This window comes from Desmodus rotundus, chromosome 3, assembly GCF_022682495.2.
Source record: "Desmodus rotundus isolate HL8 chromosome 3, HLdesRot8A.1, whole genome shotgun sequence".
Classification (NCBI taxonomy): Eukaryota; Metazoa; Chordata; class Mammalia; order Chiroptera; family Phyllostomidae; genus Desmodus; species Desmodus rotundus.
In genome coordinates, this window is record NC_071389.1 from 184,161,734 (window position 1) to 184,305,912 (window position 144,179).

The 144,179-nt window shown below is 41.0% G+C and overlaps 1 long non-coding RNA gene across 1 annotated transcript; it reads right to left on the minus strand.

Annotated features, from left to right (window-relative positions):
- Nucleotides 1–2,459: 2,459 nt before the first annotated feature.
- Nucleotides 2,460–76,730, minus strand: LOC128780559 (uncharacterized). Its single transcript, XR_008426484.1, has 3 exons — nucleotides 76,662–76,730; nucleotides 48,053–48,173; nucleotides 2,460–2,583 (listed from the first exon to the last, which is right to left on the minus strand). It is a non-coding gene; the product is annotated as an uncharacterized lncRNA (long non-coding RNA).
- Between the last annotated feature and the right edge of the window lie 67,449 nt (nucleotides 76,731–144,179).

Below are 144,179 nucleotides of genomic sequence, written 5' to 3' on the forward strand. Positions count from 1 at the left end.
CAAAGGCTTTGGGATTAAATCCTTATTCTGCCAATGACTTGCTTTAATTTCTTTGTCTGAAAAATGTGTGAGCTAAAGGTACAAATTTTGTTGTGCCATTGTGAGGATTAAATGATATAATGCACATAAAGTACTTGGCCTTAGGCCTCACAAAAAGTAAATATTCAGTAAGTAATAACGATGGTTCTTACAGGAGACCGTTCAGTGTGGCATGGACCCAGTTCCCACTCGGAAAAGCCAGTGGGGAGCAGGGTCTAGCACACAGGACCCATGCCCACGGATAGGTTCTCCAGTGGGGAATCAGGCCTGCATTGTATCTAGGCCACTGTGAGGCTTGCTTTTGCTAAAACTCCCCCACCCTGAATTGAGGCAGCAAACGTTTACTGCATATCTTTAAAGTAACTTCCTAAAACCTATGCTAAACCTTCCAAGGTCCAGTGTAACCAGTTCAACCACTTTTCCCTTTACATTTGCAAATACCCTTCCTTTTTGATGTCATTAGCAACATCCTCTCCTTTGTTTTCTGTAAAAAGTAACCACCTAAAGCAAAACTGTGCCTAGTAAAGGGTGATCAGGCCTCAGAAAGAATGCATAAAATCCTGTGAAACCTGCTTTGCTAATACCCTCAATTTAAATGGTAAGGGTCCAAGCCTGAAATGAGCTTGTTTCCCCAAAGGTTTATGGCCCTTTGGCCATCTGACCCTGACTCTAAAGAAGCCCTCATAGTTCTTTGAATGTTATCTATTGTTTAATCATTACTGCCTGACAATGATGTTGGGCTTAATCTGAGAATGTGGGTCTTTGGAGCCACTGGTGTCTTACTGATTATAATAATGCTCTGTGTACTTTGAGGCACTTACAAATTATTTTCCCAGGGTCGTGTGAGAGACCAGCAGGTAGCAAGTGTTGTGGGATCCATAGCGGTCCTAACTAAAAACAAGGGGGGAAATACAGGAGACCATTCTGCATGTGTAATTAACACATATTGCCTAAACAAGAATTTTTGTCCACATAAGTAACTTAAGTCTCCCATTCGCCATATATATGCATTTATATAGTATATATTGCATATGTGTATATAGATTGCAAAGCCCAAGGCTCAGAGTGGAAAAAAGACCTTGCTGACTTTTCTATTAAACCCTGGTGATAACAAATTAGATGCCATGTGACACGTGACCCATGGCATGACTGACTAAGAGTTTTCACTTCCCCCACACTGATATTACAGTTTATAAACCATAATAAAAAGCATCATTGTGTTTCAACATTCAACAACCTTGTGGAACAGGTAGAGAAGGTACTCTTAAATCCATATCACAGGTGAGCAAATGGAAGCCAGAGAGGTAATAAGTGACTGGTGCCAATGTTTGAAAAGTCCAGTGGTAAGTCTGGCTTCAAGGGTTCCAGAACCCAGTCATATCTCCCAGACTCCATCTCTCGCTCACTCCATCTCTCGGCTCTGTTTTTCCCTCTCTCAGGTAGGCCCAGCTCCCTTAGTGGCCTCTGGCACACCCAGGCTTATATCCTGCATCCTAGCAACATCAGTTTCTCCTTCCAACACCCAACCAAAGTTCCAGGACAGGGCTTCATTGGTCCACTTGAGTCACAAGCCCACCTTTAACCCAGTCACTGAAGCCATGACGAAATGAAATAGGCTGAGGGCTCAAATCCAGATCAGAAGGCCACTTCTGAAATTAGGGGTGAGGAAGAGGAAGAGTCACCACCCACACCAAGTCATAAGCCTGGGCAAGGTTTGACCGCCCAATAATAGAAAAGTGAGACATACATCTGCAAGAAGGGGAATTATACCAGGAAGGTAAAACCAATAATGTTCACTAACCCAGGACTTTGGTTAGGCTAATAATAATAGATAACATTTTTTTTTGCAAGACCCTTGTATGCCAGGACTTATATAAGTGGCTCTATATGCATTATCCCATTTAAGCTGCAAAACAACCTTATAAGCTAGTTAATACATGCATACTATAGATGAGGTAACTGTGATATTAAAACATAGAAATTAAGTAACTTGCCCAAGGTCACCAACCAAAAAAGCCACCATTAGAAGTCAGGCATTCCAATTTCAGAGCCCATGCTCTTAGCTCTGGCCCAGGGCACCAGCCCCTGCTAGGTGTAGGAGGCATATTTGGTTAGATCTCATGGCACAACGGAGGAGAGGTTCCGAGCTACCACCAGTGGTCCTCCACTTCCAACATCCCCACATCTCTAAAAAGGTGTTGAACAATTATTTGAGATTACCAGTGTGAAGCTATGCTCAAAAATTAAGCACCATGTTATTGCCCTTCCCAGGACACTTGTGTGTTTTGGTGCAGCTCTGAGTGGATTAAAAAAGAACCTAGAGCCAGTCAAGAAAAGCATCCTTTCTATTGACTTACAGCCCCAAAGTCCTGAGACAAATTACCTCTGTACCTGACAGAGTCCAGAGGCCCATCAGTCAACTAGCTTCTTGGGAGGAGGGAAACCGGAAGCAGCAGCATCTGTCTGGCTTCATCTGTCTCTCAAACCCCAGCCAGCTGGGAAGTCACTCAACACAACTGAGACAGTGTGCTCCAACAGTGGGCCCTACAAGTTCGAAAAGCCTCCAATTAACAAACAACAACAAAAATTTACCCTCAAAGAATGAACAAAAAATGAGGGAGGGGGTCCTTTGCAGACTACATTTTTTAGTGGGAAGAATTCCTAATTACAGTTATACAAAAGGCACTTGAAAGATTCCAGAACTAATTTGGTTGTGTTGATGCAGAGCATTACTTGGCAACTTTTAATGCGAGTCTATTTAAATATATTTGGCTGTGTTTATTTGCACATTCCTAAATTAAACCTGAATAACTAACTGATAGATACATAGTACAAAACAGCTTGTTTGTAACAGGAAAATTGTTCAATCTATCTTCCTTTATAACTGAGCCTCACAGCCTTGATTTATTGGTGTGATTCAGGAAATTTGTCCCACATAGAGTTATAGGGAATCACTTTCATTTGTATGCTAACTACTTTTGATTTTTTTTTTTTTTAGCATCGTCAGTGGCCTTGATGATTGATTTTCAGTCTAGCTAAACCAGTTTGTATTATACATATTCCCCAGTAGGAAAGAGATTAGCTTAGGAGACGGTACAGTTCATGGCACAAAGAAAGTTCTGATTCATTCTATTGACATTTGAAAGTTTCCCTGGAATATGCCACATGAGCAGGGCTTCTGGGCTTTTGAAGGAAAGATTATAAACACAAGGAAAAAAATTAAATTCTTTAATGAAATGGCATATGTACTTACAATGAAGGTATACATAACAGCTAGACAATTACTCAAGAATTTAAGCTCTGAGGTCAAGAGTACAGGGTTTGAATCCTGACAGCACCACTTACCAGTTACATAACATGCCTAAACCTCTCTTTGCATGCCCCAGAATCAGAGCCACTCACAGTATCAACGACACTGAGTTATACAAGGAGTAAATAAAATGATGCATGTGTAGCACATTTAACATGATTTCTGGCTCACAGGAAGTCCTCAATAAGTTGTTGTTGTTGTCGTGGTGAAACCTGCAAAGGAAACAAGTACAAAGATACCTCTCTGGCCACCAAATACCTAGTAACTTAAAGGAAACAGAATACAGAATCACCCAGACAAGATTGACCATTTCCATTCAGCCCAGTGTGACTTCTCTGCACACAGGCTAGAATTTATTGTTTTGATTATTTTCAGCCCATATTTGCCACAATGTACCAGTCAGGGAATGAGGTGGCACCACTGTATCCAAGCTTATTTCAGTTCATAGGGCAGTAAATGTTCATTCATTTCAGACCCACAGGTCCTACCATTGAGACAGATCCTTTGTCCTACACATTGCCTGTCCGTATCTTTGGTCACCCACAACACCAGCAATTCTCCCCCAAAAGACTTGGAGCGTTACCAGCTGCAACTTGGTAAAATCTGAGGGTGGACTCCACTTTTACTTGAGGCACAAGGCACTCCCATCTTTGTCCTCCAGCCTCCCCAAGGAAAATAGTAATGCCGGGAAAGGTCTTTGAGGATCCATGGTATAGATCGGGCATCCCTGTGGTTTCTACCCCCCACCCATGCTCTTTTCTCTGAAGGACGACCACTGGAATTTCTTCTGGGAAGTCCCTCTAGGCCATCACATGCAGTTACTGTGAGGCTGCTTATTACAGGGCTACTTCTCTTGGACAAAGAATGGACATAGGACCTGGGACTAGTTTCCTAAGGGTATTGAAACAAATTACCACAAATGTGGTGGCTTAAAACAAGAAAAAACATATTCTCTCATAGTTTAGAAGGACCTAAGTCCAAAATCAAGGTGTCAGTAGGGTGGGATTTTTCTGGAGACTCAAGGAAACACTGGCCCATGCCTCCCTTCTAGCTTATGGTGGCTGCTGGCAATCCTCGGTGTCCCTTAGCTCATAGACACGTCACTCCGATCTCTGCACCTCCTTCTTCTTGTCTTTGTCTCATCCTGCTCTTACATAAGGACACCCCCATCAGATGCAGAGCCCACCCTAATCCAGTATAGCCTCATCTCCACCCTTACCTTAATTACATCTGCAAAGACCCTTATTCCAAATAAAGTCACACATTCTCAGGTTCTGGGTGGACATGAATTGTGAGTAAACACTATTCAACCCATTTGGGTAGACTCAACTCTCTTTCCCTGAAAAACCAAAAGAACCAAAACCATTTGCCACACATTCATTCCACCAGCAGAGTTCTGAAAATGGTGCCTCCTAGTTCCTATCAGCTATACCCTAGAAACTTCCCTTGGCCTCGACTTGCATGGCTGATCTATTCACAATTTCCTGCATTCTGTGCATTACTCAGTATCCCATATACCTTAACCAGTTTCCACGACTACAAACCAAAGTCTGAATCAGAGACCACAACGTCTGAATCACCCTAGACCTGCAAGGTAGAAATGAGAACAGTGGCATGTCAAGGCCTGTTTTTTTTACTTTCCACTGACTAAATATCCCGTTGGTCACAACCCTGCCACCCGCCGAACTTAGGTTTTATTTCTAGAAACTTTACCTGCTGCTCCAGTAATTGTTCTGGATGTTTTAAAAGTGTGTGCAAGTCTATAGGTGATAGCTCCTGGCATCCTTCCAACTTCTGAAAATGCTGACAGGCTGCGAAACTAAGAAGTTGTCAGATAGTTCTAGGACAGACTAATTAAATCGTACACATTGACATTTCTGGCTAAAAAATGATAACTGCAATAATTAGCCCATTAGAATATGTTCATATCTCATTGTGCCAAATGAGAGGGGATCCCTTATCATTGTTCCTAGAGGACATGATTTGATTGCAGGAAACGTCATTACCTTCCAAGTCCGTCACCCACTTAAGGACCATGGAGGTTTTCACCAGAACATTGAGGAAGAGTTGGAGCTGGATGGGCTTCCTGAAGCCAGGGCTCATTGCTGGGGCTCTCCAAAGTTTTTATGGACATAACGAGTCTTTGCAAGTGAAATGAATGTAGCCCCCAACTTCCTACCAGATACCACACTGTCTCGGGACACAAATGCTTGTGGGGTGAGTCCTTAGCCAAAATGCTAACAAAATCGAACAAAGAGTAAACAATTAAAAACATTATATATCAATACTTTTGAAGACACTGTGGAAGCTATATCATGTGTTAGCATTTGGTACTTTCCGAGAAGCATTTATTTAAATAAAATCCCTAAGGATTTACAAAATGTCAGGCAGTGAAATTAAAATGTCAGTGAATGACAGAGAGGTCCAACTAGAATTAATAACATGGAGGTAAATTGCCCAAGTGAATACAATTTAACCAATCTGTATGGATCCCTACTATGTGAAGGCACAGTAGGGATCCATACAGCTTTTCTGCAGACAGAAAGCACAGCAGGAAAGACAGATGAACAAGAAGAGGCTCTGGCCCCCTAAGAGTTTACAATTGTGTAAGGAAGGTAAGAGAAGAATACAAATTCCAGAAATAGAAGGGGAAAAAAGTAAATTACCTAAGAAAGCAACAAATAAAATGCTAGAGGAAAAAAAGGATTATATCAATTGCAATAATTAGGGAGGGCTTTCAAAGACTAAGTAGGAACAGGAATAGTCCTTGACTGGTAGACAGGTAGAAAAGATTAACCAGATGGAGAATCGACCCAAGCAAAATCAGAGAGATAGGAAAACTCATGGTATATTTAGAGGACTGAAACCAGTTTAGTTTTCCTAATATACAGGACTTAGTCAAGAGGGAGATATGGCTGGGAAAGCAATTTGGAGCCACCCCAAGGAGGGTCTTAAAAAATAGGTACAAGTTCTTTTTTTTATTCATGGAGGACAACGGGAATCACTGAACGTTCTTGCAAGGGAGCAGTCTGTTCAGAACTGGCTTTTGAGAGATTGATCTGCAGGCAATATAAATGAGAAACAAGAGCCAGAGAAATTAACTAATTGGGAATCTGAGTCAGTTTTAAGCAGAAGAGTTTGAAAAGAGAACAGGAAAGAGGGCAGGAGGACACACGTGCAAGACACAGGACAATGTCCAAACCCAGAGAAGAAGTTCTCAACCCTGGCTACACCAGAGACTCTCATGTGTAATGTTGTTCAAACACTGAATATCCCAGGCCCCGCCCCAAGCCATTAAACTAGAACAGCGATAGTGGGGCCCAGGTATTGGGATGTTTGAAAAGCTCATTGTGTGGTTCCAGTACACAGACGTTACTGACACTCACTTCTTCAAGGTGTAGTTCAGAGACCAGCAGACCCAGCGCCATCTGGGAGAGTGTTGGAAATGCAGGCTCTCAGCCCACTCCACTCATAACACGCACGTTAACAAGGTGCCCAGGTGATATGCCCGTGCACATGCAAGTTAGAGAAGCCCAAGCAAATGCTTGTGGGGTGAGTCCTGAGATGCTACTCATCTAACCAGCGTCCAGATGAAGCCAGTGCTGGTTACAGACTACACTTGAGGATGTTAGAAATGCAAACTCTGAGCATGGCAGGCTACTCACTGGGGCTTCTGCTCTGTTCCTGGGGGCCACTTCCTAGTGTCAGTCCTCATCCTCACCTCTCCACATCCGTCACCGGCTTCACAATTCTCAAGAACAACTCCAGGAAAACAGTTTGGCCGTTCCTTTGAAAGCTAAGCTTAGAATTTCCAAAGGAACCAGCAATTCCACTCCTAGGGATATGCCCCCCAAAAAATAAAATCAGGGACAGAGACACTTGTCTGCCAATGTTCGTTGCACAAATGTCCATTGATCGAGAAATGGATAAAATGTGGCATATAAATATATTATATTTATAATTATATCTATAATGGAATATTACTCATCCTTAAAAAGCAAAGAAATTCTAATACATGCTACATGATAAACCTTGAAAATATTATGCTAAGTGAAATAACCCAGACATAAAAAGACAAGATATTTTATAATTTCATTTATATGAAATATCTAACATGGACAAACTCACAGAGACAGAAAGTAGATTAGAGCTTATCAAGGGCTGGAGGGAGGAAAAAATGGGGAGTTCTTGCTTAATGGTTAGAGTTTCTGTTTAGGTTGATAAAAAAGCTTTGGAAATAGTGGTGATAGTTACAAAACATTGTGATTGTGAGTAATGCCACTGAACTATACACTTAAAATGGTTAAAATGGCAAACTTTATGTTATATATGTTTTCCCACAATTAAAAAGAAAACAAAACTCCACCCCTACTCCTGCTCCTGATCCCTGGCTCTACACCTCTACGCCTTCCTTCAGGGCTGCTCTCACTCCCCCAGATGATACTCCCTGGGCTCCAACTAAAGCTCACAGTGGAACCAAGGAGACAGAGCCTGTGTTGTACCTGGATACCTCAAATCAACACATTGAGCCTTTCACCCCACTCTGCAGGATGCTTGCATTGCCACATGCCCTTAGACCAGGTGTGGGACCTCCACCACTCCCTCTGCCAGGAGTGCTGCTCTGGCCATTTCATCCCAAACAACCCCCAGCAGGTCCAAGCCAGCAATCACAACACACAGCATACTAGCTTTTGTGACATTAACAACACCACATTCTGTTAGCCAACACTTTTAAAGACAGGAGGTAAGAAGTCCATTTCAAATAGCATTAGGGCACTCCAAATAGCCAGAACCCACAAGACCTAAAACGACCAATAAGAATGGAGCGAAAATATGGTCCTCCCATGCGTATTCTCTCCTCGAAATGGAGAGGGTCCAGCTTGGTATTCAGCATAATAACAAATTGTTCCGGGCAGATTTTCCAGAGTAATCCAAAACCTCTGAGTCCCTCTATACAAATTGTCTACTCTGGTGACTTAATTTCATGTTTTTAGTTTAAAGGAGAAGGGATTTGGATAAATGTTCTAATGCAGCAATTAGCAGTAGCATTAATAGCATTGATTTCCCATTATGCTGTCCCATTATTCTAATTATATTTCTCTTTAAACAATTTTTCCGACTGTAATCTTCTACTTAGATGAGCCTGATACCCTAAATAGCCTCCCCTCTCCTCTTTGCACCCAAACTGGTAATGAGTCCTATGCTATTTAACCTCTCATCACCCATTTTTTAAAAATCACTTTAAAAAGCCCTGGATAAATGTCTTCTCTTGAGAAATTTCCTCCACGACCCAAAAGCAACTTAGCAGTAGTCAAAGCAGGTGGTCATTCAGCAGGACTCTCCACACAAAGCTCCTTGAGACCCCACTAATATGCCTGAAATCTTACTCCTCAAGTGCCCTTTTTTGGGGGGTGGGGAGGTATTTTCACTGGGTTTTTCAGTCTTTGACAGTTGCTGAAAAGAGAAAGCCATGTCAAGCAAAGCATGGAGAGACCATCCTTACCAAGAGCCTATGAGATACACCGGATGCTATCAGATTAGAGATACCATGTGCATAGCACTCACTCTGTGTTCGGGCATTGTTCTAAGTGCCCGACATGAATTAGTTCATTTAATTCTCCCAGAACCTCTGCCATGTAGATAATATTATAATTTTCATTTTAAAGCTGAGGAAACTGAAGCTCATCCAAGACCATCAGTAAATCAGGGACACAGCCAAGATTCAAACCCAAGCAGGCTGGCTCCAGGATCTGTGCTCTTAACCTCTGCTATTCTGACCTCTAATACACCTCTTACCCGATCATCTCACAGGAAAGGTATTGTATACCTGTTTGAATGGATGAAGAAGCGAATTAATTGTCAGAGAGCTCAAATAACTTATGCCAAGGCGCACAGCTAGTAGGTGCCCCAGTTATGATGTAAACCCAAATATATCTGACTCCAGAGACTTGCTCTTTCCCTTTGCTACCTACCCAGGAATACATCACAACATCCAACCATGATAGCTAAACAACTGGGAAATGAGAAATAATGTAAAAGGCCACATGTCTACTAAGTAAGGGAAAGAAGGGTAGGTAGGTATGACACAACCCACTAGCTGATCAACAAACCTATTTTTCTCTTCCTCGTAGGCACACACTGCACATCTCAGTATCCCTTATAGTCAAGTGTAATGCCAAGTGGCTAAGTTTTGGCCTGTGGACTGTGGGAAGAAAAACTTGTAGGCTGATTTCCCGTTTTTCTTTCTTTACACCCCGACTGAATGGAGAGGGTCCAAGGACCTAGAGCAGGGCCACAAGAGGGAAGGAGCCTGGGTTCCCGATTGACCATGTGGAAGGTATCCCAACCAGGAATGGGCTTAAGGGATTGCGGCAGCAAGGGATAAACTTGTACTGTTTTAAGCCACAAATATTTCAAATTTATGTCATTATGTTACATTGTTACACAGTGTCACATTAACTAACATAATAACAAGTTGAGTCCTCTCATGAAAAACTTAAAATATATGTCATTGATTTATAGTTGGGTTTTGAGTAGATGAAAAATAACAACTCTGATTAGAAAGCTGTAGATCATGTGATATGCATCCATAAAACATTTGGTAATATTGTCCCTGCAATAACTTGGAGGGCAACTCACATGCCTACTGCCATTGGAGGTTTTGAGTAGCAGAGTGACATGATCTGACCTGGTTAGATGAATCACTGTGGTTTCTTTGTTGAGAATATACTAGGAGTCAAGGGTGGAAACAAGACAACCAGTCAGGAGACTGCTTCCACTAGCCACAAAGAGTGAATTCTTGGGATGAAGGCTCTCCTCCCACAGCCCAGTGAGGCGTGGTTCTCCTAACGGGTGTTTCTGAACCATAACGCCACACAAAGTTACTACCGTTGGTTCTGAGAACACTATTGTTTACGATCAATGACTGATTTCAAAACCAAATTGAATGTGGAGAAATAACATGCATTAGAGTATTCAAATTTTTCTTTGTTAAAATCTTCTTTCATAAGGTCTTATTTACATTAAAAAGAAATCCTACAGCTATCCAGTTTATTTAAAGGGTCGTTAAATTTCTAATTTTGTTGCCCATAGAATTATGACTGCTCTACATTTTGGATGTATGAAAATAGAAATGATCTGTAGGAGTCTGCCAGCTCCAGCAGAAGCGGAGAAATGTACACTGGCCTTCCTGAGCTCAACACACACACTTCACTCCTGACACTGAAACTCCTCCGGGCATAAGCAAGAGGCCCATAGATCCAAGGAGTACGATTAACATCTCTCTGTTCTGTCCCTCACGGAAGCCCAAAACCAGGCTCCTGCATGGACACACGACATCTGTTTTCCAATTACAAATGGCTGAGTCCAGTTTATGGTCTCTCCACCTGTGGTTGTTATCACACACTAGTCAAATTCTGTAAGATTCACAGAGCCAGGAGAAGGATGTTTGGAGAGAGGCAAAGAAGTAGGAACTGTAGCAAGCAGTGTTTAATGTTCACTTCCACCCGAACTCCACTCCAACCAGTAGTCAGAGCGCTACCCCAGCATTCTGTGCCCCATAGTCTGCTGAACTGCCTGAGCCCGGGCGTAGGCTCATGTGTCCATGACTTGTTTCTGATCCACGTCATTACTGAGTCTACATCCCACAAGTTCAGGCTTTTGTGGTAATGGTGGTTTGGGAAAAAAAAAATTTTTTTTTAATTAGATTGGATGGCCAGGGAGTCACAGTTTTCTTCAAATGAAGGGAGAAAGGACTCTCTTCCAAGTAGCGTTAAGGTGCCGCAAACACACGTCAATAATGAAATGATCCCTTGAAGGCGCAAAGAAGGAAAAGGCAAAACGGGGCACCCACTGTTTTCTTGTTTGCTGAGCATCACACAAAGGTAGAGTTAGCTGTTATTGAAATAACTTAAACTGTGGAGAAAATATCAAAATAAGCCTATTACACTAGAACCTGGCCATTACTACCAAGGAAATAATACAATAAATCCTTTGAAATGAAGAAATACAGCAAAAGGCACTTGAGAAGTGAGAAGTGTTTTGTCACTAAATTGCAGCATTAATGGTGCAATTGCTAAATTGTATATTGCTTCGATGTTCCTTGCCAAATTGTATATTTCTGACGCTCAAAATTAATATTAGGAAAATCATACTTATTTTAAACAACTTGTTAGCAGAAAGGAAGAAAATGAGATGATCTTTTAAAACCATAAATCTCCTTTATAACTAACTGTGAATCTGATGATATTGAAAGAGGGAAGCAAATTGAAAGGGAAAGGATGCTTTTAAACTGCACTACCATCTTGAGTGCAAATGAGCTATTATCTCATCAGTAGAGAAGCATCCTATTTGGAATATGATGCTGAACGAGGAATCAGAGAAGTTATTTCTGTTTTCATTATCATCAGGATGCCGGTGCAATTTCTATATACCTGTGCTCTTTTGTTTTTTTACCAAATTTTTTTTCCCTACAGATATATCCATTTATCCCAACTAATGAAATACCACCTGAATTTATTCCATTTATTAAATAAGACAAATTCAAAGAATCAAAAGGAAATCGGAGGCTCACCAGCACTCTGCTCCATAGGCAAGGCCTAGCTGATTACCAGCACCATTTTCAGACTCTCATTAATTCCCTGGTATTCTGTTTACCCAATCCCATTTCAATTTATTACAGGAAGTTGAAGTCATGACTCAGCTATAATGTGGCAGCATTTGAGTAGTAAACGAAAATGCAAATCTAGCAGTACCTCCCTAATGAGATGTAGCAAGCTCATTTTTCTTCATGCCACTTCTAACTCAGTCTCGCTGATTTGGGGGAGCATTTATGTAGCACTTGGTCATGTTTAAACTTTGTATTATTACTCCTAAACTACTCTTACATTATTAGTCAACTTGAAGACCTAATTCTGGAAACTACTGGCTTAGAGGCCCCTGTAAACACTTGGAAAAATACTGTTTGCCGCATCACCACTGTGCTGAGAAGGGAGAGATGTCTGTGCAGTTCTAAAACTCCCTGTTCTGGCTGCGCCCAAAAGTAACTGCTAGGTTTCAGAGCCCCCGTATCTTCAGATAAATGCACTCGATCTTTCTCATCTGTCTACACACTGCATCACGCTATCATCAAACAGCAGAAGGAAGGGGCACGGAGTTGTCTTCATTTGAGTCTCTGGTGAAGGCCCATTTGGGAGGTGATCTCAGGAAACACCAGAAGCAAATTGGGAAGAGCAAGAGAGGAAAGGAGGGAAGGCCAGGAAAAAGGGAGTTAATGAAGGATTACCCTGTGGGCAACTGGACTCTATACCAATGGGGAGTCTCAGAGAGATTATGTAGAAAACACCTCAGAAGTGCTGAAGGGCAAGGAAACAGGGTACTACTAACCTCTCCATTTCTGACCCTCAGTGATTGAGGATTCCTCCTGGGGGCATGAACTCCTTAGCACTTCCCACCTGCCCTGTGTTGGAACCAAACAGCATAGCCAGAGAACCCTGTAGGTGAGAGAGGTGCAGGAAGCCAACAACAGGAAAAGGATCTTTTATGCCGGGGAGTTCCTGGAGGGTCAATGGCATACGAACAGAGACGGCTAGCAACTGCTACAGCACCCTGAGGCAGGATGATGACAGACTCATTTTGAACCCCTCCTTCCCCATTACTCACAGTGTGACTTAGACAGGTGACCTCCCTTTTCTATAGAATGAGGGGTATGATACTGATCGCTCAGGGTGATGACAAGGATTCAATATAATGATATGATATTCTATGTAAACTCCACACTGGGCTCAGCATGCAGTTGTTGCTCAATAAACACTAGTTATTTTGCTTCTGATGATTACGATCTTTATTAATTACAATGCACAATGAATATTCTCCAGTTGTTACCCCTCCAAGGGAAGTCAGACAGCCCTGTCCATGCACCACCTCGCGCCCCCAAAGGGTGGGCTTGGACAGGAAGCAGCGGGACTCTCTCAGCCCGCACTGCATCACTTCCAGCATGTTTCTTAGACGTAACACATTTTGTGACATTGTGTGCTTGACACAGTTAAGCAATTCTCTGAGAAATCCAAGCTGCAGAGCAGGGTGTGCAACAAAGAAAAGAAGCCTCACCTAAACTCACCACAATCCCTTCAAAGAAAAAAGTCATGTGATGAAGTCTATGGGCTGCAGATATTGATGTTATCTAAGGGAGATGCTGACCCTGATTTCCATTAACCTTCACACTGAGACCCGCTCATGCCCCTATCCATCCAGCAAAGCTTTGATCCTCCTGGGCTAATGGTACCACCAGGCTTAATCACACCAGCCACCTTTGTCGCAACCCTTAGACTTTTGCTCCTGTGAGGTAAAAAAGACACAACAATAGCTGCCATTAGGTAGTCCTAATGATTAAGTAAAAGAAATACTGTTCCTAAGTTCTAGTGAATGTCTATTGATTTTTTTTGACAATGCCTAGCTTTTCATATTCCAGCTAGCCTTACTTATTTTGTTTCTCTTCTCGGTTAAAAAAACCAATCGTAGAAAAAAACACAACAAACTCATGTTTCCACGGTTACTCTTTAGCAAAACAATGTCTCCCTCATCTGGGTCCTGTTACCATTTGCCAAGTGTCAATAAAGCTCTTTACTTCCACAGACCCATTTATATACACGGCTAAATATTCCTAAACTATTCCTCCCAACTCTGTACTCACAAACACGTGTCCCAGGAAAGAATCAGAAATGAGAACAATATGCTGTCTTCTATCCCTTTGAGCCCTACCCTAGACATGTCAGAGGGACCAGAGGATTGAAGGACGGAGAGAAAGAGGGCAGGGAATGGAGAATCATATCATCCATGAGCTTTTGTATTGTACAGTTGTGTGCATTAGAATTCTCTATCACAGTGGGTACCTGAATAGCACTCTTACCTATATCTGTTATTTTACATAAGAAGACTGAGGTGAAAGAAGTATTTCTATAGTCCTCAGCTTTACAAAAGGAAATGAATAGTTAATGGAAATCTACACACTTGGTGAATGTTCATATCTCATTGTGATGTGGCCACATGCCTGAATGGCAGGCTGAATTATAAATAGTCGATGCTCTGGTCTGATGCTGCAGTTTCTAATGAATTGTTGCCTCCATAAACTTGTTATATGTTGCACAGTAGAAGTGAGCCAATTAAAAAGTTTTGCTAATTTGAATCTTCCATATAAAGAATCTTATGCAAGAAGATAAATGTCTTTGACACCTTTGTCTGCTTGGCGAGCTAAAACTTCATTCAAATTGGCTTTGTAATACCTTTAAATGTACAGTCCTGTGATATTTTGCTCTTACATTTGTACTAGATGAGTATTTGGACGTCATTAAATTAGCACACTTGCTCTACTTTTTTTTGTTTCCCCTTTCGTAAAATAAAATTTCAGGACAGACTTGTTCATTTGTTTGGGACCTCCTTTTGATTAAATCTGTATCTCTAACTATTCCATTCTGACCTCTCTGGCTTCATTGTGAAGAAGGGCTTTGAGAAAAAGCTGATAGTTACGTTTCATGGAAGCCAAAGTTCTTGCAAATTAAAATTACATTCCACTTTGCTGAACACTAAGAAAATCGGCTTTGGAAAATTACCTCAGCCCTAACGATTGGGCTGCCTCTTACCAGTCAAACCCTGGTCCTCAAATACACATGTGTGAGCAAACATACTTGGCTCTGACTCACATTGGACTAAACTAAATCTCATCAACATACTTGACCTAAAGGAGCACTTGAAAAGACAGCTAATCATGTTCTACATGATGGGAAATGTCACACAAATCAGACCGGAGGTGAATTTTTGGACAAGTACTTCCATCAGAAGACTGCACCCTCTTCCAAAAAAATAATTTAGAATGTGTCAGAGCTGGTCTTGCAACATTCCCAGCACTTGGCTGAGGTGTTAACAAGCCCTTTTAACAATGAAGACCAGAAGAAACAAGAACAAGGGGAAGGTGACAGCCTGCATGCAAGAGAGAGAAAAGGACCAGTACCCAGAGCTCAGGCACTGCAGAGGGCCCTGGGATCAGGGATGTGAATGGGAAGCCAGTCCTGCCTTCCTTGGGCTTGAAGTTTAGAGGGGAGGCATTGACAAAAGGAAATAAAACAATAAAAAACCAATTACAAAACAGTAAAAGCTGCTTGAATTTGGGATTGAAACACACAAAAAGCACTAAAGTCAGCTGTGGAATTGGGGGAGGTGGGTCAACATCTTACAGAGGATCAGTGTTTTGAGTTGAGGCTGCAAGAATGCGGGATGTGGAGGAGTGTCAGACGGAGACAGCCGGCTGAAGGAGCTGTGTTTACACATTCAGCATTGCTAGAGCAGAGAGAGGTTCAGGAGGCCAGAGGGAAAAGGTGAGGGAGGCAGGTAACATGAGGCCGCCTCAAGAAGAACCTTGAATGGCTTGAAAAGAAACTTGGATTTGCTTCTAAAGTTAATCTAGACCCAGTTAAGATTATTGTGTAGAGGAATAGCATGATTATACCCAATCATTAAAAATATATCTCTGCTCACAGTACAGAGGAGAGATTTGAGAGTTGCAAGGAAATGACCAGGCTGAGCTCTGAGAAGGACAGGATCCCTACCACAGATACAGCAATGTACTTCAGGGCCATAGGTCTATGGCAGACGCTAAACCTAAATCACTAAAGCAAACTTTATGAGGGGCCAGCTGGTCTAAATTAAGGCTCTCTGATAGACCCGCTTAAATCTGACAATAAATGATAGAATTTAGACTTTTCATAAATATTATTTCTTCGGTCAAGTTTTTGATGTTTTGGATGGCTGTGAATCAAACAGTTCCTGACCCTCTCCTGGAACCCACAATTCCTTGTGGCTGATTAAGGACATGCACGTGCTGTGATTTCAGTGCCATGCTATCTGTGACAGACCTAACCTCCCCAGTTATTTTAAGCCGTAATTCAACCTGCCTTGATATATTTTAAATGGTGAATTCCGGATTTCTTTCCCCTCGAATCCTGACTGTCCAGGTGTTACTCTGCCTTTATCCAATCTCAACTTCTCAACAAGCCGATCAACCCAATTTGCTTTCCTTGAGCACTGTTGGCAAGAAAACATGACGAGATAAAGCTCAAACTGGTGCATCTCCCTAATTATCAGCACTAAAAGAAAGTTAGGTGAGGAAGAATTTAGAACCTCCATGGCACTTACACGTGGACATGACATTACTCAGGTTATACTGCTGGTCTGTGTAGTGACATAATGCCTAAGACTTGGGTGGTTTATATGCAGTAGCTGTGTAGAAACAGAAGCACAGAGAGGTTACTTAGCACCTTGTAAGCAGCAGAGTTAGTATTGCCCAGGTCTTCCTTGAGACATTTCACTATGTCATTCAGCCATCTTGGAAGTAATTCTCCTCCCTAATTCAGTTTTGGCTTTCATTCAAGAATATAACTGGATTTCAGGGACTTCTGGCCAAGATGGAGGCATAGGTAGACATACTGTGCCTCCTCACACAACCAAAAGAAGGACAACAACAAATTTACAAACAAAAAACCAGAACTGACAGAAAATCAAACTGTATGGCAATCCAACAACTAAGGAGTTAAAGAAAAAACATTCATCCAGACCAGTAGGAGGTGTGGAGATGGGCAGCTGGGTGGACAGGACTCACCACAAGGCAGTGGCTGGCAGACTGGATGGTCCCACATTCACGTGTGGATAAACTGGGAGAAACATCTAGGAAGTGAGACAGACCAAGCAACCCAGGGTTCCAGCTCTCAGAAATAAAGCCTCAAAGTCTCTGACTGAAAACACCTGTGCGGGTTGAGGCGGCAGCAGAAGAAACTCCCAGCCTCACAGGAGAGTTTGTTGGAGAGACCCACAGGGTCCTAAAACGTACACAAACCACCCACCTGGGAATCAGCCACAGAACAGTCCAATTTGATTGTGAGTAGCCAGGGAAGTGACTGAAAACCCGTGGAGAGCAGTGCAAGCAGCACTGTTCCCTTTCGGATCCCTCCCCCACTTACAGCATCACAACGCAGCCACGTGGGTTGCCCCACCTGGTGAACACCTAAGGCTCTTCCCCTTACTACATAACAGGCCTACAGAGACAAAAAAAAAAAAAATGGCCCAAAGAAAGAATAGTTCAAAGCTCCAGAAAAAGTACAACTAAGCGACGAGGACATAGCCAACCTGTCAGATGCATAGTTCGAAACACTGGTTATCAGGATGCTCCAGGAACTCACTGGGTACTTCAACTGCATAAAAAAGACCCAGGCAGCAATGAAGGTTGCATTATGTGAAATAAAGAAAAATCTACAGGGAACCAACAGTGACAGGAAGGAAACCAGGACTCAAATCAATGGTTTGGAGCAGAAGGAGGAAAGAAACATTCAACCAGAACAGAATGAAGAAATAAGAATTCAAAATAATGAGGACAGGCTTAGGAACCTCCAGGACATCTTTAAACGTTCTAACATCCGAATCATAGTGGTGCCAGAAGGAGAAGAGGAAGAACAAAAAATTGAAAACTTATTTGAACAAATAATGAAGGAGAACTTCCCCAATCTAGCAGAAGAAATAGACTTCCAGGAAGTCCAAGAAGCTCAGAGAGTCTCAAAGAAGTTGGACCCAAGGAGGAACACACCAATGCACATCATAATTACATTAGCCAAGGTTAAAGATAAGGAGAAAATCTTAAAAGCAGCAAGAGGAAAGGAAACAGTTACCTACAAAGGGATTCCCATTAGACTAACAGCTGATTTCTCAAAAGAAACCTTGCAGGCAAGAAGGGGCTGGAAAGAAATATTCTAAGTCATGAAAGGCAAGGACCCACATCCAAGATTACTCTGCCCAGCAAAGCTATCATTTATAATAGAAGGGCAGATAAAGTGCTTCCCAGATAAGGCCGAGTTAAAGGAGTTCATCATCACCCAGCCCTTATTATAAGAAATGTTAAAGGGACTTATCTAAGAAAAAGAAGACCAAAATATGAACAGTAAAAATGACAATAAACTCACAACTATCAACAACCGAACCTAAAAAAAAAAAAAGAAAAAAACTAAGCAAACAACTAGAACAGGAACAGAACCACAGAAATGGAGATCACATGGAGGGTTATCAGCAAGGGAGTGGGAGGGGGAGAGAGGGGGAAAAGATACAGAGAATAAGTAGCATAAATGGTAGGTAGAAAATAGACAGGGGGAGGGTAAGAATAGTATAGGAAATGTAGAAGCCAAAGAACTTATATGTATGACCCAGGGATATGAACTAAAGGGAAGGAATGCAGGTGGGAGGGGGTGTGCAGGATGGAGGGGAATAAAGGGGGGGGTGGGGAATGGGACAACTGTAATAGCATAATCAATAAGATATATTTTAAAAAGAATATAACTGAATTTCATCAAAAATATAATATGAGCAAAGATGAATTCAAACTTCACAAGTTTATCCTCACACCCACATTCCCAAAGTTTGGGAACATACTAAGCTTTTTGCTGTTTATATTTTTCATATTTCTCCCCCTAAAGTCTTTTTCTGCTTTCCAGATGATAATAAGTCAATTCCTATTCCACTTTCTTATTTAGAGAGTTGGGCTTTAAGTATGTTATGACAGTTAAATATTCCATCTTATAACTAAATATAAAAACCAATAAATAGAGGTATGAATTTTCACAATTTCACATGAGAATGCATCTGCCTTTGGTTTCATCAATTTATATGTGGTTATTTCTTATCATAAATAGGTTTTGAGCTGTCAGGATGATCCTTTCTTCACACATTTCTAAACAAAAATTTTGTACAGAGCTATCTATAAGAAGCGTGAAAAATACAGGTTTCCTGACAAGGAAGAAAACATGATAATTGATGACTGAGATAGGCTGCCCTCTGGAGGTTTTTAATTACCACCTTTCATTTACATAACACTTGAAGCTCTTCCAAGAGCTTTCAGGTACTTCATCACATTTGTTCCTTAACACAACCCTGAAAGGAGAGAGAACAAATATTATAATCATCACTTTCAAGAATAAACCACAAAGAAGGAGAGAGGTGAAGTGATGGATGAGGTCACACAGCTTGCTATGGATGGAGCTAGTGCTAGAACTCAGGACACAGAACTAGTCTGCTTTTCTTTCTGTCACACCTCCCATAATTCCACTGGCTAGAAAGATCCATTGTGACCTTTCCTAAAGGTCTAAGGAATGTGCAGCTGATGGCAAAATTAGTGTTATAATTTCTCTTATAAGCATTTGTTATCTTTCCATAGGTCACAATGGTTTTGTTAAAACATATGAGCAAAATAGAACCAAAGGCATGGAAACAAGGTCAGTGACCAGAGGGGAGAGGGTGGGGGAAAAGAAGGGAAAGCATTGGAACAGAAGGGTCTAGTCAAGGAACATGTATGGATGACCCATGGACATGAACAACAGGGTAGGAATTGACTGTGGGAGCGGGAGGTAGATGGGGCAGGGGAGAGCAATGGGGGTAAAATTGCGACTACTCTCATAGAACAACAGTAAAATAAAAGAATAAATAAAAATTTTAAAAACTATGGTTTTATTAGAAAACACAAGAGGTGGGATTATGAGCCTTCCTCCCAGCAAAGCCTGCTCACTTTGGAGTCAATTCAATCACTTGCTAGCTAAGCATCCTGAAACCTCATTTTTCCTAGCTATAAAAGAAACATCGTAATAGTCCCTGTCTCATAGAGCTATTGTGAGAATTGGAAGAAATGATGCATGTAAGGCACTTAGAACTATGCTGGAGCACAGTAAATGCTCAATAAATGGTTGCTGCTATTTTTAGGGTGGTTGTTGTCACCATAATTGTTGTTGTTGTTGTTGTTGTTATTATTATTATTGATTATGGTGAGTGTAATTCTGAACTCCGGGCATAAGACGCTCCAAACACTGTCAAGATGTCATTTGGGGGTTACATTGGCCTGTGCTTTTCTGACTCTGACTCAAATAATGAGGTTTGCAATTTCATTGACTGGGTGTGCTAATGAGAAGCTTTTTAAAGATTTCTCTTGTCCATTGAGGCCACTAAATAATCGCCACATGGGTCAAGCTCTGTAATCACCCCATTGACTCATCGATTGGACAAGTCAGCAGTTGGAGCCATGATGGAAGATCTATGGTGAAAAGAATGAAAAGAGTCTAAAGACCCAAAATCAAGCTTGTCTGTGGTCTGGTTCACTCTTTCATCATAACCGAAACTCAACTTGTATATGCATGATAATTAAATAATAAGACATTTTCTTAACTATCATCTTGCCCATTTTAAAATGCATCTTTTATTACATAGTAGAGCTTATAAAATATTCATCAACACAAGCTACTGCAGTTTTTTTTTTTTCCTGCTGACCTAACCTCAGAGCTGCTCAAGTGGAAATTAGATTTTTTTGTGTGTGTTAACTTGCTGAAACTGTCTGCATTTGCTAGATTTCCTAAGGAGCAGGGGAAAAAAGTAATTCTGTAGGATTAATAAGGGCAACATTTGCTCTTATTCCAAAAAGACACACAAAAAGGGGGCAGAAATGCTATTCAGTGAGGATAATTGACACAGTCGCACAGTCTTCTGCCTAAGCTCATTGTGCTTTTGAATGGGTGCACAGGTCTTTTGAGTTCCTATCAAGAATAGCTTCTGTGTCTCTCACGTCTTATCTTAAATTAAGGGAGACTTTTAGGGACCTTGTGAAATGTAAGATGTTTGTAATGTTAATCAGCAAAAACAGACATCTGATTGCACTTTCAAAAAGAACAAGAAACAAGGACTTTGTGATGTTTATAGATTTTGCTCCTAACTTAAGAGGAAAACCTAATAACTCTACTCACGAACATACTCTCTTTCTATTCTCTCTTCTTCCCTCATTTGCTTTTGCTCCTTATTTCTTTCTCTTAATTAAAAAGTTAAAGGTCCCAGAAGGTTATTGGTTTGTTATTAAAAGTCTTGCTCATTCTTTTGTAATGATTGTAATACCAGGAGTTCAAAGTAGCCTCTCCATAAATCCATGTCTTTCCTTGGTGTCCTGGTTTTGAGGTAAACTTTGCTGCAAATATTTGGAGACCCTTTTGATGAAAATGTTCATGAAAACACTACAGATAGACTGAAACACTCAACTTCATCAAGCAAGTCTCTGACTCCTGTATAGTAAAAAAAGCAGCCTGCCCCATGGCACCCTTCACACATGCCCACTGTCTCAACCATGGCGTGAGCCCAAGCTTAGTTTCCCTATTTTAAGTCCTCTCATTACAGAATAAGGAAATTAGCTCAGCATTTATACCACTGAGGGGAGGCAACTTGTAGCTACACAGAAGAGCTTAAAACCCACCCCCCTTATGTTAACAATTATTGCATCAACATTTTCTTGCAAAGAGATGTATTTCCTGCACATTCAGACACTAAGTTTATGACAATTAAAATCTATGTTATTGATATTAAGAAAATTGAAACACATGGAATGAAAATGTAATATATTATAGTATTGTCCTAATGGTTACATTTTCCATTGGTAGCTTAAAGTCCTCAGGCCCACATACCAATAATCTATTTGAAACTTCTCTATCTCTGAAGTAACCTTAGCAACAGGAGAATGTCAAAGCGTGGTATTTCCACTGACATACTTTCCATTTGATTGGACTGTTTATCTGAGGTTTGAGATGACAGGGAAGGGGCCATAACTGTGCCCTCTAGGTGCAGCCTCACTGTCTCAGGTCAGTCGCCCGTTCTCAGGTCTCTTTCCCTCCCCCTCTCCTCTGGAACCTTCAGAAATGGACACTCTGTGACAGTGATTTCCACTCAGTAAGCTACAAGATTTAGGGGAAGCTTCAGACTTACTGTCCTGGGTCAAAAACCCAGATGCCCTCCAAGCATTGGCTCAGTTTCAGCACCACAAACAACATGAGGAATGAGCCTGCAGCATTCTGAGTGGAGCTGAAGAGTTAATGCCACTTCTGAATAAAGCCCTAGATTATGTGGGCCTGTCCTGTTCTGTAAGACCTCTGAACTGGACCCATCCATCTGGTTCAGATGATATCTTGAGACTCAGTTCCAGACCCAGGGTCATTAATCTTGATGCTCAAAAGGAAATCCTCCATCCGGTTCACCATCAGCACCACCTGCCCCAAGAAGAAGAAGGCTGTGATTGGAAACAGAAGTGGAATAATGACAAGAAAGGAGTTGGTACCTTCTGCTTCTTTTTTTTCTATTGTATTCAATAAATAGGCTTCTTCCACCCCACTTTTTTTTTAATTCTGGTCTTAATCATTCCCCATGTAGCTGAGTTAGGGTCTTATTTGCTATACTTACTAAAGCATTTACTATACTTTTATTCCTATATTTTAACATTTCTCAATTATTAAAGTGCCTAAAAATCAATGTCCAGATGGCATTGATAGTTGCAACTCCATCTTTTCTAAAATGCTGCTGTTAAATCAGGAAGTGTCTTATAATCTATGTCATCTTAAAATCACTGAAATCAGGTCCTTCCTCTGGCTAACTTCAGAGCCATCTGGACCGAAACCAAAAAGACTGACTGTCTCGCGGGATTTGCAAGCCCTGCATGCTGCTATGATGAAGCCACTCAACTCTGTAAATTCAGTCTCACTTTTGTGGCCAATGAAGTTCCACTCATCCCCCCAAATTTCAACATATACAAGCTATCTTTACATCCTAATTATGGTAACTGAGCTCTGACCTGTCTTGGGATTTGTTTGTTTGTTTGCTTGTTTGCTCGTTTGTTTGTTTTGGCAACATTTTCCCACAACCACCTGCTTTTTCTGTGGTTCCCATACATAAGTAAATATACCTCATTATTCATTGTTTCAGGAGTAAGTGGAGGGAGGAAGCTCAGTATAGAAGTTGAAAGCACATATATATTGTCACAGTGACCTTAGGTAAGCTTTTTAATCTCCTTGAACTTCAGTTTCATCTGTAAAATGAGGATAATAGTTGTAATTACCATTAGTGTCATATGAGGATTAAATAAGAAAATGTGCATAAATATCTGAGCACAGGTTCTATCATACTCAGTATTTATAATATGTAGCAATTAACTATTATTAGTACGTGACTTTGCCAAAGACAGACAGCAAGTGTGTAATGAAATCCCAAGCCATGAACTCTCCCTGCTTCATTTTCAGAGCTGACTGAACAGCTTGGATCTGCTATCCAAAGTCAAAAGCTCTCCATCCTGGAGCTCCCTGCTTACTACGGCACAGCAGGGAGCTTGGAGGGGCCAATTCTTGGCTTCCCTGCCCCTTCTCAGGAGAAAAGTTGTCATGGGAAAGAGTACATAAACCTTGCCTTGTATTGGTCACACTGAGAAAAACTTGGATCTATTGGAGGAAAACAAAAAGTGTGGCTCAAGAAAACAAAAATGTTCTCATTGTCTGTGCTCTGTGACAATGGAACAGGCCACTGAATAAGATGACAAGTCCCATATCACTGAAAGTGTTCGAGCCAAGAAAGATGTTGAGTGTTAAGAACTGGCTGCCTAGTCTTCAGCTTCTTGCCAACCCTGAGATTCTAATGATTAGAAAACAAGTCGGCCTTGCAGAGTTCCTTCATTTGTCCAACATTAACTATCAAAGAATAAATACAGTGTGACTCTAAGTTGTAGTTTGATTTGGGATGTGACAAGCACTTGTTTTTAAGCCACTGCGGGGGAGAAGCCATGGAGAGAATTTCTGTCTTAAGCACCAGAAATTAAACTATGATGTGTGTAGTTTTAGAGAAAAAAAAAAAAAAGCCCCTTTGTTCTAGGCCAAAGAAGTAAAGCCTAGTAAGTTCATTGTTGATTAATTTATTTCTGAATTGACAGTAAGTTCAATTTATAAACCACATTATATTTTACATTAATCTTGTTTTTGACTTTCCATCATCACCTAAGTCAGACATGCTTCACAAAACTTGGTGTCTCCACAAATCTTTAGGTGGCTAAAGCCAGATTCTTTAGCAATACAGCTTACTGGGAGAATTCATATATTTTTATAGCACATAGCAAGAGACATAAAAATGAAAGTTTATGTCACTTATGACAGAGGAGAAAATAGTTTCACTTAATCCTACCTGGATATTTTTTCTTAATTAACTGTTTAGCCCAACCAGGCTTTTTGTTCAGTTCACTGGGCCATACACAGAGCTTCCACAACAAAACAAGAAAGGATTTTCAGCACATTTCCCCCAAATTGTTTACAGCAAAAAGATTTGCATTGTATGCTTCCTTTAATGGAAGGAAAGCTGATCTCGTTATTACAAGGATAAACAGATTTCTAATTTCATATTTTCCTTTTTCAAAGAAGGGGGTGGGGCAGAGTCTGTACCTGTCTTCAAAGATCTCTCACCCCTTCTTTCATAAATACAAGAATCCCTGAGCTTTAGCTGGTTCCTTGTCATGAAGAATGAGACTTACTTCCCAGTCTTCCTTGCAGCTGTGTGACCATGTATGTAACTAGTTTCTGTAATGGGATATGAGAGGAAATGATGTGTTCAACTTCCAACCTGAGCCTGGAAGGAAAGGCCCACCTGTTCCTCTTCCCTTCTTGCCATTAGCTAGAATGCCAGGATCTTGGACAACCGTCTTGGACTATAAGGTGCAAATTATGAGTAAGGAGAACAGAGCAACAAGCCAAGGTCTCAGCAATGACCTATGAGGCTCTCTGTGATCCAGCCCCGCATAAACTCCCTGACCTCAGCTGCCACTGCTCTCCCATTGACCACTCCACTATGAGGACACTGGAACTCTTTGTTCCCAGCAAGCCAGACACTCTTTTGCCAGAGGGCCTTCGTATTGCTGAAAACTTTCCCCACATATCCTCATGGCTTGCTCTCTCACTCTCTCTAGGTCTTTACTCAAATACCACCTTTCAAGTGAGATATCCTCTGACCTCCTTGTTGAGAATATCAACAGTATCCTCTCCCCCAATTCTTCGTACCCCTACACTTGCTTTATTTTCCCCCGACAGCACTTAACCCTATATAACATGCTGAACACATTACTTTTTATAATATCCAATTGTCTTGTTGATCCCACTAGAATATCAGCTCCATGAAGACAGGGATGTCTTCTGTTTCATTCACTACTGTGTTCTTCAGGCCTGAAATAATGCCTAGAATATAGCAGATGACTAATCTGTGTTGAATGAATGAAATGGAGAAAAGTAGGCCAGATCCTTGACACTGTGAAGTATCCCTATCACCTTAAACTCAGGAATAAAACCACTGTTTTCAGTTCACTATTACATTGTTTTGTTACAGCAGCCAAACCAGTACTGACCTAATATAGATACAGTACTTCCCTCTTTCAGTAGAGGTGAAATGATGCCCCACTACTGCACCTTGCTCAACTTCCAGGCTAGGCTCCACCAAAAGGGGGTAAACTGGTGTGCTAAGGCAGACACTCCAGTTACATAGTTTACATCTGAGTGAAGAGGCTGGCTCTAATCACATAATTGCACCAAGAGATATGGAGTTGCCAGTGAGACAAAGGAGAGGTGGCTATGAGGATGGATAAAGGGAAGACTTGACCTGGTGGGGGAGCCTTGAGGAAAGGATAGGTGGAGGGCTGATATTTGGACAGTGAAGAAGCCTTTCTTTGGGAAGGAGGAAAGAAACAATCTTCCAGGCAAAGGGACCAGCAAATGCCAGCTCTGTCGGGTGGAGGGGCGGGGGGGGGGGGGGGGGGGGGTTGGCAAATATGAGAGACTGTGGAAGGCCTGCTGGTAGGAGCAGATAGCGGAGGTGTGCTGTCTGAAGCAGCCTGAGAGGTAAGAACTAAGGAGTTTTGACTTTTCCTCAGGAACAATAAAAGCCCAAGAATTGTATTAGGCAGGAGGGCAGGCAACAGGAGCGATATCTGCATCCTGGCTTTCAGACACGTCTCTGGAACCTCGTGCCTCTCTCCAGCACAGTCTCTCCCCTGAGATGAGAAAAGATGAGCCCTGCTCCTGTTACAGCTCCTTTGTTCGGTGCCTCAAAAATTAGTTGCAAGAACTTGCCCTGGAGACAATGGGATGCAAATGCAGACGACATGGAATAGTAATAACATAAACATTATGAAACAATGCAAACCAGTTGGGCCCCCCGTGGAGAAATAATCCCCATGCTCCTTTCCAAATTGTCTTTATGGAAATTTCATAAAATTTGCCATTATTAAAACTGAGTAGCAATTATTTTTTTCTTTGGTTCATCAGTTGTGGGAGGAAAATTAATTGTGTTCTCCTTCCTTTCTGGAGTTTATCAGATAGAAATGAGGCAACAAGGATTGACAGGATGGGGGCCTCCGTGGATGGACAGAAAGCAGGAAAACTTGGGGGACCTTATCGCAGATGCGGCTTTAGAGGCGGCAGCAGTTAAGAGTGGTAGCGGCAGATGCGGCCGAGCTAACAAGTGTGCTCAGGAAGCCGAAGTCATTACGGTATGTTGACATAACATTTGCCAGCTTCACAGGGGCCATCATTGTAAATTAGATTTAATATTGATCAGGCTGTTCACAATCAGGGCCAGGAGAAAATTGGACATAGAGTTCTTAGTCAAAATTGGCTCTTAAGAGTCTGCTTTCTAATTAACATAGAAGAACAGAAATCCAGGGCCTGTCTGGCTGACCCAGCGTGGCAATAACTGCTCTCCTGTTCCCTGAGGATAGTGCAGAAGTGACAGCAATTTCCACTGCCTTTCTATTTTCTCTCCCGGGTCAGTTCTGCTGCGCAGGCGCAGGGGAGAAAGGGTGAGAGGTGGGCTGTGGTGAAGGAAATGGGGGTTTTCAGACTACAGATGGCTGCATTTCTCCTTTCAGTCTTCACCTCAGGGAGCCAAGAGACTTTGTAAAGAAATTTGATTTGCCCTTAGTCTAGTTTTTGAAACAAGAGGACTTGACATCTCTGAACTTCAATTTCTTCTTCCACAGAACAGAAATATTACTACTTCCTACCTCAAAGGGTTGCTGTGAGGACTAAACAGAATAACGCATTTATTATACATTCAGCAAAGATCAGCTATATTTTTCAGTATTATTACAAATGGTTATTGTAGCCCTTGTTATGATATGGTTTGTCCTGTTAGACAATAATATTAATAATACTAATAATAGCAGCGGGAGCATGACATCTAATATTTTGCTTTAAAAGCAGTGAGCGGCCACGACAACTCCAATGCAAGTATCAGAAAGCAGCCCCCAGGCCATTTTAGATTCCTGCGCTTCTCTCTACCAACTGCAGCTCCCATCCAGGGGCTTTAAGAATCCTTGAACCTGTAGTTTCTCATTTTTGCATCTCTTCCATGTGAGCTTCAGGTAGACCGAATACTTCTCAAGGCTTATTACCTTCACCATTCATAGACTTGCCAGGCAGGAAACTCACTGTGATCAGATATCAGGCCTGTATAGAGCAAGAGCGGACTTTTTAAACACCTTTGGTAATCCAACACAGAGTCACTGTCAGCCGTGACAGCTATGTCAAGTGCTATGTCAAGACTGAGGTAATGGGGTGTAATGGAATGCCCTTAGGAGGCACTCAGAGGGCCCAAAACCCCAAGTCTGGACACTTGGATAAGGACTCCTTCTAAACATGATATGAGTGGGACCTGCACCCCGGGTGGGCCGTAAGAAATCAGACCTTTGGCCATTCAATGCTAAATTTTTGCTGTACCACAAGTCACACTGGGAGCCCTGCGGGACGTCCACTCCACCGATTGTGTAGTGTCACTGCAGCTACTTGGCTTGAGACCCACACCCACCTCTCCACCTGCAGACACCACCAGTGACTGGGACTTTCACATCAGATGCTTGTTCTGCTTGCTTCTATCACATGAGCTCCCCTTCCCTGTGTGTAACCTGCAAGTGACTCTACCGCCTTCCTGGGGAGGTCTCCCTCACAAACCTGGCATTGCGAAAGACCCAAGCGTATGGGAGTGACTCCTTTCAGGGATGCTCACCACAGCCTGGTTTATCTTTAACTCTCTGATACCTTACTCAGAACTTGGCCTGTAAAAGCAGGGCCAGAATTGGGGCAGAGGCTCCTTGGGCATAAAATCTAAGGGGCCAAGCAGTCTCAGGCACCAGCCCTGAGAGTGAACTCCTCCTTAAGTTTTGTGCCCTGTGAGCCTTGCTTGTGTCACGCAGGTCCTGACTCCCCTTAGAAAAGATGCTTCATCAAGATGACGTAAATACATGAAAGTAAGAAAAGGATCCCCCAACTGTTCTCTTACCCAAACTCCCAGCCCTGGGTCTGCAGGCGCTACTGCTCCTTTGCAGGCCTCTATATGCATGGGAAGATTTTGAGACAAGAAAGATTTTAGGAATTTGCTTTACCAACAATAAATACAAAAATAGCTATTTATAAAAGTCTAAACAGTCCCAGGTTTGTCTCACCTGCAAAGAGTTCTAAGCCAAATGGAGTTATCGGGTCTTCAAACTTAATTGCAACACTCAAGTCCACCCAGAAACATCTGCTGCCCCTCAGTAAAAGGCTAAGCAGATAACCGAAAGAAAACAAGTCTCAGGTCTCGGCTCCCCACTTATCGATTTACAAAGCCTGCTTCCTCCTGCTCCTTCTAACAATTTCCAGGAAGAGTCAAGCAGGTCTATGTTCTGCTAGGATTTTGTTCTGTCCCCAAAGACCTTTCTTGTAAAATAAATACCTTTCTGTAGGAAAAAAATTTACTTCCCTTTGACTGTCACCCCTCATTCAATTCTAGCTCCCTCCACCAACCCCATTAGATCTCTCTCCTCCCAGCCATAGGCCCCCATCCGTCCTGCCAGTTCCCATTTTAGCCAGCTATCTAGTCTTGGACTCCAAACTGCACCTATGGAAATTTGTTTATAGGATAAGACTATGCATGAGAAATGTTCATAAATTTACATAAAATTTATCATAAGCACAAAGCGTGTACTAAAATATGCATACAGGGTGGGGCAAAAGTAGGTTTACAGTTGTGACTACATGAAACAGTTTATTCTTGTATTACCGCTTACTAAATATTGTATTACTTTCCATATGAACAACTGTTCAGACAATGATAAACCACTAAAATCTCAATCAATGTGTATTTACTATGTTCCAAACCTTATTTCATTTTATCCTGCTACTAATTAACTCAGTTTTCTCTCCTATAAAATACGCGCATGAACTGCTTTTCCATTATCTTCTTTAAATTTGCGGGCATCCATTGCAGGGCTACCCAGGCTACTGATGTTCTCAGGAGCCTCGGGCCCGACTGACTTACACATTGGAGTTCACATCTGTCCATTTTCCCTACCCAGCATCCATCCCCATTTCTGGAAATACCTCCCCAATTTTCTTCTAGAAACTACTTCTCCCCCTCTCTCAGACCACGTGCACTGGGTGGGACTGACTCTACTGTGGTTTCAAAGATGGGTATGGGTCCTCGGTCTGGCCAATCAGAATGGTGCCACATCTTCTTAGCCCCTGGGATTGCCCAAGGGTTGCAGTTGAAGGCAGAATAATGGAATGCAGACTCAGACCACTAGCTAGAATTATTAGAGAAGACAGTCCTTTTCTGCACAGGATGACTAGAAGCTGGGATTTGCTAAGTTGCCACTTTGCCTTTATACAGGAAGACCCTGCCGGCAGAAAGTAGACCTGGAGCTAGGGAAGAAAGACTCCTGCACACCTCATGTGCACTTCTGGAGCCACCTATGCCAGAAGTTGGACTCTACCGTTACATAAACCAATTTGTTTTCACTCAAGCCAATATGTAATATATGGTACACTCATCCAGCAGTGATTTAAATCAGGTGGAAAGCAGTGACTTCCATAATAATCCAACAACTTGGCCCAGATCAGCTATTGCCACTGTCTTCACAACCAGACTTGTCAGGCATACACCCAAGTGATCCATCCAAATTGACCCCAAAATAGGCTACTGCATATTTTCTCATTCATTATCCCTAAGTATGTGATGGTGGGGTGGGGAGGTCCTATCCCTTTCAGAGAGAGAAATGTCAACACAGAGAGCATCAGGTCTTTGATGATTCCCTCGCTGATGGGACTGACCTGCATATAAGAAACCCAGTTTTTCAACTCCAGTTAAATACTTAAATGACAAAGAGCTGAGGCCCAAATAGAAGAGTGTTTTATTTTGCACTCCAGAATGGCAGAGATTAGGTGAGTGTACCTTCACACCCAGGAGCTGCGGAGGCTAATGAAAGCTGAAATGAGCCAGGAGCTGGCATGCTGGGCGAGGGGAAATGGATGGACTGGGGAGGTGGCTGCGGCAGGGAGCCTCTGTCACAGGCAGCCATCCTTAATTGTAGGAGCAATAATGCTGACGCCGCAGGGGCCAGAGGCTTGGCAGAAGTCGGATGTTGCCTAAATGAGACCACACCGAGTTCTTAAACCTCTACCTTGGTCAATAGAACCTGACTGGTCCAAAGGCAGAGGCAATGCTAAAATGGCCTTTACGTAAATCTTCAGCCTATAGAGCAGATTCCATGAGAAAGTTCCAGAAGCACCATGATAGCTATGGGTACCGTCTCACTCCCAAAGGACCTGCAGGTAGATGTAGCTCAGCCTTCTCTGATGTATTTACCATATTTCTAGTCTATTTAGGTCTCCCTCTGAATGTGTATCTTTCCTTTCTCTTTGCTTCTTTGAACTGAGGTATCTCCTACTGAACAGTGAGAGGGAGAAGGCAACGCTGGATGGAGTAACACACTTTTAATGATGTGAAACAAAGCTTTAATCACCATGGTTATTTACAAAATAATGTCTTTCTTGCATTTGATTTAATAGCACTTCGTCCAGAGCTTTCATCAAAACAACTACCCATCTGATTTATTGGAAGATTATATTAAATGTCAGAAGAGCTCCCCGTACTCATAAAGTGCTTCCTTGCCAATCAGGATTTTAATTTCAGATGGGGAAATAATAAATACAATAATTATTGAACACTGTGACATTAACTGATAAAGATACCACTTCCCTTGAATTATCAATTACACACTGGCATAAAAAAATAGATTAGTGACAATTTAATCCCACATCTGGTGACCTTTAAGTAATGTTGTAACACTTCACAGCTCTGTCATTAGAATGTCATAAGCCTCCTCTCTAAAAGAAATGATACCTAACTGCTTCATTTTAGAACAGTCTCCAAAGTTTGCTAATGTTTAATATCTGGTAACAAATCTAGTGGGGTATGGAAGGCCCAGATGCACCAGGCAACTCAGTCAGTAGCAATTTTCAAAATAATCCTATTATAATTTATCACATGAGAGATATTAGGGAGAGTCAAAAACTCATAGAATCATAATGAACGTTGCACCCACAGGGAGACCTGCTCACTGCCAGACCCTCCTGGTGGGTAAATATACTGATACCAGTATTGGGGGTGTCAAGTGGCCAAATCCATCAAGATTTCAAATGCATATCCCTTTCTACTCAACAATTCTACTTCTAGAGTCCCAGTCTATATTTATACATGGGCACAAAAAACTGTCCACCCCAGCATTGTGTGTAATGTCAACCATATCACAACTGCAACTAACCTAAATTTCCATTAAAAGAGAAACATTAAATAAATCAGTACACCTGCATAATGGTATATGATGCAGCCACTAGAAAAAAATGAACTGATCGATGTCCTGGCATGCTAAGTTCTTTGTTCTATCCTGTTGACACCCCGCTTCCCACGCACCAGAAAATCTTCTTGGACTCCTTTCAAACTATGACCAGAATTCAACCACTTATCACCACCTCCTGTGCCTCCACCCTGACTCAAACCACCACCATTTCTCACCCAAAGGCCTGCAATCACCTACTAACAGGTCTCCCACTTTGACCTATTCTCCAAAAAAGTCTATTCTGAACACAGCAGCCTAAGGATTTTTTTCAAATATAATTGAGATCAAGTCCTTCTTAATATCAAAACCTCAGACTGACTTCCCATGCCACTGGGCATAAAAGCCAAGTCCTCACGATGGCATAGAAGGCCCTGAGTGATCAACTTGTTCCTTCCGCCCTAGAAATTGTCTCTCTGGTTTCTCATTCCTCACCTGCCTCCCTCCCTCCAACCTTTGCTTATCCTGCTTTAGTCCAACTGACTTTCTTTCTATTCCTCAATCATGCAGAGTCCTCAGATCTTCGCACTGGCTGTTCCCTCTGCCTAGAACCCTCTTTCCCGGATACCCACATGCTCACACCTTTCTGTCCTCCAAATCTTTGTTCTAATGCCACCTTCTCAATAAAGCCCACCCTGACCACTATGTGCAAAATTGCAAAGTGTCATCCTTGGCCACTTTAATCCCATTTTCCCTGCTCACCTTTTTCTTTCTTCCAAAATGCTTATCTTCTAACTTTCTGCATAGTTTACTTAGCTGCTGTATCATTTGCTTACTGTCCATAGCCTCCCCTCCCCACTAGAATGTAAATACAAAAAGAGCAAGGATCTTTCTCTACTTTGCTCATTGATGTAGCCCAAGAGCCTTGAACAATAACTAACATATAGTAGATGCTCAGTAAACATTTGCTGAACATATGAATGAAGGGGCATACTAAAATTATGAACATAATACAAAGATACAACAAGCACTAATCTCCTTATAAGCACTAAACTAAGCACTTTACATATATTATGTCATGTAATCCTTATGTCAATGCTAGGGGAAGCTGGAAGAGTAGAAGAGGGGGTGAGGTGTTATGATTCCATTCTGGAGCTGAAGAAAACTGAAAACCAGAAAGTTCATAACTCAACCAAATCACATTTTAATGAGCAGCAGAATGAATGATGAGAGATGGAGAAGACGGCGTGTAAGCCTGTCGCCCTGTTAAACGGAAGATACTAACCACTTTGCCCAAATGTAGCCCAACCTGTTAAAAAGCTACATATCCCTTCAATCTCTTGCTCCTTTTTTGAATTTCCATAATACCAACTATTTAGACGAATGTCATTAACTAGAAGAGTGCTAACCTTATATACCATAAAAATTAAGTGCAGCCTTGGGTAAAACGGTGGGTGAGGTCATAAGCCTTCATTTCCTTCAAGCTTTCTGACTGTATTATTAAGCTTCAAGTCATGTTTTGCTTCTGTGGGTGGCACTTGGGTTTATTTTCATCATAAGGGCCTGTATCTATCTCTCCCACTTGTCAAACTTAGTAGCTTTCATCATACACAGCAATCAGGGAAACGTGAGGGCTTTTTATGAGATAGTTAAATCCAAAGTGGGACTCTTGGTATTTTGGAAAGTCTTCAATGTCAGTATATTTGCTTTTGGATCTATGAATACAGTTTTCTTCTTGAGACTCCTGTTTTAAGAGTGAGAATTAATTTTAGTTAAGTCATGGGTAAAGAATAGGTTATTTTTAAAATTAATATAATATGTTAAAAAAATAATTCCTCTTCCATAAACTAAACAAGTTCTGGGTTTAAAAAAAAACTGGTAATGTATCTAGGATCTAGGAGGTAAAATACATTGGAATGTTTTAAAGAGGAAACACCTTCTCTGATTTTTTAGAACTGCTTCTAGGACCAGTGTTTTAGGGTGAACGCCATCAGTCTCAGCACTGATTTGGAGAATTCACTGAGTGGTAACAAAGTAGACTTTGCAGGTGCCCACCCACTCCCTTCTGAGCCACACCACATTCAACATGCCAGCCTGATTCCTAATGGCCAGAGTCTGCGTCCTCTGCCTGAGAAGTTGCTTTGGCCTCCTGGACCCCTTTTGTCCAAGCACCCAGGCCAGCATGTCAGGAAATTTATACCCTTGGGAATATCCCTCAGATCTGGGGCTTGGTATATAAATACCCCATCCATCACTCTGCAGGATGACTATGGGGTATGTGATCTACACTGGCTCCTAGTGTGTGGCCCAGTGAAGCTCCGTTATTGGTAACTTGCCAGACAACATGTTCTTTATAAGCGTCCTTCCTTTTTGCATCTCAATTTTCCACTCCCTAACCAGTGTAACCAGGATCTATCTCTGGGGGAACCTGAGGCAGCTGCCTTCCTTTGGGGGCTTAGCTCTAAGTCAAAAAAAGAAAGGAGGAGGAGGAGAAAATAAGGTTCTGCCAGTTTCTTTTCATCACAGCATCCTGCCACCTGAGAGCCTGATTCATTTTATCCCTTCGCTGCCCCTCCCCCTCTACTGCTATCTACCGTCTTCATCCAAATGTGCCTCTGCATACTTTCGCAGGGGCCTCACATATCAGAGATCTTATCCCTGAGTCGGTGCCTACAGCCTCCTTGCCTTCCAGAATTTCCTGAAGCCATTTGCATCCACTTTGGTAGGCGGTTCTAGGTTCAGCTTAGCAAAGACAGGCTTCTCTGAATTGAATCCCTTGGTCATTTCCTCCTTCCCCAGCATACCCTTTGTCTTAACCCCCACGCCACTCCACATAGTTGCTGGGGCAGGGCACATCGCCAGCCGTCTGTAGTGCAAATAACAATCATCGCTAACAGAATCTGCGACAACAAAGTCTGACACTTGATGACTTCAAAGCATTTGTCACAGTACCGCAAACCCCCTTACCATGCAACAAAGAACAGCTAATTGTCAGGAATTAATAATGAGAAATAAGTATAGATAATGGTTTAGCTGACACTGTCATATTTTAATACAATATGTTCTGAAATATTTGCTCCTTTGGGTTGTGAATGTGCTATTTTTGTCACTAATAGGCATATAGGAGCCTAGTAGAAATGAGAAGTTTTCTCAAAGAAACGTATGCATCCTGAGATTTCTCTGATAAAGGGGAAGGGGTCAATGTGCCTGTAGTTCCTGCTCTTCATTAAGATTCTGCTTCCGTACTGCATAATGTGAGTAATATTAATTTCCTAAACACTCGTGTACAGCAGCTGCTAACTAATTTCCATAACAGCGTCCCTATTCTACAGGCATTTTTAAAAGGGGAAGGATGTCTGCTGACTGTCTGCCAGAAAGAAATTCTCATCTTAACCCACTTCTAAGTCATTCCAGACTGAAAGTAGGACGATATTAGGAATGCTGACACCCCACTCACAAAGTTGTGTGGGACTGAACATGCTGCCTTACATCCAGGGCCAGCGCACCTGGAATCAGCTGTGGGCTTGTACGCTGGGTTGCATCTTTCCTCTACACACCTTTGTTTTTTTATTTTTTGTGTTTTATTTTATTGTTGTTCTGTTACAGTTGTCCCAATTCTCCCCAGTTGTTCTCCCCTACCCCACCCCCCTACTCCCACAGTCAATCCCCCTCTATTGTCTATTCCATGGGTCATTTATACTTGTTCTTTAACTAGGCCCTTCCCCTTCTTTCCCCGTTATCCCTCTCCCCTCTTCCCTCTGGTCACTGTCAGTTTGTTCCTTGTTTCCATGTCTCTGGTTATATTTTGCTCACTTGATTTTTTTGTTCATTAGGTTCCACTTATAGGTGAGATTACATGGTATTTGTCTTTCACCACCTGCTTTATTTCACTTAGCATAATACTCTCCAGTTCCATCCATGCTGCTGTGAAAAGTTGGAGTTCCTTCTTTATTTCTGCTGTGTAGTATCATTGCATAAATGACCACAGTTTCTTGATCCACTCACTTACTGATGGGCACTTAGGCTGTTTCCACCCCTTGGCTACTATAAATTGTGCTGCTATAAACATAGGGGTGCGTAGGTTCTTTTGAATTGGAGTTTCAGGATTCTTAGGGTACAATCCCAGTAGTGGAATTGTTGGGTCAAAAGGCAGTTCCATTTTTAGTTTTCTGAGGAAATTCCATAATGTTTTCTACAGTGGTTGCACCAGTCTGCAATCCCACCAACAGTGCACTAGGGTTCCCTTTTCTACAACCTCACAAGCACTTGTTTGTTGATTTGTTTATGATGGCCATTCTCACCAGCGTGAAGTTGTATCTCATTGTGGTTTTAATTTGTATCTCTCTGATGGCTAGTGATGTTGAGCATCCTTTCATATAACCTCTGTATGTCCTCCTTGGAGAAATGTCTGTTCCAGTCCTTTCCCCATTTTTTAACTGGATTGTTTGTCTTCCTAGCATTGAGTTGTATGAGTTCTTTATATATTTTGGAGATCAAACCCTTGTCTGAGGTGTTGTTGGCAAATATGTTTTCCCATACAGTTGGTTCTCTTTTTATTTTGCTGAAGTTTTCTTTTGCTGTGCAAAGCTTTTTAATTTGATGTAGTCCCATTTGTTTATTCTTTCCTTTATTTCCCTTTCCCTGGAGGATGTATCAGTGAAATACAGTAAAATATCAGTGAAATCCCTGCACTCTCCTCTTCCCTGTGTTTCAGACTCCTCCACCTTCCCATGATGGCCTCACTACTCTCATTCTGCACTTTGTTATCATGAAATCGTCTCTTTCCCCCTTCATATTTCAAAGCTCACACACCAGTTCCCAGAGTTCCTGCCTTCTCAAAAACTGTCAAAATCACCAAAAATGCAAAACTGAAACCATAAACCAAAATAATTGCAACCAAATAGTAAAAATGCTATATGTGAGAATAGTCAAAAATGCAAAATTCCTGTTCTCAGGTCTGCTATCGTTGAAGATGCTATGACTAAATTTCTTTGCCTTAACTCTAAATGTGGAACTGGCCTCAACACACACTAAAATTGGCAGAGACATTCTGCAGTCTCCCATGGAAGCCAGCTAAGTGACTGAGGAGATGTTAATATTAGCACCAGAGCTTCAAATTCATCAATAGTCACAACAAGACTAGGTCCCAAGTAATAAAGTAAGAGATGTACTTCATGATTCATTTGGTGAAATCGCCATCGGTCTAGACCATTAACTAAGAGGTGATGGATTATTTTTGTTTTTTAATCAACTGCTTTTGGGAATATATTAAATTTAAACACCCATCCAGAAAGCACTTAGAATGTGAGTGGGAAAGAGTCAAGAGCTGAAAAATGAGGACTTCCAAATAGCTACATCCAAATGATTGGGCATTCACTTGGCCCTGAAGGTACCTCAAGGAGAAATGGGTCAACTTCAAGTAGACTAGGAAGAAAATCAGCCCAGGAAGTCTAGAAAAAATGTCCTCAACCCAAAATGTTTTCTCCAGCAAGTGGCACAGGGTCGATAGACACTTAGTGTACGTTTGCTGAATGGACAAATTTAGCGTAAAAAAAAATTAAAATTATTAAGTATGCAAAATGTAACCAGTTACTTCAGTAATATTTTTCAAAATCTTGCGATGAAGTTCATTAAGCATTCAGAAATATCTAGACAGAAGCAACCTTAAGATGAGATCTAAATATGTTCTTTAAATTCTGCTCAACAAAAGGTTTTTGAGAATTTACTGTGTCCCCAGAGCTGTACACAAGACTCTGGAAGAAATGAAGGTGAACTGGCAGAGGTCCCTCCCATCCGGGTGAGCATCTGCTGATGTCCCCTCAAGCAGGCATGGCAGCAATCTCTCTTGGGTGACCAAAGGAACAGCCCCCACCCAACATTATATGCCCATTACCACTCACAGAGCCTTAAATTACACCATTAAAGATGAATTCCTTCAGGTCTTAAAGGTTAATTGAGTCTCTTAGCAAAGGTTAAATACTCCTGGGATGAATACCTTCTTAATCCATTATCACCTGAGATTGGACCCAAGCAATAGATCACAGCTAGCAGAGAACATGCTGGGCAGAGAGGATGGAGGAGCAGGGAGGGAGGGGTTTCAGGACAGAAGAGGTGGAGAAAGGAGGCACCAGGAGCATCACTGATTCACTTTATTTGCAATTTTCCTTGATGTCCCCACATTCTAACCAATCAATCATAAATATTTATATGAGACTGATGGGCACACATCCTCCGAAATGCCTTCCCCAGATCCTCTTCACTGGGTTTCTAGGCTCAGCACCCACATTTTCTATCCTCAGCCAGTTCTAATAAAAGCAGGGCATGCTCCCTGGGTGTTTAGTCTGCCCCAGCCAGTATCCTGAGAGCTTTACAGGAAATATCTTATTTAAGTCTTACCAGCATTCTAGCCTCATTGCAGAGGTGACAAACCTGAGGGTCAGAGGAGTTAAGTAACTTGTTCTAATCACTTAGTTGTAAATTGCAAAGCCAGGATTTAAATTTATTTAATTCAGAGCTAAAATTCTTAATTTCAATATTATAATTTCCCATAACTTAGGCTAAAATCATTACAATAGCCGTATTAGACAGTCTTAAGAAGCAATGGTACCGCCTTAACCTGGTACAAGGTCTAGTTCAACTGTAGGACCTTGGATATTACTGTCTTCATCTATTAAACAGAGTTAATAAAATCTCATGTGATGTTATGTGAGGATCAGATTAGTTCATGAAGAAAATGTTTGGCCCGGACTAAATATTCCATAAAGAATAATTAGGTTACAGAGACATATGAAAAGATGCTCAGCATCACTAGCCATCAGAGAGATGCAAATTAAAACCGCAATGAGGTACCATCTCACACCGGTCAGAGTGGCCAACATAAACAAAGCAACAAACAAATGTTGGAGAGGATGTGGAGAAAAGGGAACCCTAATACATTGCCGGTGGGAATGCAGACTGGTGCGGCCACTGTGGAAAACAGTATGGAAGTTCCTCAGAAAACTAAAAATGGAACTGCCCTTTGACCCAGCAATTCCGCTGCTGGGATTATACCCTAAGAACCCTGAAACACCCATCCAAAAGAACCTATGTACCCCAATGTTCATAGCAGCACAATTTACAATAGCCAAGTACTGGAAGCAACCTAAGTGCCCATCAGCAACTGAGTGGATCAAAAAACTATGGTACATTTACACAATGGAATTCTACGCAGCAGAGAGAAAAAAAGGAGCTTATACCCTTTGCAATGGCATGGATGGAACTGGAGAGCATTATGCTAAGTGAAATAAGTCAGGTGGTGAGGGACAAATACCATATGATCTCACCTTTAACTGGAACGTAATCAACAAAAGAAAAAAGCAAACAAAATATAACCAGAGACATTGAAATTAAGAACAATGTAACAATAGCCAGAGGGGAGTAGGGAGGGGATAGTGGGGAGAAGGGTCTACAGGAGCTACTATAAAGGACACAAGGACAAAATCAAGGGGGAGAGTACAGGTGGTGGAGGGAGGTGGGATTGGCTGGGGTGGGTGGAGGGAAGGGGAGAAAATGCAAACAATTGTAACTGAATAAAAAATTTTTTAAATTTAAAAAAAAAAGAATACTTAGGCTAAAAGGTATAAAGTCCCTGCCTGTGCAACTTTGTTCTGGTAATGTTCCTGTTGGCCTCCAGAGGACGCTCAAGCCCTCAGTCTCTGCCTTTTGCACCATCTACTTGTCAGTGTCCTCAGTCAGTGCATTCAAATCTCATGGGGATAAGTACATGCAACACATACATATGTGATATATATATATACACACACCTTATATCTATAATAAGGTGTGATATATACATACATACACATATATGTGTATGTATATGTGTGTGTGTGTGTGTGTGTGGTTGGCCAAAAAAGTCCATTTAGTATTTTCCATACAATAAAAGACATATTTTTCATTTTTTAATTTTTACCAATAACTTTATTGATTTGAATATTTTGAGTACGTTGACTATCTCCCACATGGGATCTGTTGATTGTTCTCAGTTAATGTCTGAATTTGATCACTATCAACTTCACCTGGTCTACCTGACTGTGGAGCATCATCCAGAGAGAAATCTCCAGCTCAAAACTTCACAAAACACTTTTGACATATTTGATCAGTCACAGCACCTTCTCCATACACTGCACAAATCTGTTTTTTGCATTTCAGTTGCACTTTTACCTTTCTTGAAATAATAAAGCATAATATGTGGAAAATGTCGTGTATTTTCTTCCATCTTCAATATTAAAACAGCTACACAAAAATTCACCAAAAATTTTGGTAAGTTTTTTTAAATGCATGCTGATATGACAGCTGTCACAATACAATCTAACAAAATTGTTTCGAATGAAGTGAAAGACAACAAAATGCTACTAGAGCCACCATACAGAAAAAAACCAAATGAACTTTTTGGCCAACCCAATATATCTCTGTATGCAGGGGTGGGCCAAAGTAGGTTTACAGTTGTGAAAACATGAATCACAAAGTATATTTTTGTATTATTATTTATTAATTATTGTACTATTTAGCTGTATTACAATTTTAAACCTACTTTTGCCCACCCCTATATATGCACATATATCTCCAGGGCTGGGGCCTAGACACCTATTTTTTAGAGTAATTTTAGTGATTCAAATGTACAGCAGGGTCAAAAAACACTGCAAAGAAGACTTACTAGTAAGAGCCAAGGCCAAGGACCTTTTGTGGTTGAAGCAGCTAGGAAATGGGTGTTTCTGAGTGAGAAGTAGCTAAAAGTTCTAGCGCCCAAGTAACAAGTTTCCAGGTTGGGAATCTGGTTTTTGGGCCCCACCATTTTCAATTCCCGGTCTTTATGGGGGCTCACTCTTGGCTTATTAATGAAAATCCTCATCATACTCAGGCCCTGGGGTCTCAGTTTGACACTGCCCCCAGTGGCACCTTGTAACTGCCTAGACATTAGGCCCTGATAACCCCTGGGGCATGTCCCTGTCCCTGGTGCTGTCTTCAGCTAGCCGTGGTTAGGAGCTGAGGCAGTCCTCAGAGCCATGCCTTTACCCCATGGCTGACCTTCCAGCATCAGCCCCAGCATGCATGACAGATATCCCCCTTCTATCCACCCCACAAGCATGACAAGGACCAGCTCCGCCTTGCTTCAAGAAAGTCCTCTTTAAATCCCAGGCTGAGACATGACTCCTAGAAGCAGGTCCTCTTTCCCCCAAAGCAAAAATAAGCATTCATTAGACTTTGTTGATGATAGCTGCAGGCTGATCACACACTCCCAATTCAAACTCCTGTCCTTGTCCACCCTGAGTTCAGCTGAGATGCCCCTTAGCCCAGCCCAGGTGCACCTGCGGTCATCATCATGCAGGATTCACGGATTCCCTCGCCAGCTTCCTCTCCAGGTTCTTCAGATCCTCATTCATTACTTTCCCAAGCTATGAAAGACACACAGAAGAAAAGATGCTCACTACGCACTCCCTGCCCTGAATTGAGAATCCAAGCAGTTAAATTATATCTGAATGCAAGTAAGAGCCTTACTTTTTTTCCCTAAGAGGCAAAATGGCCCCATTTATTCTCACCGTTGTCACTCAAACAGGGCTGAGCATAAATTTAACAAACTTGGCAGCATTTTACTCTGAGACCAAAAACAAACATGATAAATTTCTCCTCCAGAGATAATTTTGGTGATGTGCATAGGCCACTGAAAATGAGAATATTATGACTTTAGTGCTGTGATAATATATGGTAGTAATTATATTAACAAGGGAAATTACATCCCTTTCCAGCAATTTCAGTTCATACCACCCACATGAATAGTGGGCAGCGGCAAAAATGCTGAAATGTTGCTAGTAAAATAGGGGAAGCAATATTTGCTGAATTAGGACCTACTGCAATCACTTCTTTAAAATGTACTGAGATCCTACTATGTGCTGGGCTCCATGTGAGCACAGTGTGGAATGAACCCAACATGGCCCCCGACCTTAAAGGAAATATGACATAAATTACATAAACCATTGTAATGCCAGGTAGGAAGTGAGAATGATAAAAGAGAGGTACAGATGGAGTTCTATAAGGAGTGAAAAGAGGAAGTTATCACTTCTAGATGAAGCTATGCTGAAGCTGTGGCCTACCCAGAAAGCAATCAGACACCCAGGAGGTGATGGGTAAGCAGGACCACGGTTTTCCAGCATTAAGATAAACTGCAGCCAATTAACACTGGAAAGTTTGCCCACTGACCTGGCCCCAGAGAATAGCCACCAGAATGTTCCACAGCTGGATGACCATAAGAGCAAGCCCCACAGTCCGCGGCTCCAGAAATCCATCTGAAAAGTCTTTTGCCAAGAATTTATAAGTGTGTGGATTAATGAACTATAAATATGGATTACATGCATGAGTCAAACTCCATAATTCATTTTGAACTTTATTGCAACCAAATTTGAGATATTCACTGTTTACTTCTACCAATTTGAGCAGCTTTTGTTTTGTTTCTCCCATGTGCAAGAAGATACAGGGAATTCAAAGAGAAATAAGCCACAGGCTAGACCCTGGAGTGGCTCGGAATCTCACATAGGAAAGGGAGAGATACAAAATAATTATAAAGAGGATCTGCTGTTTTATCAGCATGATCCGGTGGAAAGAATATAGACTTTCAAATCAGACAGACCTAAGCTGAATTCCTATTCTGCAGTCTACCAGCTCTGTGACCTCCAGAAGAATTACTGACTCTCTGTCTACAGTAACATTCCAATATCCGAAAGCTGTTCAAATCACAGGGCTATGGTAAAGATCAAATAGCGTAATATCATGAAAGCATTTTGTTGAATGCCTATAATGTCTAACATAACTGTTGAATAATGTGAGTCAGAAAACTGGCCAGAAAGTAGTTATAAAGAAAAACATAATTATCTTCAAAGAAAGAGTTCCTCTGGGAGTTGGAGGGACCAGGAAGTCTTTGTGAAGGTCCTCTCATTTGAACAGGACCTTGGAGCACAGGTAGGGATGTGTCTGTATGTAGTCCACTGTGACCAGTGGCAGTGGGGTGAGCAGGGTTGGGCTGAGGCACAACATTGGATTTTTAGGAGGCTAAAAATTATGCCTGTGAAAATATTTGGCTGATGGATTCACTCTAGGCAAGTTAGTATTTTAGCACATAGAGCCCCCCGAATACCATGCCAGGTAGTCAAAACTCCATGGTGCCAAGGTCAAAGGGCACTACACACAACAAAGAAGGTTAATTCTTCCAGAACATAGAAAAAGGGAAGCTTCAAAAAGCTAGCATAACATTTACATACATTTTTTAAAATTTGAAACAAAAAATATAATCCTTCTTATAAATATTGAAGTAAGATGCTATAACATGTTGGGAAAAAGAATTCAGAAGCATAATAAAGGAATAAAATACCAAGTCCAGTGGAGTTTACTCTGGAATTGCCAGGAATATTAGAGATTAATTAGGAAATCTCCATCTAAAATTATTTAAAAAGATAAAAAGAGAAACACATTATCATCATGGCTACTAAAGCCACTTAATAAAATGTAATATCTATTTCTAATTTTTTTAATGATAAATCATTGATACTTCATTAATATGGCAAATGCATAAACATATAAATCAACCTAAATGTTAATATCACAATTAACAGAGAAATACTAGAAGATTCCCATTAAAGTCTAGAACAAATTCCCTTGTGTCATTAATATTTCATATTATCCTAGAGGACCTAGCTAGTCAATGAAATTAAGTAATTGAAAGAAGGAAAGGAGAAAAATTCTAAAAGAGAAAGTAAAATTATCGTGATTTGCAAATAAGTTGATTACCTAGAAACACAAGAAAATCAACTAAGAAACTATTATTCTCATTTTTGTAATTTAAAGAAATTCAATAAAGTAGTGCTCAAAAACAAGGTCATATATGAGAATCAATAACCATCATGTATACCCATACAATTAGGAGAAATACTAGAAAGAAAAACCCTATTCTCAAAAGTAACAAAAAACATAAAATACCTACAGATAAACTTAACAAGAAATGTGCAGGATCTATACAAAACAATTTCAAAGTACTTTTTAAAAAAGTCTCACAAAAATGATTTAAGTTAATGGAAAGGCACTCCATATTCTTTTAAAAATGTTTTATCATAAAGATGTTAATTTTCAAGTTATTTAAAAAATTTACACAAACCTAATAATCTACCAAGGGAATTTGTTTTGGAACTAAAACAACTGATTCTAAAGTTCCTAATGGGGAAAAAAGCATTAACAGTAAAAATATTCTGAGGGGAGGGGGGGGGAGATTTACCATGTGAGGTTAGCTCTACCAAATATTAAAATGTGGAACAAAGCTATAATATTTAAACAATATGGTACAAACATATATGTAAATATACAGATAGAAAAAGTAAAACAAGAAACCCCTGAAAAGGTCTCAAATGCATATTGAAATGATATACATATAAGTTGATATTTCAAAGCGGAGGAAAAAGATGAAATATTAAATAAATATTGTTGGAATTATCAGACTATTCCTCAGAAAAAAACATTGAATACTCATCTCACAATATCCACAAAAATGGATCCCAAATACATCAAACATTTCAAGGTGAAAATAAAACCTGAAAAGAATTAGAAGAAGTGATGGTGAGGTTATTGTTTTAATTTTTATTATCTTCAAGTGGGGAAGACCTTTTCAGTATTATTTTTAAATCCCAGGAGTCATAAATAAATAATTAATAAATTTGCATAAGAATATTTAAAATCTCTGTATGGGATAGCGTATGCACACACACAAAAGGTAAAAAGAACAACCTGGGAAAAACTTTAGCAACTCATAATAAGACAAAAATATAATTTTTCTAACATACGAAGAACATTTACAAATCAATAAGCAAAAGATTACTAAGCTAATGGAAAAATGGGCAAAAGATATGAACAGTTTACTAGACAGAAAATATAAATAGCAATGTAAGTATATGAAAAGCCGTTCACCTGACCCATAGTAAGAGAAATGTAAATTCAAACCACAATTAGATATTTTTTACCTGACAGACTGGCAAAGATCAGTACTGTTTGGTAAACACTCAGATAACAAGAATATGGGGAACAGCCACTTTCTTACACTTCTGATGAGACTGTAAGTCGCCACAGTCACAAAAGAGAGCAATTTGGCAATAGCTATCAAAAAATGAAAACTCTATACCCTTTGATACAATTAGCTTTCTAAGGAATTAATCCTATAAACACTATAAATAAAATGCTGTATGTTCAGAGATATTCACTACAGTACAAAGTCTTTGATGTGGGCAACAGGGGTCTCTCTTGACTGTTTGAGAAGGCTCCATTTATCACATCCGCACAATGGATTTATTAAAGAGTGCAGAGCACCTTTGCCACACGGGACCTGGCCCTCAGCACAGCCTAATGCAAACTGTAACACTAACAATCCGCTCATATGCTTGACAGTGTTCGGTCCCAGGGGAAACCCTCTCCACATTTTCTGCCCTGTATCTTCAAAGGGAAAGGCAACTTCATCCAAATGCAGTGAAAATCGGTGGCTCATGCCACTGCCAGCTTTAGAAATGACTACCGCTTTGGAGAACAGAGATGTGGACTGTGGAAGCATTTACCTAAGAGCAAAGACAAACTAATTAACTCACCAACCATTCCTCTCACATATCAGGGATGCGGTACATTCTTGCATTCCTTTTATAAAAAAAGCTGATTAGACATTTTGCTGTGTGTGTGTGTGCTTTCTTTTAAGATTTTATTTATTTATTTTTAGAGAAGGGGAGGGAGAAAGAGAGGGAGAGAAACACCAACATGTGGTCGCCTCTTTTGCACCGTGCACCAAGGACCTGGCCCACAACCCAGGCACGTGCCCTAAATGGGGAGTAGAACCCGCAACCCTTCAGTTCACAGGCTGGCGCTCAACCACTGAGCCACACCAGCCAGGGCTGTCTTTCCAATGTTCAAATCATAACCGTACCCAGAGTAGCTGCTGAGTAACAGACGGTTGATGAACACCGTCCAAAGTAAACAATCGATGACTTTTAATTGTGGCGCAATACGGATTCCATACACTTTGTCCACTGTATGGACTTGGAACACCAAAACTGAAGCTTTACCATTATATCAAATGAGGTTTAACTTAAATGAAAATGTTTTACTAATACAATAATTATTATTTTATTAATATTTGTAATTAAAATATTAAATGAGATTTCAATTTCAGAAGACATATGCAAGAAACTTAGCTACATTACATTATTTGTTTTTTTGGTAGTCAATCATTGAAATTTTCTTTTTGCCTTTACATTTAAATGGTTATTTTAAAGGAAAAAAATATGACTGATGTGGCTCAGTTGGTTGGGCATTGTCCCACAAAGCAAAACATCGCTGGTTTGATTTCTTGGTGAGGGCACATGCCTGGCCCCTAGAAGAAAACACACACACAAAAATGCTAGCAACAGTTGCCTCTGGAAAATAAAACCTTGAGAGTCAAGGCTGCATTTAGTTCACCTCAATGCCCCTTGATCCAGAAGAGTTGCCCTACACATAACAGATGCTCAACAAATACTCGTACTGAATGAATAAGTGAACCAATGAAAAGGGGGAGAATTTGATGATGAGCACTTCACCAATGACCCTCTTGTAAACATTAAATTTTGAACCATACATATGTTCCCCTACTTCGTGAGGTGGGGTAGGATGAGGGTGAATCCAATGATTGATAAATTTTAACATTCCAAGTAGTTAGGATAATATCAGCTCAGAACAAATCACCATCAGATTTTCTTAACCATAAATTCTAATCAGTGTCATGAATTTTGAATTGCTGGTGGCTGGGTTCATTGTGACTTAGCACTAATTTATACATGTCTGGTTCTTTATAGTTAATCACATTCTATCATATGCACAGCGTGGCTCATTCTAGGTAAGTAGAAAAAAAACACCATTATCTCTAATTTATAGATTAAAACCCTGCCCAAGTTCATACTACTGCTAATTTCCATTCTCTTTCCATAGCCCACAAGGTTGTTGAAAAAAACACATTCATAGTCAATTCTTTACATTGATCTGGAAAGACAGCTTTGTTCTATGGAACAGACAGCAGATTCCTTCTCTACACGGTCAGCATCCATTAATGTTACAGCATGCGCTAAAGTTGGGTTTGTACTAGTTCCAAAGTCACACTTTATGAAGAGAAAGAGAAAATTTATTTTGTCTCCTCTATTATTTATTTTTGTAGTGTTTTATGCTTAGTAATAAACTTTGTTACATAATCGGGTAAGATGTAATAGGTTTGCCTGAAAACTCTTCTCCTAGGTAACAAAACTTTCTGGAGCATGGGAAAAATAAAACTCCTTTCCTCATTTTTAATTTTTTAATTTTTTTCTTTTTAATCCACTTCCTTGGGACTTTTTATTTAAAACATTTCACTTTTTTAAAGGTTACATTATTGCATGTTTCTTAATTCCATAATCTTTTCAACTCCCTCATCCTTTGTGCACTGTGCTTTTAGTATCCTTTTATTTTCAAGCCCTTTTCATGTTTTCTCCCTTTTGTTTTATTTCCATGGGTGCTTTTACTGTCATCTTAGCCTTTATTTTAAGGCTTCTACAGTGAGGTCTGACCCAACAGCAAGGAAATGGGAAGGGAAGTCTCACAGCTGCGCTGCAGTGAAAGTGGCAAAGGTGCAAAGGAGGACAAAAAGAAAATGGAAAAGTTTGGGCAAAGACCCGATAGGGTTTTTTTGGTCTCCGAGGTGTGATATCTTTGAAGATGAAAAATAACAACATTTATGCAGGTACATTTATAAAAAGATGACTTGCAGAACGCTGAAATGCCGGAGAAAACAAGTTCCTCTCATTAGAATCTCGGTTCCATGGCCAGCAGACTAAGTCGAATTTACTTTGAGGGCATGAGTGAGAGTATCGCCCTGTAGGAGGCCAAACTTGACGAATGAACTCTATCTTGCAATCAACTCACTAGTAAGTGAAATTGAGAGTTCTGCTTGAAGTCTGTTAATGTGGATTTAAATGAAGCAAGCCCACACTCCTTCAAGATCTCCAAAGCAAGCTTACTGTTTTGTATTTGACAAAACAGTAAGAATGTCCACAGTATGATTCTCAGGCAAAAAGATCAACAGTCAATATTAGAAATTTTGGCAAGTTGTTGTAGCAATTATGTTTCAGATCTAGCTTTTCACTCACCCTCTTTCCTGGAGCTCATCCTGGTTTGGTTTCTCTCTCCTGTCTGTCTTCCCTCCTGTGGTACTTGAGTCTTTAGTCCATCTATAATTTTACTCCAAGGGTCCCATAACCCCTGCAGCATCTACAGATCAAAAAAAATGATTAAAACATGAGCTAAATCTCTACTGAATGATCTTATAAAGTATTTATTGCCATTGCAGTGAAATAAACAATATCTGAAAATTTCATATCACAAAAACCTTAAGAGAAAAAATGTTTCATGTAAGTATGCTTGTGCGTAGGTGTGACTGTGCTTGCGTATGTGAATGTGTGAATGATTGTGTGTCTGCATTTCAGTGTGTGTATGTATTTGAATATGTGCCATGGAGAGGTATTGGGGAGATCAGTGAATCAGACTATTTTTTTAATCTACCTGGCACTAAATGTCCAGTTACTTGCAAATATGTATAATTGAATTTTTTGTTTAAAAATAAAAGTCTGGAATAAGCTAGAGCAAAGGTAAATGCCTTTTATCTTTGCCTTAAACTCTTTTTTATCTATTCCTTTTCCTTTCCTTGTCAGCCAACTTTCACCCTCATTTTGCTTTCCCTAGCTGGTATTTCCTAGATGTTCTGTTCTGTTCAGTTTAATTTATCCAAATGTCATACCCAATAAGTGGCTGAATTTCCACTCCAGTCCTCCTGAATGACTGTATTACTTTTAAATAACTTGCATCTGCTCTGGATTCTCCCATCTGCTTCTCTTCCTTTTTATTTTCTCTAGGTTTGGGACATTGGCCAGGCACTCCTGATTTTTCATTTTTGAACCACTGACATGAAGTTAGTCATCCTTTCTGAATCTCTCTGAAAAAGCTGGCCCCAGGCAAAGTTGTAAAGTAGGTCAGATATATGAGCGCCACCACACACGCTTTTAGTACTTTCTCATTCACATTTGCCACCCTCCCATAAAGGAACCCTACACTGTGGACCTTCTCATTCTTGCCCTTTAACTCCTGTTCTTCAAATCGTCCATGTCTAATGGCCCTTTTCCCATTGCATCATTTCTAGGGGAAATCTAGTAGGAAAATTCCATTGGATTGTGATTCACGGACATTAAAAATTTAGTATTTGATTCTCTAATGAATAAATTTCAAGGCTTATGTTTTTGTGTTCGGTTGTTAATACAGACACGGGCTGTGGCGGGGCACACCAGCAAAGTGACCAGCTGCCACTGATTTGAGGCACTTGTAGGCAGAGTTGGCTGCTCTCTTAAACTCCAGAATTTCATGGCATTTTTAAAAAAGAAAGGAAACTGATATTTACTTTCCTTGTGAATGAAACTCCAATAGTGCAAAAAAAAAAAAAAAAGAAAGGAAACTAACATTCCCCAATGTTTCATATGTGCCCAATACAAAGTGTATTTCGTCCTCATTTTAACCAATGAAAAGCTTGGATCTTTGCCCTGTGTGGAAAAAATCATAGGGGTACGAGAAATAGAGATATGGGCATAACACAGCAGCAAAGCCTAATGCTCTGTCCACTGCACCAGCTCCTGCTTGGGCCTATGGTCATTCACTACTAGTGCTCCTCTGTTTTGGGTTTCCTAACATGCAACATATATTAAGTAAGCACCTTTTCTGTGTCAAGACAAAGCAGGAAGTGAGAGGCAGCCCAGAGGGGATGGTAAACCATTTCGAGAGTATAAAGTCTGGATCAGGGATGTGACCCAAGAAGGTTCAACTGGGATACCTTGTTGAAGGCTTTGTAGTACAGACAATAGAACTCAGCCTTGACATCAAAGATGCTAGGGAGCCCTTGAGGGTTCCAAGTAAGGGAATGAGATGAGCAGAGCTGAGTTCTAGATTTATCATTATAAGACAGGATAAATGCGGGCTTCTAGAGGGACAAATCTGAAGCAGGGGGACCACTTGGGAAGCTACATTGCTGTTACCCGGGCAAGAGATGACAATGGGCTCAAAGGAGGCAATGGTGGGATTATATTCAGGAAGTAAACTCAGTGGGACTTGGTGATTGTTTGGATAGGAGGAGTAGAAGGAAGAAAGAAATTGAAGATGTCCATTTTTCCTTTGTATTTGTTCCCAAGTTTCACATTTATTTTCTAAGTCACAGAAAATTGTTGTAATGAATTGGGGTGCCTAAGAGTAGGTTCTCAAGCTGAATTTATAAATGTTTGAAGCTGGAAAAATTATGCCTAATTTGACCAGCGATACGTTTAGCAAGTATAATTTGTGACCAGAAACTATTGCACACACACCATTAAAGTATAATTTAGCCCTAAGAAAGGGCTAGAATTCTAATGCTTATTTGGAAATTTGTCTTTTCCACCTCAAGAGGTATTCCTGACAGAGACAGTCTTTATACTTCTTGGTTATGTTTACAGCAATTTGATTTTAGAAATTATTCTAAAGACAGATATTTCCATAGTAAATACTCCCAGCTGCCGTCTTTGGAATGAGGAATTTGATTAGTGGTACTGTGTTGAATTGCATTATAATTGGATTCTTCAAATAACATCTATTACCTACATAAAGAAAAAAATGTATCATAAACTGATGTCTATGTGACCTGTTTGGCACACTGGTGATGGCAGGATGGCGTTAACAAGGGTTTATGGAGAGATAACAGGGAGTGATGAGCTCTCACGTTTTGATGTTTATTAAAGAGTTTACTGGGATCTCATAGAGCAGTAACAAATGATCTAATAAAACCAATAAGATTAAGCAGTTCCAGTAAACAAAATCATAATAAAACTCCAGAAGAGTAGAGGCAAACCATTTTTATTTTTTGCATTCTCAAAAAAATCATATTAAATATCTCCCAATCTTATAAAGAGTTTGAGAGTTAGTACTCTGAGATTGGGCATAACTGTTCAACTCATTATTCTTATAATATATGAGTTCATTTAACAAATTATTTAGCCAGGTTAACAAACTTTATGAAGGAAAATAACTTTTCCTGGCATGAGATAAGGAGAAAACCACTGAAAATCGATGAGCAAATAAATGGTGTATGCTGGCAGAGTTTTGTGGGAAAATGAAAACCAAGTAAACAAGTTCAAGCTGAAGAGAGGAGGCAGGAGTCAAGTTACAAAAACTCAACTTCCTGAAGGAAGAAAGGCCTGCTGAAAGAAGTTGCCAGAACTTCGGGAATGTTTTCGGCACCCTCCTTCCTTGCCAGTCTTCCTGAAGGGAACAAATGGCTCCAGGACAAAACACGGGCAGACAGGGGCCATGAATGAACAGCCTCCAGGATTTCCATGTCCAACACGGCCCAGGATCAGCAAACAACTTCTCTGGTCAACGTAAGGTCCCAGGTAACAGAGCAACCTGCCTGAAAGAGCTAGATGGCCAGGAACAAGGGACATCTCAGCAGCAAAGGTATAGATCCATGTCCCCACAGGACAACAGACATCTCAGTGGCTCTTCCATGCAGAGACAAAATTAGAGACAAATGCTCCCTGAAAACTTTAGAGTCATTTGAAGCCCCCTTGAACCTAGGAAGTGATAATATATTGACTCAGGCTAAGTTTCTACCACCCTGGCAGAGTGTGGACTTGGCACCAAAATGAATTGAGATGTAGGAAAATAAAAGTTCTATTTCTTGCCCACCTAAATAATGGACTAGGGTTCATACATGCTACGTATGGGAATCTTTGTGCAAACACATCTGCACCAAGGATTTAGGGACAAATTATTTTGAGATACACAGCCAGACACGCAGAATGAGGTGGACACCCAGAAGCCACTGTTAAATTCAGAACCATTGAAGGATTCTGGTGAGACTGAGTTAGAAAACTGCAGGATGCGTTAAATCTCCTGGGCAGACACAAGCCGGTTGGCAACAAGGAAAAAGAGAAGGTGAATGCAGCCTGGTAAGAGATCAGCGGAATTTCCTGAGACCTAGAAAGGTCCCCATAGAGGCAGCAGCACTGACAATGATTGTCAAAGCCCCATCTGCGACCCTGGGTTGCTGAATCTCATTCTGGATGGAGAAGGGAATTACAGACTGAATGTTTGCATTCGCCCCAAAATTCATATATTGAAAGCCTAACCCTCAATGTGATATTATTAGAAGATGGGATCCTTGGGAGGTAATTAGGTTTAGATGAGGTCATGAAGGTGAAGCCCCGCATAACAGGCTTGGCACAGTTACAAGCAGAGAAGGAAACTAAAGAGAGCTCTCCCTCTGTCTCTCTGTCCCTCTGTCCCTCTGTCTCTCTGTCCCTCTGTCCCTCTGTCCCTCTCTTCCTCTCTCCCTCTCTCCCTCTCTCCCTCTACCATATGAGGATACAGCAATCAAGCAGTCATTTATCAACCAGGAAGAGGATCTTTACCACAGTCCAGCCCTGCTGGCACCTGATCTCCGATTTCTAGCCTCCAGAACTGTGAGAAATAAACGTCTCTTGTCGAAGCCTCCAGTCGATGGTTTTCTGTTACAGCAGCCCAAACTAATGAAGACTAAGGGCAATTCCAGGGCAACACACAGGTCTTGCAGTTGTAGTAGACAAGCACTTAGGCTGACGTTCCTGACCGTGATCCAGGAATTGGGCTTTGAATTTTCATTTGTAGGCTTCTTGACAGCACCCCCCCAAAAACTGAGAAATATGAATAAATTATGTGATTGACACCTTTTTAGAAAAGCAACATATGCCATTTTCTCCAGATACCAATAAAAAAATTAAAGAAATATATACTGTTCAACATAAAACAATACTCCATATGACAATTTTACAGAAAACAGAGGTTGTATTTCTGTGAATTTTCTTGTAATCTCTTAATAAAACCTTCAATCTTAATACAGTCATTTCTCTTTGCAGTGTTTGTGTCCTATCTTTTCTGTTGGGTTAGGTTTTCTACTAGAATAGGGTCTGTGACTTATTATAGAAACCAAGTGCCCAGCACAGTGGCCCATGTGAGGGCTTCAAAAATGTGTGCTTAGCCAAAAGTAATTAATGCAGTGGAATGACTTTTTATGGAGAGAGGGTGCTGGCCTAACCTAATAAGCTTCTGACAGGTAAACTTCAGGGATCTGTCTCAATCAGCTTGGGCTGCTATAACAAAAACCCATAGATTTGGTGGCTTAAACAATGTACACTTATTTCTCACAGTACCAGAGGCTGATAAGTTCAAGAGCAAGGTGCCAGTAGATTCCGCTCTTGGGGTTCTTCTCCTGGCTTGTGGAAGGCTCCCGTGTCACTGCAAATTCCTGTGATGGTGAGAGGAAACTCTAGTGTCTCTTCCCCTTCTTATAAAGGCACTAACGCCATCACAGGGGCTCTGCCCTCCTGACCTCATCTAAACCTAATTGCCTCCCAAAGGCTCCCCTTCTTTATACCATCACATTGGGGATTAGGGTTTTGACACATGAACGTTGGAGGCATCCAAACATTCAGTCCATAACAGGATCTAACTTGAACTATTGGTAAAATCTAAACCACATAGTCTAGCACATAGCTTCCTTAACACACACTGAACAGAAGCTTATACCTACAGTTTCTTTTCTAGATACATAGGAATGTTTCCTTATTTTTCACTAGAACTATGAGAGTCTCCCTACATTCCTAGATATTTTTCCTTTTTTTGTTGTTTTAGATTTCTTTTTAATGGTGGATCTTTTATTCATTTACAAAATAAGTTTTATTGAGTCATATTTGCCAATGATACCTCAGAAAAGGGTTTGATCACCAAAACATATAAAGAACTCACACGATTCCACTCCAGGAAGACAAACAACCCAATTTAAAAATGGGCAAAAGACTTGAACTGACACTTCTCCAAAAAGGACATACAGAGGGCCCAGACACGTATGAAAGGATGCTCAGCATCACTAGCCATCAGAGAGATGCAAATTACAACCACAATGAGATACCACTTCACACCAGTGAGATTGGCCATCATAAACGAAGCAACAGACAACAATTGTTGGAGAGGATGTGGAGAAAAGGGGACCCTAGTACACTGTTGGTAGGAATGCAGACTGGTGCAGCCACTGTGGAACACAGTATGGAATTTCCTCAGAAAACTAAAAATGGAATTGCCTTTTGACTTGGCAATTCCACTGCTAGAATTATATCCTAAGAACCTTGAAACACCAATCCAAAAGAATCTATGCACCCCAATGTTCATAGCAGCACAATTTACAATAGCCAGGTGCTGGAAGCAACCTAAGTGCCCATCAGTAAATGAATGGATCAAAAAACCACGGTACATTTACATAATGGAATACTATGCAGCAGAAAGAAAGAAGGAGCCCCTACCGTTTGTGACAGCATCGTTAGAACTGGAGAGCATTATGCTAAGTGAAATAAGCCAGGCAGTGAGGGATAAATACCATATGATCTCACCTTTAAGTGGAATCAAATCAACAAAACAAACAAGCAAGCAAAATATAACCAGAGACATTGAAATTAAGAACAATCTGACAATAACCAGAGGGAAAGTGGGACGGGATAATAGGGAGGAAGAGTTTTCAGGAACAACTATAAAGGACACATGGACAAAACCAAGGGTGGGTGGAAGCAGGGGATGGAGGTGGGGATGGCTGGGGTGAGGGTTGGAATGGTGGGGGGGGCAAATGCAGACAATTGTACTTGAACAACAATAAAATTATTTTTAAAAAAGATTTGTTGAGTCAGGGAAAAAGCACCTAAGTATCATAGAAATAAAGCCCAATCTCTAATCCAATGTTTAAATGTGTAAGAGAATTCATTTTCAAACTTTGTCAGTTACACAGCATGGACACTGACTAATCAGAATGGACGCAAGCTGCAAACCAGGCTGGGATCATCTGGCTGTGCGCCAGCGGGACTGTCTGTGGCTTACCAATGGGTTCAAAGTCACAATAGATGGTTAATAAATAAGTTAGCAATCAAATAATTGTGTTTTATTCATATAGAACTCTCTAGAAGTGGTAGCTCTAAGAACACTCTAATAATAATCTTAGGTTTTTGCTCTGGTAAAAACTGTTTTGTTTTTTAACTATTGAAACCCCCTAGCCAACAAATCTATATGTATAATTTGAACCTCAGAAGAGCCTTTAGATTTCCCCAATACAATTAAATGTTGGAACTAATGAGGTGGTGACAATATTGCCTTTAGACAAACAATTTTTCAATTATACAGGACAGTGGCATCTAATGACTGCTACCAACACAATATCACTGGGCAGCCAGCTTCTTCTTTATGCGGCAAGGTTAGCAATTATTCTGTAACACTTAATTTCCTGTTACTAATGCTTTCCCAGAAGCACTTAAGCATGATGGCCTTATGAATATAGTTATAAGTGGAACTGTGTTCAGGGTTTGGATTCTTTTGGAAATCTGATAAAGATAATATTTCTCCAAAGGTTACCATCCAGATTACAAGTCATTTTATCAACAGGCCTGAGTTCTAGCCAGCTGTCATCTAGAGAGCCTCGTTAGCCAGTGAAGGACTTTGTAGCCAGGTCAGGGCAGTTGAAGAGTGGGACAAGGTTGCTAAGGTAACGAATCCGACCAGACTTCTCTCAGCATCAACCTTTCATCTTGTTAAATTTATATAAGCAAAGCACTGTGAGGAGAATGTTAATAGACCAGATGACAAAAACAATTGCATAAAGAGATTTTTAGGCTTGATAGGTGTATGTTTAAGCTGCTTCATAAAGGTACAACAATATGTGTGGGTTTAGAGATGTTCATGGAAATGAGCTAAAGTATCCTGGGCCCACATACTGTTTACATTAGCATGTGAAACATTTGGCTCTACAAAGCAGAATTTAATTCAGTGAGGCACATTGATTGAGTGCCTGCTTGGTACCTGAATTTATTTTTCAGTGTAACACTTGAATCTGAGAAAAATTAAATTCTAAAGAAAGTGAAGTTTAACATGGCTTCTTTGGAGTTCAGACTCAGTAAGGTAGAGTGCCTTTAATTCTTGCTTTAGAGTGATGGCCAGGTGGAGTAATGGTGTTATATTAAAAATGTATAGGGTATCAAAGACTAACAAGGTCATGGCAAAAGGATACAGGAGCCAACTCGAAGGACCCTCTCTGGTCTAAGATGGGACAATTTGAACATCATAAGGAATAATAATAACAATGGATTGAGACACATAAAATACATAAAAATCTATGAGTTCATAATGCTACTGGAAAAAAAACCTCTTTGACCACTATTAGGGGTTGCTAAGGCCACCAACTCATTTCTGAAAGTGACAAATAATAGGAAAGAATGAAATATATATCTCGCCTTTCTTTCATAATTATATTTCTGTATAACCAAATGGCTCATTAGAATAAGTTTTTAAAAATAATTCCATGTCCACGAGTCCTTTTTCCTTTTTGCTCAATCCCTCCATGGACAACAGTGTGGTGATTGCGGGGGGTAGGGGGGGTGGATATAAGGGGACTAAATGGTAATCAAAAAATACAATAAAATAATTTTTTAAATCAATACCCAGCAATTAATAATAACAAAATAAAAATAAAACCATGGTTGGGAAAAACATTTTAAATAAAAACAATTAAAAATCACCATTTTGCAACTCTTAATGAAATATCTTAAATATCAATAACTGCCAAAATTATTAGGTGAAAAGTTGGTGGGGAACCTGATTGGGGGAATTATGTGGACAACTCCTGAACTCATCAATCAAAGTATCATTAAAGATGGGGTGATCAGAATGAGGTGACTCATACTGTAATTCAAAGGGAAGTACACACTTCATGCGTGAAATGGTCTTGCCTAAAAATATTGAACTTGAATCTAATTAATCCTCTAGTTCTAACTACAAAGAATAGAGAAAGAAGTTTTTTTTAAAAACACAGTCCAGAAATTGGGACATTTTAAAGACAAATGACCCAGTTTCTCCAACAAATCAATAGTGTGAAAAGAACACGGGAAGAGGAGTTTCTTTCTTAAGAGCCTTAAGAGAAAAAAGTCAAATACAATGGGGAGCTCTTCCCTGGATTCTGAGTTGAACATATCAAATGTAAAACATTATCTTTGAGAAAATTAAAAGAAGTTTAATGCAACTGAGAACTAGGTTATATAAAATTGCCCTTTGTGTTAGGCATGATCATATTTGCTGGTTACGTTTTAAAAGGTTTTTAGCAGTTAGAGATGCACACCGAAGTATTCACAGGTGAAATAACTTGTGTCAAAGTTGCTTTAAAATACCGAGGGCAGAGAGGGGAGAAATGGGGAAGTTGTATAAAACACGCTGGCAGAATGTTAACGATTGTTGAAATTCTGAAAACAAAATACCTGTGCAAAAGTGGGTTCCTTAATTACACTGATGGAACTGATTGACATATTTTTAAAAACTTTAATATTGGGAAAACCAGTAACTTCTTACTCCTGGCAAGAGTCTATCTTGAATGGAATCGGCCAAACCATTGAGTTTAAAAGCTTATGTTTATCCTGGTCTTTACTCTGAAAGAAGATAACACGTCTGTTCCTAAAAATAGTCTGAACTCTGAAACTTGTCCTTATCTGAAAATATGAAAAAAAGGACAGATTTAATGTATTGAAAACAATGTACTCAAATAAAATTGAATGATTTGGTAACTCAAAAGAGTATGCCATCTAACGACCAGCAGTTTCCTCTGAAGATTCTAGGCTTTCTGTAGGCTGGGCTGCTACCAAGCTAAGAGGCCACCTCCTTACCATGCCATTCAGACTTCTGTCCACAACACAGAAAACCAAAACGGGAAGACTAGAGCCACATGGCTACTCTATCTAATGAGATAAGCTGAAAGTACAAAATAAATATTCTTCAGATACTATTTAAGAACAAAAGTGCTTTTAAAAATTTGAGTTATTTAAAATGTAACAGGTAATATATAGAGTTCTTACAAATCAATAAAAAGATGAACATTCCAATAAGAAAGTGGGCAAAAGACAAAATCAATTGAGAGAAATATAAATGGCCAATAAAAATATAAAAATCATTTTTACACAATTAAAAATTAACCTCAATAATAATCAATAAATGCATATTAAGACAAGGAAATACCATTTTGTCTATCAAATTGGCATATGTCTGCAATGACGAACAGTATTGACTTTTTTTAGAAAGCACTAATAAAATTTGGTTCAACATTTCTGAAGGTTAATTTGGCAATATGTACCCACACACTTATCTTTAAATCAACAACTCTACTTCCTGGAATTAATCCAAAGGAAATCGTATAGATATGGACAAATATTTAAGTAAAAGAAAGTCCATTCCAGTGATGTCTATAATAGTAAAAATTTAAAATAATCTAGATACCCAATAATAGAAATTGGTTAAATAAGTTATGATATATACATAAAATAGAACACGTTGTTGTCATGAAAGCTGTCCAGGCAATTATGAGTGCTTCAGAAATGTGTTTATATTATACTGGTAAGTGTAAAAATAGGGCTATTGAAGTAGTAAGAATTATATGTTCACATGCAAAATATTTACCAATAAAATGTGCTCAAAAACGATAATTGATATTCTCTTTGATTAATGGGATTGTAATTATTTTTATTATCTTCTTTTCCATTAGTCAATATTCTTTTAAGTTTTTACAGAGAACATACAAATATAAGAGCTATTTTTTAGGGATGAAAAGACAGAACTTTCTAAACACTTACTTCTACTACTCCAACCATGCTCAATTGTTCTTTCATTCAATCTGGGTGTATTGTACCCTATTTCCGCACTAATGGAACATAAGAGGGAAAGCACAGCCCTGCCATTTCTACCTGCTGGCCCCACTGACAGCCCTAGGGAAGCGACTTACAGGTAGCAGGTCAATAAGTGCAGAAAGCCTTTGTCACTCAAGTAGCGTTTATACTTAGTGTTTCCTTTTACCTTGCAACTGTTTGGGCAGTACCAACCCCTCTATCTGTACACCCTGACCAAAACTAAAACTCAACCATCTTATGAAGCCTCCATGCCCTTCTCCCTCCTGTCTATGGTCCAGGATATTCAGAAATATCCTGCCACTGAAAGACTCTTTCATCTCGCCTGACTTCCATTCCAATAAAAGCCTAACCCACTGGTTACACTTTTTCCATAGCCCTGGCTCCTATTTCCAGGACCAATCTACATCACTTCTTAGCTGTATTCATTTGAGGGTCTTAATGGCATAATGTCTTTTTTGCCCCTTTGGTAAATTTGCTTTAATATTGGAACTTAAAAAACAGTTTTTAAACATAGGAAATAATGTTCTCATTGCAGGTTATCCTGTTTCCAAATTAAGGTGTAATTTTAAAATTCTATCCTTATAACAAAAAAGTTATTAAGGTCATAGAAATCAGTTAAATTGGACATTATACAAAGGAGATTAAGGAAGTTTAATCATTGTCTCCTGGGATTTTATAATTTCAGGCAAATTGCTCATGACTGTGTAATGTGAACATGTAATTTTGTAAGTTTATTCAACAAGCATTTGTTGAATGACTATCAATGGCCAGAGACGCCATTTCGACCCACATCCTGGGGGTACAAATACAAACAGGTATGGGCAGTATTTGGGGTGTTCACAGATTAGTCAGGGACACTAACAAGTAAGTAAGCAGTACAACAATGGGTGAGTACAATAAGGGAAGTGTGTAGAGGGTACTATGGGGACAACTAAGAGTCACTTAGTCACTAAAGCAGAGTTTCTCAAATGAGGTGTTACTCCAAGTATTAGTAGGTGGTACACAATAAAATGTTTCTTAAAGTTTGTAACAGACTAGGTTAAATGGAGTTAAACATGTTTCTTTGCTGTATGACTTATCAGAGCATTTACTAGCTAATGTTCATGGTGAATTTCCAAGGATACAGCATTTTCCGAGCTTATTTAACCATGGAACTCTTTTTTGACCAAAATTGACCAAAATCTTTTGAGTTTACAAAGTGCTTTTCCATAACATGTGGTTTCGTGTGTCCAGCACTGCAAGCTTCTTGTGGGGAGGAACTAAAGAGATCTGTGAGATCAGGGAAGAGGATCATATCTTTATCCTTGTATCTCCAGAGTCCAGCACAGAATTCAGCACATAAAAGATAATAAATGGCTGGTCAATGTTTGACCCAGTACACCTTCTCAGTTGTAGCACCACAACCTAGGGGGAGCAGAGAGCCAGACTTGTATCATCCTCATTTTACAGAAGAAAAAATACAGCCCAGAGACATTAAGGGACTCAAGCAAGGTCATAGAGAGAGCTAATGCTACAACTAGGATTAGAAACCAGGCCCACTTCCAAGTCCAATGCCCCTTTTCTTACACTTGTGTGACTGTAAAATTGGGAGTTTCTGGGTAATCTGTCCTACTTTTTTTTTCATTGCTTTTAGAGAGCATGAGGAGGTGGGGGGAGGGAGAGAGAGAGATCAATGTGGGAGAGGAAAATGGATTGGTGTAGATCAAAACCGCAACAAGAGATCAAAACCACAAACTAGGTATGTGCAAACCCGCAGCCCTCTGGTGTGGAGATGATGCTCCAACCCACCAAGTCACTCTGGCCAGGGCCTGTCCCTCTTTTAAACCAGGCCAGATAACAGCCTGTTTTTTTGGTCTGGAAAATAGCCTGTATAACCCCAACTTCTTATATTTTATAGACATTTAAAAGATAAACATCTAACTAATAAATATGGAAACATAAAACAAAGTCATGATATAAGTGAAATCCACATGATATTGGATATGAATGATCAAACAAGAATGACCTTGAACTACAGTTTGGTTATTTTTGGGGAGAAGGACATTTACAATAATGGGAAGGTCCATTTTCAGTTCAGATTCTAGACAAAAACAGCCATGGCCTGGCAAGGATGCTGGGATGTTCCTCTCCCATACACAACACCACCCAGAGACAGAAGACGTCCTCAGGAGCTGGGTGGGTCCCTCGGAGATACCACAGGCACAAAACACTGTCCAGTCATTCCTCACCTAACAAGCCTGGGAGCCCCCCAAGACTGCAGTCGGGAAAGCAAACAACAAAGATGAGACTGAAATGGAGTAACCAATTTCCTGAAGCAAGCCGTCCTCTTGGTTCCATGGGATAATAGAAGATGTTCCATATTGCACCAGCACTATTTGCTTAGCCACGCAAGTTCAGAGTGATTGCTGGCCCTTTACTGAAGGGGACATAGGTGACCATCAGAACGCCCTCTGGACTGAAGTCAGAGGCCCTCTGAGTTAGAACTCTGCCTCTACTGTGATATCTTGGCCAAGTGAATTTATATCTACAAACTTTCATCTACAAAGTGGGAATGATAATTTTAGCTTCCTCATGGGATTACTATGGTTTATATGGGATAAAAGAATCAAGTGCTTAACAGACAGACGACCTAAAACACAGTGAGTGCTCAATATTTTTATTACAAAAAGGTATTATTTTGATTAATGAATAATTCTCTCATCGTGACATACAATACACATTAGGTCATGCAGTCATGCCCATTAATGAATGTAGCTCAGTCATCTTCAGTAAGTCCTTTTGTATTCTCCTTAAAGTTCCCAGTTCAAAAACATTTCCCGAAATCAATAGAGAAATTAGAGTAAGCGGACTCTATCTAAACTATCATCTCTCAGGGACCCAGAATGGGCAAAACCAGGGAAGTAGCCTCCTCCTACGATGCTGTCCCAACAAAGCTTAGTTCTGTGTGGGAACTCCAAATTATAAATAAGTACTAGTCCAAATGATGAAGACTTCAAATCAGTGAAGACAGCATAGTTAGAATAAAGCAGCAGCCCCTCTCTGCTATTCCTCTTAGTCAAGATTATCTTGCTCTTCGAGCACAGTTATAATAACCAACAAGGAAGAGGGCTATTTCTAGGCTAAGAACACAACACAGGTTTCTTGGACCACAGGGCTTTGTCTTAAACACAGCATTTCTTTATTTTAGTTTCCTTGTCTGAATAAAAAATCCCTGACAAAATTTCTAAAAGAAAAAGGAAGGTAACAGTTGATCGGCATAGCCTTGATCAGTCCGCAACTAGTTCCTGCTGGCTCTCTTCAGTCTACGCCGTGTATTGACTACTGAGCACCCCCTCCTGTCACACACAGTGGCTTGCATGCATCAGAGTTATTTGCAAGTTAATATATATTAAAATCACATATGCCCACACACATTACTTCTGTGTGTCAGGGGACCTCAAGAGATAATACATCCATCTTCATTTGTGACAGTGTATGCACCCATAGTTCATAAATGGTGATAAATGAATTGTCATACTGTCCCAATGGCATAATACACTTATCCCCTATTCTTGCCATATTAATACATGTTCATTTCAGCACCAGTCAAGTCTTTAAAATGAGTGATCCAACATCTGCCTCCTATCGGTAACCACAGAATGCTAATTCCACCTCTCAACACCCAGGATAATTTGTTTGGTATGTAAATCAACAGCAGAAGAGAGGAATCAAAAAAGTAATAATAATTTCAACTCATTATTCCACTCTGATATGCTAGGGCAAATTGAGATGGAAAATGCTTACTTGGTTTATATTTCAGTAAATCCGCTTGGTTTGTATTTCAGTAAATCCAGGAAGATATAATAGCCCTGAGCACCCAACCCACCCTAACGCATGGACCAACGCAGAGGGGAGGGAGGGTAAAGGGTTGATGGATGTGTCTGTGTACTGTTTTAAACCAGTCTAATTGATGTGTTTATCACCTTAGCACCTGCCTTGTATGAAGTGATTATTTATTACCATTCTTCCTTGCTTTATACAACCAGCTCTCAGTTTTTCAGGGGTTAATGTTAATTTGTAACTTAACCCTGCCAATAGCTTTTTAAAGAGTATGAAATATCTTTCAACCATTTGATACTTTACAGCCCTTCAGCACCTACATGCAGAGACAGCGGATGAAAGGAAGCATAACCTGGGGCCCCTAAACCTCAAGCTAAAAGGGAACATGGAGGTCGCGGACTGCATGCTGCCCTCATCTCTCCCACCTCTCCCTGGTGCCTCTTCCCACTCTCTTATCTCCCTCCCTCCCTCCTTACCTTCCTTTCCCTCAAAGCTTATCAGTTTGTTTGGCTGGTGAAATAGCATTTCAAACTACAAAAATAAAACAAAAGGCTGAAGTGAGAAGTTGCATTAGGAATGAATCTTGTTAACTAGTTCTCCCTAACAAAGACAACTTAGCACTAATCAGTTGTTTCTAAATTTTTCTGATAATGCACACAAGGGTAAAAATTGTTAAAGCACACACCATACACATAAATAAGTTCTATACTATAGAACTGTCCTAATACATGGCATAATTGAAACTGATCCCAAAAGCAGATAAAAATAGAAATAGTCTGGTTTTCTTTTCTTTTCACATGCACCCAGCTAGGAGATCATAGACCCAGATAAGCCATTCCTGAGGCAATGCTGTTTCTTGTAAGTTTAGGAGTAAAGCTTTCTTGGAAAGAAAGAGTCAACCCTTCTGAAACTATATATGCATTAAAAATGAACGTTTTCTCAATCACCTCTCTATCTGGGACTAACAGGTGGCCCTGGGATGCAACCAGAGCCAACTGGAAGCTTCAGTCAGTTGAAAGCAAACAAAGAACAGGTGGAGCTTCTCTCACAGGGGTGGTCCCTGGGGCTGCTGCCTGCACAGCTCTCAGAGAAAAGAACGCTGGAGGAAAACACCAATCCGACAAACTTGGTGACTGATAATCTCTCATTCCCATAAAATGACTCTCATTGTTCTTGGGAGCTTAGATTCTGAAGCGAGCTGTGATGGGCCACCGGGCTAAAGATGAAGTGCAGATTTATGTCTATAATCACACCAGCCAAACCCTTCTCTGGGAAATAACTAACACAGTACTAGGATACCTTTTAGAATGCCTGAGATTTATCTTTGGGATTGAGCGCTTGTGTTGCTCTGGGAAATTTGAACTATTTGAGTTGTAGATGCTCCCGTCAGCATTCTGGGGAAGGTTGGAAAGACAACCGAGGAGTGAACTCTGCTTCCCTTTTGTGCTCCCTTCTGAAAAAATTCCTGTGCCTAAGAGATGCTAAGTCAACAGCAATTACAAAGATACCAAATACCGAGGGAAGAGACTCCCTAATGCAGCTGCTGTACGAGAGACCAAATAAGTTCAGTCTCAGGGTAAAGTCAAATTCTGAAACGGAATTTGATTCATGGTAGGCCTCTACACTCATGGCTTTTGGCTGAAGAAGCGCTTCCCTTGCTGGTCAAAGAATCCTTGGATCTAGAAAATAGTCAGATGTTATTGTACAGCCGCGAATCTCAAGAGTTAAGGTAAAAGATACACACGAGAAAGTAAAACAAATAATGAAATAAGGGAGAACCACAGGGTCCTTAGCGTAATTCCAGCTCGAAACGTACCGTGTAATATCGCCCTTCCTCTGCCACACAGGTGATCCAGCAGCCACTGCCATTCTCACTAATGCCTCTTGGCAGATGTCTTAACTCATCACAAATTCATGTATTGCCTACACGCATGCAAACGTCCTCTTCCTGACTTCCTTCTGCTTCATCTGAATTGAGTCCCCGCAACTCTGACTTTGTACAACAGCAAAGCGTACTTCGGACAGTCTCTGGAACTGAAAACTACAAATCTCCATTTGTGGAATTACCATTATGTGCAGAACAAAAAGTCAGGGAATTTCAGAACTGGAAACATTCTGAGGGAGCATTTGCACCCCTCTTTACAGACAAAAACATTGCAACCCAGTGGGAATAAGTGAGTTGCCCCAGGTCACCCAAGCAGTCAGTGACAGAGTTGGGAGTAAAGTCTGTTCTGTAGCTCTGCTATGGTGCCCCTTTAAAATTCTTTAAAGGATTAAAGCCTCTAAGGAATGACAAAAGAAGAAAGATACCTCCTTGCATTGAATGGGTCAAAGGTCTGAGCAGGTCAGAAACTGTTACTAACATCTAAGTTTCAGCCTACAATGAGACTGCCAGTATTTGCTGAAAAATGGCCTCTTCTTTCACTGGCCAATTAATTTTTTTTAATGATTTATGATGATTCTCAAAGCAAATGCTTTTCCTGCTAGAGGAATTAATATGCTGAACTTAAAATATTTGCACTAATTACTAAAGGTCAAAATGGGATTGTGCGGAGACATTAATCAGAGGGCCCAAGGGAATGGGAATATATTGCACAAATAATGTGAAATTCTAATCAAAATATTGAGGAGGGTGCACTTTGTTACTTATGTAATTGCAAAATGGAGCAAGGACGCTCTCCCTTAAATCTAGACCACGGGGCCAATGGTGGCTAGCGAAAGTTAACCACGACATCAGAACCCCCTCCCTGGCTCTGAAGGCCTTTAAAAGAAACTCCAAAGTCATCATTACCATGCAGATAAGGGTCTTCTTTATCTGATCCTACTCTGCTCATCCTCTTACAATTGCTTCCTTCTATCCATCCTTACTGGCCTTCTTTCAGTTCCTCCAGCTTGCCATGCCTCTAGAACAGCCTACTTGCTTTTTCTCCTAACTAGAACATTTCTTCCCCTGACCATCCCACCCAGCCTCTTTCCTCTGGATTACCCTGCTCACCCTTTAGGTCTCACTAGGTGCTCAATGCCTATGCAGGGAGGTTGCCTCACTCACCCACTTCTTCACCCGTCACTGTATCCGCACACTTCTTTCTCTGACTTTGCAGTTTCTCCAACTGATGGATAAGAGAATATATTTCCACTCCTTAAATGTGAGCTCAGCCATGTAGCTTTCCTTGGCCCATAGATTGAAACAGATGTAGCAAAGTATCAGTCTTTAGTATAGTCATTAAGAGGTCTTGTGTATTTCCAATTGCTTTGTTTACTTCTGCCAAACCTAAGAGAAGAATATACCTGGGCTAGTCTGGTGGCCCCAGGAGGTGGATGAGAGCTGCCTAGGCGAGCTTCCTCAACCAAGCCTAGGCCAGACCAGCTGTCCCCCAGATGACCCGTGGACACGTGAGCCGGTCCAGAAAAGATCTGCTGAGCTGCTCAGTCCAGGTCAGCCAACCTGCAGATTCCTGAGAAATTACAAAGGGTTGCTGTTTTAAGTCACGAAATTTGGGGGTGGCTTGTTGCACAACAAGAGTACTTTCCCCACCACAGCAGTCACAAAACCTGATTTAAATCCTTGGATTCATTTCCTCTCTCTTGAGGACTGTATATTCCAATATAATTGCAACTCTATGCCTATCTTACTCACCATGTTATTTCAAGTTTTAGTACAGTCTACAGGTCCACAATAGATACCCATTAAATAAGTGGTTGTTGAATGAATACCTTATCATTGCAGAACATTTCCTACTATCATTCTTCAGTGTCTCCCTAGATGACAGCAAATGGCCCACCTACACTTTCCAAAGCCCTCCCACAGGAGGTAGAGCGTTTTAACCTGATAAGCATTCTGCAGAATAGATTATGTTTATTTGATCACATGCTAGACAGAATGGTTGTGAATGCAAGACCCTATTTTGCTCACCTGTTATTGTTTATCTCACTGCGGTTTTATAGTCAGTACTAAACAGATGGATGGACGTTTACAAATAAAGCATATTCTTACATTTGGCATAGCGTTCTCTGTTCCTCCAAATCTCTCCAACCTGTATAGAGTCAAAGTCGATCTTTGGATACCTGCAAACCTGTCAGGAATTAAGATCTCATTCTTCTGTAAGTGATCATTGGAAACCTGAATACAGTTGTGAAAATGCACTTAAATAGTCATCAAAGAGCCCATCTCATGCACCTGTTTCCACATGGTGCTTTGGAAGAGGAGGAGATGTAGAGAATTTAACAATTGTTTGTTAATCCCTTGTGCCTTTATATCACATCCCAACTCTTCACTAGCATTGAAGGTTCAAGTTGTAAGGGTTTGGCATTGCCAAGGGTTCAGCAATCATGAACTAAGACAAAAAATGGAGGTTTGATTCATTTAGATCATTTTGAACTTTTTTTTATTATTATGCTAACAATGTGAATATACTGAAAACCACAGAACTGTATACATGCAGCCCATTTTTGCTACTCTATGATGCCAAAGTCCTTACGCTCTGGGCCCTATAGGATAAGAGAAACCGTTAGAGAGTAACACTGCTGGTCTCACCACCAGAGAGCTACACGTTCTTCTCACCCAGAGTCTCCATGGCCTGTTTCCCGTGGGAGGAGGGGGTGAACGAAAAGTACCATTTGTGCTAGACCCTTCCAACCAAGCACGAAAGGTAAGGCTCTCTTGGTACCACCGCCTGTGCGAGAGGTGAACTGAAGACACGACTGACTGACAGATCGTTGCATGAGGCAGCTCTCTTATTAAAAGACCAGCGTATCCTTAGCATGTGTTGATTGGGGGCTCATTTTCTGAAAATTATTGTTGCAAAGCCTAGAGTCTTACAAAAATTAGAAAAAAATATATAATGACTTTGGAACACATATGTGAGACCAAGGAGGAGAAGAAAATTCCACCTCTGGGGAAATAGCCCCTCTTGAACTGTCTGAGCTGGTTCTCTTGGAAAATGGGTGGCCAAAGCGATTAGGGAACAACCTTGCCCCCATGCTCAGGGGTCACCAGCTAGGGGGTGGTCCATTGTTTGGTGTGCTCCGAAATCGCCTGCAGAGCATGGAAAAGCAATCCGATTCTACTGTTCTGGGCCTCGAATCTACTGCACAGCTTAAACAAGCTCCCTCATCAATCAGGCATGGGCGGTCTGCAGACAGTGCTTTAGAAATGTCTTCATCCCTGTTATGAAACCAGAACAAACTGGGTTGAAAAGATTCTTCCCCTTCCCCAGGCCCCCATGAAATTTAAGTGGAACCTGGAAATAATGATGACATTTATGTCACAGTATGAGTGCAAAGATTGGACTAGACAATGCATATAAAGACTCAGAAATTTGCCTGGCCTATTAAAGGTTATTAATAAATATTAGCCATTATTATTATGCATCCTTTATGTGTGTTTCAGTCCTGAGATACAGACAAGCCACCAGCTTCTTCCAACCATACATGTAAAAAGGTTAAAAAAATAAAAACTTGGACTTAAGATCTCTTTTCCCTCCCTCCTTTGCCTTGTGAACTCCTGCTTTTTCAGGATTATTTTCAAACATTCCCTTAGAAAGCCCCCTCGGTGGGGTGTCCTCAGCTTGCACGGGGCTACAGGTGACCTGAGCACTCACACTTTCCTCATCACAGCACTTGTCATGCGGCTCCGGGATACTTGGCTGCTGTGTCTGGCTGCCCACTGGATTGTGACTGGCTTCGGAACGGGGTCCATTATTTCTTTAAATAAATACTTCTTTGTCAATATGTACCCATCAGTGCCTGACACAGTGTCTGGGACCCATCAGCATCAGTGTTTGAAGGGCAGTGAAGGAACAGAGAGCTTTGCAGACTAGAAAGAGTAGAGCTGATGAAGGGGCTGCCACGCCAATAGAAGCAGAAGAGTGGACAAGCCAACCAGGGAACCAAAGTCTGGGTCCAGAACCTGGAGCACGGCAGAGACCAATGTAGGGTCTCAGCGTATAGGTGGTGGGCGCAGTAGCTAAGGGTGTGGGCGCTGGAGCCTGCCTACCCGAGCCTGGATCCAGGCTCCCCCCTGCCAGCTGTGTGACCTTGGACAAGTGAGTCACAGGTGATTCTGTTTCCTTATTTGTAAAACAGGAATAATAATGCTGATACCCTCATAGAATTCAGGTGAAGATTAAACAAATGAACTCATAAGAAGACCTATGTGCCTGAAACAGAGCATTTAATAAATGTTAACTGTTGTCGTTGTTAATGGTCAAAATTACAGGCTTTGGAGTGAGACAGACGTGGGTTTAAATCCGTCTTCTAAAACTGATGGTTGCCAGATGGGAGGGGGTTGGGAGAGCTGAGTGGAAAAAGTAATGGAATTAAGAAATACATATTGGGGAGAAGGTTTTTCAGGAACTACTATGAAGGACACATGGACAAAACCAAAGGGGAGGGTGGAAGCAGGGGAGGGAGGTGGGTTGGCTGGGGTGGGGTAGAGAGGTGGGGAGAAAATGCAGACAACTATGATTGAACAACAATAATTCAAAAACTGAAAAAAATAAAATAGGGAAAAAAAGAAATACATATTGGCAGTTATAAAATAGGGGAATTTAAAGTATAGCATGGGAATATAGTCAATAATACTGTAATAAGTATAATACATTAATAATACTGTAATAACTATGTACAGTATCAGATGGGTACTAGACTTACGGGGAGATCACTTCGTAAGTTAAATGTCTAACACAGGGTGTCAAACTCATTTTCACCGGGGGCCACATCAGCCTCACAGTTACCTTCAAAGGGCCGAAACAATTTTAGGATTGTATAAATGTAACTGCTCCTTAACTGTTAAAGAGTTGAAATTACATTCGGCCCTTTCAAGGCACCCTTGAGGCTGATATGGCCCCCAGCGAAAATGATTTTAACACCTTGGAACAACTATGCTGTACACCTGAAACTAATACAATATTGAATATCAACTGTAATTAAAAATTAAATATTTAAAAATGTAAAAATAAATCCATGTTCTAGAACTTACTAGTTTGTGTGACCTTGGGAAAATTACTCAAATTTTGTAAACTTCAGTTTCCTCATGTATAATGCAGCAATAATACCTGCATCCAGAAAATAACGTATTAAAAATGGTTAGCAGCATGATGCCTGGCACCTATTGAGTTCCCATAAAGGGTCGTTATCATGAAGGCAGAAGTTATCCCACAAAAGTCAAACTGGGGAAGGGACAGTGAATGAAATCCAGACAGACCATGGAGCAGTGTCACAGGGTCAGGCCAAAACAGTGTCATACTTCTGAAAGAAGCCTAGTTGCCTTCTACCTAGGTGACTGCCACATCCCAAACTGAGGCAAGACCCTTGAGACCTAGCATGCCCCCCACACACTCCAGGTGGGGCATCCGGCACATTCCCACAGCTCATTGTGTTTCCCCGGCTTGTTCCCAACTTAGAAGTCTCTGTGCGGGGACCAGCACCAGGTCTCACCTCCCTTGGTGCCCCTACTACCTGCCATATTTAAGGAAAGCAGTAATGTTCCCTGAGTTGGCCCTGACAACTGAACAGCTCTGATAGAAAGCTGCTTTTCTGAAAGAGTTTCGATTCCAACACGTGTGGTCTATACCTTTCAACTTAATTCTTACGTGTATACTTGTTTGTATTATTTCCTTTGCTTTAAAAATTTTAGAATTATCTTGTTCCAACTACAAAGTAAATGGGCTTAAAATCCTCAATCTTTATTATTATTATTATTTAATTTCTTTTTAATAGCAGCACAATTTACCATAGCCAAGTGCTGGGAGCAGCCTAAGTGCCCATCAGTAAATGCATGGACCAAAAGACTATGGTACATTTACACAATGGAATATGAAAATCCCCAATCTTAAACTGTGTAAAGTTTCTGAGGTCCGCAAACTTTAGAGAAAGGCCCAATGCATCTTTCCCCTTCACACCTCCACCCCCTCGTCCCCCAACAAAAGCTTCTATGAAATTTCACTGGTAATCAACTATTAAAAATGGCTATTTTAAAAGTTTTCTGATTAATTTTCCTGAGAAAAGCAAACAGTGTTTCATAGCCAGAAAACTTAGTTTCTCTTAGTGAAGAGGATTTCTGTGTGTTTGCAAAAACTCAGTTTGCAGCCTGGGAAGGTAACATTTATTCGAAGGCGCTTGTTGCCGAAAGTGAATCATAAATCTGCTGGCTGTTGAGACTTCAAGGTAAGAAGAACAGAGGCAATTATTAGCCTGAATGTTCCACTGACGATATGAAATCTTTGTCTTTCAAAGCATTTGTTTAAGTAAGAAAAAGTTTGCCTAGCCTGGAGAGCGTTCTATTGTGGGAAATGAAACTTCTGAAACCTCCAAAGCTTATTTATATATTTGCTAGGCTTCTTTCTGCCAACTTTCTCCTCTCCCAGAGCGTCCGTTAATGCTAAGAAAAGCCTCTGAAAAGCACACATCATAAGCAGAGGAAAATCTTAATGAATGTAATATATTTGACAAATCTGTTTTATCTACCAAGGAGATTTCCTTCCCCTCTTCATCACTGATCTCTTTTCTTTGTTTTTTTTTTTAATGTTTTGCTCTTTGATTTGTTCAAGTGAGTTTATTTTTCTCTCCTCTGAAGAATAAAAATAGAAACCCAATCTCTTCACTTTCATTGTCTTGCTGTCCTTTTCCTTCTGGGAAACTAGAGGACGGGGGTGGGCCTTATGACCCCTCTGTTAACTTCCCTTCTCTAGCTCGACTAGACAAGCATCCATTGCAAAGCCCAGCTCCCAACTGTGCACACATGGGCTGTGCACTTTATAGATGGTCCTTGGCCAACGTGCATGCCAAGTTCACCTCCCCTTGCCACCGGGCACGCTCCCTCCCTCAGCTGGTGTGTACTCAGGAATTGCGAAGCCTTCTTAATATAGACCTGAACAGCCCTACATCAGCTCTCAGCTGTAGAAAGATTTTTTTCATCATACAAGGCGTTCCAAATCCAAAAGATTTAGAAATTTTCCAAATCCAAAAGATTTAGAAATTATCTGGACAATTTCCTCCTAACACTAGTCAGGTTAAGTTCAAGTTGAATGTGTTTGTGTACCTTTGTTGATTCTGCTTCCTGTTGAAGCTGTGCCACCTGAGAACACACAGGTGACCCAAGATTCCCTTAACACCTTGCTAATCAGAGCATGGTGCCTGGGCCAGCAGCATCGGCGTCATCTGGGAGTTCATCAGAAATGCAGCATCCCCAGCCCTATCCTCAGACCCACAGAATCAGAAACTTCATTTTAACAAGATCTCCAGGAGGCTCAGGCACTCATCAGGGTTTGAGAAGCTCTGTTAACACCAAGTGCACATGAGGCACCTGGGGTTTGGGATGGAGAAGGGAGGGCACTGCACCTGCTAAGCCTCTGCTTCCCCTGTGCTGCACCCTCTGCAGGGCTATTTGTACCTGTGGGGGTCACCAGGCCAGGCCTCCTACCCCTTTTCCCCGCCCCCCAGTTGTCTTCACTTGGCCATCTACTGGCTACACTGGACAGCTAGGACCTTGGTCTCAGTAACTGCAAGTGACGCTTGTGCATGGGCCTGCCATGCTCTTCCTTCCCTGTCAGATCTGCTCATACCTGTGTGAGCTGTTATCACGGAGACTGATGACTTGACATTTACAGTTCCCTTCCCAGAGAGGAGCAGAGACATTTCATGAAGCTTGCTTGTAATCCCCCTCAACCCCCCGTAGAATGGAGAAGGGGGATGCATTTTAAAATAATCCCATTTGAGTCATCCCACCTACATGGTGTTCGCTCCCGTTTGAGAAAGAAAACAACTAAAGAGCACGGACCCTGGAGGAACAGCGTGTGTGTGCACACACGCACTGTATTTCTGAGTTCAGAAAAGGCTTATAGGTTGAAGCAACTTTAGATTCTTCACAGGACTTCTTCTGACTCTGTGAAGATAAGTACTTATTTCCCTGGGAAACCCATTCCCCATACCACAAGCCCCGGCTGCGTCCCAGAGGCCAGAACCTCAGCCGCCCCTCTTCCCACAGGTTCCTGGGGCTTTGTGCCCACCTCATGTTGCAGACACGATCCAAACCACATCACTGGCCTTTCAGCAGACTCCATGCCAAGGCAATATAAACTCTTCTCAAACACATGCTCATGGGTTTTAGTTCTTTTTCTCTAGGTTTCTCAAACTCCCAAGCAGCCTCCAGTATTAGGCCATTAGCTTCGAATTACGAGTTCTTCCTTCCTTTTCTATGAGGCAGACAAAACCATGTCAGGGCAGCCTCTGGCTGATGCAAACAGAATAAACTTCTCCCAGACGTCAGGGGTTCCTGCCAGTTTGTTGTGGTTTTCTTTCTCTAAGTAACCTGACATGGGCCTGAATAACCTGCCAAGCTCATCTGCTTGGCACTCAACACCTGGGCCCTGGGAGGACAGCAGGGTCTGGAAGCCTCCAGAGGGATCATTCTCCGGCATCTCACCTCCAGTGACACTTGTAATAGATGTCAGAGTGTGTGGTCCCTGACAGGTGGCATTAAGCCTAGCATTTTTTAAATGCCTCTAAGAACAAAGAGAAAGAGATATGTTCTCCTTCTGCCTTAACATGGCCACAGACACCTCACGTGAGCCTCTTAGAAGTCCAGGAGTAAGAGAGAGAGAAATGGGCAGCGAAGGAACGGCACCAGACCTTTCAGAGATACCACCATTTGCTGAACCAGGCATCTGGTCCTCTGAACGTCTCTGGGGTGGCCTCTGTAAGGGCACAGCGGGGCCCCCTGAACTTACCTCTGAGCTCTGCTACATTTGCATACCCGAGGACCCCACCCTATCACCAGATGGATAGAAGAGACTCCTCTCCTAGACACAGAATGAAACATGGCCTGTCAGTAATGAAACCTTTCATCCAAGAGTCCATATAGTTTCGATCCAGTTAATTCAGCTGAAGAGGAGACCACAGGGACGTGCCCCCAACCAGGAGGAATGCCATCATTTTACTGCGTTCCAGGTAAGTTAGGCTTTCCACTTCTGTGACTTTTCAGTGAGTCTCTAGTTTAGAAAAAAATAACCCAGTTGAATGTTTGTCAGATCCTTAGAAGGATCTGCTTGGTAACAGGGAGTGACTTGCTTTTCACAGATTAACTCAAATGGTAAAAATAAGTCAGTCTAAATGACCTTTGTGCATATTTCTGGGAGAGCCTCAAAATGGAATGTCCTTCTCTCACTGTGCATTTTCTAACACCATTCTTTAAATCTACTGAAGGAAAGAACAAAATATGAGAGTGAGTCCTTAGTCCTAATTCTGCCCATATTTAAAAGCTATCAGATCGAATGGCATACAATCTTAGGTTACTGCTGTTTCAGTCTGTGCAACAAATATTTGCGGGCCCTCCTGAGTGCTTGGGGGCACTAGGGAAGATAACAAAATGTGAAACTCAGTTTACCACACAGGTAGTATCCCATGTAAAGCCAGACTGGCCTTTTCTCACCTAGAAGTCAACCCAGCCTGAGGTCTCATTCAAAGTAATACTGTCATAAACACCCAAGAAATAATCTACATCTTCAATGAAATCCATTAAAAAATTGTCCAAAGAGATCCCACTCATAACACAGAACAAATGCGATGGAAGCCAGCTTTTCCTGTCACTCTTATTTGTATTTGTGTGTGCATTCATATGGATTGCACCTGCCCCTCCAAAATTCCCTTCTCCCTCTCCAAGCACCCCAAATCATAACTCCCTCTCCAAATCTCCCCAAAACTCAACTCCCCCAAGATGTCTTCTCTGTCTCCCTTCCCAGTGCCTGTTTCTAATACGTTCCTCTTGTTTGCAGTTCTCTGATATTTCCAGTATAAACCTGGCTGGCCTCTCTCAAATTCTCCAGGTCTCCCTGTCACCAAATTAGTAAGGAACTGGCAGGGAGCTCACCTGGCAAGACACAAGCTCCTGGGGGAGGCCACCTGAGGGAAAGGCTGCTGCTTTTCTGCAAGCTCAGAAGGAGAAATGCTATGAACATTTAAATCATAGTCTTTCTTTATCAAGAGGGAACCATTTAATAAATACTAATTGAATGCTTATTTTATGGGCTAAGCACTACCCAATATGAATGTTATTGATAAAAACAGACATGGTTCCTGTCCTTAAGGATCATATTGTCCTATAAGGAAAGGTAATTCCCAATAACTGAATAATTACTATTGTGATGAGTCCTGCAGCCACCAGCAGGGTACGACTGTAATCCAGATGTCCTGTAAGATGTAAATTAAAGTGGTCAAATCCCATTCCACACCCAGTGTTAAGTCCAGAGCCCTCTTCGAAATGTCAGCCGAGTTCCCAAGCGGAGAGAGATCGGGGAATGAAGTACATTTTCCCGCCTCTGCTGAATTCTCTCTCATTCCCCACCTCTAATGAAATCTTGTCTTCTGTTCTATGTCTTGGGGTCAATCCTCTATCTCCCTGATTCTCCATACAAGCAACAAAGGAACAAAACCTGTGATAGATAGCAAAACTATTGCTGAAGTTTTCTAGGTCACTGCCAAAGAGTTTTATTCCTGCACAACACAGCAAATAGCTTACAACTATATATGGGTCATCTCATCATAAAAGTCCTTTTGGCCACCATGGCTCAGGGGACTTCTCACTGGTCTCCCGACTCCAATTAGCATCTGGTCTTTGAACATCTTGTTGTGCACACACATTCACACTCACACACACGCAAGTAATTCCAAACCCTCTTACTCTGTTATGTACAGAAATTCAGTTCTCTCTGTCCCTTACACCCAAACTCAGCTCCTGGCCCAAACCTGAGTAGCCAAAACCTCAGTTACTCGGAAGAACAAAAGAGGTAGCTGAATGTTCAAATGCAAGAAAGAACCACAAGTGTGTAGTCTCTCCTCTAATAGGATCTACCCTCCTTATTAAGTGACAAAAAGAATTATCCCAACACTGAGAGATATAAAACCGTCCCTTTCTTCGTAAACAGATCAGACCAAATACTCTCTGAGACCCCCTAGACTAGTAAGCTCCAAAAGAGCAGGCACAGTGTCTGTCTTATTCTCTGCTTATCTAGTCCCGAGCCATCTCAACAAATGTTTTTTGAGTCATTTATCAAAATTCCACTCAGTGCTGACATTCTGTAATTCTTTGATATTTGTAATTCTTTTATCTATTTGTATTGTTCTTGTTATACATCTACCCCATTTGGAGGAAGTGTAGAACAAAAGTTTTAGTCAAAAGAGTTAAAGCATGAAATGTCTTATTACTATATCAGCTAGGATTACTTTAGCTACAAGTAACTGAGAACCAACTTAAAATGGCTTAAATAATAAAGAAGTGTATTATTTCACAGAATACAGAGTTCAAAGAGGTTGTTGTCCCAGGGCTACTCAAGTCAGCAGCTTGGCAACATTACCATATCAATATCCCATTTTTTTTCCAACTTTCTACTCTGTCATCCTCAATGAGGTCTTCAAAAACATCTTCTCATAGTCACAAAATAGCTGCAGCTGCACCAAACAACACTTCCATACTCAGCAAAGCACATCTCTGGGTCCTTCACTGGGAACAAAGTTAACCTTTCCAGAAGCCACTCCGTAGATTCTACCTCACATTTCACTAGCCAAAACCACATTATCTGCTCAACCTTAAACCAATCAATGGCCGGGGAGATAGAATAACTGTGACTGTCTAAGACTAATCAAGATTCAGCCCTTGGAGCTGAGATACCAGAGTCCCAGGAGAACATGGCCACACCTCGCCTGAATAAAGGTGGCATTTGGTTTGTAAGGACAAAGGAAGAAGTGTCTCCCAGGCAATCAACCACCGAAATATGCCAAAATTACTAGACTTAAAAAAGACACTCTGCATGCAATGAGAATTATTTTCAATGAGAGACTAATTCCAAGTACAAGTAATGTTTTAGAGATTGGGTCGCTGATTAACCTGAAATTGTCAATATTGATGCTTTATTCTCTTTTTCTACAAACATTTGAACGCAGGTGTGTTCAAATTATTTGTATCAGAGATAAAAATTGTCATTGTCTCCCTTACCTTGAATCTTTAGGACTCCTGTTTTAACTGAAAACTTTTCAGAGTAATGTATTCCTATCCTCTCCAGGGGTGTCCAACCTGCAGCCCACAGGCCACAGCAGCCCAGGATGGCTGTGAATGCGGCCCAACACAAAATCGTAAACTTACTTAAAATATTCTGAACTTTTCTTGTGACTGTGTGTCACAATGTATCTAATGTGTGGCCCAAGACAAGTCTTCTTCCAGTGTGATGCAGAGACGCCGAAAGGTCGGACACCCGGCTGTGGAATGACCCTGAAAGAAACAAAAACCACACGCTGTGGATTACACCCAACGCTAAGAAGCTGCTGTTTATTTCAAACGCCGTATAACCCGCCCTCTTACAAATATTCACCATCCTGTGGAAGTTTCTCTCCTGGATACGAAAATAGAACAAACAGGAGCTAAAGATGAACCTTAGTGAGCACAGCAAACAGATACAGACACTGAGGTTACAAGTACAAAGTGCCAGACCACGCAGTGGCAATCCGAAGAGGAAGACTGCACAGCCTACTCCGTCTCCACCGTTCTGGGTAAGCCAAAGACTCCTCCGGATGCAAGTGACAAAAATCTGACCTAAGCCTTCTTACTCAAAACAGAACTTTCATTGACTTATCAGGACATTCTGTGTGCTTTTCCATAGAAGGAAAACGTCTTTCCAATTTAAATTTTTGTATCATTTTCTTTTAGGATTTTTCTCTTCTTGGAAAGAGCAAAAGTTTAAAGGTTCCTACTTGCTTGCCAAATAGCGCAGCATGATGAATATTACAGCACCCAAATTATCATCAGTAGAGTCCCAGTAGCTCACATCTGCTCGTGGAGTTCGCTTTACAATCAATCAGGTGTATTGAAAAGGTCTTTGTGATACAGAAGGGAACAAAAGTCACCTGTGTTTTTCAGTTTACTCTAATTTGTACACAAGATATAATTTGCTACACCACAGGCCTCTTGCTCAAAGAGATTCAAAACAACAAAAGCAAAAAATAACCACTATTATTCTGAGAATAAGATAAGTGATAGGGAATCTAACTGTGATCAGCTGGGAATTAGATTAAATCTAAATCATACACAGGAACAAAGATTTTTAGTGGAGGAAAATGCTTTAAAGTTTAGCCACTGTAACCTTCCACTTCATAGATGAAGAAATGAAATCAGCAGCCTTATACTTAATTAACATGGCCAGTTGGATACATAAGTTGATTTTTATTCCATCCTCAAACTCAACTAGAGCATCAGTAAAGGAAAATGAAAGACGTAAACTGACTAGGCAAGAGAAAATAGGAGAGGAGAGCCCTGGCTGGTGTGGCTCAGTGGATTGAGCGCTGGATGTGAACCAAAGGGTCACCAGTTCAAATGCCAGTCAAAGCACATGCCTGGGTTGCAGGCCAGGTCCCCAGTAGGGGGCATGCTAGAGGCAACTGCACATTGATGTTTCTCTCCCTCTCTTTCTCTCTCCCTTCTCTTCTCTCTAAAAAGAAATAATTTTTTTCTTAAAAAAAAAGAAAATAGGAGAGGAGATACCTAGTAGACAAGAGACCACAGGCAGGTGGAAAAGTGGTGGTCAACTTAGCAGGCAGAGAAATCTGGAAAGGAAGTGGCTCCAGATGGAAAATCCTATGGCAAGAACACCACTTGTGCCTCTATACACCAGAAACACGTGGGAATCGGTGGCACCAGGAACCTTTGAAAGTGTTCTGAGGAATGGAAATGAAGATCAAGACGACCTGGCTAAAAGTCAGGATAAGGAGCCAACAAATCTCCTAGGTCCCATTCCCCACCCTACTTAGCTGAGACACTGTTCATCCTCACCTGGGCAGGAGGTGGGAGGCTTCCAGTCTAGACACACCAAACCAGAGAAGCTCTATGCCAGGCCAGTGGAGGGAGGGAGGAGGCATAACAGGGGAATTATACTGAATTAATGATGATGACAATGCCGATAGTAAAAATAGGTGACTTACTGAACACATTATGTTTCAAATACGGTAGGCACTTTATATTTATTGATTCATTTAATCTTTAAAGATAGCCTACAAAGTAGGTACTATTAGTGCCTAGCTTAACAGATTTTTTTTAAGTTCAAGTAAGTCAAATAAGTGACAAATGACAAAGCTACCAGCTACTCTGATTTTAGCATCTGATTATTAACCATCATACAGGGGACCATCATCCCCCAGCCATGGTTTCCGGAACCTGCCGTTCAGATGCAAGCTCCAACAGTACATTTGAGTATTTATCATTAGAGAAGTTGAAGAACCACAGAGAAAAGACCTACGGGCCCTGACTGATCAAAGTCACCAGTCAGCCCAAACCACAAAGTGCCTAGAGCTTTTACTCAACTTTGCAGAACTTATAATTGCAACTGAGCAGACAGCCAGGACACCATACATCTGAGGAAAGTCTCTAACAAAAAACTATAAATGTGCAAAAGAGAAATAAAAAAGAAATTAGAATATCCTCAGAGAAATAAGAAAAATATTGCATCCAAGAGACAAGTGCAGGATGCTGTTTCTAAAAAGAAAAAAATATACACATAAGAAATACAGGTCAGGACAAAGTAAGTTTGCAGTTGTGAGTGCGTGAAACATAGTTTATTCTTGTATTATTATTTATTAATTAATTTCCATACAAACAAGTGTAAACCTACATTTGCCCCATCCTGCATTTTTCACTTTTAAATGACACCAGAAATTTAAAATTCAAGTAGAAGAATCAGAAATTAAGGAAATTAGAAAATATAAAAATAAATAAGTGGAATGGGAAAAAATAAGGAAATGATATAATTGATCAGTTAGGACTCATATCTTATTAATAGGAAAAAGAAAAGAAAACCAAGAAAAAGGAGGGGAGAAAATTATCAAAGAAATAATACAAAAAAAATTTCCCCAGAACTGAGCAAAACGAAAGGGCAGTGCCATGTGTCCAGAACAAACTCTAATCTTCATCATTATAAAATTTCAGAATATCCAGGATAAAGGAAAGATCCAAAAAACCTCAGAGAGGAAAAAGAAAACATACAAAGATTTAGGAAAGGCACTCTAGAAGTTCATGGACCAGGGAGAAATATCATTATAATTCTGAGGAAAAATGATTTCCAGACTAGCTTTGGCTATTTCTCTAACTTCTCATACTCTGCCCGACCCTGCCCAGTCTAACTTGCAACCAGCCTCCAATCCAGAACAAATTCAGTAAATTCCCAGGGACCCATGGGCTGGGGTGGTGGCAGCAGCCAGTCACTGCAGCTGTCACCATTCCAGGGACTCCAACCTGAGCAACTTCTCAGCGGTTCCTCGATAGGGTTTTCCTTGTCAGTTGTGGACCCAAGACTATTCAACTTGTATCATAGGATGCCAAATTCTGATGTTTTGGAGCTAGTAACTTAATTTCTATATTTGTTTTCTACTGGCTGCCATAGCCAATAACCACAAATCTAGTGATATTTAACAACCCAAGCTCATTATCTCATAGTTCTGTAGGTCAGAAGCCCACATACACTAGACTGGTTCCTCTGCGGTGGGTCTCATGGGCTGAAGTCAAGGCACAGGTCAACCTGAGCTCTTATCTGGGTGGTTGGAGGAGAATCTGCTTCCAAAGGTGACCCACCTGTCAGCTGATGGGACTCAGATCAGAAACCAGACCATCCAGATCCAGTTAGAAAGTCCAGTACTTATTTCTCTGCACTTACAACCTCTACTTTGCAAGCTCTGCTCAATTTATTTATCTCTTTCTTCATTTTTTAAAAGCCTGTGATATGATTACAGATTTATGAAATACCAGAAATGACACCAATTGATTCTTTTTTCCTTTGCGCTTAGGACACAAAAGGGGAGCAAAATCATACCCTTACTCAGATGTTGTTGTTTTGTTGATTTTCACGTTTCCCAAAATGAATAATTTTTGCTGTTCTCCCACAGTCATTAAAAGAAATAGAAGATCTGATCTGCGGAAACATTTTGATTGTCGCAGGAAAGCCTCCTAGAGGACATTCGAGCTATTGATATTCTCTCCTCAAGCCAGAAACTGTCTCTGGAGAGCCATGAGAATCACAGAATCACAACACAGAGTGGAAAACAAATTGATGGAATCAGAGATGGCTACAGACCCATAAATAGCTTTTCACGCTGTTGTCATTTCAGTTTTTTATCATACTTCAGTTTTGTACAGTTGATGGGGAGAAAAATCTAGTTTTATTTCAGTGTGTTTAACTTTTCCGTTAAAGACCAAAATGGTTCCTTTCAGTTGCTTTGTTAAAAATCACAAAGCTCCTTCCCCCCCAAAAAGAGGCCTATTCATTACATTGCAGTATTGGGAGCAACTCAGAAGAGAATGTGTGGCTTTCTTTGTATAAAGGTTTTAATATTTTCATGAAGATCCTCTCTTCAGCTCCTTAAACATTTGCCTTTCATTTTGTTTTACTGAATTAGGCTGCAAAGCACCCGAGCGTGAAGCTCTTTGTCATCTCTAACCAGGCTTACATTGATTCCGCATATCCATATGCCTCATCTCGGTATATTAATCTATACATCTATTCACTGGAAAAGGGCACTCTCTAATTCATTATGTAAAAGGATAGGCCACCTCCATAGCCCATTTTGCATGCAGGTATGCCTAAAAGTAGATTTGTTTCCTCAGACTTAGAGCTGGCTCCTTTAGAGGCATTAAACTCAGGGAAAAGTAAAATTACATTATGATTTTTATGGTGGATTATACTACAACCATGACAAAATCAGACCAATAGCTTAACATGTATTTCTTTAAATATAAGTAAGTTCAATACAAAGAGCTCTAGACCAGTATAAGCAAAACTCTGCACACACACCCTCAAAAATGCAAATCACATTATTAATTCACCACCTGCTACTCATTTGGGTTGGATTCCCCATAGCCCAAGCATAGGATTTGCTGGGTTGGTGAAGGGCTTTATGCAAGTGGCCAGAAAAATGTATTTTCCTCCTAAATATTACTCCTCCAAATATTCATGAGAGAAATGTATAAAATAGGCAATAAAATAATCAAGAATTTTAAGAGTCAGAAAACCCCAGCTATTGCTTATAAAACATTGCCAATGTTCTTGCATTTGAAGCAAGATAATTAATATGCACTGAAGGCCTTTTCTGTAGTCACAGAAAGTCTTTTAAGCTTCTCTTTTACCTTATTCTGATTCAGAGGCATCTTTCCTACTAAGAAGGATAGGTACCTGGCTCGTCCACTCTACAAACATTTACTGAGTGCTTCCTCTGTGCCATGTACTATTCTGGGTGCTGGGAGTATAGTAATGAACAACTCAGATGAGATCCCTGCTGTCATGGAAGATGGTCAGCAGTAAGTGCTACAAAGAAGATTCAGTAGCAATGTGAAGATACAGGCTGATGGAGAACATGGAATGGGCTGAGATCTGAATGACAACAGTCAATCACATGGAGCTGGGGAAAGAGTACTCTAGGCAAAACAGCAGCAAGTGCAAAAAGGCCAGCTGGAAAGGGTTAGTCCAGCTGTACAAAAAGGCAAGTCATCCTCCATTCACAGAGCCTCCGTTCAGTAGGATCCAGAAATACAGAGGTGAAATTTTCCATTTCTACCCTCAAAGAGCTTAATCTAGCGGAATGGCAGGCAAACAGTTCAAATATAATGCAATAAGTACATTCCTACCAACAGTGCACTAGGGTTCCCTTTTCCCCACACCCTCACCAGCATTTGTTGTTTGTTGATTTATTAATGATAGCCATTCTGACAGGTGTGAGGTGATATCTCATTGTGGTTTTAATTTGCATCTCTCTGATGGCTAGTGATATTGAGCATCTTTTCGTATGTCTATGGGCCATGTGTATGTCCTCCCTGGAAAAGTGTCTATTAGGTCCTTTGCCCAATTTTTAATTGGATGATTTGTCTTCCTGGTTTTGAGTTGTATGAGTTTGTTTATAAGTTTTGGAGATTAAACCCTTGCCTGATGGATCATTGGCAAATATGTTCTCCCATATAGTCAGTTCCCTATTCTTTGATGATAGTTTCTTTAGCCATGCAGAAACTCTTTAAAAAGTGCCCATCAGTAGATGGGTGGAGCAAAAAAATGTGGTACATTTACACAATGGAATACTACGCAGCAGAAAGAACTCCTACCTTTTGTGAGAGCATAGAGGGAACTGGAGAATATTATGCTAAGCCAGTCAGTGAAAGACAAATACCATATGATCTCACCTATAAGAGGAATCTAATGAATAAACAAATGAGCAAAATAGAACCAGAGACATGGAAACATGGAACAGACTGACAGCAGCTGATGGGAGTGGGGAGGGGGACAATGGTGGAAAGAAAGGGAAGGGACTAGTCAAAAAACACATATAAATGACCCACGGACATGGACAACAGTGTAACTGCAGGAGCAGGGGGTGGGCTGGGCAGAGGAGGGCAAAGGGGGAAAAATTAGGGCAACTGTAATAGAACAACCATAAATAATAATAATGTAATAAGTGCTTCAACACAGTATGCACATGATACTGTGGGACAGGAGATACATCAGATGGGATCATAGAATCAGTCATAAATTAGCTTCTAGGGAATATGGGTTTTCATCCTGGATCAACTGTTAATTATCATGAACAAATATTGTAGGACTATACATAGGGAACCTACAGTAGTTAGGGTGCTTTTGGTTGCTAGGAACAGAAAGTCAACTCAAAAATCTCAAAATGGCTTAAATGAAAAAAGTGATTTCTTTATTTGCATAACTGAAAAAGTCAGTTTGGCTTCAAATATAGGCTTGTCTGAGGTCTCTAACAATGAAGCTAAATCTCAATCTGTCAAGCTATCTCTCATCTCTCACTCCTTCTCTCTCTCTCTTCCCTTCTCTTTCTCTCCCATTCCCCTGACCCCACTCAATCTTCTCCAAACCCAAATTCCAATTCTACTTTTTGTTTATGATCTTCAGTTAATAGAAGGAAGCTCCAAGTAGCTTGTATCCTCCCAACTCCAAGTTCAACAGAAAAAGAGTTTCTCTCTCCTCAATATCCCAACAAATGTCCTAAAATAGATTAGACAGCTTCGGACACACTCGCATTCCTAGACCAATAACACTGGCCAGAACTGTTGTTCTGACTGACCAGGTCTGGGTCACTTCCTACGCTGGGTCACTTCCTACTCAGGAATCCAGTCAACATACTTGAATCAAGTGGACTGAGACAGAGGTGGGCAGAGGAGGAGGAATATAGGTCCTAGAAAACAGAATGAATGAAAGGTGGGCAGGCAAAAAACACAAATGTGTATGAGAGGACCCGAGACTAAATGGACATTATCTCTGGGTTAAAGAATTCAGCTTTGTGAGGAAATAATTACTCCCACAAAATTAGCAATATACTGTAATACATAGATAATACAGTATAGATATAGATATTAAAGTATCAGTGGTATCTTCAACTCTTGCCAATGCTGAGTATACGAAGTGTCTTTCTTTTGTGTCTCCTTTCCTGCAGGGCACATTCCTGAGAGTCTTTTCAGTGTATACATGGGGATTCCACCTCCCCGTGGCCTCTTCTCTATCTCTTTCCTCATCCTTCCCACCAGTATTACTCCCCCTTTCCCTATCTGTTCCTCCCTTTTTCTCTAGGATATTTTAACCTAACATTGAAGGATCTTATTGTTTAAAATCTATTATTTTACTCTTCCTTGAATTTTGCAAAAAGACAAGCTTAAATAAAAACCATCTCATCCTGTTCCACAGTCAAAAGCTGAATAATAGCTTTTGGGTTCTTTTCTCCTTTACCCACTGCATGTACAGAGGAGGGACTGTTTCCTCCACAATATCTACCTACCATTTCTCAAACCAGAAGTACCAAATCATAGATAGCCTCTAATTATAGATAACCTTGCTTACATCTTGCATATAATTAAAATGTTCCTGCCCTTTGCAATTGTGTTTCATCTCACATTAAAGGGGCTCTGTTCAACATTTGGTATTTGATAGACCCCATGGGTCTTTATTGCTGACAACAATGCTGCTGTCTTTGTGTCTGGTTTATAATCAGATGTATATGTGCTTTTAATTGCTTTTATTTTAATGGAAGTTTGATGAGGAAAGTTCTTAAATTTTCTAAAACATTCATCACAAAATAACTCCTTGTGCCAGAATTGTGCTCAAAACCTTAAGTCTTTTTAAGATAGGTTGGCTGGAATATGAGTTGTGTCCATCCCCATACTTGTTAAATATAAAAATCAATAAAGCCATCATTCTGCACATTTATCTAAGGTAATAATCAATATCAATACCTTTCCTGATATTTACTTACTATAATAATCAATAACAACACTGTTTGTTTATTTGATGCCACTGATCAAGGGAGAAGACCAAATCTATGTGTTTTATTCTTCCTATGTACATACAGACTGGACTAGCCATTGCTAACATCTCCCTTCTTTTTTCTATTTCTCACTCTTTAGACCTGTACAGAGGGAGCATCCTTCCTCTCATTACTATAGAGGGTGATGGTTAGTAAATTAACTTCTTTTTAAATTGGCGGACAGCATTAATTGAATTTCTCTCCACATTATTCTAGTTACTGTGAAGGAAACAAAGACCTATAATATGATTTACCCCTCTGGTTGTCAGTGTAGTATTAACTGCTGCAACAGATAAGCCACAATATCCCAGTGGCTTAATACATGGTAAGTTGCTAAGTTGGTGGCTTACCATCAAACAGCATAATGTGGTTATTTCTGGTTGATGGAATACTTTCATATAATACTTCAGAGACCTAGGCTTCTCCCATATTACAGATCAAATTTCTAGAATCTCAATATACCCTGTATTCAGGCAGCATATGGAAAAAGAGTGTGGAAGACCATGTGTAGGATGTTTTAATAAGTTGGACCTGGCAGTAGTAGTCATTGCTGCTGCTGGCATTCCTTGGGCTAGAACCCATTCCACAACTAACTCCAAGGCAACACAAGCTGAGCATCTCGAGCTATATACCCAAGTGGAAGTAAATGGACTTGATGAACAGGTAGCCAGTCTGCCACCATGCCATCTTTGAGCTGCTTATCATTCAAGAGGCCGACATGATGGAGCAAATGAAGTATTACACACGCGATGAAAAGAGAAACTCATTCGAGACTACATTAATCAGTGAAGGCTTTATAAAGAGGCTTTAAAGTGAGTAGTACAATATAGTACAAGCAAAAGCAGAGGGAGAGAGAGGCATGTGTTGGCCAGAGGGCTATAAGGGGGCCCATTCTGACAGCTACACAGAGTCTATGCCAACAACCAGAGAACAACATACTTGGCGAAGCAGACTAAAAGGAAAGTACCTTGACCACTAATTCTGCCACCTTAAAATATGTTTGCTTTGCATTGGGATTCTGCTGATCTGGCCAAACAGCCCAGTGTACGTTATCACCTTTTTCTAAGTAATCTCTAAATCTCAGCTGACATTTCAAGTTGGACTGGAAAATGCTGATATGTCCTACAGAGTGTCCCTTACTCATTTTGAGCTTCTCAAAGAACACACACACACACAAAAAAAAAAACCACAAATAGAAAATTCTAAAAGATCGTGATCAACCTAAGTAACCATCTCACCTGTGAACTAAACCACAAGTTTTTGTAATACAACAAAGCTAACAGGTCTTTGAGAATCAGATGCTCCAGTCAAGGACATAGGAGTAGCTAATTAAATATCCTGACCATGGACATATAATAACAACAAAATCAAAGTAGAAATTAAAAGTCAATTGTTCTCTGGTTTAGCTCCTAAATATCCACAGTATTAGGGGGATCACAGCTCTAATCAAATCCTTCCTACAGATTAGGAAGTTCCTAAAGGTTAATTCACATATGGTACCAAGTAGAAGTCCTTCTGGGTGTGTGTTTCTGAACCTTTTTGAGAAATCTCTGGTCACCATGGGAACACACCTCTGCCCTCACCTGTTCTGATACTTGCTCCCATGTTTCAATGTGCTCCAATCCCTTGTTAAATGGAGAACCACATATTCAACTTCAGTGTGTTTTGCACACACATCAGGACTACCCTATTCCCTCGTAGAAATTTTAGGGTAGTAGTTATTTACCTTCAGGGGATTTTGAATAATTTTGAAAATGCAAAGAAAGTTATGGCTTCTGTTCCCCCAAGAAAAATTCACATAAGCATAGAAGGGATTTTAATTAAATGTTAGGGAAGCATTCCCAAGAACCTCTTATAATTTAAAATCCCATTTTCAGCAACAATTTCCCATAGGAATAACATAAACTCCTATGGAGCAGCACAGCACACTGGTGAAGACTCTCTGCTCCCTACACCAACCCAAATGTCCCCATTTGACAGATGAAAAGAAGAACGCATGGAGACAGTAGGCAACTTGTCTCATCACCCACCTCTAGGAATGACAGAGCAGACCTGGAAACCAAGCAGTCTACCTCCAACAACATTGTACATAGATATAACCACAGTGGGGCACTGTCCCCACTCCCCATCCTTGTTCTAATAATACATCCTTTTTATATTCTAAAAACAAAATAAACAGAGACAAAACAGAAACAGACTCATAGATGCAGAGAACAAACTGATGGTTGCCAGATGGGAGGAAAGTCGCTATACTGAATTAAAAAGATGAAGAGATTAAGACTTACAAATTCGTAGTTACCAAATCGTCACAGGGAATATAAAGTACAGCATAGGGAATACAGACAATAACATTGTGATAACTCTGTGTGGTGCCAGGTGGGTCCTAGATTTAGAAGGATCACTTCACAAGTTATATAAATGTCTAATCACTATGCTATACACATGGAATTAATGTAATACCGAATGTCAACTATAATTTTCAGGGACAACTATAAAGGACACATGGACAAATCTAAGGGGGGTTGAAGCAGGGGAGGGAGGTGGGGATGGCTGGGGTTGGGGGGAGTAATGGGAGGTAAATCGGACAACTGTAATTAAACAACAATAAAATAATTTTTAAAAAAAGAAAAATAACAATTGCCCTGCCTGGTGTGGCTCAGTGGATTGGGTGCCAGCCTGTGAACCAAAGGGTCACCGGTTCGATTCCCAGTCAGGGCACATGCCTGGGTTGTGGGCCAGGTCCCCTGTGGGAGGCATGCGAGAGGCAACCACATAGTGATGTTTCTCTCCCTCTCTTTCTCCCTCCCTATCCCTCTGTCTAAAAATAAATAAAATCTTTAAAAAAATTATGTTTTAAAAAAGAAAAATAACAATTAAATAAATAAGTAATATTTCTATCTTCTCCATATTCCTGACATTGGCGTTAAAGGGGCTGAGCATTACACATCACTGTCCCCAGTGTCCCTCCCATGCTCTTGGATCAGGTTAGCAACAAGGATTACCTTCACACATCCTTAGGAAGAACTCCTTACTTTCAAAAGCTTAGGCAGATGTAGGACCGAATTCTGTTTCTCCTCTCTCCTAAACTCAAGCCAAGCTGCCTGGTTTCTTCTAATGCTTATTATTAAACCATCCACAAAGAAGTCCCAGATGTCTTTGTTTTTAATCTCCCTGTTTTCCAACCCATACACAAGACCAAGTCCTTCTGGACCTCGTACTCATTTACACTCTCCAGTCGCTGTCACGGGAACAGCAGCATCCTCCTCTTCATTAGTTACAGCCCTGGAGTCCCTCAGGTTTGCAGGCACTGGTCAGGGCCAGACTGTAATCAAAGCCCTCTCAGTCTAAGTTAATAAAATCTTCAGTTTTCTTTTTTTAATATTTTATTTATTTATTTATTTTAGAGAGAGGGGAAAGGAGGGAGAAAGAGTGGGAGAGACATCAATTAGTCGCCTCTCACTCGTCCCCAAACGGTGACCTGGCCCACAACCCAGACATGTGCCCTGACTGGGAGTTGAATCACTGACCTTTCAGTTTATGGGTGACACCCAACCCACTGAGCCACATCAATCAGGGTGAAAAATCTTCTTTAGTTTTCAATATAAATGTCCTTTTTTTGGTTTTATATGAGGCTAAAGGTCAGGGTCATATCAAACTAAATTGGGAGATTTAAATGTTTTGATTATTTCCACTAATATTAAATAATCTAACACCTCACATTTCATTAGATCAACTGTGTTGTAATTCACAGATAAATATTTTACAAATTAAAAATAAAATATATATTTCTCCTAAGAACAAAGTCCTAAAAGCCCTCAAGAATAGCATCTTTTTCATTCAGCTAAATTTTTTTCTCAAGTAACCTTTTTACCTTTCCTGGGGGGGAACCCTTAAATAATCACTGTTAATTATAATTCATGAGTTAAATAATTATCAGGATCAACACGCTGCCCTTTCACTAAGGAATTAATGGAAAGTCACTTGCAGAGTCTATCTTACCTGGGGGAAAATGTGCAACTGTAAAATAATATTCTGGGGATTTATTATACTAACTAGCCAGTGTTGCCTCAAAGAATCATTTTTATTTAAACACAAGTTGTTAAAAACTTAATTTTGCTTTTTTATTTGGTGTTTTGAGAGACTAAATTGCAACTCACAGAGACAGTTATTAAGGTCTGAATAGAAAATGTTTGGATTAAATATGCTCACATTCAAGAATCATTGTAAATGGTCCATTAAACAACAACATTGCAGTGAGGTCTATATTTTTATTTGCTTCATTACTTAAAACTAAATAGCAGTTATTAACTATATCACAGTAGTTACATATTCTGCATTGTTGATGTAGAAATTTAACTTAGCATAAACTTACTGACATTTTTTTCTATTTGCTTAATTTTGACTAAGTGATAGATGATGGTTTGGCTGAATTCCCTGTTCTTATATCAAGTCTTTTTTTTTTAAGTGGGAAGAATTCAATGATGAAGTTGTTTGTATTAGTCCAAATATAATGAGTTACAAACAGCAACAAACAATTCCAAAATTTTAACAAAAACAAGGGTTTATTTCTTCCTCATGTAATATATTCCTAGCTGGCTGGCCACGAATCTGCTCCACATCAGCTTCCCTGTAGAACCTCACATGACAGAACAGTCTCTGTCTGAGACAACACTGCTCTCCATAGCAGGGAGAAAAAAAGGTGCAGCAAACCACGACGGTTCTGTAAGCTTCTGTTGGAAGCGCCACACAGTGCCTCGGCTCTTATTTCATTGGCCAGAGCGAGTCACATGACCAAGCCTGACCTCAACAGGAAAGAAAAATCTATAATCCTTCCACAGGAAGAAACAATACAAGGAGCAAAACTAAGATATATGGTATGGCCATGCCTATATTCTTCATAAAAATGAGGGAGAAATCACTTCAATATATTGCATTCAAGGCAAAATTTGTCTTGTTTGTTCATTAGAGAGAAATTTTCTTTCATTTAAGAAAAAAATCCAGATAAATTAATCTTATCAGCCGAAAAACCAATTTGTCTCAAGCTTACAAAAATTAAAATGTCCTCTGACTTCCTACTCTACAAGGAACGAAAGGAAAGAGAATGTTCACTGTCACAGAGAACTTTAAAGGATGTGATCATTATGTACAGAAATTTTCCAGAGAAGTCATTTAAGGGCATTTCAGAGAAAGAAGCTTACATTTCAATTTCATATTTTCATAAGGGATGGAGAATATGCTTAAGAGGCAGAGGCTAAAAAAGTGAAGTTTAAACTAATTTTGACAATTTAACACTGCCAAAATCAATTGCCACCTCAGGCACCCTTTTGATTTGTACTTCAGCAATCTTGAGGGGTTTCAGAGAGCTAAGAGTATTCATTTTAAGTCAAAAATGTCTTAGTGTTGTGGACAATATTAAGAAATGCTAGATTCTGTAACAAATTGTCAATATTTGAGACTTATCTTTTTTGTTTTTATCTGAGGGAGTAAATTTTATCACAGCAGTTATAGGATGTGATTTCTAGAGGAAGGTCACAAATTAGAAGCCCCATGAAACCATTTCCCTGGTTTGCTTTGCCATAAGTAGCTTTGTAAATTTGGTGACCACCAAGACCCTGTCTGTTTTATTATTACATACCAGACCCAAAATTAAATCTACATGAGCCAAAGGAGGCCCCCCAATGTTCAGATTTAGGAGAAGATCATATAGAAACTTTTGGCACTGTAATCACAATTAAGATCAGGAATTAAATTAAAAGAAGTTCAAATGTGTAGCTCACCTTCTAGCCACTCATTCAATAAACATTGCTTGAATCCCATCAATATGCAATTCTGGTCATTCTTCTAAGAAATTTAGTATCAGCCACATCACCTTTTCTCAGAGTATATCTATCTTGTAAATCAGTAGGAATTAACTGATGGTTTTGTGACAAATAGATTCCTTAATCAAATAGGTTTGGGAAACACTAGGTTAAATAAAACAAAATAAATTTATTGACAATTTCTCAAAGCAATTAAAAGACCAATACACATTAAGAACCTCTGAGTGAGAACTGTAGCAGGCAGCACTTCCCAAACTCATTTGACCAGTGCATCTTTTTTATTTTCGTAGATATCAAGTGGGACTGTTGTTCAGTGCAATATCCTTTGAAAAGTTCTATATGAGATTATTCTAGATAATGTTTATATTGAGTTAACATTAAAAATATTATCCAGAGTTAATGCTTTAGGCACATTTGTTCAAAATTAATAAATCACTCCATTTAGACAGAAAATGACTAATTAAACAATAATGATGATTACCCAGCTGCTTCAACCATAACATTGCAGATTTCCTTTTTCTCCATGATCTTAAGACCAAATTTAAAGAACAGTTTGACAATGTGATCAATTGCGCCATTATCAGGAATTTAAATTGAACAGGGAGGAAATTTATGAACAGAGAGGAGAAATTAATCAGTGAATGTTTTCATTACCCGTATCATATTTTACCATCCTATCATATAGACCCAGCCAATGAGAACCCAATCTCAGAAGTCCCTTTAGTGACACTGAAACAATATATATAAATGACAAGAAGTGGTGGTTTTCCCGGAACACCAATCTGGCTAGGACAGGGATTGCTCACATTTTGTGAGAAGGAGCCAATCTTGATTTCCCTTCAAAGGTCAAAGGAGTCAGCGGGATTGAGTGGCAGATAGTGAAGAACATAAGAGCTGAGCATTAGCAGCCCTCTTAGCTCATTTGGAGAGAAGGAACTGATATCAGCTGACTTACTTCTTTACCAGTGGGAGGTATGGTTGAAAAGAAGAAGTGACAGTAGGATGTATCTAGTTAATGACGTTATGAAATTATCAAGGCCTTTTAGCCACCAACGAGACCACCTCTGTCCACCCCACTAATACTAAAACCTGTCCCCCACCCTAACCTTCCCCCACTCAGTCCCTGGAGCTCCCACCCACTTTACCCCACATCTTTCTATAACTTTTTTCACAGTCTAACACATTATATAATTTGCATATTTGTGACAATTAATGATTGTTGTCTGTTTCCCCCACTAACGTAAGCTACACGATGACTGCATGAATATTTGTCTAATTGATGAAAAAATAAAAGAAAAATAAATGCTCAGAACTTTGGTCCCAGGAAAGTTTCCATAGAGACTTCTGCAGATGTCCATCCAACAATGCCTGTCTCTGCCTGCACATTTTCCCAGGATGGGGAAAGAAGGATGAAGGAGACAGCTGAAATTCCCACCCACCCTGGCCCACTTGCCAATGCTGAGGCCACCGTCTGCTACTACCCTCACCTTCCTGTTACTTACCCTCTTTAACCTAAAAGGATGAGGAAGACAAAAAGGGCAGAAGTCCCTCTTTTTACAGTATCCTCTAATCAGCCATGAAGCAGAGAACATAGTGCAGAAGCCTCCTAACTGGACTCCCTGAATCTGTACCTCTCTTCGATCTATTCTCAATACAACAGCTGGAGTGATCCTTTGAAACATGTCAGATCACATCACTTCTTGGCTCAAAGGCCCCTATTTCCCTCAGAGTAAAAAAAAAAAAAAACCGAATTCTTCACAATGGTCTATATATGGTCTGACTTTTCATTCCCTCTCAGACCTCATTTCCAATTACTATCCCTCCTCACTCCACTCCAACCTCCTTATTATATTTCTCAAAACATGCCAGCCATGCTCCCACCCCAGGGTTTCTGCACCAGCTGTTTCTTTGACCTCCTCCTGGCAGATACCCGGTGGCTCACACCATTATCTCCTTCAAATTTTTGCTCAAATACCTTGACAGGGACACCTTCCCTGAATAGTTCAACTGTTCCTCCGTGTCCCCACTATGTGTCTGCTCTCCCTCTCCATGCTCCACCACCTTGTTACTTATCCTATAGAACTCCCTTGCATAAGTTTACTTACTAATCACACTTATTGTTTTCATTCTCCACTAGAATTTTTAAAAGAAAAGCAAAAAAATTTCAGGTGGAACAGTGAATTTTTGCAATTTTCCTCCCATTTTTTTATCCCCAATAATAAATACCAGCACATAGTGTTGTGTAAATATTTGTTGAATGAAGAAAGAGGGGTTTAAATAATGCATTTTGGCTACACAGATCTAGATTTGAATCTCAGCTCTATCGTTTGTTAGTACCTGCATAATCTTTGGTAACTCAAAAGTTCTCTGAACTTTTCCCAATTTACTCATCTGTGAAGTGAGGGTAAAAATAACTAACTCAGAGAGTGCAGTGCCTATTGTGTAGCCAATAAATGGGGAGGGACCATTACTATGCATTGTAGAAGTTTCTGGAAGCAGAATATAAAAGCAGATGACAAGGCGTAAGACTTTGGGGCAGGGGGAGGGGCAGTATGTGGGGAGATAAGAAATGGAGAGAGAATGTCCTCAGCTCTTGTGCATCTCTGAGTATGTACCTATAATCCAATATATATTAAGGATAAAAATGGACATCATTTAACCAAAGTGATCTACAACACAATGAATTTGATGAATAGTGCAGATAATAATTAAGGTAACTGACCAATATAATGGTTTGAAGGTGAGAGATTTGCTCTACAGACTTCATAAAATATTGTTAGTCACCTAACACTAATATAATATTATAAGTCGAGTGTAACTGAAAAATTAAAAATTATCTATAGTTGGTATGCGCTATCAAGTATTTTTCTTGTTAATACTTCAGAATCAATATCTCTACGGGATCTCAAGGTCACTCAGGTTGTCTCCATCCCATGCATTTGAGAATGGCATTATTGACTTTGCACTTGCCACTCTTCCCTGTGTCCGTTATTTAGACCGGCCTTGGCAGCCCGGACAGGCCATATGGTGCCCATCCATATGGATGGATGGCTGAGTTTTAGAGTCTTATTCCCTGTCGATATTCCTGTTGTGTGAACAGAATAACTTGTATTTAAGAGTAGAAGATGTGAGATTCCAGCCTTACATATTGTACCAGTTAGAAAATGTGCTCAACTGTGAGTAGCAGAGACATGAAAAGCAGGGCTAAAATAAATTAGGTGTGATATGGTGGCTCCTAATCATAGATCTTCTATCTCTATTCCCTATCTTCTATCTTCTATTGACTTGTAGCTTCCTTCGTCAAGGCTGCCTCATATTCACAAAGTGGCTACTGGAACTCCAGCCAGAATTTCCTCCTTCCAGGAAGAAAGAAAGGAAAAAACAAGGGACAAAGCCATTGCCCCTTTTTAAGGAGCCATTGCCCCTTTTTAAGGAGATTTAACAGATGACCCGCCCAATAACTTCTCTGTACATCTTGCTGGCTAGAATTTAGTCATATTCTCCTCCCCTCTTCCCAGGCAGGCTGGGAAATCCAGCATATTTCAGTTAAGCATGATGCTTCAATAAAAGCAGGATTCTATAAGAAAAGGGGAGGTAGAAATAGTAGGTACTGAGTAGGCATCTAGCAGTATCTTGTCTGGACAGATACTTAATTTTTGCAATAAACAGGGGATATGAAAAAGATGACTATCGTAGCTTGCTAATGACTTCCTAGTCACCTTTTCATGAGGCTAGAAATTAAAATCCTTCCCTGAGTTCTCCAAATAGTGATTTATAGAGATGATCTTTTTATTTTTTTAAAGATTTTATTTATTTATTTTTAGAGAGAGGGGAAGGGAGGGAGAAGGAGAGGGAGAGAAACATCAATGTGTGGTTGCCTCTCACATACCCTGTACTAGGGATCTGGCCCGCAACCCAGGCATTTGCCTTGACTGGGAATTGAACCAATGACCCTTTGCTTCACAGTCCAGCGCTCAATCCACTGAGCCATACCAGCCAGGGTAAGATTATATTTTTAAAGAGACAATTCTTATATTGGTGTCCACCTCACCCCACCAACACTCTAGTTCAGCTTTTGCTGACCAGACCTCCATTTGGCTGACCACATAGAGAATTCCAATTATTCCTCCCTGGGCTCTGTAGGAGGAAGTACTTCTCAGAGCCCCATCATTAGGATCATCCTGGCTGCTGCAGTGCTCCAGGATCAGAAACCCCTTTGTGTGACCAAGAACCCTGCCTGCCCCTTACTCCTACACAATACATACTGTATAATTGATATTTGGGGAGCTATATTTGTTCTTCACTTAGGAAACTCTCTGAGCATCCTTTAAGCAGTCATTGGCTCTTTCAGGTCACCGGGGAGTGATTTTGCTGTATTTCGCCCTAGCCAACCACTTTTGTGGGTACCATCTCAAGGATTAGTCTACTAAATGGTCCCTCAGTTGCCTGAAAGAGTTACACAGCTTCAGAAAGTGCCTGACTTACTCTCATGCAGTGGCCCATCCACTGAGAAGATCTGGCTGCAAAAAAAAAAAGTTACAGAATACTTAGTGTTGCTAATCATTTCCTAATACTACTTGAGGAATGGGAAAGTATGAAAGTCAACAATTTGTTCTAAAGATCAAGTATGGAGTCACTTAGGACAGAGCCTATGGAAAAACACACATGAATACATATACCCACATTCCCACATCTTTCCCTCCCTTCCAAGTCCAGTGGTTTTGTTTTAGTTGTTGTTCTCTAAATAAAAGAGAATCTTCATGCACTATCGAAAGATAAGCCTTCGATTCTGGGTCTGATTTTTTTCCCTCCTATGGAGATGGCTCCAAGGAGCTTTCAACTTGTCAGATATAATCTGTGCTGGACGCACAGTCTTGAGGGGATGGCAGCCACAGGATCTGTGGTGTCAGATGAACATGGTGCAGGATGCAAATGCAAAGGCATGCAGAGGTGATGAACATACAGTTTTCCCTCCCTGAGAAGGAAGAGACAAGATGCGAGACCTGGAAGGAGCAGTTGCAACAAATGACATGGGTCTCTGTTGACAGAGTAGCCCAGAGCCTCAGCTGGTCACATGGATAATTCCCAAAGGCTACATGTCCTCACATCTCTCTTGTCACTCCCACTGAGACATCTTGGGAAGAAGGCCAAATCACCCTTCATCAGGATATGCTGATTCAGACAGACAGCTAGGCCGAGATGGCTTTGGTGAACACACTCTATGGGATGAAATGAGCTCCCCTGTGGTCTGCTGCCCTGTTGCTGTTAAACTGAAACCAGAGCAGCTCAGAGCTGCTAAGAGATTGTCACATTGCTGCGGGAAGAATTTACACGATTGGTGCCCTCAGGCAAGTCGTGCTGAATCTGTCAGTATTCAAGACTGTGTAATTTTTTTTCGGCTATTTCTTCATTCCAGCCTGCATGGAGTACTTCTCCCTGCACTTACACAGTGGGCATTTACAGCCCTGTCAGTTCTGAAGAAGGGCAAAGATTGGCTACCAGAACTGTGGGTTCAAGGGCTGACCCTAGGGACAAAACTGCAAAGAAGGCAAACTGTCAGAACTGGGACTGTGGACAGCTCCCAGAGTAGACAGGAAAAGCACCTGGAAGGAGGTGAGCCAAGGCAATGGGAGAAATGAGGACGTCTCCCTAGGAATGGAGAGCTGGGGTCTAAAACTTGCTGAGTAGTCCAACAGTGGGTTTGCCCTAGGAACAAAGATCAGGGTTAAACGGCGGGGCAGAACCAAGGTGTAGCATGTATGTTGCTCAATTTGCCCTTTCCCTTCTCTGCTTAATCAGGAAATCAATGTCTGTAGCCCCAACTGACGAACCAGGCTCAGGTACCTTCACACACCTTTGCCACAGCTCACTGGATCAGAGGAACATCTGACTCAGAGCCAGTCCATCAGTGGGTCAGCGAGCATCTGAGATCCTCCCTCTCATATTTAAAAAAAGAAAAGATATGCTGATTTCAACTAGTCAGATAGTACGGGGGATGCGATCTCTAGAGTCACAGAGCATTGGGACCATAGACAATGCCACAACAATGTCACATGCAAGCAAGAGTCACAGGGGAGCCTTTGAAGGAAGCTGATGTGGGAAAGAACAGAGATACGCAGAGAGTAGCAAAGGTGAGAGATCATGTGATTTCAGAGAGAAAGGGAAATGGGGAGAGTAGCTGACGGTTTTTCAGTTCCCAAGGAATCCAGAGGTTATTCCTTCAGTCGGGTTCTCTGAGATGCACTGTGTCCTAATAACCTGACTGCAAACACTAGTCCCGTGTGGTCCCCCCACACTCAGCATACACTGCAGTGCAGTAGGGGGCTGTTGTTCCAAACAGAATCTCGGGGTTGCTAGGAGAAGAGTCTCACTCAGGTCACCCTAAGAAAGTAAACTTTCATAAAGACACCTGGGGACTGGCTCCAGGGCCAGAGAAACTTCTGAGAACCAAGACAGGTTAGGGACCCACTGCTCTCTGTCTCTCTGCTTCTCTCATACCCTCCACAGCCTCTCTCTGATGGCGCCTCTGTCCCTCTCTGTGCCCTGCCCACTTCTCTGTGTACCAACCAGCTGTTTTATTCTTTCCTTCCATTCTGTGTAGCTTTCCTCTGCTTCAAAGATTCTGCTCCCTCATAGCTTTTGTATTTTCATTCGCAGTCTGCCGGGACCCTTCACGACCCTACCTAACCTCATAGCTTCTCTTTGTAGATTCCTTCTGCTTCAGATCCCATGCTAACTCTATTTTCTAGTTCAGCTCCAAAAGAGGGAATATGATTAGCCCTGCTCATCCTTTCTCACCAGGTCATAGGCTGGCCAGCATCTGGTTTGTCTATTCTTGGATCAAAGCCCACCCCTTGCACCTCAGCTCCAGCCAGTAGGGCAGAGTCCCACCGCACAAAACACCATTCTAGCCCTGCCCACTCAGAAGGGGTTCTGAGCACAGCAGACACTGTAACAGACAGACTTAACATGCCAACCACCTTGCCACAAATATCCTTCAGATCCCACCCTCTTTTTTCCAAGAAACAATTAATTATGTAATAAAACAATCTTTCTTGTGATATGAACAATCGTGTAATTTTTTTTATTTTCTTCTTTTCCTTTACACAAGTTACCAAACTTTCCATAAGTAATAGTCTTACTTTTAAAATCAGGACTGTTGCACTAACTATTAACAAAACAGATATAACATCATGTATACGACAAACACATATTGAGCACCAACCATGTCCAGGCTCTATGCTAAACACTGTAACTCCAGTGGTGACAAGAAAAGGACCTCTCGTCGTGGAGCATGGGTAATCACAAGATTTATTAGCCAAATCAGGACACTGTTGAGGGTAAAAAGGGGTGCTATTAATAATCAGACCAGGACAAAACTGGACCTCTGCTGAGTTTTCATTCACCAGTGTCAGCTAAGATTCTAACGTTGCTGTGTGTTTAAGCAGAGGACAAAGGCCTTCACTGTCCCCTCAAAGTTAATTTCTAACCTTAGAGAATTCAGAGACTGTGACAGACAGTTACTGCATACAGCGATGCCTTTAATGGTCCTTCAAATTTCAACATCCCCATTCTACACTTTGGAAAACAGCTAGGGTTCCTGTTCACCCAGCAAGGGCAAGAAAAGGGAAGAGGGAGCTGTGGGGTAGGGAAGGGGTACTAGCATTTATTGATCAGTTCCCATGTGTCAGCTACAGATCGGGTACTTGCCATATGTACTCAAAATTAATCTTATGAGAACTTGGTAATGTGGGGTGTCATTATACCGATTCTGCTGATGAAAAAAAAAAAGGCTCAGAGAGTTAATTAAATTGCTCAAGGTAATACATTTAGCATCGGGACTAAAATTTGAACCTAGTTCTACTAACTCCTTACTACATCAAGCCACCTCTCAGAAATTAAATTGAGACCTTACACCACCGAAGGATTATGGCCCCTAGTTTTCCCTAAAGTAAATGTGAATAGGCTGATGGGCTGTCATAAAAAAAAGTCCAGGGGTAGCGGTCATTTCTTCCAAATCATCAGTTTCTCAGCTTATACCAAGTAGGAATGTAGAAAATAAGCTTAACTGGATGCTGCTTCTTGAAGTATTTCTCATGGTCCTCATGTAGGTGGGATCTGAATTTGCCATGTAATTTTAAAATGAGATTTTACAAGGCTAAGGAAAACCTCTGAAGAGTGCAGTTAGCCCAGGGAAAACACCCAATACGCTGAAAAACGTTTGGAAGTAATTTCCTATCAGCTGGGTCAAAAGAGAATAATTCCATTGATAACGGATTGGTTAATGAGAGAGCTACATCCAGTTCTGTTTTGACAAATACCATCACAACTCAAATCTCTGTTCACTTTGATGGAATGTGACCTGCAGCAACTTGTTCCAAAGCATGAAAGTGGGAAAAAAAGTCGATTTTGCTGGGAGAATTTTGCTATGTCTGTCTGGGCTTCTCCAGTTGCTATAGTCTATACATATGGCCAAATGAAAGGACTTTGGGGGGGGGGAAATCTTGAAATAAAATCACCTATCAGATGTTTTTCAATGTGCTCTGTTAGCAAAAGTTGTTTACAAACTAACATTAAAAGAATGTAAGAAAAACATAAAACCAGCATGAAAAAAACCTAAATTTGCAATTTGTTTCAGCTCTGCTTGGATCACAGTCACACATTTTGCATCTTACATGCCTTCAGAGGAGCCGTTCCGAAGACACAGCAACTGGAAGACCCTCCCGAAACAGAAAGTTTCCTTTTACCCTACGATCTCTCTCAAAACAAAAGAGCTTCCTAATGTCATATTTTAGGAATAAACACTAAAATTAAAGTTCAAGCTTATGTCCTCATGGCCCTTAAAATTTGACAGAGGAGGAAATGGAAGAATAGAGTTTGGTGAGGAAAGGAACTTTAAGATTTGAATGTTTGGGCTGAGTACATAAATAGAATGGTTCATTTCATTTAATGTAAAAGGAAAACAAGATCCTTTTGTCCCAAATAAGTAACCAATGTATCTATTCCAGAACTTGCACTGCTCTTTATCTTTAGCGCTCGAGGCTGCAATTCAAACCAGTGTTTTAAAATACCTGGGGTCTATATTCTCCCTCAGTTTCTCCCATTAGCTGAGAAATACAATCCTCTTTCCTGTTGTGCAGCTGATGACAAAAACTGGCTAGCGCAAGAATGCCCCTCCAAATTCACAGTCAGCTTTGCAGAGCTGAACTGTATAGAAATAAATGCAACTACTTAGTGTCTCACTGAATTATGGATTTTAGACAACTGTTTAATAAGGAGGAAAACACTTAAGACAGCTTCAATTGGATTTTGCACACACATAAAACTAAGATGAAACAGGAGCTGATAACAGATTTTGTGGGGAATGTTAAATTATAATTTTAGGATCATGTAGAAGCCTAGATATCTTCACAACGACAAACCCCATAATTATCTATGTTAGTAATCTTGGAAGTGTGTAATTACAGCTTTAAGTGATCAAATCCTTCTTTACTACAACTTTGGATTAAAAACTTTTGATACTCCTATGTCCTTTATTTAGCTTCTGTATCTACAAAAAAGTAACAGACCCTCCAAATATCTTCCACTTCCCCTCCTTCAATTGCTCAGTGGTTCAGGAGACTGTATTATTGGAATCACTAATTGCAAATTCCTCAGCAGAAGGTGAATCTCTTAAAATCTACGATGTACTCATATTTTGTAATTATAGGGAACTTAGTAAAGTTACAAGCACAAAGCTGGCCCTCAGAAAATGTTTTCCTTTTTATCTGTTTTGTTGTTGTTGTTCAATTACAGTTGTCCCCAATTATCCCCAATACATGTTCCTTGACTTGACCCTTCCCCTATTCCCCACCCCCCACCCACCCATTATCCCTTCCCTTCTCCCCTCTGGTCACTGTCAGCTTGTTCTTTATTTCCATGTCTCTGGTTCTGTTTTGCTCATTTGTTTTGTTGATTAGGTTCTACTTATAGGTGAGATCATATGGTATTAGTCTTTCACTGCCTGGCTTATTTCACATAGCATAAGTTTTCTGATCGATTTGAATTTATATGGTAAACCCAAAGACTCAAAAGAACTCTTACATTTGGTATTTTTTAATTGTTAACTTATTTAGACTTGCTGATAGTCCACCAAATGTCTCTCTGCTAAGCGATTCGATCAACACAGTCTTCCTGCTGCAGCAGCTCCCCAGCCACCACAAAGAAAACAAATAAGGAAACTGGAAATTCTAACACTATGTGATAAACACAAAACATGACAGAAGCATATGGAAGGAGCACGTGGCACATTCAGAGGAGGACTCAACGCTTTGGTAGAAGCTGATGTCTAAGCTGAAATTCTAAAGCACGGTGAAAAGAGAGGGTAAGGAGATTCTAGGCAGAGGGAAAAGCACAGAGCAAAGACCAAGGTTTAGGAGAAAAAGCATGTACTAGGGGAGTGCAGATAGCAGAAGTATACCATACACTGCAGACAGGGGCAGGAATGAGATGGGAACTGAGACAAGGGGGAACCTTTGCAGAACTCTGGGCACCAGGCTAACTCACTCTTTATGTACAGCCTTGTAATACAAACTGATGATGCTTCTGTGTTCTCGTCCTGGGCAAAAAGGTTGAATCTACCCTATTCCCCCATATGGAGCCATGACTAGGGCCAAGCAAAACAGAAGAGAAGATGCTTTAAAATCAGGTAATATAATTCAGCAGCTATTCTTTGAGACTAAATGATTTTAACACATGAACACATTATATACTTCTTTCGCTACTTCCACTCTCCTTCCCTCATGTCTCTTAATCCTTTCTAGATTCTGATTCTTACCATATAAAGTCATCCAGCAAAAGGGGGAAGGTATGTATGGGAAAATAGGTATAAGAGAAAATTAATTTTGTAAAGGTAATTGTAGGTACACTATACAGAGGAGTCTACCCCTATGAGTCCCCAAACTGTTAAAAATAATTGAATCTATCTGTTCTTTGTGCTGAATCCACATAGACCTAACTTTCAGTAAGCTTTTGCCAAATCATAAAACATAAATACTACATTCCTTGTTGATCAAACTGGATATATTCACAATAGGTCTTTATTGTTGAGCAAGTAAAATAACAAACTTTCTGCTGTGCAGTTTAACAAAACATATTCAAAACTTTAAATTTTTTCATACCACCCTGGCTGGTGTGGCTCAGTGGATTGAGTACCAGCCTGTGAACCAAAGGGTCATCAGTTGGATTACCAGTCAGAGCACATGCCTGGGTTGCAGGCCAGATCCCCAGTAGGGGGCGGGTGAGAGACAACCACACACTGATGTTTCTCTCCCTCTCTTTCTCCCTCCCTCCCCCTCTATCTAAAAATAAATAAATAAAATCTTTTAAAAATGTTTTCATACCTTTTACTTCTGTGAAGTTACTATTAAGAAATAAATAAGGATATACACAGACTTGGCTTAACTAACATCCTCATGTTTTGATAATCATCATGATGAACATTGTAATAGCTAAACATCATCAAAAATGTTCCTATTATGGCCAATTTCGAGCTACCAACACAAAGCCAATGAACACAGTATTAAGAAGAAATACATATATCAACTCCACCACCACCAACAAAAAACAAATGGAGACCCTGCTCCGTTTTCTGTTTTGGACACAGCCCTTTGGCCAGTCACGTGGTCACAGTCAGGTGCCTTCATGACTGCCAGGGGACCCAGAGGAGAAAACTGGATACAGTATTGGTGAGCACGGTGATGTTCACCAAGCTCAATCCTTGGGTATCCTCTTTCATACCTGGCCAATCCATCATAGAATTCTCTTGAACAAAGGTTATTCTCTCCCAAAGGGAAATTCTACCACTAGCTTCAAAGTAGTATTTGTTCTTACTTATTACACATAGGATACACAGATACAAAGAAAAAATAAAATTGTTTCTGAGTAATGAGCTTATACATTTATTTTCTCTTGATTGATTTATATTTCTTAATTTTTCCATAATAAACATTGATTGCTTTATAATAATAAAAAGTATTTTTATGTTTATTATATGTGTGTCTGTGTCTTCCTTGCATTATTCCTCCAAATTCTTATTTTGACTCTAAGATGAAAGGGGGAAACAAAATACACAATCAGTTGGTTATCAATATTCTGGTCACTCACAGCATGTGTCCTTTATCTTTATCTTTAGAAGTTTCTTTTCCATTTTGCCTTAGAAACTGTACTTGGCATTGACTGTCAAAATTCCTTAGAATCTAGATGATCTTACAGATTTCAGTTTACTCCAGTCAAACACCACAGTCTCCTCCAGATCACTGCGCCTCGGGAAAATCTGATTAATGTCCTTTCAAACTCCTCCCAGGACCACTAGTTAATGTCAAGAAAACAGAAATTTTTCAAGGAAAATATTTTTTGTTCATTCCACCATTAAATTGTCTGGAGAAGAATACTTTAATAAAATTAATTTGGTACTTCCAGTCAAGACAGAGGCTTAGGTAAACACAGCTCACCTCCTCACACAACCACAGCAAAACTTACAAATAAATGTCAAAACAACTACCACCCAGAATCATCAGAAAATCAAGCTGTATGGAAGTTCAACAACCAAGGAATTAAAGAAGTCACATTCATCCAGATGGGTAGGAGGGGAGGAGAGGCAGAATGGATGATCCCACACCCATGGGTGGAGGATAAAAATCTGGAGGGATACCTCAGGAGCAAAGGATCCCAGCCCCACAACAGACCACCCAGCCCAGGGTTCCAGTGCCAGGAAGGTAAGTCCTATAACTTCTGTCTGTAAAAATCAGTAAGGGTGGAGCAGCAGAATAAATGGGGATACTCAGGCAGCTCCTCTTAGAGGGCCTAAAACGGTCTTATAACTTACACAGATTCACTCCCTCTGGGCTCCTGCACCGGGGCAACAGCTAGAAGAGCCCCAGCTGCATATGGGGAGAAACTGAGGTGTCTGGCATCAGGGCAAGTGCCAGGGGACAGCTTCCTCCTGGACAAAACTCCAGAGGCCAGGCAGCGGCCATTGTGCTCTTTCTGAGCCCTCCCCCACACGGAGACTTAGAGCAGCAACACCATATCTGAGACTCTATCAACTTGGTTCACATGGGTTGCCCTGCCCTGGTAATTACCTAAGGCTCTGCCCCATCCAACTTACAGGTGTGCTTTTCTACAATAGGCTACACTGCTAAGACAGGGAGTCAAAGCAACTCTACATAATACAGACAGGGGGATGTTAAGAACAGTGTAGGAAATGGAATAGCCAAAGAACTTATATGAACGCCCCATGGACATGAACTAGGGGGAGGATTGCTGGAGGAAATGGGGGGGTAGTGGGTGGAGGGGGGCAAAGAGAGAAAAACTGGGGCAACTATAACAGCATAATCAATAAAATATATTAAAAGAAGAAAAACTTTGGCAGTCAATTCTTTGATTTTCATTTCCCATGTCATTTCCATGATCTGAAATTTAATCCTCACAGTCCATAAGAAGGTTGCCTGGCTAGGAAAAGAATACCCTAAATTAGCAATATGTGTGATTGCACTTATAAAATCCCAGCTTTAAATAAAAAAGAAGGTATTATTACTATATTGTAGTACAAGGTCTGTCCGGAAAAAGTCCAACCATTGTTAACATAACAAGAACAGTTTGTGCAACAGTAATGCAACCTGGCAGCCAGGGAGAGTGGACTGGAATGCGCATGTGTGAATAATGATGACTTCACTGTACTAGTCAGTGGGGGCAGCAGATGCCATTGAGTGAGCATGTGTACTATGTGGCCAAGACATTCAAAATAGCTGAGTGAGTAGAGCAATGAATCTGCATCAAATTTTGTGGGAGCTTGAACATTCCTCCGTGGAAACTGTTGGGATGATTCAGAAGGCCTCAGCTATGGGCAACTGGTGGTTGGCAGCTTCATCACAACAATATGCCTGCTTATACATCACGTCTTGTGTGGAGTTTTTTGTCAAAACATCAAATCACCCCGGTGACTCAGCCCTGCCACATCTGAGATTTGGCACCCTGCGGCATCTGGCTTTTTCCCAAAACTAAAATCACCTTTGAAAGGGAAGAGATTTCAGCCCGTCTATAAGACTCAGGAAAATACAATGGAGCAGCTGATGGCGATTGGGAGAACCGTGTAAGGTTCCAAGGTGCCTACTTTGAAGGGGACTAAGGTGTCATTGCCCTAAGTACAATGTTTCTTGTATCTTGTGTCTTCTTCAATTAATGTCTCTATTTTTCATATTACATGGCTGGATACTTTCAGACAGAATTGCATGTCTAATATTCATTTGTACTTAGTATGCATGAGTTTTCTAAAAGAGATTGTTATATATATGCACAAACTTCTATTTCTTTTAATATCATCCTTCAGCATAATGCATTTGTTAGTGAATAACAAATAATAAGTATTGGAATAATAAAGATTTGCATATACATTTTTAACCTGTAATAAATTATTTACAATCTCTCTTGAATGTTCATTCATAAACCAAGTAATTTTTTTAAGATTTTATTTATTTATTTAGAGAGAGGGGAAGGCAGGGAGAAAGAGAGGGAAAGAAACATCAATCAGCTGCCTCACACATACCCCAACTGGGATTAGACCTGCAACCCAGGCATGCCCGGGAATCGAACCAGCAACATTTTGCTTTGCGGGATGATGTTCAATGAACGGAGCCACGCCGGTCAGGGATAACCCACGGTATTTTTTAAAGTGGATTCTAAAATAGCAAATGCATAAGTCGAAATTATTTTAAAGAAAGCAAAAAATAAAGCATGAGGACAAATTTATAAACATTTTAGAGATGTTTGGCACAACTCTGTTACCACTGCAGTACTCCCCCACCAATCACGTAACTATGTCCGAGCGCCGAGCGCTTCGTCAGATAATGGAGGGACATTCATCGAATTGAAAAGAGCTAGAGTACAACATTAGGTTACAACTTTTATATGCAGGAGAAGACATCATAGCAATGTCTTTCTTCCTTTTATCTGCTTTCCCCTTCGCTTCAGGCAAAAATATAAATGAAAAATGCCTTCTACCTTCAATCAAATATCAAAGATAAAATGTCACCTGCTTGCTTGACTGCTTACAACGAGGTATAACAAATGTTAATCTATTTCTGCAGCCAACAGCAAGGCACGGCTGAAAAGGGGAGAAGGGGATTAGAAGAGCTTTCCCCAGTGGCATTTTTGAGACTTCTGAAAAGCTCTTAGAAGCTACTTAACAACAAAATCAGTTGATCCCATTGTTGTGGCTTGGAATTGGGCCTCAGTATATCACAGCTGAGTGAGGAGGCTAGAGTGGCATTAATGTATTACCCATGAATATTTCCAAAAGTTTTTAATTATAGCTCTTTAAAGAAGCCTTTTCAAAATTCTCCAGATTGCCACAAGTCCCATGCCTCCAGGGCCAGGCCCACCATGGAGAAAATCCAAGTCCAGATCACCATTCAGAGGATCCCACCAAGCTTATTTCTGAAACTCTAACTCTGCCCAGCTTCCACCCCCACCCATGCTCTGGTTCCAACTCCTCTCTACGGTGAGAGTGTGTGTGGGAGACCCTCTCCACTTCAACATGGATTCCATATGGCTCCCCATTGTGCGGTGTCAGTTTCTGATCTCACTCCTTTGCTGCAGCCACAAGGGCCCAGCCCTTAACATTAACACCACGGGAGCAGCCCTGACCCACCACCACCACCCCTGAGGGTTCAGATCCTGCTCAGCAGCTGGTAAGAAGAGGAAGAAGAGGAATGTAAGAAAAAACATCTTTCCTCTCTTCCTGTGATGGTTAATTTTATGGGTCCGTTGAGTAGGCCACAGTGCTCCATTGTTTACTCAAACACGAATCTAGATAGTGCTAGGAAGGGATTATTTAGATTAACATTTTAAGTCTGTAGACCTTGAGTAAAACAGATTGCTCTTCATAATGTGGGTGGTCCTCAACCAATCAGTTGAAGGTCTTCGTAGAAAAGACTGAGGTCCCCAGAAGAGGAAGGAACTCTGCCTCCACACTGTCTGAAGACTCAAGACAACAACATCAACTCCTGCTGGAATTTCCAGCCAGTTGACAAGCCCTGAAGATTTTAGACTTCCCAGCTCCTACAACTGTGTGAGCCAATTGCTAAAAAGAAAATATAGATAGATGATAGATAGATAGATAGATATTCCTATCGATCTGCTTCTTCTGTTGGTTCTGATTCTCTAAAGTTCCCTGACTAGTACATTTCTCCAGCAGTTTTCCCCTCTTTATAGGACAGCATATAGGATCTAAAAGGTGGACTTGTTCACTCAGGATCCCAATCCCCTTAACAAAGGGATCATCCAAACCTTCAGGGTGTAGGTTGGGAAGCTCAGTCCTGTGACTCCAGTCCCACAACTTCTGGAGCCTTTTACACTGACCCACACCCAAAGGCTTAAAAGGAAATCAGTAGCAAGAGAACCCTCCCTTCTTGCCATGTTGCTGCCTCAGACCAGTGACTATGGAACTTTGCTCCTCTTGCAAACAAAAGGCGCACTTTTCTTCTCTCTCCCCTTCTGTTTAGTGAGTACATACTATCTGACTAACCACAGAACAAGTGGCTAGGCCACTTCTGGAGTCTGCATCCACATCATGGTGATTGAGCCTCGGTAAAGACAGAGGTTTCCCCTGACACTACAAAAAGGTGAGAGATGCCTTCTTGGGTATTATAAAGCCACACTGCATTATTCCGTTTCTCTGATTGCCATGGAACAGTGGTTTGGACAAGAGAACAGACCCCAATTCTACTTTCAGGCTTTTCATTCTCCCTATCTCTTTCACCTCAGGTATCATCAGCTAAATTCTTCATTGGTAATTCAGAGTCATGACTCTCTAAACCAGGATGAATCTTCCTGATCCACACCCTTTCCATGTGACACTCGTGTGTTTTATCATTCTTCATCTTTTAAGAGACAAAACCAGTTTTTCATAGGCTTTGTTCCACACCTTTTCCCATTCCCTTAATTCCCTTCCTTAATTTAGTCTCCCTCTGGTATGGATTTACCTGGATTATTCCAACAACTGCATTTTCCTTTTACTTCATGTTTGTTCTATGGACCAAACCTCAACGTATTTCTTCTCCATTCATTATATTTTGGATTTTTTTCCTCTTATACCGTGAGTTCATGGACCATCTTGGAAAGCTTGAATTACAAGTAGCCAAGTGGATTACCTACCTCCTATATATTTATTATTATCTTTACTCACGTAAACAATGCATCAAAATTCTCTGGGAAATTGGCTCTGCTACTCCCAAGGTATGAAAAATAAAATTGTGTAAGATTCCCTGAGAGATTTAAAGCTGTCATCGTAGTAAATTAAAAATTGAAAATGACCAACACAACTGCTCCACTGAGGCCCAAAACTCAGTTAACTACCACTGCTCAATTAATCCAAGAGACTAACTGGATGCCCAACGGGGTTGTGGAAATAATCACTAAATAACCAAAAGGTCTTACAGAAGCACAGAGAATAAAAGCACCTGCCTGTAAAGGCAGAGATTGAATCCCTCCCCTCTGGTTTCCTCCTCAGCCACTGGAAAGCTCGTTACCCCCAAGGAGGAAGGGAAGGAAAAGGATCTCTGAACATAGGAGCTTCACTCAATAATGAGGGTCTCCCTAGGGAGTGAGCCACACTTTGTAGCAAAGACACAGCAGCTCGTAAATCATAAAAGTGAAAGAAAGATCTGCAGGTAACAGTGTCTTGGCCCTAGAAGGAGAAGACATCTTGGTTAATTACCCTGATGAAATGTACGGAGGTAACCTGACAAGGCTAAAAGCAAAGTTTACACTCCAGTGATGATAAACAATATTAAAGAATGCAAGATGTGGAGGTGGCCTGACTTCAGATACTGACTCACCATTTACTAGATACATCATCTTGCTAAGTGTATCTAAAAGCCTCAGTGTGCTTAGCTGTAAAGTGGGAATAATCATAGATTGTGGTGAGGATTAAATAAATCATCTAAATTAAGCACTTAACTAAATAAGTTACATCAGAGAAATGCTCTCAAAATGTTATGACTGATTATTATTTATAAATAATCCTATCAACAGTTATCCCAGGCACCAACCACTCTCAGCTCCTGCTGAGTAATTGCGGGGAGGGGGATGCACCAGCAGAAAAAGCCTTCGATTTTGAGATACTTCTCAAAGACCAGGCAAGAATCTGAAAGAACTGAGGGGTAGTGTGAGTGTTTTTAGCGCAGGTAATAGTAAGAAATTTGAAAGATCAAAGAGGAATCAGAGTCCAGCGAGTGAGCAGCGGGTATTATTAGTTGTGTTTGGCTTCCTGAATGACGGTTGAAGGGCTCAGAACAACAGGCACCTGGCTGGGGATAGAGCTGGTGTATGGGAAAATCCATGGCCCATCGTGAGAACAAATAAGCAAATGGTGGTCTGTTCATGTAATGGAATACTATTCACAAAAGAAGAAGAATTAGGTACTAAACACACAGCACATGGATGAATTACAAAAACATTGTAAGTAAAAGGAGCCAAAAGAGTGTTTGTCGCTGGAGGGGTGGGGGGGCAATTGACAGAAAGAGGAAATTTGGGGAGGATAGAAATGTCTTGTATCTTGTTTTGGCGGTAGTTTAGCAAAACTTGTGGAACTCAACTATGCCTACTTTATTGTATCTTAATTATCAGTCAAAAACAACATAGTACGAGCAAAAACTAAAGACATTTCAGATTAACAAAGACTGAGAATTTACCATTCACAGGTCCTCTTTAGAAAATGTGCTAAAGACATGTCTCAGGAAGAAGAAATTAAATGAAGAAATTTTTTAAATGAGAGTAAAGAAGAAAAAAAAATCCTGGGGACACATCAACTGCATAAAAGAATTCCAAAAATATTCACTAATCTTAATGTGTGTGTTTAAAAGATCAATTCAATAATTATCTAATAACAACATGAAAGGCAGGAGCTTCTGCTTTTCCATGAAAAGAGTAGAAATATTGAGTAAATTTATACTTTTTTAGGTCAAGTATGCATGAAAAAAGGAATGTAGCACCTAACAAGATAGAATAGTGTACAACTTCTGGAATAGAAGGTGATGTGGGAAGGTGTGTAGGGATAAAAAAAAGCTCAATGAATCAGTCGACCCCATCAAATACATACGTAAACACCCATGCACACACACATATACACACAAGAATGAAGAATCAAGACACGTGTGGCCATTATAAAGTACAAAACACAGTGGTAGAAACAGGGACATCAGCCATCACAGTAAATAAGCACAGACTAAACCCATCAGTCTTGCAGGGGTTTCTAAACACATACATTCTCTGATGATATACCACTTACAGGAAATACACCTAAATATAATGACAAAGAGACTCAAAGTAAAGAGGAGAAAATTATATAATGGGCAAATGCTAATGAAATAAAATTGATATAACCATATTATATTAAATTACACAAAAATATACTTCGGGGAGAAAACATGGGATTAAAAATACTATCTTGTAGTGATAAAATATGTAATTTTTCAGAAAGATATAATAATCTTGAAACTATTTATACTTAATAACATAGCTTCAAAAAATATAAAGCAAAAACAAAAAACTCATGAGGAGAAATGAATAAATCCACAGTCATTGGGAGGAGATTTTAACATCTTGTAGCAACCGCTATATAAAAAGCAGTAAGAAATAAATATTTTGAGCAGTACAATTAATAAACTTCACCAAATGGACTGCAATTTATACCCTATACCAAATATTAAAATTTCATTTTATTTTCAAGAACACATGAATAATTTACCCAAAATTGACTGGGTACTTGACCACAAAGCAAGAATCAATGAAATCAAAACATTCTGTAGCATACAAACTTTGTAACCAAAGCACTACAATATTAGAAACCAATAGTTTAAAAATAAATCTCAAAACCATAAATGTTAGAAAAATTTTAAATATGTTGTAAATAATTTATAGAACCACAAATAAATCATAAAAATTCTCACTATTCAGATCTGACTGGCAATAAAAGTACTAAATGTCAAAATTGATGTATGCAACTCAATACTCAGTTCTCAGGGGAAATCATAGCTTTAAATGCATATATTAGATAAGAAGAAAATCAGAAGGTTATGATTTCAGCATATATTCAAAAAATTCAAAAATGAAAAACAGTAAACCCACATAAAGGAATGGGAAACAGAAAGGAAATAAAAACTATAAAGGCAGAAATTCATAACATAGAAACAAAGGACAGAGCCAACAGAACTGAAGCCTGGGTCTTTGCAAAGACCAAAAACAAGCCAATCATCTGGCAAGACTGAATAAGAAAAAGAATTAAGGTACAAATTAGCCATACTAGACATGAACAAAAGATATATAATTGCAGATATATTAGAAATTTAAAGCATCTTAAGAGAATACTTGAACAACTTGATATCGATAAATTTGAAACCTAGAAAGTCACACATTTTTCAAAAAAAAGTACTTGAATCACCAAAATTCTCTCATAAAAAAATATAGAAAACCTGAATCGACTCATGATGACTTAAAAGGTTGAATCAGTGAAGACATATCCTCTCCTCTGCCCAAAGAAAAGAGGCCATGATGATTACACAGGTAGATGTCAAACCTGCAAGGAACCAGTATTTCCTAACTCATGAAGACGTTGCCAAGTGTGCCGAGAGGAAAAACTCCCCAACTCATGGTCTGAGGCGAATGTAACCTTAGCGCCCCGTTACGGAGAACAGTGCAAACAAATTATAGGCCAAGCTCACTCACAAACATAAATGTAAAAGTCTTAACTTCCTGGCAACCAAATGAAGTGAAGTACTTAAAAATAAACACCCCATAACCAAGGAAGGCTTCTTTCAGGAATGCAAGGTTGATTTAATATTAAAAAATCAATAAAAGTAACACACAACCCTCATAGATTATGAGAGAAAACCCATGTGATACTCTCAAAAGATGCAGAAACAGAAGAGATGAAATTCAACATCCATTCAAGTAAAAATTCTTAGCAACCAGGAGTGGAGGGGAACTTTCTTTGTTAGATAAAGGGTATCTACCAAAACCTTTCAACAAATATCACGCTGAATAGAGAAATGTTTACAGCATTCCGTTTGAAGGAATAAGAATGCCCTTTAGCACTATGGGTATTCAGCATTTTCCTGGATGTCCTAGCTAAAGCAGAAAAACATGGGGTGATGTAAAAATTGGACAGGATGAATCAAAACTGTCAGTATTCATAGATGATGTGATTGATGATTGTCTACATGGAAAAATCTATAAGATTATGTAAAGAAACTATTCAAAGCAATAAGAACTTGGTGGAAACAAAATAATATACAAAAATCAATAATATCTCTATATTCCAGAAACATCTGATAATAAAATATAATTTAAAAATCCTATCAGTCACAGTAGCAACAAAAATATAAGGTATGTAAGGACATAGCTGACAAAAGATATTTATTATTATGGAAACAGTATAAAATGTTATTGAAGGATGTAAATTTTTTATAAAACTGAAAAAATGGAAAATGCTGCATGAGTAAGAAAGACTGAATATTTTAAATAGCTATTCTCTTCAAACTAATCTATAAAGTCAGCGCATTCCAATCTTGAAAGAACATTGATGGAAAAAGAAAATTACAAAATGATTTGCACAATATATACAGGTTTGTCATTTATATAAATTTTTTAAACACAGAAAACAATCCTACATGTTAGCAAAAATTTAAAAGTAAGCCTGGTAATATTATTTTTACTGTTATTCCCTTGCATGGTCTGAGATAAAAATATAAAATGGGAACCTCTGGTAAATTGGGGTGATGGTATGTGAGTGCCTGACAAATTCTTTTCTGTTCTTATTTGTATGTTTGAAATGAGTCAGACTAGACCACTAAAGAAGTCAGTTAGGAGTGGTGTGTAAAGATGTGACTAAGAAGGTCTGAAAAGACCCAAGGTCCACTGAGGCGAAGTGGAGGTGAACACAGGAGGCAGAACCGAAGGGTAACACTGACTTGAGGTTTAGGGGGCGGGGCCGGAGAGTAGGAATGGGTCAGAAGGGGTCTTGCTGTCCTGTGCAGGGAAGAGAAGCAGAGCTCTACCCTTTTTTTCTGAAAAACGGATAGTTCATTGGCCCTCACCTTATGGACCCTCAGAAGCTCATAAACTTCTCCTTCTCTTTTCTCCATTTTTACTCAGCCACATCTGGCATTCATCCAGCTTCCCAGGTACCCTAACATTCTTCTACAAATAGTCCAACAGCATTCACTGGAAAGGAACATGCCTGGCATTGAGAGCAAGATAAAGCAAGTGTGGCTTGGCCTTGAGATTAGGATCCAGAAACCCCCAAACTCCGCTCCTGCTCTACCAGTAGCTGCCTCAGTTTCTTCATCTTCAAAATGGGTATGATAAGAATATTTGCCTTGCCATTACAGGAACTACTATAAAGGACACATGGACAAAATCAAGGGGGAGGGTGGAGGTTGGGGAGGGAGGTGGGTTCAGCTGGGGCGGGGTAGAGGGATGGGGAGAAAAGGCATACAACTGTAATTGAATAACAATAAAAATTTAAATTAAAAAAAGAATATTTGCCTTGCTGGGTTATTCTAAAGTTTAAATAATATGATGTGTGCAGAAGTTAGTACATTGCCTGTCCTACAGCACATGCTGAATGAATGAGCAACATCAGCATCACCAGGGAACCTGCCAGAAATAAAAACTTCTCAGCCGCACCCCAGGCCTACTGAATCAGAAACTCTCCGGTTGAAGCCCAAGAGTCTGTGTTTTTTGTCAACAAGCCCTCTAGGTCATTCTGATGACACAGGAGTTTGAGAGCAACTGGGTTCAAACAATCATGACTTCCCCAAAAGCTGAGGTCAGGTAGCCTCCCCTCAAGCACATGAGCTGCCTGGAAGAGGAGTGAATACCTGAATGAAAAGAACCTGCTTTCAGGAAAGAGGAAGGGGCATGCAAAGTGAGTAGCCAAATGTGCAGTAACATTCCTTGATTAAGTGCTATCAACCAGCCCTGGCTAACCATTGTGCACGCATCACGTAACAACCTACAAGGCAGGCAGTGTTTTCACAAGCATAATAGATGCAAAGATTGAAGCAGAGAGGAGGATCTATGCGACTTGCCCGAGATCACAGAACTGACCAGTGAGCCTGGATTCCCATCAAACCGTCTGACTAGAGATTGCCTTCTAAACCACGCCACCACATGAGGTTTTGTTTCATTTTCAAAGTTTCTCGATTTGCAAAATAGTGACCCCACCCACCTGGAGGAGTCCAGATGCCCTGAGTCACAACTGCAGCTTGCCTCTCTCTAACCTACTCTACAGACAAAGGAACTGAGGCTCAAAGGAGCTAAAATACTTCTGAATGCCCCTGAATTAGTTGACAACAGAACAAGAACTTGAAATTCAGTTCTCTTAGAATAAAAGATTTATGATATCTGTTAAAGGTATGTCTGTCTTAGCATGAGAGATTTACTTCCTTTTTCTATTCATTTAATTTGCTGTTAAATCTAGAGGTTTTTTATTGAATTTATTGGAGTGACGTTGGTTAATAAAATTATATAGGTTGCAAGTGTACAATTCTATAGCACATCATCTGTATATTGTATTGTGTGTTCACCATCCCAAGTCAAGTCTTCTCCTGTCGCCACTTATTCCCCCATTTACCCTCTAAATCTGGAGTTTTAAACAATTGAGCTATTAGCAGATTTTTGACTGGAATAGAAAATGCTGGAGAGAAAAGATCCTAAATGAGCCATTTCACTTAAAGAGGAAAGGTCGTCTTTTTCCTTCATAAACCCTCTAAAAAAATTGTCATCTGCGCTGCGGTAGCAGCTGTTCCATCCTCATATTTTACTCCATAGGGACTAACTTTGGGCTCCTTTTCTAAAAATTGGAAATCAGTATCAGTCAGGTGATGGGGAAAGCCAATGAAGTTCTTTGGGCCATATTCCCTTGCTGTGGGCACAAACACTCTTCTCTTCACCAGCATTGATCTGAAAGCAGACAATTGTCTGTGTTTCTTATGTTGGCATAAGCACTCTTAGCCCAGCATAGAACGGGCTTGCTTTGAACCAAATAAAAGACATCAATATTTCTCTCTAAAAAGCTTTTACTTGGGAGAGTATTCAGAAGCCTTCTATTTCTGCTGCTTTGGTCAAAATGGCTGAAAGATTCAGTATGAGACATCCACTCTGTTTTCTATAAGCTGCTGCCCTTAGATTCCTAAACTGACTGAGGAATGGGGAAAGAGTCACATCAATCAGTCAGCCAGAGAAAGGGTCAACAGAACTACGGCTTCTTCTCTGGTTATCATCCTCTGAGACTGGGGTCCCTAATTTACCATTGGATCATTTTCTAGCTTTATGACGCTGTCTTTCAACTTTTCACCCTCGTGAGGGAGATGGAATGATGAGTTCCAGTTCTCCAGCCTCCCTTGTCATGGCTTCATCATGGCCAGAACGTACATAGTCCCTTAAAGGGGGGCTCTACTACGTGGCTTGCTTTCACCACTAGCAGAATGAAAGGAGCAACGGCCCAAAGCCTAGACACAAATATTTCTATTTGCCATCTTGCTCCTCTGCTCTTGCCACAAGAAGAACTTGCCCCTCTTGATGGAGCTAGATGGCTGCTCCAGGGAGGATGAGAGACAAGTGGAGCCAACTTAGCCCAGGCCTGCAGTGAGAAGCAGAGCCACCCCAGAGCCCACAGTGTGACAGTTGGCACCCAGCTGAGCCCGGCCAGACGAGCTGACCTCCCTCTACCCCACACACCCATGAGCTAAGTAGGTGCTTGCTATCGTATGCTACTGCTATTTCAGGCTGCGTTAATGTAATGACAGTTCATTAAAACACTCTTTTAAAAGAAAATTAGAGAGGTCCATGCCTAATATGAACCTATCAAAAATGTGATTGTTTTTGGAGAGGCTACACAGCACAGGCATGGCGCTTTGAAATTATTCCAAGCCTATTATAAATTTCACAATGAGTTATAATTTAGTATTAATATATTAATGTAAACTTAATAGTAGTGTGATCAATATTAGTTACTAAAAAGAAATCTTGATTGCCTGCTAAGTGCCATCGCACCAGGCCCTGAATTACATGCTGCCATAACCCTGTACGGCAGATATTATTCCAGTGTGGAGAACGAATAATGGTTTCTTTCCAACAGCGGGCATCGGAAGACCTCTGCCTTAGTTAATGGCCATTTCCATAAAAGATAGATAATATAAACCTTATTCTCCTGTTTCTTATTTCTCTTTTCCTCCTTTCTGCTGCTTGGAGCTTGGAGCGACGCTGGGACTGCACTGGGGTAATGAGAACAGGCACCGAACCCAAGAGAGGGTGGAGGGAAAAGCTGGGAGCTGCCTGAATCCCTGGTGACTGGAGCCACCATGCCAGCCCTGGATTGTCCATCACTAAATTTTAATGGGAAAGAAAAAAAATTCCTCTCATTTTATCTTCAAGTCTCTATTAATCACAGCCAATCCTAATTCTAATTGATAAGAGAGGGAATTGAACTTTACCCAGAAGCCAATCTCACTTAGGGTCAGAAAATAGGATGACCTCAGCTAACATCTGAATTACAACTGTTTTCAGGTGGGAAACAGAGGGTTAAAGAGATTAAGTGACCTGCCCAAAGCTAGATTCGTGGCAGAATAAAGTCTGGGCCAAGGTCTACCTGACTTAAACCCTGTATTCTGACTTACTACTCCTCTTCCGATTTCTGCCTCTCACTTGGAGCTCACGCAAGTGCTGCTTTTTGAACATTGAACTTGTCTCCCTTCTCGGCTACAGTCTGCACTCTCACTCTTCCCTCCCACCACTGGGGATTAGGCTCCAGACCCTGGAGAAAATGGGTCATTTTAGCCAGGCTTCCTTGACTCTCACCCAGGCTAAATACATATGGACTAGTATCCCTGCTGGAGCTTCCTCATAACACAAAATTAGACATTAATTCAGCCATACCTCCCGTAAGACTTTTTTATTGCATCTTTTCCATTACCATTTATCCTCTCTCTACCCTCATCCACCTCCACCCATTGACAGCTTGGAGTGGAGAAGGGTGCGGGGGTGGAGGGATCGAGCCAAAAAGAAATAAAAAAAAAGAAAAAGAACTCACGGACACAGACATAAGACTTTTGTTAAAGCTAGGCACAAATGCATCTTCTCCTTCAGGTTGAGTCACAGGGAGATTCCAGAATAATTTCTAAAAATATGAGGCTAACAATTCACATCAGTTATTAAGTGAAGCTAGAGGTGTTTAGGGTATGTCCTTCAACCTCCCGAGATCGGTATCAGGGGAAAATATGGCCTTTCCAAAAGCATTCTAGAATGCCACTGGGGGAGAGAGAATGCTAAGATAGCTTGACCCTTTTGGCATTTCTTTGGATCAAGTCTAATGAATTCACTCTTAAAATAAGTTTTTCCTATTACGAAAGTAGTTGCTGTTCATTATAAAACAATTGCAAAAATAAAGAAGGATTATAACTCAGTAAGAATCACTGTTAATATTTTGGTATTTTCAACTTACAGTCTCTGCTTCATAAATTTTTTAAGGCCTTGCAATCACATGGCAGATAATAAACTTATGGAGAGCAATTGTTAAAAATAACTATTTTTATTTTTCAAGTTATGAATGCAGCTTGTAAAATATTCAGAAAATGGAAAGAAATATGAAAAAATAAAATCACTCAGAATGTCAATGCCTAGAGAAAATAAAAAACATTTTAGTGTTTGTCCCAGCAGCCTTCCTACTATATATTTTTACATGATTGAAATCAAACTGTAGAGGCTAGATTTTTAAGTACATTCAACACAGAAACACCCAGGTTCAATATAAAAAAATGTTGCAAAGAGTTTTTCCCTTGGAAACACAATGTCCAAGGTCATTAATAAGAATTTTAAAGGAGCAGAATATCGTTGTTCACATTCTTTGCCAAAAAAAAAAAAAAAGCTAATTTATTGCTCTTTGCAGCTCTGATTTTGTGGAAGGAAAACAATACAATTTGTTTAGTAATTTTTTGGAACAGTATTCCCAGAATGTAAATAATTTTGTCATTCTTTGTAAGTGCTTGCAGAATAACACCAATTATTGTTTCAAGTGGATTTTCAAACATGGCAACAACATCCATCTGAATTAGGATGGGAAGAATATGGCCAAAAAAATAATTTCTGGTATGGAAAAAAGAGCTAAAACAAAAACTGAAGAGCTGAGAGACCCACTGTCTTTGTTCGGCTGCTGTGACAAAATACCACAGGCTGGGTGGCTTAAAAAACATTTATTTCTCACAGGCCTGGAGGCTGGAAGTCTGAGATGAAGGTGCTGGTAGATTTAATGTCTGGAGAGAGCCTATTTCCTGGTTCACGGATGTCACCTTTCAGCTCTGTCCTCACATGGCCAAGGGGAGCTCTCTGGGGTCTCCTTTATAAGGGAAATAATTCCATTCACAAAGCCTTCATTCTCATAACCTAATCACCTGCCAAAGACCTACCTCCTAACACCATTACACTGGGGATTAGTTTTTAACATAAAAATTGGCGGGGGACACATTCAGTCTACAACACCCTCTTCCTTTCGGTTCATCTTTTCTCCTCATGCTGTCCACTAACACACCTGCTGTGCTTGTTAACAGAGCAGGTGACCTTCCGATTGCATCTGTCTTCCCAGTTCCTGTTCCCACAAATTTCTAGGGACTGCCTCCTCTGAAGACAGAAGGGGAAGGCAGTAACTCTCACTGCGGACCTATACAGAGGTGCAGCTGCAACCCTGGCACAGCTGTGGAATTACATTTGCAATAAAATGAGTCAGAAAAAAAAAAGCACTGTGGCCACCGCCTGCCCCATAGGGCAGCCCATTGCAATCATAATACACATAACACTGCACATTACAACCTCCGGGCAGCATCATGTTCAAAGAAGCAAAGCCCGGGAGTTTCCAGTCTTCACTCTTTTCTTCTTCGAATATTAAGTATCCACAGGAACCTTTAATCTCCCAGGAATACCTCTCTCCGCTTCTCCAAAAGTTTCCCCTCCCTCATCTGTACCAGCCATCCCTACCGACCAGGTGCCTCAGTAGCCTCTGTCCTCCTTGGCGCCAAGGAGCCAGCTGTTGGCACTCCCGTCTCCCACTAGACTCCCGTCATTATTCTAGCTTCGGACTGTTATTCTCATGAGACTCCACCTAGAGGTTTTGGTCTTTTCCTGGAAGGAGATCAGGAGGGGAGTTAAGAGAGTAAAGGGTAGGTTAAAAAAAAAGAGCTGTGGCTTTAATCACATTGTGTAATATGGTCCAGGATTGAGTGATTTGAGAGGAATGAGATTGTCGGTGGTGTATGGAGAGGAAGCCAATGAGACTGGATCACAACCATCACTGCTCCAGGGACACAGAATGCAAAGCACTCTCCTAGGACATGTCCCTCCTTCTCATGTTCTAAAACTCTTGCACAAGAGTCTGGATTGGGGGTAACTGAGGAACAAGCTCATTTCATGTGCCAAGTTCACACAGAGGGTTTATGAGAACACACACCACACCAGAGACGCAGTGCTAACAACTTCCACCAACCCTCCATACGTCCACTTCCTGCTCAGCTGCCACCAGCTGCCACCACCTGCACCACCTGTACCACCACCTAGGCGCTAGTTACTATGTTTTTCCTCTTCAAAGAAAAATCTAAAATATGAAAAATATAGAGACTAAAAGCCCCACTGAGAATAGATCACCATTCATATATTGCTGTGTGCCTTAGAGTCTTTTTTGTGGTTTTATGGACGCTAAGCTGGTTAAGACATTCACATGACTCAAAATATAAAAGTTAAGAAAGGATATACGGTGAAAATCTCCTCCCATCCACTGTTGCCCAGACATCCAGCTCTCTGCCCCCAGAGGCAACCATGTTTTAAATAGTTTTAAAATAAAAGAAATACAACATTATAGATATAGTTGAAGTCTCCTTTTTCCCATTCTCTTTCAATGCTCCCTAGAGACAACCATTATTCTGAATTTGATGTACTTTCCAATGCCTTCTTATGGTTCCTACATACATATGCATGTATGTGTGGACCACAGGGAGTTTTTCGTACAGTGTGCTTTTTGTAACTCGCATCAATGGTGCCATACCTTTAAATGCAACCCTACTCTGCCAGTTCAGTCCTTTCAACTGCTATCTACTACTCTTGTGTATGACTCTACTGTATTTTATTCATCCATTTTCCTATTGATACATAGGAAATCCTTTCCTATTTTTCAATAATATAAACAATGCTATCACTTTGGTGTCTAAATTAAAATAGCATTTAGGGCCATTTCTCTCCAGATGAATCTATAAATTCAAAATAATTGAGCCAAAATCTAATAGGATATTTTATGAAAATTGATAAGCTAATTGTAAAGTCCATCTGGAAGAGAAAACAAACAAGAACTGGCAAATATTTCTTAATAAAAGGCAAGGAAACTTGCCCTTTAGTTTTATAATCTGCTTTTTCTCCCACTCAATATATTATGCTAGGAGCAGAGGGATTATCTGGGCGCCTCTACGAAAGAAAAGGTGGCCCCTCTTCCCCTGGAGGTTGTTTTGTCTGGTTGGAATACTGGAAATGGTGCTTCAGAAGGAAGCCAGCACAGCAAGGGCCGAACAAGACCAATCAAGAGAAACTGAGCTAGACTCTGAAACACCACAGCTGGAGCCAGTTACCTCCGCCCTTGCGGTTACTTAGATAATCAGTGTCCTGGGCTGCAGTCAGGGAGCAGGGGAGGGGGACGATTATTCTGTTTGTAGCCAAAAGTATGCTGACCGCTACAATGTCTCACAGTGACTGATGTAATCAATCCTGGAGTAGTGGATGTTTTAGTGATTTAAACATTGTTTTCATCCCCCAGCCCCAACAAAATACTACAAGGAATATCCTTGTTGCTAAATCTCTATGTAAGTCTATGATTATTTTGTTATGATATATTCCTAAATAATTCCTACTCAAGTGGGATAACTAAAACTAGAATATGGAAGGAAGAGGTTTGCTTGGCAGAAAACAATATAACAAATTCGAATTCAATAGAGAAAAAATGGAAACTAAAATAATCTCTGAGTCCCGGTCCTGTGCCTAATGTTTCCTGTTTCACTTACCATTTCAAAAGGGTCCGCACCTCTTCCTGCCTGGGCGGGGACCCAAGGCCTCTGACTGTATTTGCTACCAGTGAAATAACATTGGTAACAAAGATCATAGTTAATATTTATTAAGCATTTTTTGTAGACAGCAAGGTATTCATATATTATCTCATTTAATCTTCATAGCAACCCTATGAAGAAGATACTATTATTCCTCTTATTTTCTAAATAAGGGAGTGAGGCTTAGGGCGAGCTCGTGACTTGTCCAGGATCACACTGCTGCATGAAGGGGCTGGGATTCCAACCGGGGTCCTCCTGCTTTTCTGGCCGGACCCAGAGTCTTCTGAAAGCTCCACTTCCAGATCTTCCCATCCAGTTTCCTAGCTTTGTCATCTTCATCTGTTCTTTTAGACCACATTAAAAGAATAAATATTAAAAGATGCTAAAAGAATAAATGCCAGAGTTGGCAAAAGGCATGTAAGCAGAAGGGTTCCTAGCAGCCTACCCTCCTTCCTCAGTTGCTGCAGAGATGGAGGCTCACCTGGAGGGAGGCCTTGGTCTGGGTGGAGCTGAGCAAGAGAAAAAGTGTCCCAGTAACGTTCCTGTATCATTGTCATTGTGATACTTCCTTCTCTTTCAAACTAAGTCAAAACCCTCAGCATGGCTACCCAAAGGCCATGCACCAACATCTGCTGTTCCAGACACTGTTATTGCTTCCCCAGCGTCCAATCCTCCCTCCCTGCTTCTCCAGAACTCCCCATGTGCCCTGGAGATCCATGTGGTGCCAGGGATGTGGTTTCACCCACAGCTTGAGTGGTCGCACATGTGACTTAGGGTCAGCCCTACAAGATGTGAGTGATTCAGAGACTGTCCAATGAGAGTGGCTCTTGACCAAAACAGCCGTCAGCTTCACTCACCTTTAGGCCGGCTTCATGGGTCTAGGACCCTGACCTCTTTTTCTTAGAGCCTTTTTTTTTTCTTTTTTCTTCCTTTTCTTTACTTTAAAAGGCTTGTGATTGTAAATCTTCTACAACCCAGAAATGTCTTTCTGATGGACCGGGGAAGCCATCCCTTTGAAATGTAGAGCTGAGAGAGCTCCTGTCTCCCAGTCTTTGTGGGAAGGTGGGAGTCTAACTTTGGTCAGGGCCAGCAGCAAACACAGGTGGCCTAATCACATCGACCGACCTCTCTACTAAAGTCCTGCAGTACTTTTTTCCACCGGCTCATCCCAGCACTTAAATGTTCTCCCATCTTTTGTCTCAGCAGAGTTAAGTTCAACCTCTCCTATTGCAGCTTCTAAGATGAAAACAATCCCACATTAGACTGGGCTGAGGAAGCAGATGGTCATGGTGGCCACTAACAGCCATCTTGGGATCTGGAGGCAACCCGGTCTTGGGACGAAGCTGACCTCACGTGGGTGGAAGACAGAACAAAGACATGGGCGGGGACCAGGGAGAGACTCAGAGTCTGATTCCTTGAGGACATCACTGAAACACTGGATCAAGTCTTACCCTAAACCTGTTCTCCCTCTCAGCTTTCCAAACACATGAGCTAATGAATTCCTTTTGTTGTTTTGGCCAATTTGGTTACAGTTTTTGTTCATTGCAACCAAAAGTGTTCTGTTTCCTCTCCTGTCTGGAGCTTTTGAGCACAACACTTGGATCTCAGCCTCCCAATAACAGCAAAGCTAAGACTTACATGGCACTTACTATGCGCCAGGAACTCTCCTAAGCACTTCTCGCATTTTGATTTATTTAACCCTCACAACAGCCCCATGAGTTAGTTCATAGGGGGTTTTTAAGCCCATTTGAGAAATGAAGAGAGTAAGGCACCAAAACAGGTCAAATCACTTTCCCAAAGCTAGTAGGTGGCAGGGCCAAGGTCAAGACCAGTCAGACCCTCTAGCTCTGGAATTCTTGGTCTTAACCAGGCTACCAGCAGCTCACCCAGCATCACCTTAGACTGGCGAAGTCAGGAGTGGGATATGGGTGGGGGATAAACAGGTGTTTATTCCCACATTTTTTTAGGGTACCTGAAGGTACACATGTCAGGTTTCATTCCCCAAAATGCAACTTAGAATTCGAGGATGTCATTCTCCCAAGTCACTAATGAAACTTCTTCTGCCAGGTTATTTCTCAGCTGCTGACAGTGGTTGCCTACGGCTGGGTCGATATATTCATGTCTACTCATAATCCCGTGTGTCAAGATCACTGAAAAATAAATGCCAGGGTTTTTTCAGCATGTTTTAGCAGCTGCTTTGATTTTAGACACCAAGTCTACAGTCTCTCTGCCAGGTATTATGTGTGCAGAATTCAAGAGGTGTAAATTTTATGTAGAATTTATTCACATAAACATGGATGTTTTCTCAACTATTGTGCTTTTGGAAGGAAAGCAGCCCATGTGTCTCTTTCATTTTGCTGAGGTGGCTGTGGAAGCTTCAACCAATGACACTTGGGTTTCAAATTATGCCTTCATCTCCGTGACAAATACTCTTAAAGTTTTCATTAAGAAAGAAAAAGAAAAAACACAGTGCTGCAAAAATTCCCTTTGCCATCAGGAGCTTAAAATATTTTACACAATAATTACCTTTAATGTCACTGAATGGGCACTATTTTATTTATTGCCCTATCAGTCCCTCTCTTTGGCTTTTTTTTTCTATTTATTAATTCAATCATGAAAAGGGCTCAAGAAGCAAAAGAAAAAAGTAAGAAAATGTGGGCAGTGCTTTCAAGTTCAAAGACCAGATGCTGGGAAATTACAGTTCACAACGATGAACGTTCTGAGCTCAGATGTTCAAATATGTACATTTGAAAGGGAACCAATGGAGCACTATGCAGCAGAAAGAAAGAAGGAACTCCTACCCTTTGCAACCGCATAATGCCATAATACCATACCATTTGTCATAAGACAAATACCATATGATCTCACCTTTAAGTGGAACTTAATCAACAAAACAAACAAACAAGCAAGCAAAATATAACCAGAGACATTGAAAATAAGAACAAATGGACACTTGGGTCAGTTACCAGAGGGGAGACGGGAGGGGATAATGGGGGTAAAGGGGGAAGGGTTTTCAGGAACATGTATAAAGGGCACATGGACAAAACCAAGGTGGGGGTGGAATCAGGGGAGGAATCAGGGGAGGGAGGTGGGGATGGCTGGGGTGAGGGGGAGAGGTAGGGAAGAAAGGCAGAAAACTGTACTTGAACAACAATAAAATTTTTAAAAATAGAAAAGGAAAATGAAAGTGAACCAGCAGCCTTTCCCTGGGAGCCCCGGAAAAGAGGTTTCTGATATTCTTGCCCTGTGTAAATAAATGGCCCTCAGAGCGGCCTGTGGGACTAGCCAGACCACTGCAAAAACATATGGTACAATTTAGCCACAAGGACACATTTTGTTTAGTAATGTAAGCCTCCATTTTTCCCCACACGTATTTCCTTTTTCCCTAGTTTTGTTGAGATATAATTGACACATAATGCAATTATTTTTTATCATTTTATCACAAGTTTTCTCCCTAGATGGCTCCATTTTAGGTGAAGCTGGAATCTACCTGGCAAATATAGATTCATTCTACACCATGGGGGTTGGGAGGGAGAACCCAAAACATCACTTCTCAGAATCTTCCTTTACTTTTCAGTGTCTACATGCACGCCCAGAAAGTGAGACCAGTTATTGAATGTCTACTAAATGGTAAGTTTTAAACAAGATCCTTTAATTCTCATTATTTCACTTAAACCTATTAAAGCTCATGAAATGTTAGTCATCCCATTCTAAAGAGGAGGGGATGGAAGAAACTTGAGCTTGACTGCTGTGAGTAACAGCCACAGGCTAGTAACCTTTCTGACTGGGGCACTCTCCGCTACCACGCTGCTTCTCTGGAACTATTTAAAAACACGCACACATACAGCCAATGACTTCAGCACAATGGACAAGCCCGTGGAAGATTGCTCTCTCCCACCCTCAGGCAGCCATAAAAGGCAGGCATATTCGCAAAATGGGAATTTACTACAGTTCTGGTATTACCTAGATTAATGCAACGGCTAATAGGAACAGGAATATAACTAGCATTATAGAAAGGCAGCTGATTAAGACTCCATGCTTTAAATCTAATTATTAAAAATCTACAGACTGAAAGACTGGTAAGTCCGCTTCCTATATCAGCTTGGATATGTGCACCACCACCAGAGCGGGGCAGCAACGTGACAGCAGAAGGAAAGGATCGGGAACAGAGCCAGGATGTTGCCCACAGGTATTGCGTTAAAACCTTAGCGTAGAAGGCTTGCTAGGAAATACCAAGAGCTCTAGACTAAGGTGCTATGTTTATTGCTGTAATTTGTTAGCATCTTAAGGTACTGTTATGTAGACTATATCATTCTTTCCTTAGTGTAGGTTCAGCCATTCTTAGGTAATCAGCAGTGATCTTTTAGAGTCCCCTGTTCCAAGAACCACTCCAGATCAGAGAGAAGCACCAGAAACTGGGGTATCACTTCCACTGTTGTCAGTAACAGTGATCAGACCCAACTGAAAAATTGCTCTAAAAATTCTGGTCCCCAGAGGAGTACGTACGCAGCACGAGCTCTTCCTGAACAAGCCTCGTTTCTGTTTGACTTCCTGAACTGGTTTCATTACATATTAAATAAGTAATATTTTTAAACCTATAGTGCTGAATATAAGATTTATCTCAAAACCTTCACTAACTTACTAAGAAATATGCTTAAAAGCCTAATTCTTCCGCAGATAAATCAGATTAAAACGTGTGCCTTTGCATTATTCTTCCAAAGCTTTGCTACATGCTGGAAAAAACAGTACAAGAATGTACAATGTCAGAGACCATTTTGTACCGAGAATGGTGGGTGGCCAGGGAAGATTCCAGATTTTTCTAAAGCTCACTTCATCTTAAAAAGGTTTAATAGTTTGTACATGTGACATTCCTGGTTTCTGCCTTATGAAAAATGTATCCTTTCCAAGGCCAACTCCAGATATGCTGGCCCCAAGGCTCTCATTGGTTTTTTGACACAACCTCATGAGTCACTTGTACACGTTCAGAGTGTAAGCCTGGGATAAAGAGGCTTTGTTTTGTTTTATGCAAAACCTTTGACTCCCATAATGTACAGCTCACACCACTGGTGTCAGATAAATGACAGATAATCATTGTTAGAGGCGATAACACATTTTGATGTGAAGTTTTACAATACCTGTCTTTCTTGAGCTGCTAAAATCATTACACTTATGACACTGGTGGATTAGTATAACTGTATGCTTCTGCTTTATTTACCTAGTTTTTGAATTGACTGGAATATGCTCGTAATGTAAAAATCGCATTACGGTGTTCAAATACCTTGTGCTCGGAGCAAGATTATTAGCTATAGAAACCAAATGGGATTGTACCTGTCATCATTGTCCTCTATTTTCCTTGGCACATGCATCCCTTCTATTGGCAAACCAAATTTGATGTCAGAATCCACTCAAAATACCAACAACATGTCCTGGAATCGCAAAGTTAACATAAGAATAATAAAACTGAAAACAAGCAGAGAACCATCAAAAATTCAAGTTGATTACTTTTTAATGATTATACTACTTCCTGTGTGGGGGACACTGTCTTTCTCAAGACTGAACTCTAGGGAGTATCAGAGCCTGAGGACCAGGAGGGCAGAGGCAGTGTTTTTTTCCATCAGCCTAATAGTTATGCCTGTCTTGCAAAGACACAGGTAAGAGAAAAGGATTCCTGGCTTGTTCTTCATCATCCCTCAAACAGCTTTAAGGCAATTACATGAAGAATGCATGAAAGATTAAATGCCCTTTACCTCCAGTGCTAGTTCAGGGGTGAGAAGACAGAATTCCTGTTCTAGTCCTATCATTGATCTGTGGATTTATTAACTCACACTTTAAAATCTGTCTCATTTTAAGTTTATCCTAAAACCATGAAATATTAGAGACAACCTGGTAATCTAACTCCCTCATTGTTAAGTGAAGAAGCCAAGGCTCTTCACTAGCTTAAGGCACTAGCCAAGAGCCATGCTCCTGGATTCTCTGTGACTCATTTAAGCTCAGACTCATCCCAATGCTACCCAGCGGATCCCCACATTCACCTTAGGAGTCATTATCTTGGTCCCAAACTACCTTCCTTGACCCATTTGGAGCTCCTCTTTCAACCCATTGCCTTTTCCTATTATCACATTTCTTCAACTCTAACAGCAGAACTAGTTCCCTTTAAGTTGCTCTGTTAAATTGCAAACACCCTGGGAGGTGTAATGCCTTGTTATCTAACAATGTCTACCATTTATTGAGTGCTTCTCATGCCCCAGACACTGTGTCAGGCATACTGTAAACACTCTCCCATGTAATCTTCCCAGCACTATGTGGTGGTATCGTTACATAGATGGGACAACCAAAGCTCAGAGAACACAATTAACATGCTTAAGGTCACATGGCGGGTAAGCAGCACAGCCGGAATTTGTACCCACCCCTGTCTGGTGCTCTTAACCACTGTGCTTACTGACTGTCCTTTCCTCCTAAAGCATTTGGTCCCTCATTCAACACACATTTTTCAAACATCAAATATACACTAGGCACAGTGCTGGAAGAACAGGGAATGCAGAGATGAAAAGACACCCGGGAGTACTGGGGGCAGTGGTGACACTTGAGATCCTCAACTAGTATTCCCCAGCGTAGTGACACTGGCTGAGCCTGGTCATAGCAAGTGGCGTACAAAGGAGCACATCCCAGGACTGTCCCAGGCAATAAATAGTAAATAAGATCTGGCTTGTAGAGGGCATTCCACTAAGCCTCCATATGCTCAGGTGGCTCTACAAATTCCAAATATTTCTTTCTGAATGTCCTCCCAGCCCTGGTTGCTATTCCCCTGTAGCCGCTTGATTTGCAGAAGTTGGAGGCTCTCCTGGCCTGGGTCTGCAAGGCTAAGAAAAGCGTGAGGTTTTTTTTTCCCTGGCAGGATGTTCAGCAATTCACTCCTCTGTCTGTTTTTATTTGTTATGCACTGTGGGTATTTTATAAATCGCTAATGTTTGCAGAATTTTGGTCCTCTGGCTGCTTCTCCTCCGTTTCCCTCGTTCCCCAACTGCCAATGGAGGGGCTGTTTTTCCCCTCGTGTTTGAACGTTGGCTGAGGCTTTGCTCTTTTAAATGACTTCTGCTGTTAGCTCATTTAGGAGCATCACTGGTCCATAGGTTTGGGGTTTGCCTTTTTCTTTTTTAACTTTCTTCCTTCGGCAAAGCTTTGGAAGGCAGGGTTCCAGGCTTCTCACGTCGTGTTCTGGTCATTTGGCACTTGCATCTCGGATGTGTTTCATTGACCATATGCTTTCTCTACTGCCTCTTCATCTCCTCCGATGGGTGAAGTATTTTGTAATGGGCTATACAAAATTGGGGGGTGGGGGCTACCTCACCTTTGGTTCTGATTTCTCATTTGAATTTCCATATTTGTCTTAAATGGGTTCATTGAGCTTGGGAAAAACAGAAATCAAAGCAACTACATAACCGTGAGATATCAGCAAAACAAAACAGTTAAGCCCTACAAAGATTAATTGTGTAAAAAAAAATCAGATGATTTATTCATAGCAAGAAATTAAAAACCCAAATAGAAAAGGGACAGCGAAGTGTGAGAAGGAAATGCTGACAGCTGAATTACCCTTCCAGTAACGAGAGATAACCTCCCTGCGCAGGTCTGGGTGAGGGGGCATTCATGCCAGAGCTCGGATTTAAATTCCAACTGCCCTGTATGGGCCTTTAGACCATTATCCTCTTCCCTGTATTTAGCTATCAGTCCTTTCTTTATTGCAATAGATGTTTGGGTACATTCAGCCAGAGGCTTTTTGGAGGATGAGCACATTTCTACAAAGCAGAAAAAATAAACATGATATGGTTGCTGCCTATTTCAAGAACCCCATATGGCTGCTTTTAGACAAGGCCATCCACCTCTGGAGGCCAGCGTCCCCTCGGAAAGGGTGTCCGGCTCGTCCCAAGACCAGCTTTATAAATCAATTACAAACTCCCAATCTCATTCTTTCACTCACTCAGCTGTGTAAGAAAAGAAGGAGGGGAAATTTTAATGACTCCAGAAACTTCCATATGTGCAAAAGCTGAAACCAGCAAATATTCATTTTCTTCTTTGGCAGATGACTCTGTAATTAAGGTAAACTACTAACAACCCTTTGCGGAGCACAGGATGGATTGCTCCCAAACACAGAGAGGAATCAGCAAGCAGCTTGCCGCCCAGACAGAGCCTTAGAGAGACCCCTGCCGAGAACCACCACCGCAAAATGCCCACGAGGAAAAAAGTAAACCTGGAGAAGTCAAAACCCAAGTCTGTACCGAGGTTTTAATCTGCCTGACATGCTCTCTGCTGCAACCCTTTTATGATCATTTATTTGTCTTCCAATGCCTTTCAAAAGTTGATACACATCTAAACGATCCTTTTTGTAAGCAGGCATTTTAATGACTGCATTTGACAAAAGAGTCTTGAGCAGTGGTTGGCAAACTTCTGCTATAAAGGGCCAGATAATCTATATTTTCAGTGTTCCTGGCATCTGTCATGCCGCCGTTGTAGCAAGACAGCAGCCACAGGCAATAGTTTACATGTCAGTGTGTCTGCTTCCAGTTAAACTTGTAAAAATGGGGTGGGCGTATTTGGCCTGGGGGCTGTAGTTCCCTAATCCCAGCTCTGGAGGATGGGGGAATCAGGGATGACGCAGAGCAAGCCAGTCGCTTCCTTCCCCCGGGTTTAGACTTCCTGATTCCAGATACGAGCTGTGCCACCTGGGGAAGATGAGCTCAGGCTATGGGAAAACAACGCGTTTGGGGAGTCTAGACTTCCTGAGCCCCCTGACAAGTGTGACACATGGCAGCATTATTTAGTCTCTTGCTCATTTGCAGTGACTCACTGCTGGATTTGCAAGGTTCCCTACTTCAGTGATAATATTGAAAGCCCACTAATATTAGTCACAGCAAGAAGCTGCCCCTAATACCGGGAGAGGAAATTACTTTACAATTTTAATTTCAGACTATGCACTAGAACGACTATATATCAAATGGTTTTTAATGCTACCTTCGGTACTAATACAAATAAGAATGATGACTTTCAAATTATGTTGTTCTCCACAGCAGAACATTATCTGGAGTCTTGATTTGATGGACTTGAAAAGATGTGCCCAAAAATACCGAAGCAAGCAAGCACTTTGGACTCAGACAGACCTGGATTCTAACCTCTGCTCTGTTATTTACTACCCATGGGACCTGGGCAAGAGGTTAAACCTCTCTGGGTTTGTTTCCCTGAGCAGAATGATGCAATTAGCTCTCCCCTGGCCCTCTCTCTCTACCTCAAAGGATTATTGGTCAAAAATTAGGTAGTGGGGGCAGAGGGCTGTGAAATGACATAATGGCTGAGGAATAACTTTGTCCATGGTACAGTGCTTCTCATACAGGAAGGGTTATAATTTTTGAGATTGGAACCAGTCAGTAGTTTCGAGAGTCCCTTCACTTACATCGCATCAATTTGTGCCTCAGGTGTGATCCTCAGAATAGATTTGCACATTGAAAATCCATCACGTCTCAAGGATTAAGTTATTGGGGAGCATCCTGCTGACCAGGCATTGATACTAACGCGTGGTGAAACTCAGTCCTCCTACACCATTTCCTATCTTCAGTTCCTAGGGCAAAAATCATAGAGAATTCTAGAGACAGAGAAACAGGCAGGCAGATGATGCAGGCTCAGTGAGGGAGTCACCCCCTGACCCATTCTGAACACCCCTGTCTTTCTTGTCCCCTCTTCCCTAGAAATCTGCAGGAAGATGGGGCACCCCACCACTCTCTTAGTGACTGACCTACCCCCAGGCCAGCCATCTTCTTACAAGGAGACTTCTCCTCAACTCAAGGTGTCCTCTGTTTTGATACTTTCATCTCTTCTAATTATACAATTTTTTTTAATTATTTCTCTCTTGCCGTGATATTATGCCTTTGCAAGGATCAGAAGCAATTGGTCAGTCCAAGATTGGCCCAGGGGGTGAAGTAACATTTATCAGAAACATCCTACAGAGAAGAAAATGTGATTTAAATGGAGTAAGCAGTAGGGAGGCCAACCCTGTTCCTGGTTGATAAAACTAAATATTGTCAAGTTATCTATTTCTTACCCAATTAATGTCATTTCTATAATTTAGATAATTCCCAATCAAAACTCTAATGGGGGGATATTTTGTTTTATATACCTTGACAAGATTATTCTAAAGTTCATGTGGATGAGTAACAGAAGCAGTTTTGAAATGAAGAGTGATAAATAGATGCTTGACCTAACATTTTTAATTTAAGATTGTGATATTCACATACAAAATAAAATTTGAAAGACAGATCAATTGAAATAACTTCCAACTAAAACAAATTCCAGTGTATTTATAGTACAGAGTCAAGGATATATGGTAAAGGTAAAAGGATAAAGATTAAGAACTACCTCCTACAGGAAGTCTTCCTTGGTTACCTCAGTTCAGTTCTGGCTTAAATGTCCCTTATTGGTAATTATATAATGTGAATGCTTCTTTGTGTAATACACCAAAATGTGCCATACAGTTAAGTACAAAGCATAAGGCACACCTCAATGAGTTCTTACAAAATGAGCGCAGGTACGTAGCCAGCATCCAGGTTAAGAAATAAAATGCTATCAGAATACCAGAAGTTGCCTCATTCCCCTTTCAGAGACCATCCCCAGACCCCACCACCAAGGTCTCTGATGATCACTGCTACTCAGACTTGTAACAAAGAGATTCGTTTTGCCTGCTTTGGAACTCTCTATGAATGGACTCATGGAGCACATACTCTTGTGCCTGGCTTCTTTGGTTCAATACTATTTTTGTGAGATTTACGCATGCGGTTGGAGTTGATTTTTCCTCATTGCTGTACACGCCGTATTCCATTAAGTGAATATACCTTGATATGTTTTTCCAATTAATCATAAATTATTTTTGCCTTCCTTCCATTTGGGGGTTATGTGCTACTATGAACATTCTTGTGCAAGTCTTTTGGTTGAACGTATGTGCACATTTCTGTTGGTATGTGCCTGGTGATGGAGGTACTGGGTCATAAGGTCTGTATTCTTTTGTCTTTAGTAGGCAATGCTAAACAGCTTTCCAAAGTGGCTGTACCGATTTGCATGCCTACCAGCAATGAATCAGTTTCCTTTGCTCCACAGCCTCACCAACGCTTGATGTTGTCTGTGTCGTTTTCGCCACTCTGATGGGGTTCTGGCACACATCTAAATGTACTCTGTCATATTTCATCTGTTTACTTGTCTATCGCCCTCACAAGTTTGCAGAAATACATTCTATAAAGTAAGAAACCAAAGCCCAGAGAGACTGAGAGAGATACATATGTCCAAGGTATTTTTACAGCCCAGAAGTCCCTAATGGACAATGTCCATTGCACCAGGGAAGACAGGCTGCCCTCTTTGAAAGAGCTGAAAAACCTACTTCCAGATAATTAATGCAACTTGCTCATAGAACCGGAGAGTCGCTCAGACACGTGCGTGCGCACGGACGTGCAGGCACACACACATTCAGCGTTTCTAAATGGAAGGTTTAATTTGGAAGCACACTGCTGTTAGTTAAATGATCCTGCAACCAGCAACCACACATCTCCCCCTTATCTCCCTTTGGTTAAATGTTTTGAAATGAGTTTCAGATGGGGTTGGCTCCAATGACAGCTCTCATTTCACCTTGTTTCTGCAGAGGCCATTTGTGGGAATGTTTTATGGCTCTGTTAATTACCCGTGTCAAGAAGTTATTTTATTGTTCTAGAGAAGTTATAAATGTAAATACTACGAGGCAGCAAATTTCTTCAGTAAACTAAGATTCAGGTGTCTTCCTATATGAATCAATGCAAATATTGAAATCTTGCATTATTTTAGTTATTACTAATATTCTAAAATATTTTTCAGGTACAAGCCTACGTGTGGAGGAGGAAAGGCAGATGCTGTGCTTGAAAAGCAGACTGGAATTCCGACAGATGTGATCTGAATCCCAATCCCAGCTATAGCGTTCACACAACACCCTTAACTTCCTGGGACCTCAGTTTCCTCACCTCCGAAATGGGAGAGTATAATACTAGCTATCTGCTAAGGTCGTTATGAGGTTCACTGGATTATTGCATAAAAAGATCTGACATTAACAAATGCACAATTATTGCCTCCTGATGACTGCAGGCTAAGGAATGCTGTCACGGCGATGAAAGGCATCAAGAGCGTATAGCATGATGGCTGAGAGTTGAAGTCCTGAAGCCATAGGGCCCGGGTATATGTCTGACCTTACCACATACCAGCTATGTTACTTTGGGCAAACAACTAACCCCTCCGAGCTTCAGCTTCTGCATCTATACAATGGGTAGTGGTAGTACCAGTTCCTGAAGACTGAATGAGATAATCCATGAAACTGCTAAGAACAGAGCTTGATACGCAGTTAAGTGAATAATAAACGTTAGCTGCAAACATGTGCGTTTGTCCCCAGGATGATCATTTAGGTTTACCTTTAGGGCCTGCTTGTGTGGAAACAAGGCTGATCTCCTTCATTACATTTTATTTGTCCCACCCTGGTCCACACCCTTCCGGTCTAAGCTTTCTTCTGCTGTGTTCCCTGAAATGGAAAATAAACTCCTTAATTATGAATACAAATGTCATGTTTCTCTGCTAGGTGTCAATAAAAATGATTATTTTTCCTGAGGAAGAAAATACTCAGCCCTCCTGGCAAGTCCCAGCGTCAGAGCCTTGCTGTGCTCAGCATGGGGCTCGGCACTTGCTGAGAACTGCAGTGAGTGTGCGCCTCAGCAGCTCCAAGCACAGCGGGGCTTCAGCACCTCAGGCAGTAGCAGTGGGAGCAGCTCAGCATCTGACACAGACCAGTGCCCGCCCCAAAGACCTTACAGAAAGGATGCTGGAGGGGACAGCCTCTCAGGCTATGGCCACCAAGACATTGCTTTGCACAGCAACCTGACTTTACTACACCACTGCCTTGCTCCAGGAAAGGACACCTTGATTCCAGCAGAGTGAGAAAGCCTAGATTTTAAAATCAGTTCAACTCGGGTTCAAGTCCTAGCTCCACCATTTACAGCGACATCACTCAGGGTAGGTTATTTACGCTCCCTGAGCATCACTCTCACCATCTATAATGTGGGGGTAAGAATACTTACCTCAGAGGTCATTCTGACGCCTAAATGAGACGTAAAGCACTTCTGCTGTAGCTGGCATGTAGTAGCTACAATTACAATTTTCCAAGCCTCAGCACTTCTGTGTCTGGCCCATTCCACATAGGACCTCTCCAAGAGCAATGAGAGAAATGGGAGTTTCCGAAAAGAGCTTGGTCTGCATCTTATCTCCTGCTTTTTGGAGTTCAGAAGCAATTGGCTGTTTCAGTCCTGAGGAGCTTCTCTCCATCAGACCCTGGGTCAATTCAGGCTACAGGCCACAGGCAGAGAAGGCAGAGCCTTCCCTGGTACAGCTGAATCCCCTTTCATCTTTGTTCCAAACTGGCCAGATTCCTTCTTACAGAACTTTGCTGAAATTGCCAAGCAGCAGCCAATGCCACCATTCTGACCTTTTTCAACCACTTCCCCTAGAGGAACGGGCTGAAGAGACACTCAGTCTCACTTCCAAGGTTGTCATGGGCGATAGTTCGCTAAATGTTTCACTGCATCATCAGAAGGGTCACCAGCTTCCCAGCCTGCAGTCTCTTCATTCCTGCTGCCCGAAACTGGGCACCTGTCCCGGAAGTCAAGATCACATATGTCTAGGGGTTTTAGAGCAGTGTTGTACCCCCAGTTCCAATTCCAGGTTAGAAAGGATTCAGGTTTCAGCTACTTCAATATGTCAGGAACTGAAACAGGGCACAGGCCCTGGAGTCAGACAGCCTGGTTGCAATCCAGACTCTACCATTTACTACGGCATGACCTTGAACATGTTACTTAAGTGCCGTGAGCCTCAGTTTCTTCATCTGTAAAATGGAGGTGGTAATCACAGTACCTTCCTCATGGGGTTGTTGTGAGCATTGAATGAGTCCATGTATATAAAGTCCTTGGCACCAAGCATGTGATAAGCTCTCCACAAATGTTTGCTCTCGTTATTATTAATTAAACTCCTAGTATGTTCTGGCATTGCACTAGTTATTGGCAATTCATAGCTATACATTGTCTCTGGCCTCATGGAGTTTACAGTATAGAAGCAAAAATATGAAATGTATAATTATACAGATAATTATTTATATTACAGGAACAATAATTGCTATGAAGATGTGCCAGATTGTCTACATCCTTGGTAAACTGTAGCCTCTGCATTGAAGAGAGATTTACTGTGATCTAGTGAACACAGGACCAACATATGTAACATTCTGCCTGGAAAGTAAACCTAGGAAAAGTCAACTCTGCTCACTCATTCCACTTTATATTGTGGTTAAAGCAGTTTGCATTTTCACGTCTGTATAGAGGAAAGGTCTGTTGTCGTTAGGAGCAGCCTCGGCAATCAGACTGCTTGGGTTCACACTCAGACTCTACCATGAGCAGCTTCGTGACTGTGGATAGTTTCCATGTCTCCCTGTGCTTAGACTTCCCATCTGCAAAATAGACACAAAAAATAGTTCCACCATGTTACTCAGAGAGTTAACTAATTTGGCTGATGCCTATTACAATAGTGCTTAACACATAGTAAGCACTCAATAAATAGTAGTTCTTACTATTATGTGACTTGAACTTCCCAACAGCCCTACAGGTAGGGTAATTATTGCCTCCATTTACAGATGAGGAAACTGAGACCTCAAGAAACAAGTCAGTGGTTCACAAAGCTGGAACAAGTCTCCTGGCTCTGCATCCACTGCTCTTTCCCCTAGTCCCAGCAGCCTCTAAATTGACCCCCCCCCAAAAAAAGTTATCTTTAAAAAGTCAACAGGGAAAGGGTGTAGGTTAAAGTGTTTTATGAAGAAGAAGAGCATTGTGACATATAACTGAGTAACGTAGCAAAAGAAAACTAAAAGAAGCTAAAGGTTTTATTTTAAAAGATAAATGAATGGCAACCCAGCTGACTCAAAATGAGAGGGGTTAAGAATATTTTCCTGCATAATTGAATCTCTAAAGATTTGGTTAGAGTTCCACAGTTTACATGAGGTTAAAACAAAAGATCACATTAGCAAGTGCACAAGCTTCCATGCAGCACTCTATCCGCAGAGCAGCATTAATAAGTCAGCTTCAGAGAGGCTCACCAACCCATTCTCTAAGATAAAAGAAACAGCACATTTAGGGAGCAAGATTTTTTTAATGTAGTACACCTCCCCCCGCAAAAAACACAAAACAAACAAAAAAAAACACCCTGCATTTATTCTATCACCAGCACTTACCTAGCTATTATAATTTTTTATTTTTCACATTTTGTAATTGTGGTGAAATACACATAGCATTTCATTTACCGTCTTAATCACATGTAAGGATGCAGTTCAGCAGCGCCGAGCCCGCTCACGCCATTGTGGGACCATCACCGCCGTCTACGTCTAGACCTCTTCCCATCCTGCGAAGCTGAAGCTCTATACTCTCTAAACAATAGTTCCCTAATTCCCGCCTTGGAATTATAATTTCTAAATCAAATATATATTTTTTAATCAGGATCATTTCTTCCAACTACTTAGTTTTTGTTTTTTAATACAAAATTAACTACAAGGTAAAAGCTTTTCGAGAACTCATATATTATGCGACTCATTCTAACTTTGATTTTAGAATGAACTGCACAATACTGAACAGAAGACCGCTGTTTGTAAATCCAGACCCGATCACAAGGACAGAAGTTTCTAGAATCCACCGTGGAGCAGCTTCTCATTTGAGGCCAGTCCCGTTTCCACTGAACATGTATAAAGGACACGAAGTGAGCTGCGTACACAAACCCATGACTGTCTGGTCAGTCGGTCTGAGGGAACATGCCGGCCACCCCAGCCCACACCCTGTAATTACGCCTTCACAGTTTGTCACCAGAGAGAGTATTCTCTCTCCATGAGAGCCCTCAAAGAGGCTTCATAGCATCCGGTTCAACAGATAACAAGTCACAAAGAGACACAATTGTTTGCAAATGACAAGGAATTTTTCATCTTAGGCTATTGATGTATAAGGTCATATGTTTAGAAGGAAAAGCTTTTATATGGCTAACCAAAGAAGAAGGGTTTTTTAAAGAAGGGAAAATTATCAGGAGTTTCTTGAGGACAAACAGTGTGACCCCAGGCTTTGTCCCTGGAGATGACGTGTCTTTGAGGACAATGGAAGCTGCCTTGGGACTGATGACTGCCCCCTCCCTGTCCACGCCAGGCAGCCCTTACAAACGGGCTCCAGCCTGCTGTGGAGGTAGTGATGAAAACACTCAATCACCTCACACTCATTTGGCACCGTGCACTTCCCCGGTATCATTTCTCTCCCCGGTGCTTTGTGGACGCTGCTGCTCTGCCTGCTAATAACATTAACAGGAGTGCAATGTCTTATCTACGAGCAGTGGCCATTTTTAGCAAAAGCACTTGGTCTAGAAAGCTCCAAATCTGCTAAATATACACAGTCAGAGATTTCCTTTAGAACAGACTGACCAGATTTGCCTTTGAAAAACAACTGAAGTAGAAATGTGCATGTGTGTGTGTGTGCACGCGCCTGAGAGGAAATCCATGGCAATCCACCACTCTAAAAAGCAGAAATATTATGAAGAAAAAATGAACTGAGCTGTGTCCCCGCACTTGACAAGGTTGGCTTTCTTCGTAATTATAGTAATATTCTGTCCAGTACGGGGTGCGTGTTTCACCCCGTGAGCCCTGTTTATTGGCCATGCACCGAGCACTACCCTTCTTTCCCTTTTCTTAAGGAAATTAGGGCCAGGCTCAGGGCAGCCTGGCCAGCTCACCTCTCGGATGCAGCTGGCCTCCTCAAGCTCTGGCCGCAGTAAATTTTCCCTCTGCTGGCCTCAACGCTTCAGTGAAAATAAAAACATCAGAAGCATCTCAGCTCAGGCAACGCTCCTTGTGAAATGTTCACTTTAATGACACTGTAATGTCGTGCCCCTTGGTGTGCCATTTTATTGTGAGACTTAATCAAAGGCAAAGAGAAATAAAGATGTCGGGCCCCGGTGCAGGTGCTTCTTTGTTGGAGCGCCTTCCTGGGGGAGGGGGGAGGTCCACAGGAGTGCGGGCTTCTGCACAAAGGCTCGGCCTCCCAGGGTCCTGGTGGTTGTTTTTACATGAGTCCAGAGGTTTGTTCTGGTCTGTGTGTGTGCTTTGTATAGTTCCAGATATATGGACCCCGGGATTAAGAGAGAAAAGAATATATATACATGGGGGTGAGGGAGAATGCATCAGGGAACTTTCTATAGGTCTGAATAGGCCCTGGGGTTGCATGTGCTTTGGTATATCTGTGTGGCCATGCATGTACCGTGGAGCAGGAGGTTTGTGTGAGTGGCCTGTATGTATGTAGGGTACGTGGTGTGTGTGTGGTGTATGTTCTTGTGTTCATGGGGACTGTTCATGTGCTGTGTATGTGCATGTGAGGGTGCATATGTGAGGCATGTACTTGTATGTGTTGTCTGTATTCGGTGTGTAGGTGTATATGGTGTGCATTCATGTTGTGATTTGGGTGTGTGTTCATGGTTTGTGTGTATGATGTGGGTATGCTTGCATGTGGCATAACTGCATGCATATGCTAGTGTGTGTGCATGTGGTAGGTTTGTGAACACATGAATGTGCACACATATGCCCATACAGAGTCCTCTACAGACCCTCGGATTTGAGTGTGTTCACTATATACAAGTGCATTATATTTGTGGGTACATATATCTACCTGGGCTGTCTGCAGCCCGGTACATTATATCAGGGCCAACCATGGCTATTTAAAGACAAGGCAAAGCATTTAACTTACGTGCAAAAAGCTCAGAGTGGTCACTCAGTTTGGTAACTTTTTGAAAAAGAAAATTCCAAAGAACCTCAAAATTGGGATTTTTACCTTGACGTGGATAGTAGGATTTAAGGGATGATGATAAGCAATCACATCCCTTGTGGATTCTTAATGGTTGAGGAGCTAGACTCAGGTCAACAGAGTCGAAGTGATCAGCTTTATTTACAAAAAGGCTGCCTTGGAGAACTTCCCTTCACCCGTAACCAGAACCGACTTCCAACCAGCACACCACACCTCCCTCCACACGGCAGAGCTGCCTTATTGAGTTTAGAGTCCAGAGAGGCAAAGAATGGCCGTGTGGTGAGGACAGGCTGCTGGGAAAGGGAGACCCCAAGGGGCTGGACTTTCACACACCATGTCTGTCTTCCCAGCCAGGGAAGGCAGCAGAAAAGAGGACAGAAGCTTTCTTCCCAAGTGTTTAATTCTTCCACAAGTTGGATGTTCCTACTTCATGGATCAAGACAAAAAGAAAAAAGAGGAGGAGAAAGAAAATGCTTTCCCTTATGCTTCCAAAGATTCTCTCTCTTAACCTACCAGATTGAAGCATGCAGGCTGTGGTCAGCCACGAGTGTATGGAGAGACCGTGGAGTCCCCGTGGGGGAACAGATCAGCAGTTAACCAGGGCACCCTCGTGAGGCCTTCTCCTAGACCAGTCACCGACCCTTTGTGCTGCGTCCTGAGATCACTGGGGTGCCCTTTCACTTTTGCCTTCAAACGGGCAACACCAGTCATTAAATAATTCCCATGGGGCAGTCTAAGCCACAGATTCCACTCCCAATTCTATTCTCTGCTCTCATCATGTCCAGCAATGTCAGGCAAGCCCATTTCCTTCTTCTTGCATGTCTGCACATCACTGTGCCCTTCCCATCGAGTGGAACTTCTCACCGGTCCTGCCCCTGGCTCATTCTTCTTCAAACAGTTAAGTTTCCATACATTTCATTGGATGGCAGGAGGAGTCCACGTTTTCTACCTGGACGGGTTCCTGCACATGTGGTTCCTCTGTCCACACGGTCAGTGGCCCCACAGCTGGCCAAGGCAGTCACTGACTTAGACTCTCCCTGCACTGGGGTGTCCCCAGGTCTAGATAGGAAATCTGTTTGGCAACAGTTCAAAGCCATGTCCTCCAGTCCACTGTCGCCGGCAAAAAATCCAAAGTGTTGCCTCCTTCTAAGGTCTACATTTATTTCCCAGTTGGTTTTTTACTCAGAGATCTGCTTCACCCTCAAGATGGCAGTTGCCCGGGCCTTCGGGAGTGAGAAAGGCAAGTCTGTATAATGTTGGAGTTGGTGACTGTGATGCCGGTGTGACTGTTCTGTGCCACACAGGCTCACGTGCCCTCCTGTTTCTCCGGAACGCCTCTTGTGCTGCTTCCTATTCTTTTCCCTCCCCATTTCTAGGCCTTCATTGCCTTTCACAAGACATTTGCCACCATCCCCAACAGGGCTCCAAAGTACTAGTAGGGTCCTCAACAAACCCAGCCTACATGTAATTGCCATGTTTAGTGTTCTTGACATTTTTCTCTTAAAAAGGCAATCCCTCGGTCAGACAAATTATCACCCGAGAGGACTGAGCCCAAATTCCTTATCCGATATCCAATGGTCTTCCACCATATCGTCTCTTTCCAAGTTTATCCCTGTTTTCCCCCAAATCCTCTTCTCCCAACAAACTCAGACATGCCCACACTAAATCCTACCTTTCCACCTTTACACTCTTAAACAAGTAAGAATTCAGCATTAGGCAATCTTCCCACTGCCCTGGTCAGTCCCCATTCCACTGTGTGGTACACGGGCAATACACAGACTGAATCTCCTTGGGAGTGAAGCTCACTCCACTGCTGGCTATTCCCCCACCGCCAACTGAACCCCAGCACTTCAGCCTAGTGCCTCGATATTGGGCATGTTTTCAGGTCAAGTTAGCCTGGGCATCAGAAATGTAGATAGCATTGTTCCTCCATGCTTGAGCTCACTTGGGCTTTCCCTCAGCAAATTGAGATAGAGCTTAGAAACTAAGAGGACTGGCCACAGAGACAAAGGACTACCTCCTTGTGCTTCAACAACCTTCAGTTGCCTCATACTCCCGATAGCACAAGAATCTTTCCTCCCTGGTTTGACACTAGTCATTTAAGCAGTGTTGTTTTTGTTCAGTACCATCCCAAACACAAGCCAACTATAGAAATTTGAGGGCTGGGAGAGGCTCTGTAGTCCAAAGAAGTAGCACTTTGTGCCAATTCTGTAGGGGAAAAGTGACGGTGGTGAGCATGCACCCAACAGAATCAATACAGGAGCCTATACTTGCCATGAATTTACAATTCTGTGCCCCTGTTTCTCATGCAACTCTGGCATTAGACATGGCACTGCTGGACTTCATCTGTGTGCCCAGCCCAGTGCCCTCTTTGTGGCAGTGCACAATTGCAGCCCCGCCTAGTCCTCAGGGCTGCCTCTGGCCCAGAGCCCTCAGTGACCTCTCCCTCCTCTGGACCCACTGGTTACCTGCATATTTTCTGGGAATGTAACTTTTGCAACCTTGTGCCATCTGGTTATGGATGGTGAGTGTGTGTGTGTGTGTGTGTGTGTACAGCCGATCAGTCTGATGGGATTATAAACCCCTGGACAACAAAGACCTTATCTCTTAGTCTGTGCTTTTCTAGCATCCAGCCAGAGTAAATTCTGGGTTAACATGTGTGCTATCAATGAAAAAAAATTTTTTAATGTGGTTCTTTGGAAAGACTCTAAAATCAAGGTGCCAAAAAAATGTTGGCACCCCCTGTCCACACAGAAAACGCCCGCTCACCCTTAATGATCCAGATCAAATGCCAGCTCCTCTTCAGTGTGGTTGCAACAAACACAGGCTTTCGAGTGAGCCAGACAGGGATGCAAATCTTTCCTGCACCCCAAGTGGCTGAGCGAGTTTGAGTGGCACATTCTCATTGAGCCTGGGTTTCTACTTCTATTAAGTAGAAATAATAATGTCCACCTTAGACGGCCAGATAAAATAAATTAAATATGGAACAAGGTGGGCATGGAACTAATGGTAACTATTAATATTTTCTTCAGTGTCCTCTCCTCTGTACGCCCATCACACTGTGTGCACGTTGCTGTCAAGGTCCGTAGGTAGCACACTGTGAATATTTGGGTCCATATCTGTCTCCTCCACTAGGATGGGAGCTTCCCAAGGGCAGGAATTATCCCACATCTATGAACGCTTATCTCAGGCCATGCTCTGTGCTAGTCCCTCCACATACATAAGATAATCCTCACAACCAACATTATTCCCATTTTAAACATGAAGAATTTAATTCCTACAACAACCTACAATTATCTCCATTTTAAACATGAGAATATTGGCCTTGGAGGGTTTCAGAAACTTGCACGTAAGTTCACACGGGTTCAGCTAATGGGGATGACCTCTGCACCTGTGTCACTCCCAATCCAAGTCCGTGTCCTTCACCTCCACTCTGTTGGGACCAAGGAGATCTTGGCCATCCTTGTGTCTCCCCTCCAACACCAACTAGCACATGAGCATCATGAATTAACATTTACAAAGTGATTACCTAGTAAAGAAAGGGATTCTGAGTTCACGTACATGAATATCTATGTCCCGCCTTGAGATGATCCTACCCCTGGAACAGCACCTGAGAATGACGGCAGTGGCCTAAGCGACTTTTTCAGAAAAGGGTCTGAATCTACCAGCTTCCTGTTTCATAGGAGGCACAGATTTAGCACATAAAGAAAAATCATCCCACATGTCCTGGGGGAGGATGTTCATTGCAGGATTATTTGTAGAGGCAGAAAATTACTGGAGAGTAGAGAGGCAATATATGATAGATGCTCACCCAGGGTACAGCCATGGGAAGAATGGATCATAAATGGACAAAGTAACATGGGTTCTTCTTAAAGGCAAAGTACTGAGTGAAAGAAGTGAGAAACAGAATGAGATTTGTAGCAGTACACACAGGAGTACCATTCGCATAAATGAAAAATGCATACACACAAAGCGTAGCACACATTTTGGGGTGTGGTTGGTAATAAGAGCAGCATTCAGGAGTTCAACTGCCTGGGTCAGATCCCAACCTTAGTCACTGTGTGACCTTAGGCAACTTACTTAACCTCTTTATGCCTCAGTTATTTCATCTACTAAATGGGGTCAGTAAAGGTGCTTAACTCATAGGGTTATCATGAGACTAAGTGATTACACATAAAGAGCTAAGAAGAGAGCCTGGCATGTAGTAAATTCTATAGAAGTGTTATTTATCATTAATACTTTTTTTTAAATACATACAAAGAAAAGACACTAGGTTGGCCAAAAAGCCCATTTAGGTTTTTTGGTAAAATAAAAGACATGTTTTTATTTTCACCAATAAGTTTTATTGATTTGGAAATTTTGAGAATATTGGCTATCTCCTGCTATTGGCTTCTAGTGGGTAGAGGCCAGGAGTGCTGCTAAACATCTTCCAATGTATAAAACAGTCCCACAGCAAAGAATTATTTGGTCAAAAGGTCAATAGTACCGAGAAACTTTGCAAACCACTTTTGACACGTTCGATCAGTCACAGAGCCTTCTCCATACACTGCACAAATCTTCTTTTGCGTTTCAGTTGCATTTTTACCTTTCTTGAATAATAAAGTATATATAATACACCAAAAATATTGCATATTTTCTTCCATCTTCAATATTAAAATGGCTGCACAAAAATTCACCAATTTTGATAAGTTTTTTTTAAATGCACGCTGATATGACAGCTGTCACGATACAATCTAACAAAATTGCTTCAAATGAAGTTAAAGACAACTAAGCACTACTAGAGCCATCATACAGAAAAAATGAAACAAACTTTTTGGCCAATCCACATGCATACCAAACGCATTAGAACAACTGTCTACAGGGAACGGAATAGGTGTGAGATAGAAAAGAACAAATACAGACAAACAAGAACAGCCTTCCATGACATAGCAATGCTAACTTACCATGTATTCAGAAGTATGGTTAATTTAATTCTCTTCAGTTTACTTTTATTTTTAAAGAAAATCCTAAGAATTTACTAGTCAAGCAGTTATCAACTATTTGCCTTACTACACTGGTAAGTGATTATTTCCTGGTCACACTTGTGGTAAATTGACTATTCATTGCTCAGAAAACTCACCCTAAAATGAGGATCAACTTATACTTAAGATACGACTACAGCCAAGCCCAGCCTGCCCCAGTACCCATCGAGTCAACACAGCCACCGGGTAATCAATAAACAAGAATGCATAAAGTGCTTACTACATGAAAGACACTGAATTGGCTACAATGAAGCAAAAAAAGTCATTAATGTAAACTTTTAAACTACAAAATACTATGTTTAGGGAGTGCCCTTGTGGTCCTGTCTCTTGTTTCAGTGTTTGGATGGAACAGACCCAGGGAGCCCCTTCTTCCAGCCTCCGACCACCTTCCAACCTGT